The sequence below is a fragment of the Dendrobates tinctorius genome, unplaced genomic scaffold (assembly GCF_039654945.1).
Source record: "Dendrobates tinctorius isolate UK_male_01 unplaced genomic scaffold, ASM3965494v1 ptg000098l, whole genome shotgun sequence".
NCBI classification, from domain to species: Eukaryota; Metazoa; Chordata; class Amphibia; order Anura; family Dendrobatidae; genus Dendrobates; species Dendrobates tinctorius.
Genome location: NW_027361766.1, coordinates 23,817,219 through 23,921,851, shown reverse-complemented (window position 1 = coordinate 23,921,851; position 104,633 = coordinate 23,817,219). Strand labels below are relative to the sequence as shown.

The 104,633-nt window shown below is 44.1% G+C and overlaps 1 protein-coding gene across 2 annotated transcripts; it reads left to right on the top strand.

Moving 5' to 3' along the window:
- Positions 1-1,388: 1,388 nt before the first annotated feature.
- Positions 1,389-57,968, top strand: SLC41A1 (solute carrier family 41 member 1). 2 transcript variants are annotated; one of them, XM_073587232.1, is made up of 11 exons: positions 1,389-1,531; positions 3,717-4,425; positions 22,838-22,945; positions 32,962-33,033; positions 35,171-35,315; positions 35,487-35,633; positions 37,412-37,559; positions 42,366-42,445; positions 45,344-45,478; positions 46,433-46,581; positions 53,527-57,968. In XM_073587232.1, exons 2-11 carry the CDS (start codon positions 4,054-4,056, stop codon positions 53,710-53,712), a joined length of 1,542 nt encoding a protein of 513 aa, XP_073443333.1. In that variant the 5' UTR covers positions 1,389-1,531; positions 3,717-4,053; the 3' UTR covers positions 53,713-57,968. The 2 variants fall into 2 exon arrangements, with proteins under 2 accessions (XP_073443333.1, XP_073443332.1); XM_073587231.1 differs by having other exon boundaries at positions 1,512-1,651.
- Positions 57,969-104,633: the final 46,665 nt, after the last annotated feature.

The following is a 104,633-nucleotide window of genomic DNA, read 5'->3' as shown; positions in this document are numbered from 1 at the left end:
TGGGCTTAATGTCACCTTAGAATAGCAAGGTGACATTAACCCCTTATTAACCCCACTTGCCACTGCTGCAGGGCAAGTGGGAAGAACCCGACAAAGCTCCAGAATGCCTTTTCTGGGCAGCTGTGGGCTGCTGTTTTTAAGCTGTGGGGGGCCAAAATCAATGGCCCCTTACCAGTCTGAGAATAGCAGCCCCCAGCTGTGAGTTTTGCCAGGTTGGTTCACAAACTGAGGGGTGACCCCACGTCGGGTTTTCATTCATTCTTCTCTCCTGTTCGCTGTTGCCAACAGAGCAGGAGAGAAGAATGACAGCCGCGTTGAGCACCAGCCCCGGTGGAAAAGCGGCTCACAGTAGCGCTTCTTCCCCGGCGGCCGTCCGTGTACATCTGTGAAAATGACAGGTCTGAGAATGAGATCTGATGAAACTCAGAGCATGTTCTATTCTGATCCTAGAAAAAATGAGGCAGCACACCGACATTCACACGAATCTGTGAATGCACCATTAACAGGGACTATAAGCCCGTGTGGTATTTAAGCTTCTGTAGGAGGGTATGTGTACACTCTTTTTCAGATTGGCCAATCAGCCCAATTTTTAAAATGCTTCAGGACAATGCAGCTTTTGGGGGCTTTTTGTTCCTGAGGGGCCTTCTTCAGTGGTTTTAGTCGTTCCCCGAGTGCTTTTACAACTTGTGTAACTGCTGCTGTTTTTTTCTCGTGTTTCCCCAGTGGGTTTAGGGCGTCTTTTGTACTGGTGTTTTCTTTTTTTTAGCTGCATTTAACAATGAAGAAACTGCTAACGGTTTTTTAAGCAAAAATACTGGTGAAACGCTCAACACAACGTCCAGACGTCTTCCCATTGACTAATATTGTAAAACAAAGCGCATCCGCAGAGCAGGAACCGCCTGAGGAATAGGCCGGTCACTTCTTGGAACCACCTGGTGTAGATGGAAACCTGAGGTGATGAAAAGCCTGAACCTATGAGCCGCCAGCATTATTATTACATACGGTTATTACATTACGGTCAGTATTTGGAGTGTTTTCTGGTTTTAGAGCCGAAAAAATGTACGCCATTTTTAGCTGCTTGGAACTGACAAATTTGGACATAATCTAGCAGCTTTTTTGTCATTGAACTGAAGACTCACTGCAAGTGTATTAGACACGGATATCTGTGTGGAATGCAAGTTACTAAGAAAGGCTCTGCGTGAACCAACCGCAGTCACCGCCGACTGGCAATAAAGTTCCACAGAATCCACAGCGTCAAAACGCTTGACGAAAAGGGGCGGAGCTATTCACTCAACCCCCGACACGCGTCTCCTCTAGTGAGTTTTCATTGGCTAGGGCTGTTGTCAATCTCGCGACCGGGAGTTTCCACCCACAGTCACCCCGGCTCTAGCCAATCCCCGACGAGCGTTCGAGCCGAATCCTTATCCCATTGGTAATGGCGCGAGCACAGCCGTGACGTCACGGGGAAGTTAAAGTGCTGCTGATAAAGTGAAGTGTTGCAGTGCTGGAGCTGCGGATTGCGGGGAGGGAGGTGAGTGCTGCCGCGCTAGTGCGGATGGGTGGCGGAGGGACTGTGTACGGGGATGGCGCTGTGCTGCGGTGTATGGACGCTGGTTTGCTTCCCGCATCCTGTGTGGACTGCGGCTATCAGGTGAGCGGTCGTGTCCAGCTGCCCGGTGTGGGGTCCGGGCCTCCCTTTCTGGGGTCTCTCCCCTGTAATGAGCCGTGTTCACACCGGGCGCGTCCTGTGATGCCCAGACCGCACTGGCATCGCCCCCTTCTGTAGAAGTACCGCAGCCTGGCACTGTACACACTGCTGCATTACTGAGCCTGACCCATGGAGAGGTGCGGGCCCCCAGATCTCAGGCTGCTGGGCTCCATGCATGTGTAACGAACAGTCCACCCTTCTATTATTGTCCAAGGGCCCAGTCATTGGAGCTTATTGCAGTACCTTAAAGGGCTTGTCTGGAAACGATGACCCTCGGGCCCCTCACTGGTCTGTGGCCCCATTACCTGATATCCCATCTCTGGGGCTGCCGGATAGAGCGCAGCGCTTGGCATAGGGAATGAGATGAGCTGTGTCCTGATGTGGCATCGCCGCCATTCTAATTGACGATAAAAGTGCCCATCTCTGTGCTTCTCAATGGTCAGGACCCCACTGATCATTCTGTGGGTGATAACTTTTTTTTTTTATTTTAAACTGGTAAATGCCCTTTAATTATCAAATAGCCCATCTACAGACTGCCCCCGTGATCTCAGAAGGTCCACTTCTTCTGTGTTGAATCTGACACTGTCAGAAACCTGCCTCTCTGTGTGTCGGTGGTGTGATGAATGGGGCCCCTCATTTAATGAGACCCTGTCGGCAGCATTTAGCAATATAACGTATTGGCGTGGCCATATTGGCGCTGTTATACAGATTACACCGATACCTGCGGTGAAGGAATCTGACACCTGGTTCTTTTTAAATCAGCCGATAAAGTGTTCTGTGCATCAGGGTGGTACTGGAGTAGGGTGTTCTGCTCCTCCGTCTGCCTCCTGTGTTTCTATATTTCACTAATTATTCTACTTTCTGCTACGTCTGGTCAGAGAGCTGCCTCGATCGCCTCCTGGATTGATTTTTCAGTCTCAATTTTTTTGGTGAAATCTGAATACAGATTTTTCAACTCGGCAGAAGATGTGACAGTTGCTGCTCCTAAAATCCTATGGAGAGGAAGAGACCGAAATCTGTTCAACTGCAGGTTCGCCTTATATGACAGTTACACTTTTAGGGTTTGTGCCAACTGTCTTATTATCAGTGCGATCGACAAAGCATCTGACCGCACTGGGACCAGCAATAATAATAATCTTTATTTTTATATAGCGATAACATATTCCGCAGCGCATTATCATCACTGTCCCCGATAGGGAATTTAGAATGTGAGCCCCATCAGTATGTCTTTGGAATGTGGGAGGAAACCGAAGTACCCGGAGGAAACCCACGCAAACACGGGGAGAACATACAAACTCCTTGCAGATGTCGTCCTTGGTGGGATTTGAACCCAGGACTCCAGCGCTGCAAGGCTGCAGTGCTAACCACTGAGCCACCGTGCTGACCAGTGTTCTATGGGGCCATGACTTTTTTTTTTTTTTTTTCTTTTTTTTTTTTTTTCCCCCCAGACAGCTGATCCGGGGGGAAAAAAGCAATCGCAGTACACCCAAGGTTGATCCAATATTCTGATCACATGCGTGGAAAACATCGGATTGCACTCTGATGACATCTGAGTGCAGACCGATTTCCACGGACTGACTGGAGTGAGTCTCATCCAAGAGAATCGGATCACGCTATGCTCGCTCTTCTCATGGGGAGAAACTTGCAGAAAAAAAGTCCTCACTTCAAATGGCTTACCAGTGAAAAGTGAACAGATCACTCACTAAGGACAGGTCCCTGCATATGTCATAAGTATAAGGCCAATCTCATCTGAAAAAACTCCTATCCGAAAGCACAGTGAGAACTGTCATAAACTTCCACTACTCCAATGGCGCCTGCTGATCCTGCAGCCATGGCCCCTTACCCTTGTGAGCGGGTGCAGCTGGCATGTGAACACAGAATGTGAGGAGCGACAATGGTGGCGGGTGAACAGAGGGTCATTTGAGATGTACTATAACTGTAGATATGGTTTTGTCCAAAAATTGTGTGAAGGTGCTTTATTGATTGATTTTTGTCTTTGCTTCCTTAGCTTGAAGATGTCCTGGAATAACTATGAGATGAGATCTGGAAGACATCTGCATTCTTGTCCTTGACTAACCAGTTGCCCGTCCCTGCTCACCTTGAACAAACCCGTCTTTATTATTTTTATTTTTTTTTGTCTGGGGTTTCATGTTAGGGCAGTTATTCTATATTTTTGCCACTCGCCTTATATCTAAGTGATTAATGGGGAGCGACTGTATCTCTTTAGCACTACAGGCCGTTGAGGGCAAAGACTGCTTTGGACGGCTGTGCCCTAAGTGTGGCCGAGTGTCACGCTCCCCATATAAATATTGTTTGGACTATATACAGTCTTAGAGGCCATCACTATGCCACCTGTTCCTGAACATCGAGGTGATGGTGCTTCCACTAACATTGTCAATCCTGTCATGGAGGGCCACCAACACGGGGCTGTAGATGACAATCCTCTCATGGTGAACCCAAGCTTTTTGGAGCAAGATGAAACGGAGGTGGTGGTGATGGGATCCCGTGCAAATACCAAAGGGGTGCAAGAAGAAGATGCCTTACTAGAAAATGGCAGCCAGAGCACAGAAAGTGAAGATCCAAATATCGAGTCGTCTTGTGAGGCTGTGGTGCCGCTGAAGGAAACTTCTTTTACGATCGGGCTCCAAGTTCTGTTTCCTTTCTTGTTGGCCGGATTTGGAACTGTGGCTGCAGGGATGGTTCTCGACATAGTGCAGGTAATCTTTCCATAGGTGGCAGAACTTGACTCCAAGCTGATAATTGTGTTTTCTGTCACATTGTCAAGGGATAGTGCTGTCTTTTTTACTTCAAGCTTCGTTACGACTCTGTTCTAACCAAGTTTAGGTATGTGTCCTGGAACGTTCCTACAGGTTTGTATGGCAACAGCATCGGTCAAATGGTATTTGTTTGGCATATGTTCACCTTGTATGAATTAGCCTGCTCTTAATCATCATTTACAGTGTAAAAATCTTCTAGTGTCATAGGTTCCTATTGACCCAATGGATACCACAAGGTTTCTTTTGGCCTTCATAGGTATAGCATGGATCACTAAACCTTTTTTTATTCTATAGGAAAGCACAGCAGACTAGTATGCCCAACACTTACTGCTATATGACTAGATAGCCTGTTGTGAAAGCCAACTTTTTAGATTATTTTACTGCCAAGCACATTCGATTGAACACTTGGATCTCCCACACTTCATAAGAACTGAAGTTAGACCACCAGTAATGTTTTTACTTGGGTTCGGGGGGTGTGTTGTGAGCATTTTTAGAATTTTTTTTTTTGGTTGCATATATAAACCATTAATTTGCTTCCAAGCAGAAGCTGCCTATAGAGTGGATTAATTTCTTTTAGCTGCTTCATGGCTTTCGAATTTGTTAAATTAAGCTAATAAAGACTAAACATATGTATTACAAGTCGTCTTGAAAATGCCATACATATGTTCTTTTTAGTGTATATGTATGTTTTACAGGCAGATTCAATACAGACAATTGAATTGTGCTCTTATAAACCTCCAAATTCTGTTCATTTAAATTTAAAGTTGTGCCAGGTTAAAGAATTAAAAGATCTTCAGGGTTGTTACTAATTTAGAAGCTTAAAATTCTTGGCTTGTGAATAATCCTATCAAAAGGTGGAACAGTTGTTCCTTGCTGGTCTCATTTAATTTGTTTGAGAACCTAAGCAAAGGCTTGAAACAAATGAAAAATTCGTAGTTTTTTTTCTTTAAGGGTATCGCACCCTTTTTTTTTTTTTTTTTTTGGACTATGAGCTGCCGGCACCGACATCAGGGGCTTATCTACAGCATTCTGTAAGGCTGGTTTCACATTTGCGTTAAAACAACGCTGCGCCCTGCGTCGTTAAGCCCCGCCCTGAGCCGGCTCCCTGCCCGCCCCATCCGGGATCACCGCCTACTTTCGCATTTGCACGCATGCGATCGGCGCACCCTATCTTTAGCATAGGGTGCGCAGATCATGCGCTGCCAGTGTGAAAGTAGCGTGCTGCGCACTTTTGACGGTGCGCCGTGCGTGCCGAAATACAGCATGTTGCATTTCGGCACGCATGGCGCACCGTCAAAAGTGCGCAGCACGCTACTTTCACACTGGCAGCGCATGATCTGCGCACCCTATGCTAAAGATAGGGTGCGCCAATCGCATGCGTGCAAATGCGAAAGTAGGCGGTGATCCCGGATGGGGCGGGCAGGGAGCCGGCTCAGGGCGGGGCTTAACGACGCAGGGCGCAGCGTTGTTTTAACGCAAATGTGAAACCAGCCTAATGCTGTAGATAAGCCCCCAATGTAACCTGAAAAATGAGTTATATTACACTCACCGGGGGGGCGGTCCGGTGCCTCCCATCTTCATACGATGCCGGTCTCTTCTTCCCTTCCTTACGTGGCGCAGGCGCACTGCCCTGTTGAGGGCAGAGCAGAATGCTGTAGTGCGCAGGCGCCGGACCTCTTCCGGACGGCGACACTCATCGGACTGGACCGGACCCCGGGGTGAGTATAATCTAACTTTTTTTTTTTTTTTTTTTTTTCTTATTCAGGTTACATCGGGGGCTTATCTACAGCATTACAGAATGCTGTAGATAAGACCCTGATGTCGATGCTGGCAGCTTATAGTCCAAAAAAAGGTGACAGATTCCCTTTAACAATGATTGCACATGTAATTACAGTGGGGAAACTAAGTATTTGAGACACTACTGATTTTGCAAGTTTCCCACCTACAAAGTATAGAGAGGTCTGTAATTTTTATCGTAGGTACACTTCAACTGTGAGAGACAAAATCTAAAAAATAAAAACCAGAAAATCGTGTTATGATTTTCACATAATTTGCATTAAATAAGCATTTGATCTACCACCTAGCAAGAATTCTGGCGCTTGCAGATCTTCGTTCTTCTTTAAGAAGTCCTCCTACTCTGCACTCATTACCTGTGTAAAAGACACCTGTCCACACACAATCACACTGCAACCTCTCCATCATAGCCAAGACCAAAGAGCTGTCTAAGGACACCAGGGACAAAATTGTACACCTGCACAAGGCTGGGATGGACTGCAGAACATTAGGCAAGCAGCTTGGCGAGAAGGCAACAACTGTTGTCAGTATTGTTAGAAAATGGAAGAAACACAAGATGACGGTCAATCTTCCTCAGTCTGGGGATCCATGCAGGGCCTTGCCTCGTGTGGTAAGGATGATTCTGAGAAGGGTGAGGAATTAGCCGAGAACTACACGGAAGGAGCTGGTCAATGACCTGAAGAGAGCAGAGACCACAGTCTCAAACATTACTGTTAGTAACGCAGTATGTTGTCATGGATTAAAATTCTGCAGGGCACACAAGGTCGTCCTGCTCACACCAGCACATGTCCAGGCCTGTTTGAAGGTCGCCAATGACCATCTGGATGATCCAGAGAAGGAAGGGAGAAGATCATATGGTAAGATGACACAGAAATAAAACATTTTTGGTATCCACTCCACTTGCTGTGTTTAGAGAAAGAAGGATGAATACAACCATCCCAACCATGAAGTATGGTGGGGGAAACATCATACTTTGGCGTTGCTTTTCTGCAGAGGGGACAGGACTACTGCACCGTATTGCAGGGAGAACGGGTGGGGTCATGTATCATGAGAGTTTGGCCTACAGTTTCCTTCCCTCAATAAGAGCATTGAAGATGAGCCATGGCTGGGTCTTCCAGCATGGCTATGACCCAAAACACGCAGCCAGGGCCACTAAGGAGTGGCTCCATGAGAAGCATTTCAAGGTCCTGAGTGACCTAGCAGTCTCCAGACCTGAACCCAATAGAAAATCTTTAGAGGGAGCTGAAACTCCATGTTGCCCAGAAACCTCAAAAGATGTGGAGAAGATCTGTATGGAGGAGTGGGCTAAAATCCCTGCTGCAGTGTGTGCAAACTTGGTCAAAAACTACAGGAAACGTCTGATCTCTGTAATTGCAAACAAAGGTTTCTGTACCAAATATTAAGTTCTGTTCTATTGTATCAAATAATTATTTCATGCAATTTTTTTTTAAATCATACAATGTGATTTTCTGCTTTTTATTTAGATTCAGTCTCAGTACATGTGTACCTACGATAAAAATTATGCATCTCCGTTCTTTGCCGACTTCTGCAAGTTTTCCCATCTACAGTGTATTAAATACTTATTTTCCCCACTGTACCTAGTTTTTACCTTCCTGACCAGGCCAATTTTCGCAATTCTGACCCTTGTCACTTTGAGGTAATAACTCACACTTCAGCGTATCCCAGTAATTCTTAAATTATTTTTTTTTAGTGACAGAATATACTTTTATATTGGTGGTAAACTTTGGTCGATATTGCGTTTATTTATGAACATATCTAACATTTGGCTAAAAAAATGTAATTTTGCAAATTTCAAACTTTAATTTTTTATGCCCTTCTACCAGATACTGTAGTTATACCACATAAAATAGATAATAAATGTTTCCCACATCTGTTTCACATTATCATCATTTGACCTATGCCAAAAATACCCAAAAGTGACACCATTCTAAAAACCTCACCCCTCAAAGTGTTCAAAACTATAATCAAGAAGTTTATTAACACTTTAGGAGCGTCATCAGAATTAATGCAATGTGGAAGGAAAAAAATATTTTGTCCCCAAATTTTCCTTTTTCAAAAGGTTAGCAAGAGAAAATGGACCAAACCGCTTGTGCAGTTTTTCCTGAATGCACTGATAGCCAATATATGGGAAAAAAACTACTGTTTGGACATACGCCAGGGCTCGAAGGGAAGGAGCACCATTCAACTTTTGAAGCACAAAATTGGTTGGAATGGACTGCAGAATACCATGTTGTGTTTGCAGAGCCTCTGATGCGCGTAAAGAGTTGTGACCCCATTTTGGAAACTGCACCCCTCAAAGAACTTGTCTAGTGGTGTGGTGAGCATCTTGAGCCTGCGGGTGCTTCATAGAATTTTAGAACATGGATTCATGAAAATAAAAAAATCGCATTGTACTCACAAATTGCTTTAGCAACAGAAAATCGACTGTATAATTTGTTATGCAACTTCTCCTGAGTATATTATCGATACCCTATATTTGGTGGAAAACTATAGTTTGGGTACTCGTCAGGGCTTGGAAGGAGTGCCAATAAAATTTTAGAGAGCAATTTTGGTTGGAATATATTGTGGACACCATGTAAGAGCCCCATTCCAAAATGGCAGAAAGGCCATACTATAGTGCACATTTTGCTGGACTGGTATGAGGGTGCAATGCCACATTGGCAGAGTTCCTGAGGTGCCAGAATGGGAGACACCCTCCCTCCACCATAAGTGACCCCATTTTACAAACTATACCACTGAATTCATCTAGGGATGCAGTGAACATGTTAACGCCAAATGTCCTGGGGGGGGTTGTGGCAGAGGTGTGGCGATGCCTCAGCGGTGGACGGTCCGGAGTGCACCTGAGCAGGGTCCCTTCCTCAGGATACCAGCGGCTCGGTGTCCACGCCGTGCGGAGTGCGTCACTGGTTTCCCTGCGTCCATCTTGCTAAAGCTGTGGCAGACGGAGGCTTCAAGAAAATGGCCGGCGGAGGCCGCGCGTGGGCAGATTGAGATATCTGCTTCAGGAAAATGGCCGCCGAGATTTCAAACTGCGCACGCGCGGCCTCCGATGGCCATCTTCCTGAAGCCTCTGGCCGTCCATGGCTTGAGGAAGATGGCCGCAGGGAAATCAGTGATACACTCGTCTCTCCTTGGCGTGGACACACTTTTGCCGCCGGCATCCTGAGGAAGGGACCCTGCTCCATGCTCTGCCTCACCGCCGACACCGGACCCGCAGCATTGCACCCCGGGACTGTAGCATTGCCCCACTTCCGCCGCCAGCCTCCTGAGGAAGGTACCCATGCCTCCTGTGACCCCACTGTACCACCGCCAGCCCTCAGGTAAAATACCTTAAATTTGGACAATAAGACGGACCCCCATCTTATAAAAAATCTTTTTTTTTTTTTTTTTTTTTCCCCGCTATTTTCCACCCCAAAATTTGGGGTGCGCCTTAAGGTCCGAAAAATACGGTAGTTTGCAGACTCCAAATACTGAGGTCCTAAGTGTCAGAAAAGCAGAATTGCCCTTCAAGTGACCCCATTTTGGAAAGTACAGCTCTCTGGGAATTTATCTACTTAGAGCTGTAGTGACTATTTTGACTCCCGTGTCTTTTCCAGAAATGAGGCAATGAATGTTGCTGAGTGAAAATTGCAAGTCTGCCATTGTAGTGTCTAGCACATGCCTCTGGGGACATTGCCCCTGTAAATTAGGTGATCTCTCTTCTCTAGCGATATGCCAAATATGGACGCTAAATGTGGTTAGGGCTCAGAATAGAGGCTTGGATTTAGGAGCTCAGAATTCGCTGGATTTTGGCTGAGGAGCCATCGTCTTTCCCAGAGCCTTTGTGTTACCAGTAACCTGGACCCCCCCATATTTCCGTTAACAGATGACGGACCTGAGTGGAGACTTTCTTTTACTGGGACTATTTTACATAACATTCTGGATCACATTTATCCTGCGCTCCCTATCCTGTAGTGAAGTCCTCCATCCTGATCTCCATATAGCAGCCATAATCCCTTTTCTGATGCCCTTCACACCTTACCCGTTAAAAAAAAAAAAAAAAAAAAAAAAAAATTCTTCTTGCCTGTCTTTCACTCCCTCAGCAAACCGTGTTGTCTTCTTCCACAGCCAAGAACACAGATGGCAGTAACATCACATGCAGTGATTGGTATTCGCATTTTTATTTATTTATTTTTTTTCCTCTTCGCCACGACAGCACCCACTGAGAGAGGGGATCCGCCCCCGGAACAGGAAACCTACAGAGAGATAAATGGGGCGGTCCCCCTCGCTCCCTCAGTTTGGTTTCCTGTTCCTGGAAAAGAACCCGCAGAAGAGGATACCTGGTCTGGTAGCCGCCTGCGTGCATAATATGAGCAGCAGGGGCCCCAGAACTGGAAGCAGCGTCGGACGGAGAGGCGATTTTTTTTTTTTTTTTTTTTTTTTTTTTTTTTTTTTTTTTTTTTTTTTTTCCCCCCCCCCCAGAGCTGGTTATGCAGGTGAGGCCGGAGGTAAGAAAGGTGCCAAGGCTCACTGAAGGGACGGGGCGTATACCCCCCCCCCCCCAGGAAGGGGCGGGAAGCGCATTACATATGCTATGAGGGCATATCCAGGATGGCGGCTGTGCGCCCCCCCCCCCGGGAGAAGGCAGAAGAGCCTGAGCGCCCAGAAAGTGGCGAGCGCATTACAGATGCCATGAGGCTATATCCAGGATGGTGGCCGTGCGCCCCCCCGGGAGAAAGCAGAGGGGCCTGAGCGCTGTGCCAGGCAGCGCTACGGGAGATCATACCTGCGGCAAGGGGTGCGGCCGGGTGTGTGGGGATCACTGTCCGGCGGCCGCTGCATAAGCACTTCCAGCGGCGCTCCCAGGCAGAGGCGACCCGGAAGTGGTAGGACAACTTCCGGGGTCAACACAGGAGGCGGCGATCGCGGGGAAACGCCCGTGCATGCGCAGATGGGGCAAAAAAAAATGGTGGAGCATCAATAAGAAAAACCTATAAAAAGAAGCCACGAGCATAGCGCCAGTGCGCAGTCATGTCATCCATAGATGACCCAGCTTCGCTCCCATTAAATCAGCCAGTGGAATCCCCACATGGCAGCAGACAAAGCGGTACTACAAGGAGAAGTAGTAGCACCAGAAGAAGTGGCAGCTCCAGGAAGGAATCTAGCGGACCTTCCAGACAAGACGAGCCCTTAGAGAAAAAACGTAAAGAGAAGAAACCGTCCCACGCCTCGCCTAAGCCTGAGTCGCGGACCCCGCAGCCGGTAGTTTACTGACGAAACTCACAGGTGAGTGTTTTTAGTCAGAATAAATAACTGATGTCCGTTTTTTCTGGTCCACATCCCCCTTTTTTTAGGCCAAAAGAACGGAGAAGGCGAAAAATAGAGTGTGTGCCTTATGTTCTCAGCCCCTCCCAGACGGCCACCCTAAAAGATTGTCAGTCGTGTATTGAGGAGGCCTTACAGGACGAATCCTCGCGGAAGAAGGAGGATATCCGAGCGATAATTAGAGAAGAGCTACGGGCCTTAGGCAGCTCCAGTAGTCTGGGAGGTCACTCCTCCGTGAAAGAAATAGGTTCACCAAGAGGGGGAGCTTCGCCGGCGTCAAACTCGCCGTCAGAAACCGGGGATCTAGACTCTGATAGATCCCAGGAATACCCTTCCTCAGAGGATGAGGAGCAGACGTGCTTCCCTACAGATAGCGTCAGTAACTTGGTTAAGTCGGTCCGGAATACCATGGGGCTACCAGAGAGTAGGGACCCCAAGACTCCGCAAGACCTAATGTTTGCAGGCATTTCCCGTAAAAAGGTCCGAGCATTCCCAGTGGTCCCAGCTATAAAAGAGCTAGTAAAAAGGGAGTGGGAGAAACAGGGGCAGAGAACCTTCCTCCCCTTAACGTCAAAGCGTAAATATCCTTTTGACGACGAGGAATTGACGGCTTGGTCGAGAGCCCCCAAGGTGGATGCGGCCGTGGCCTCTACCTCTCGTAGATCCTCCCTGCCGGTAGAGGATTCAGGAACGTTGGCTGACTCATTGGATCGGAAGACCGATACACTCCTTAAACGATCCTGGGAAGCATGTGCGGCAGCTTTTAAGCCCGCAATAGCAGCCACGTGCACGGCAAGGTCAATGTTGGTGAGGCTGAATGACCTAGAGGACAATATTAAGAATGGAGTGGCCAGGAGTAAACTCCTGTCCTCTATGCCCCTCATTAAAGGAGCAGCTGCCTTCCTCTCCGATTCCTCAGCGGACTCTCTCCGTTTATCCGCTAGAGCAGCAGGACTAACCAATGCAGGCCGGCGGGCCTTATGGTTGAAGGGGTGGAAAGGAGACACGTAAACAAAAACTAAACTGTGTGCTATACCCTGCCAGGGTAAGTACTTATTTGGTACGGAACTGGACGAGATCTTAACAAAAGCGGGGGAGAGAAAGAAAGGTTTTCCTAACCCGTATATTCCCTTTAATAGGAGGGCCTACAGAAAACCGCTGTTTGCCAAAAAGAAAGACTTTAAACCCCAGGATCGCTGGGGAAATAAGGACCCCAAACAACGGGGCAATCTATTTGGAAAACGTCCCTTCAGAGGAGACAGGTTCCGCTAATACCAGTACACCGGTAGGTGGCAGACTACTGAAATTCAGCCACCAATGGGGGAAGGTAACATCAAACCCATGGGCCATTGATATCGTCTCATCGGGCCTAAAACTAGAATTCGTTCGGCATCCACCGAACCTCTTCCTATTGACTTCCATGAAATCCCAGATACAGCAGGAAGCACTAGAGATGGAGATTGCAGTACTGCTAACTAAACAGGTCCTGATAGAGGTCCCAGGGGACGAAAGAGGAATGGGCTTTTATTCTCCATTTTTAATCCCAAAACCAGATGGCTCTTTCAGGACTATAATAAATTTTAAAGAAGCTTAATACCTTCTTGAGACTGAGGCCATTTAAGATGGAGTCAATAAATTCTGCAATAAAACTTTTGTTTCCCAGGTGTTATATGGCAGTGTTGGACCTAAAGGATGCCTATTACCATCTCCCCATATTCCGAGAGCACCAGAAGTTCCTGCGGGTAGCGGTCTGGTTCAAGGGTCGGATTCAGCATTTCCAGTTTGCGGCAATGCCATTCGGGCTATCCATGGCTCCTCGGGTATTTACCAAATTGATGCTGGAGGTGATGTCGTATGTAAGACTGACACCCTAGTGATCCCTAACTTGGACGACCTACTCGTAGTGGGGAATTCTGTTTCTCAGTGCGAAACAAGAATGGCTAAGATTATCTCATCCTTACAAACACTGGGCTGGCTAATTAACTGGGAGAAGTCCAGGCTAGAACCGGTGACCTGTCAGAGGTTCCTAGGCCTGCAAGTAGATTCCGTAAGCCAAAAATGCTTTCTACCAGACGCTAAAGCGGTGGCTATAATCAATAAGATACAAAATACTATAGGAAGACCCGTAATATCATTGAGACAGGGTATGTCCTTGTTGGGATCCCTGATATCGTGCATCCCAGCGGTGCAATTGGCTCAGTTCCACTCCAGAAAGCTACAATGGGCTATTCTGCAGGAAATAGACTGCAGGGACGGTTGGAAGGGAAGATGTCCCTATCGCTGGAAGTGGTTAATTCCCTAAAGTGGTGGTTGAATCCTACCAATTTGTCAAAAGGAGTGCAATGCTGGGTAACTCCCTACAAGGTGCTCACCACGGATGCTAGCCCCTTAGGTTGGGGGGCCCACCTGGAGGAGCACATGATGCAAGGCCGGTGGCGTAAACATGAAATAGAAACCTCCTCTAATGTAAAGGAGCTAAAAGCAATTTACTATGCGATGTCTCAATTTCTCCCGCAGTTAAGAGGAACCCACGTGAGGGTCCAGACAGACAATACCACCGCAGTGGCCTATATAAACCGACAAGGAGGTACGCGATCGGGACCGTTGATGTCTATCGCGGAAAAGATCCTGGAGGTAGCCGAGGTACATCTTCACTCCTTGTCGGCGCTCCACATAAGAGGAGTGGACAACTCTCAAGCAGACTATCTCAGTCGCCAGGTCCTATATCAGGGAGAGTGGGTCCTCAGCAGGCACGTCTTCGAGACGATAGCGTCAGAATGGGGCAGACCAGAGATAGACCTGTTCGCGACCAGAGCCAACAGATGCGTAAGAAGGTTTGATTCGCTCTACAGGTCAGACAACCCAGACATTCTAGATGCCCTCCAAGCACCCTGGACATTCCAGCTAGCCTATGCCTTCCCTCCAATGGTTCTCCTGCCAACAGTAGTCAGGAAAATAAGACAAGAGAGGGCGAGGGTCATCTTGATAGCCCCGTTTTGGCCCAAAAGGCCGTGGTTTTCATGGCTGAGAGCCATGTCAATAACCGACCTATGGATCCTGCCGCTGCACCAGGATCTTCTCTCGCAGGGACCCTGCTACCATCCACAGGTCAAAGCACTACACCTAGCGGCCTGGAATTTGAAAGGAAACTATTAAAGCAGAAAGGCTTTTCGAAAAACCTGATTAATACCCTGCTACAAAGTAAAAAAGAATCTACAACAAGGATATACGCCAAGGTGTGGAGGAAATTCCTGACCTTTCACCCAGCAGGGCTAGCCGGTGAACCACCCATTACGGCCATCTTAGAGTTTCTTCAAAGAGGCCGAGAATTGGGCCTCTCAGTAAATACTCTTAAAGTCCATATATCAGCCTTAGGAGCCCTATTTAACTATAACTTTTCTTTTTTTTTTTTTTTTTTGCGCATATAAATGTTTGTCTTCAGTGTTTGTAATTACTATTATGGGATAGATAGGTCTATATATACCTATTGTGATCAGATTGGGATAAAGTGGTGATCGGCCCTGCACTACACCAATACAAAAAAAATGTATTGGTCCTGCTTGAAATATACCCCAGTTTTAGGTGTGGTGTGTTATACCTTGTACTGTCTGTTTTATTGTCTCGTGCTCCATGGTAATTGTGTCTCTATATGGCCATCCTTGGACGATTGGTTCCACACTTATATATTCTTTTTGCTCGAGATATATCCCAATTTGAGGTTTTGTATGCTATTCCCTTCACTCTTCGTTCTGTGCTTTATTGGAATTATATCGTATATTCTATTTCTTAATCTTGTATTCAGACCAATGTCCCCCTCCTTTTTTTTTTTTTTTGGGTAATGTTTAAATCGTTTTTTTTTTTTTTTTTTTTTACGCACGTCTTTGGCCTCTCACACATCCGTAGTTGGCGGTCAGCTGAAATCCGCTAAACGGGGAAAAAACTGATCCGTTGCCGTTCAGCGAAGATCGGATGACAGCGGACTACGGATCCGTGGAAGGAGTTAAGTGCCGTGAATTAAAGTGACTGCGGTCCTTTTAAAGTATCGCCGCGATATCGCAGGATTGCAAGAGTAGCTCCATGAACGAGTGCGGACCTTGATTGCCGCGGGCATCTTTGAGATCGGGCAATTTCGCGGTGACTGGTGGCAAGGAAAGATCGGGTAATATCGCGGTGAGTGGTGGCGAGGAGAGATCGGGCAATCAGGCGGTGAGGAGAGAGAGATTCTTCCGCAGCCAGATTGGATTTAGGGTTAAGTATGTAGCAAGAGGCAAAAATGCGGATCCGGCTCCCAAAAAAAAGTTGCATTGTCAGTCCGGTGATGTCAGCGGACGCCAGAATTTTGGTGGGTCCGCAGAAATACGGATGCAGCGGACGACCATCGGTCAAAATCCGCCGCTAATGCAAGTCAATGAGGGAAAAAAATGGATCCGCCAAGAAATGCAGATCCGTTTTTTTTGCAAAACGGCGGATTTTGACTGATGGTGACAAACTGTGTGAAACAGGCCTTTTGATTACAGTACAAGTAATTATTGAAGTAGACCACGCATGCAGATATTTCACTTTATTCATTCTTGTTATTTGGCCTGGTTTGGTGGGCTGAAGCCTCATTTTGTGCTTTAGTCATTTGTGTAAATTTCTCATTTCAGTGTTCAGAATTGTCCTATTTATTCCACTAAAAATGTATTCCTATGCTATATAAACGGGGATCACCATGAATATGAACTTTTCTGCTTTTCACACATCATTGGCATTGCAGCGCAGAGAGATGGGCTCGGGGCCGCGATACATTTCAAATGACCGTGCGCCTGAAAACTCGCATTCAGTTGAATAGAAGCGCTGTCGTTGGTGGCCGCCGTGCCACATCATTACAGGAACTCGTGGGCCGCATGAAATATCCTGAGGGGCTGCATGTGGCCTGCGTCTTTGAGACCCCTGGTGGCATTCTTTGCTGATACTCCCATGGTATGCATGTGCCTCCATATTAATGGTGTCTGCAGTTACAGATGAGACTCCTGTGATAACATTAGATGCTTGTTTCTAGATGCTAGTGGACGTGTGTACATGGATGTTCTCGGTTTAGAAATTCCCTGTATCTGGCAACCATGTAATGGCCTCAATGACAAACTGCTGATTCTTGGCTCCATTCACCGCTCATTGCCTGCACTAGTCTTTTTGCTGAACTCCAACCTGAAAAAAGGTTAAACCTTAAATTTGGTTTATCAACTGGCAAGTTTACCATGCAAAATATTAACATTGGAACACAATCTAGGAATAACTGTTATGAATGCCCCACTGTGCGTCTTGTTAATCCTGGCTGAGCTTTATTGGCAACAGCTTTGCATGTAAATCCAGGGATGACATGATGGCGATCTGTTCCTTCCTAGCGCTCCCCTCCACCCTTGGGTGAAATAAGACTCTTGCTGCTTCACTACATGACAGGGACAGTTGGCTCCGTGTCCTTTTTAGAAACATGTGCTGCCTGTACACGGTGGAGAGTAATTGCATCTTTGGACTGTCCTGCTTTTTTTGGTGCTTAAGGGCAGCTTCTTGGATGAGACTTGCAGATTTTATGCTTCCGTGGTTTATGTATGCCCATGATCTAAGTATAAAAGTTGCACTCGAGCAATGTACATAAGGTTTCAGTCACTGACCGTAAAAGCAGTGAAGCTGTCTGGGATTAAAAGTGGAATCGTAGTTTCAAGTACTTTTTTTTTTTTTTTTTTTTTTTCTTTTTTTTTTCTTCTCCGTCTCTCCTCATGGTTATGTATGCAAAGTTTGAAAGTGCGGTTCTCATCTCAAAAACAACTTGACAACTCTATTTAGAAACTTTCTTATCTTCGGTAATATAAAGCTCTTCCTAATCCTATCCAGCCTCCTCTAAAGGATTGGTCTGTTCATGTTTGGGCCATATAGGCAGGGGATGCAAAAAACCTTTGCAGTTAGGGCTGTTAGGGTTTGAGTTAGAATCGAGGGGGTTCCACTGTTTAATCACATCAGGGGGTCTCCAAACGCGACATGGCGCCGCCATTGATTCAAGATTTTGCATTCAAAAAGTCAAACAATGCTCCCTCCTTCTGAGCCCTGCCATGCACCCAAACACTGGCTTACCCCCTACATATGGGGTATCGGCGTACTCTGGAGGAATTGCACAACAAGTTTTGTGATCCATTTTCTACTGATGGACATGCTGCGGATTTTTCCACTATGCGATTCCGCAGCTGAAAAATCCGCAGCATTGGCACAGCAGCTGCGGAGTCCCATAGGATTGCATGGGGATGCGTTTTGTTAGCGTTTTTGAGCGTTTCTGCTGCAGAAAAAAAAGTGGCAAACGCTTAAACGCAACATGGGCACCTTGCCTTACATTAATATGAAACAGTGTAAATGATGTCTCAAAGGGAACCTGTCACCAGTTTTTGAGTCTATGAATAAATGCCACCACCTTTGACTGCTTCTGTGCTGCATTCCACAAACGTGTCTGTCAGCTCCTGACTCCCCCTGTATACCCCAAAAATACCAGTTTGACATGCTCCCGCACTGTATGCAAATAAGAGTGGTCCGGTCCGATGGGCATTTTTGCTGCAGCGTACGTCCCTCCTCTCTGCTGCTAATTGCGTCCTCCTGCTTTGATTGATGTGATTAGAATGTGTAAAAAATAAAAAAATATAAAAATATTTTTCCAATAAATCCATTTATGTAAATAAAAAAAGTACACATTTGGTATTGCCGCTTCCGTAATGACCCGCTGTGTAAAAACTGTCCCACTATTTAACCCCTTCAGTGAACACTGTAAAAAAAAAAAAACAATGCTTTATCATACCGCCGAACAAAAACTGCAATAAAACGCAATCAAAAAGACGGATGTAAATAAAAATGGTACCGCTGAAAACGTCATCGTCTCCGGCAAAAAAACAAGCCGCCACACAGCGGCGTCATCAGCAGAGAAATGAAATAATAACAAAAAAAAAGCAATAGCTCTCAGGATGTGGTGATGCAAAAACTATTTTTTTTTTTTTGTCTTTTAGTGTGTGACAGCTGCCAAACATAAAAACCCACTCTAAAAACTCCCCTTTATCACCCCCTTAGTTAGGGAAAAATAATTAAGTAGAATGTCTATTTTCCGGTTGGAGTTAGAATTGGGGGGGGGGTTTCCACTGTTTAGGCACATCAGCGGCTCTCCAAACGTGACATGGCATCTGATCTCAGAGAGGTCAGGCGCCTGCGCACTGCAGTACTTTACTCTGCCCTCAACAGAGCAGAGAAAGTGCGCCAGATTCACGACGGGAATCAAAGAGGACGTCATCACTATAAGATAAAGGCGCCGGATCGGACCGCGACACCCTCCGGACCGCCCCTGGGTGAGTATAATATAGCTCATTTTTCTTCTCTTTCAAGTTACATCAGGGGCTTATCTACAGCATTACAGAGAGAAAACGCTGGTCGACTTTTAATCCTTATAACTTCCTAACAAAAGAAGTGATATGACCCTCTAATTTCGGCATATTTGTTTGTTTTTTTTAACATAAGCAAGTCATATAGAAGAAATTTTACTACTATCATGAAGTACAATATGTCATGAGAAAACAGTGTCAGAATCAGCGGGATCTGTTGAAGCGTTTCAGAGTTATGACCTCATAAAGGGACAGTGGTCAGAATTGTAAAAATTTCAACAATGCTAATGAGTGAGGAAACATTAGCAACAAAAAAGCATGTAAAAAAAAAAGCATCCAATGCACCTATTTTACACTGCATTTTTCCTGCCAAGAGATACATAAATGGTATAGAAATACTTAACGTGTGCCCTTACCCTAACATGGAAAGTTGTGCTGGCAAGTTAGGCTAGTTTCACACTAGTGTATGGCAGAGCTGTTGAGGGATTAGGGCCGTCCAACTTTTCATAACCGTCCAAGGTAAAGCAGACAGCTGCGGGCTTATATTATCAGGATGGGAAGGTTCCTGGTTATTGGGCCCTTCACAGCCTAAAAATGCAGCCCCAGAATTGGCACATCACATGAGATTGGCCCAGCTCTTCCCGATTTGCCTTGGTGTGGTGTCAATCAACGTAATGGTTTATGGGGTTGAAGTCATCTTTGTATTGTCAGCTGGCATCAAGCCCAAGGATTATTAATGGAGAGGCCTCTATACATAAGTTAACCCTTTCACGACCTTGGACATACTTACTGATCTTAGTACTTAACGACTTGTGGCAAGCCCCTCAGACCATGAGCAGAGCACAGTCTCTGGGTCTTGTCATTGCAGCACTGACAGTTATAATCCATCGCAATGTTGGTGCATTGCAATGGATTAGAACTGTGATCAGGCTGCGGAAAGTGAAAGTTCCATAGTGGGCCTATGTGTAAAAAAAAAAAAAAAAAAAAAACCCACTGGGGGGAAAACCATGCCTCAGCTGCATGATTAGACAGCCTGAATACATGTGGGGATTGCCTAACAAACAGGCATTCCTCACATGTATTCAGCCTGTCCAGCAGCCACAAATCATACAGCTGCGTCGACAGACTAAATCTCTGAGCACGCCATAATACTCGGAGATCACCCAAGCATGCTCAGGACAACCCGAGCAACGAGTATACTCGCTCATCACTACTGCCTTATCGATTTTACCACATGTGGAATGGCATTAAAAAAAAAAAAAAAAAAATCCTGAATTTTCACGACTGTTATAAACTTCTGTACCTGGGGGTTCAAGATTTTCGCCACACGTGTCGAAAAATTCCCTGAGGGGTCTAGTTCCAAAATGGGGTCATTTGTGGTGGTTTTTCCCACTGTTTAGGCACATCAAGAGCTCTCCAAGCACAAGATTACACCAGCACACCATTCCATCAAAATCGGCATTCCAGAGAGTCACGGCTTCCTTTCTGAGCACTGCCATGTGCCCAGACAGTAGTTTTCCACCACATATGGGGTATCGCTGTACTCAGGAGATATTACACAATAAATTTTGGGGTCTATTCTTTTCCTGTAGCCCTTAGGGGGTGGTAAGGTGAATTGGGTCTAAAGTGAAATTTTGGATTTTTTTTCTGTCGTGCAGACCCCTCAGTCACTTACCGTATATACTCGAGTATAAGCCGACCCCCCCCCCCCCCCCCTAACTTTGCCACAAAAAACTGGGAAAACTTATTGACTTGTGTATAAGCCGAGGGTGCACAGTGAGTGGCCCCAGTTATCGTGCACAGTGAGTGGCCCCAGTTATGATGCAGTGTGTGGCCCCATCATGCTGCTGCTGCCGCCGCTGCTTCCCTTACAAAAAAAAAAACAAAAACCTGTATGCTCACCTCAGTCGCTGCCCCCTGCTCATCAGCGTTGCACTCTGCAGTGACTGTGCAGGCAGAGGGCTCTGTCCTGAATGTCACTGCAGAGGACGCAAGACAGCAGAGCGCAGGGACAGGTGAATATGCCTCCCAACCCCCCCTTCATACTCACCGGGTCCTGGCGCTTGTCTCTGCAGCTCCTCTGCTTGTTCCATGTTGTCGGCGCTGCTCTCTTCCTGGTTCAGCGGTCACGTGGCACCCGCTCATTAAATATGCGCATATTTAATGAGCGGGTACCGTTTGACAGCTGAAGCAGGAAGAGAGAAGCGCCGACAACATGTAACAAGCAGGGGAGCTGCAGAGAAGGGTGAGTATGATCTGACACCCCCCCCCCCCCCCCGGTATATGACTCGTGTATAAGCCGAGAGGGGGGACTTTCAGCCCCAAAAAATGGGCTGAAAATCTCGGCTTATACACGAGTATATACAGTAATTTACAAAACTTTTTTTTTTTTTTGAGAAATTGCTGGTCAACGGTTAAGTTTAACTTTTCATTTCCTTTCCTAACAGAAAATGTTTTAATTGTTCTGATGGAAAGTAGACATGTCGGAAAAGTTATTTATTAACCATTTTGACAATTTTTATGCCCTTAAATCAGAGTTAAGTTTGAAAATTACAAACGGTGACCTATTTCAAGTGTTTATTTCTGTTAATGTTGATGATTATGGCTTACAGCCAATGAAAACACAAAAGTCATTATCTCAGTAAATTAGAATAATTAACAAAAACACCTGCAAAATGCTTCCTAAGCGTTTAAAAAGGTCCCTTAGTCTGTTTCAGTAGGCCCCACAATCATGGGGAAGACTGCTGACTTGATAGATGTCCAGAAGGCAGTCATTGACACACTCCACAAGGAGGGTAAGCCACAAAAGGTCATTGCTAAATAATCTGGCTGTTCAGAGTGCTGTATCCAAGCATATTAATGGGAAGTTGAGTGGAAGGAAAAAGTGTGGTAGAACAAAGTGCACAAACTGGGATAACCGCAGCCTTGAAAGGATTGTTAAAAGGCCATTCAAATATTTGGGTGTGATTCACAAGGCGTGGACTGCTGCTGGAGTCATTGCTTCAAGAGCCACCACACAGATGTAGCCACTCATGACAAATAGACAACACCAGAAGCGTCTTACCTGGGCCAAGGAGAAAAAGAACTGGACTGTTGCTCAGTGGTCCAAGGTGTTTTCAGATGAAAGTAAAGGTAGCATTTCATTTGGAAATCAAGATCCCAGAGTCTGGAGGAAGAGTGGAGAGGCCACAATCCAAGTTGCTTGAGGTCTAGTGGGAAGTTTCCACAATCGGTGATGGCTTGTGGAGCCATGTCATCTGCTGGTGTAGGTCCACTGTGGTTTTTTAACAAGACCAAAGTCAGCGCATCCGTCTACCAGTAAATTTTAGAGCACTTCATGCTTCCCTCTGCCGACATGCTTTTTGAAGATGGGTTTCCATAACACCTCAGCAGTGCCACAGGCTGATTGCCTTGCTGCCATACTGCATTGATGCAGTAATTGATGCAAAAGGAGCCCCGACCAAGTATTGAGTGCATTTACTGAACATTAAGGATGAGCGAATAGCTTTGGATAACCCCTTATCCGAATAGCTATAGCGCTTCCCGAATAGCTGCTATTGATAACCATGATTTTGTTTTTATAAGTATTTTTTAAAAGTTCTACCTTTGTGCTGGCTACTATCGCAAACGTTTTATGGCTTAATGACATTCTAAGAGATTGAACATGCATTCTGGTGTTGCAGAAAAGCAGTTAATTCTGTATTATGTGTTCGCCTCAAAGAGGTGAGACATCAGAAATGAACACCGCTGCGTATGATCATAGGATGAAACGTTTAATTGTAACAGTTTGCTCTTCCATTAATTTTAGATAACCCAACTCCTTCTACTTTTGCCTGTATTTTCAGCACTGGGACGTCTTTACAAACGTTACAGAAGTGTTCATCTTGGTGCCAGCTCTTCTAGGCCTTAAAGGGAATCTGGAAATGACTCTGGCATCGCGCCTCTCAACTGCGGTGAGTATTCTGTAGCTTCCTGAAAGTATTATGTAAAAATAGCCCAGGCAGTTTCATCTGGCATAGTATCTAAAAACTTAAACACATGTTTAATCAGAGGTTTGACTATATAATGCTGGAGCTTGGAAGTATTTGTACCTTTTCCTTCTGACATTTAACGGGTATATCTGGGACTTTATGGAAAAACAAAAAAAATGCCTAAACACTAAAAGGCAGAGAAGTTACTACCTACCTGCCTTTTTTTCTTTTTTGCAATGTGCAGTTCTTCCCCGGATCACAGCGGTGACCACTCCTGCCAGGAATTCGGCTGATGTCACGACGACAAAGCAGCGGCTCGTTTTCCACCCTGCTTGGTGGATGTGGAGTGATGTCTCATGTCATTTTGATTGACAGCTCCTCCAGTTAGCCAGCGGGATTCCAGCTGTCAATTAGAATGACACCTGAAGTCACACTGTCGACAGAGCAGAGCGGAAAAGAAGCCGCTTCTCTGCCAACGTGACATCAGCAGAGGCAGTTGAATCACTGGCAGGAGCTGTCACTGCTCTTTTCCGGTGAAGACCAACACTGTGAACAGGCAGATGGGTAGCAACTATCTGCCGGTTAGTGCTTAGACACATTTTTTGTTTTTCATAAAGTCCCGGTTAATTTGTGGGACCGATGCATTGCCATTGACCTTGAAATGGAAATATTCATTAATTTTTTTTTTTTCTTCTTCTTTTGGGTATCTGTTAACACTTTCCATACCTAGAAAGGATCCTACATCGTTGCAATGTGGCATCTCAGTTGCCAAGGCTACTAATGGCCATGTTTCATCCATGTCACAGCTACACCTGTGATTCGGAGATTTGTCTTCAAAATGAGATAAGAACGGCCACTGTTGAAATTGAAACAGAGATCACAAGACGCTCACTTAGTAACTGATGTTTTATCTCTTTCATAAATCAATAGTACACATGCAAATAAAGAAACTTTGTAATATCTTGTCGAAGCAATGTGTATCTCTCTCATCCACAACTAATCATTCGTTTTCCAAATTCTCACTATCCAGGTATAATCTGTAGTCAGTAAAGACAGCTTACATTTCTGCAATAGGATAATGGCAGTTGGTGCTCATAAAATTGTGTAGACTGGAGGAGATATGGGGGTAGGAGGAGCTAGAGGCAGAGCTCCTCCCATCCTTCTACATAGAATCTCATCAGTACTAATGGCCATCTCCTGTTTCAATAGTGTAACAATCTCTCTTCACTGAATACAAATTTGACCCCTAAATTAAGAGTTTTGAAAATGAATTATTGGTCCAGGAGAAATAAGAAGCAGGTTTCACTGATAAGATATAGTACAAAATTTCTTATTTTCATGTGTTGTTCATTTTTTTAAAATAAAAACTGTTACACTTCTATGGTTGTTTCCAAAAATGAGTTTCAAACAGTTCCAGCAGAGTGTAAAAAAAAAAAATAAAAAAATAAAAAGATAAAGCAGTAGGTATATTATATTTTTTTTTAATACCCAACTTGTCAGTTTCTCTTGAGTATGCTGTGTTTTAGGCATATTTCACACGTCTGTGTCAGTACGTGTTGAAACTGTCCCCACTCGTAACAGACAAGTCTACTGGTCTTCGCACCTGGTCATTGTGTTTTCACAGACCATGTGTCCATGTGCAAAACATGTTGAAATGTCCATTTTCTTCCAGCAGCATGGTCTGCAATACAGGGACCTTTATGGCTATTGACCCCTTCTCAGAATATTACCACCAGCCCCCAGATGTTGTCTTTCCCTCAGCTGGTTTGGAAAATTAAGGGGGACCCCTGGCCATCTTTTTTTTTTTTTTTTTTTTTTTTGCATCATTTAATATGCGCTATACAGACGGCCGGTGCTGACTACAAGTCTCGCTGATCATAGAAAGACCAGGCAACAATGATGAGCGTTGCATCTGGCACCTGGGAACAGCTCTATACTGCTTCTCCTAGGCGCCGGTAAGTATTGCACTGTTGCGACACACTGATGCCACGTGTATGTTACACACAGACACTGATGGCACCGGTTCTGATTTTTTTTTTTTTCCAGTACTGGAAATATCAGGACTTGTGAAGGAGGCCTTATGTGCAGATTTTCCCCATAGACTTCAATTAGGCGGGGTGTCCATGACCTGGAACTAACAGCGCTTTAGACACAGTGCGTCCAAAGCGATGCCTTCTATTGAACATGGGTAAATCCGCATGTGTTCACTGAGACATGTGAATTTACCGTGTCCAATAAATTTTTATTGATGTCATTTCTCTCGTGGAGACTAGTGTCTCCGCAAGAGAAATTGACATGCTACGGTCTGGAAAGACTCACCGCATGTCAGTCTCCGCAGGTGATCCGCATTAGTCTTTGGATGCATAGTGGGCATGGGATTTCTTGAAATCCCTTCCACTATGCTGTAACATCTGGACACAAAAATGCAATGATAAAAGCACAAGTAACCCACTTTGCTAAATAGGTGCAGAAAATGTGTAATAGTAAAACCTCAAGTCATTGTGGGAACGTAGCATAGTTTTTCTGTTTATTCTAGATGCACGTAAAAAAACAAAACAAAACCTGCTGCCTAAGTTTTCTCCTAGCATCGCACGTTTCTGCTCATGTGTGAGTTCTGCTTCCAGTACAGCCTTTGTGTTCTTGCTCACTTACCACTGCCCTCCTTCTGGACTCTTCCTGCGGTACATTTCTTCCCTCAGCTCCACTATTTATGGTAATAATAATCTTTTTATAATAATCTTTATTTTTATATAGCGCTAACATATTCTGCAGCGCTTTACAGTTTGCACACATTTTCATCCCTGTCCCCGATGGGGCTCACAATCTTAATTCCCTATCAGTATTGTCTTTGGAATGTGTGAGGAAACCCACGCAAACACTGGAAGAACATACAAACTTCATGCAGATGTTGTCCTTGGTGGGATTCGAACCCAGGACCCGCGCTAACCACTGAGCCACCATGCTGCCCGGTAGACTGTCCATCTATATACTGAACCATCCTGCATTACACTGCTTCCCTAAGGTCATCTATATACCCCTGCAGTATATTGCAGGTCTCTGCCCCTGTATATACAGCCTACCCCTGCAGTATATTGCTCTCCAGCCCTTATAATCCAGATTTCTCCTGCATTGCATCATGTCTCTCAGCCCCACTACAGTTGTGACCAAAAGTATTGACACCCCTGCAATTTTGTCAGATAATACTCAGTTTCTTCCTGAAAATGATTGCAAACACACATTCTTTGGTATTATTATCTTCATTTAATTTGTCTTAAATGAAAAAAACACAAAAAGAATTGTCCTAAAGCCAAATTGGATATAATTCCACACCAAACATAAAAAAGGTGGACAAAAGTATTGGCACTGTTCGAAAAATCATGTGATGCTTCTCTAGTTTGTGTAATTAACAGCACCTGTAACTTACCTGTGGCACCTAACAGGTGTTGGCAATAACTAAATCACACTTGCAGCCAGTTGACATGGATTAAAGTTGACTCAACCTCTGTCCTGTGTCCTTGTGTGTACCACATTGAGCATGGAGAAAAGAAAGAAGACCAAAGAACTGTCTGAGGACTTGAGAAACCAAATTGTGAGGAAGCATGAGCAATCTCAAGGCTACAAGTCCATCTCCAAAGACCTGAATGTTCCTGTGTCTACCATGCGCAGTGTCATCAAGAAGTTTAAAGCCCATGGCACTGTGGCTAACCTCCCTAGATGTGGACGGAAAAGAAAAATTGACAAGAGATTTCAACGCAAGATTGTGCGGATGTTGGATAAAGAACCTCGACTAACATCCAAACAAGTTCAAGCTGCCCTGCAGTCCGAGGGTACAACAGTGTCAACCTGTACTATCCGTCGGTGTCTGAATGAAAAGGTACCGTATGGTAGGAGACCCAGGAAGACCCCACTTCTTACCCCGAGACATAAAAAAGCCAGGCTGGAGTTTGCCAAAACTTACCTGAAAAAGCCTAAAACGTTTTGGAAGAATGTTCTCTGGTCAGATGAGAGAAAAGTAGAGCTTTTTGGGCAAAGGCATCAACATAGAGTTTACAGGAGAAAAAAAACACGGTCCCTACAATCAAACATGGCGGAGGTTCCCTGATGTTTTGGGGTTGCTTTGCTGCCTCTGGCACTGGACTGCTTGACCGTGTGCATGGCCTTATGAAGTCAGAAGACTACCAACAAATTTTGCAGCATAATGTAGGACCCAGTGTGAGAAAGATGGGTCTTCCAGCAGGACAATGACCCAAAACACACTTCAAAAAGCACTAGAAAATGGTGTGAGAGAAAGCACTGGAGACTTCTAAAGTGGCCAGCAATGAGTCCAGACCTGAATCCCATAGAACACCTGTGGAGAGATCTAAAAATGGCAGTTTGGAGAAGGCACCCTTCTAATATCAGGGACCTGGAGCAGTTTGCCAAAGAAGACTGGTCTAAAATTCCAGCAGAGCAGTGTAAGAAACTCATTGATAGTTACCAGAAGCGGTTGGTCGCAGTTATTTTGGCTAAAGGTTGTGCAACCAAGTATTAGGCTGAGGGTGCCAATACTTTTGTCTGGCCCATTTTTGGAGTTTTGTGTGAAATGATCAATGTTTTGCTTTTTGCTTCATTCTCTCGTGTTTTTTCATTTAAGACAAATTAAATGAAGATAATAATACCAAAGAATTTGTGATTGCAATCATTTTCAGGAAGAAACTGAGTATTATCTGACAGAATTGCAGGGGTGTCAATACTTTTGGCCACAACTGTATATATAGCCTAATGCAGTATATCACTCCTCATTCCCCTCTATGTATAGCCTCCTTCTGCATTATAGCACTCCTATCGTGCCCCTCTACACACAGCTCCATCCTGCAGCACATTGCTTACTTTCAGCCCCTAGATAAATGGCTTCACCTTGCAGCCCATTTCTCATCTTCATGTGAGGAGCGCGATCCCTGCTTCCTCACTTATTCTGCACAGAATTTTTGATGGGTAAAAAAAAAAAAATTGAGCCCCAAGTACAGAAGTGGATGTAGGGATTGTGTCCCTCAATCATTTAGAAGTGATTGTTTTTTGTTTTTTTTTTATTTTTTTTTTTTTCGCAACCCAAACTGAGGTAGAGTGGGATTTTGTATGTATAATCCAATCTCTTCTGCATCACTGAGTGTGCGGGCATGGAATCTGTGATCACGTATACTCGATCTTAGAACTTCAGTGGTAATGTTGCATATACTGGGCAGCACAGGTCGGCTGAAGACCTTTCGAACATGACCAGCATGTGTAACATTATACAGAAGATTAATACAAGCATATTACACGCATGCCTATATTGCTTACAGAAAAATATAAAAATGTTGGGCAACCCCTTTAAGCCATTATAGCTCGAGCTGTGCTGTGACTACGGTGATGATTCTGGTCTCCTTTTGAAACTGAAAACAATCACTGTTGTACCTGTGATGCAGACTGAAATATGTCCTATTACGTGCTTCATCAGGCACCTTTACGGATGGTGGGACCTCATAGATCATAATATACATTGTCAGGACACAGTAACATGGCATGTGCTGCACCTTTACTGATGGTGGGACCTCATAGACCATAGTATACATTATCAGGAGACAGTAACATGGCATGTGCTGCACCTTTACTGATGGTGGGACCTCATAGACCATAGTATACATTATCAGGACACAGTAACATGGCATGTGCTGCACCTTTACTGATGGTGGGACCTCATAGGTCGTAGTATACATTATCAGGAGACGGTAACATGGTATGTGCTGCACCTTTACTGATGGTGGGACCTCATAGACCATAGTATACATTATCAGGAGACGGTAACATGGTATGTGCTGCACCTTTACTGATGGTGGGACCTCATAGGTCGTAGTATACATTATCAGGAGACGGTAACATGGTATGTGCTGCACCTTTACTGATGGTGGGACCTCATAGACCATAGTATACATTATCAGGAGACGGTAACATGGTATGTGCTGCACCTTTACTGATGGTGGGACCTCATAGACCATAGTATACATTATCAGGAGACGGTAACATGGTATGTGCTGCACCTTTACTGATGGTGGGACCTCATAGGTCGTAGTATACATTATCAGGACACAGTAACATGGCATGTGCTGCACCTTTACTGATGGTGGGACCTCATAGACCATAGTATACATTATCAGGAGACGGTAACATGGTATGTGCTGCACCTTTACTGATGGTGGGACCTCATAGACCATAGTATACATTATCAGGAGACGGTAACATGGCATGTGCTGCACCTTTACTGATGGTGGGATCTGATAGACCATAGTATACATTATCAGGAGACGGTAACATGGTATGTGCTGCACCTTTACTGATGGTGGGACCTCATAGACCATAGTATACATTATCAGGAGACGGTAACATGGTATGTGCTGCACCTTTACTGATGGTGGGACCTCGTAGATCGTAGTATACATTGTCGGGAGACAGTAACATGGTATGTGCTGCACCTTTACTGATGGTGGGACCTCGTAGATCGTAGTATACATTGTCGGGAGACAGTAACATGGTATGTTCTGTACTTGTAAAGGTACTGTCACACTTAGCGATGTACCAGCGATCCCGACCAGCGATATGACGCTGGTTTTGTAATCATAACACAACCTCACTTCTTAGCTTTGACCTCCAGGAGACTGAGGGTTTTGTTTCAAAGGTTAATTGGACATTTCCAGCTGTTCAGTAATGGTGACTCCCATGACATGGTGTTCACATTGAAGAAATACTCAAACTACAATGTAATGTTTAATGCTTGGCAGGAGCGTTGATGTGTGAGAAGGGTACAAATAGTGACCAGGTCACACTGTCCCTTAAGAGGTCAATATAACCTGGGGGCTTTTTAGAAAGTCAAATAATTACAGCACAGCGTGGTAAATGTCATAATCCTGGATAACCTGCTATTAATCTTAATGAAGAGCTTCAGTCCACAAAACTAATGATCTGGGGCTTTGCCAAATATGTTCTCAATCCACCAGCCAGCCTTTCCTGCACATGGTCCTTATTTACCTATGGTATTCTTGCCGCCTTATTTTATCCCAGCAAGCGTTTTATATTTTATCATAATGCCTTAGGCTCTGCGAGCTGTGGATGCGTTTAGTTGCTGAAAGACCAAGCTTTAGTGTTGTGTAAGTCTTGTGTGAAGGGCTCGCTTATGATGGAAAATATAGGACTATACTTGGATGACATCTGAGTGCAGTCTGATTTTCCACAGCGTCGCACAATGGAGAAGATGAAGACATTTCGGACCCCATCTTCTCCTCAGTGTGCTCTGATCCCACTATGTTGACACTCTAATCAGTGTAATTTGCATAATACGATACACTTTATTGATCCCGAGGTGAAATTATGGGATCAGCCCGATTTCTGAGAGAATTCCTCCCCCCCCCATTCAAGTAGCCATGGCATAGCACAGCACATTCACACAGGACAGTAATTGTGCAGTGGAGAATCACAATATTCTTGGGTCATGACAGTAACATGTAAATACAGTAGTTTGCAGCACAAAGTATCTGCTCTTTAAAAATTGCTCTGCATTCCCTTATTCTCTAGTTGTATGCCATCCACTGTGACCTTCTCTATTAGGATATACAGTGGGTATGGAAAGTATTCAGACCCCTTTAAATTTTTCACTTTGCTTTGTTTCATTGCAGCCATTTGAGAAAATCAACTTTTTTGAATTTACCAATGTACACTCTGCACAACACCCCCATAGCATGATGCTGCCACCACCATGTTTCACTGTTGGGATTGTATTGGGCAAGTGATGAGCAGTGCCTGTTTTCTCTACACATACCGCTTAGAATTATCACCAAAAAGTTCTATCTTCCTCTCATCAGACCAGAGAATCTTATTTCTCATAGTCTGGGAGTCCTTCGTGTGTGTGGTGTGGTGTTTTTTTTTTTTGTTTTTTTTTTTTTTGTTTTTCGCAACCTCTGTGGGCTTTGATATGTCTTGCACTGAGGAGAGGCTACTGTTGGGCCACTCTGCCATAAAGGCCCAACTCGTGGAGGGCTGCAGTGATTGTTGACTTTGTGCAACTTTTTCCCATCTCCCGGCTGCATCTGTGGAGCTCAGCCACAGTGATCTTGGGGTTCTTCTTTACCTCTCTCACCAGGTTCTTCTCACACGATTGCTCAGTTTGGCTGGACGGCCAGGTCTAGGAAGACTTCTGGTGGTCCCAAACTTCTTCCATTTAAAGATTATGGAGGCCACTGTGCTCTTAACGTTGAGTACTGCAGAAATTCTTTTGTAACCTTGGCCAGATCTGTGCCTTGCCACAATTCTGTCTCAGAGCTCCTTGGCCAGTTCCTTTGACCTCATGATTCCCATTTGGTCTGACATGCACTGTGAGCTGTGAGGTCTTATATAGACAGGTGTGTGCCTTTACAAATCAAGTCCTATCAGTTTAATTAAACACAGCTGGACTCCAATGAAGGAGTAGAACCATCTCAAGGAGGATCACAAGGAAATGGACAGCATGTGACTTAAATGAGTGTCTGAGCACAGGGTCTGAATACTTATGACCATGTGATATTTCAGTTTTCTTTAATAAATTTGCAAAAATTTCCACATTTGTTTTTTCAGTCAAGATGGGGTGCAGAGTGTACATTAATGAGAAAAAACTTTTTTTTTAATTTACCAAATGGCTGCAATGAGAGTGAAAAATTTAAAGGGGTCTGAAGACTTTCTGTACCCACTGTATAATAGACTAAGGGGTGCTCACTGTGTAATGATGTTGGTGCTCTGAAGAAAATTAGTCTCAATCAAAAAATGGCACACTTCGGCACTCAAACTGGAAGTTTTATTAAATAAGAAACGGAGGCAAAACCAAAAATATCGACTCTTGTGGATTCAGATACAATTCATCGATGTTTAGGCATGTAGATGCCTTTCTCAAGAAAGATCTCTGTAAAGATATACAACAATTGTTAGTGATGTCATGCAGTCAAAAGAAAATACTAGTGAGAGAATGACATGGCATAGTAAACTCTTATATTAATATGTTCATGAAAGTTAGGGTACCGTTACACTTGGCGATGCCCCAGCGATCCCGACAACAATATGGATCACTGGAGCATCGCTAAGTGGTCACTAATGAGCTGCCACACAGGCAGATCTCACCAGCGACATCGCAGGGGTCGGGGGTCGCTACTTACCTGTCAGACACGGCGATCCTGACATCCGCCCGCCGGCATCCACGCGTCGCTCGTCGGCGCCACAGGAAGCGACCGACGAGAAATGATCCAGGACCTTCTCGCGCGACCAGCGATAATCAGCGGGGGAGCCGGTCGGAGGTAAGTATCACAGCAGTATTGCTGCAACGTCACAAAATCGGTGACATTATAGCGATATTGCTAGCGATATCGCAGTGTGTAACGGGGGCTTTATAAGGTATATAATATCATGACTCTGAGTAAATACACTAAACAGATGATGGAGAGAACTTATGGGCTCTCATAAGAATAAAACCTAACTTGGGTAGGAGACATTAAAGTGTATGTGGATATTATATCCATGCATGGAGAAAAACCACAAGAATTGACACTACGGTACACAGGAGTGTGTAGTATGAGTTATGGAGCTGAATGATGGCACCCAGCCTTATCCATTCAGAAAGGGTGCAAAGGCTTGGCCTGAATATATAAAGTGCGGAGAAAAAAAAATTTGTCTTTCAGAAGCGAAAATGACAAGTTGTTTTTGGGTGTTGGAACAACACTTGACAATGTTCTATCTTACTGATTATGATTTTTCCAGTCACTGTTGTAGACTATAAAGTCATTAAAAAGGAAGCTTGGACCGATGAGTGTTAATGGACTGAATGAATGTAGCTTTAGGGGTAGCACTTTTAATAAATGCTAATGTACTCCTTTTAGTCATCCTTTTCTCATATAGGCTATAACCATGCCATGATTGCCATAAATTTTGTATTAATTCAGTAACTTTTTTTTTTCCCCCCTTTTAAGGCCAATATTGGACAAATGGAAACTGCCAAAGAGAAGTGGGCAATGATTGTTGGTAATATGGCACTAATACAGGTAGGCTTTGCAGTCCTATTTTGATACATTTTGGAGTGTTTGACATTTTCGGCAAAATCAAGAGCACCTAACTAGGATATGGATGATAAAAGCAAATGGGTGCTCAATTTTTTTTTCCATGCTATTTTTAGAATTGTATGCATGTTTCTGAAACGAAAAAACCCGACGCTATGAACTGGTGTGCATGTAAGCGCTTGTTCACACAGGCCACTGAACAGAAAAAAAAAAAAGACAAACCTAATGATTAAATACACTACAGTAAATTAAACGGCACAGTGCATGAAAATAACATACGGTACTTAGTTATCATTTCCCTCGGGATCAATAAAGTGTATCATAGTTATGTTTTTTGGTAAAAGAAAATGCGAAAGCCATCCCACCACTCCACGGTGACCGTAATTGGGACAGCTGTAACTATTAAAAACCTTACCATTTGTCAAGTAACATGCATGTAGATAAGGGCTGAGAAGGACTGGGCCCAGCTAGTGAACACACACCGCCATGCGAAACCACATCAATATAATGCCCAGCTCAAGGAAAAGGCGCTTGCGTTTTTTTCATAAAAAAAAAAAAACACGTTCACTACGTACCGTATATTATTTTCATGCACTATGCTATTTTTTGCAGGGTATTTAATGTATATTTTTTGTCTTTGGTTTATGTTTCTGAAATGAGCAGCCTTGTATTACTCTCGCCAAGATTAAAGGGGTTATTTCCTCCTAACCTTTGTTTTCCGATGGGTCTTGTTTAAGATGGCTATGATTAGTTCTTCTAGTGTTTATGGGCAGATAGAAGTCTTCCAGCAGTCGCAGCACAGTAGTTGCATTGTTGCACTTTGAAGAAAAAATACAAGCCGCACCGCACAATACCTGACCCTCTATGCTAGTGCATACAATGTGACAATCGCTCGCACATTATAAGCTGCCAACCGGTAAAAGCAACCGGGTGCCCATCCAGAAAATGCAGATAATAACAGTCCAATCCAAGGAAAAACGGATGGCGCTTACCGGTAAAATCCAATTCTTAATTTCAACAATAAAACCTAATTAATGGGAGCGGGAGTGCAGGAGACTGAAGCAAATTAACTTGTGATCTGTGGGTGTCAGACGTCCACTGATATATTGATGACCTGTACCTTTTAGAGTACCTAACACCAAATATTACACCTACCTCTTTATTTTAATATATTGGTAGTAAAACAATAAAAATGATGAAAGAGCTTTTATTATTATTATTATAGGGGAAATATGCAAATTATAGCCTAATACAACAGAATAAAGTCGCCGCCATTTCCTGATATACTTAGCGGTGCTACATCACTGAACAGCATGAAAGTGATGCATCCGTTCTCAAAGACCAGTGTGATGAGGATTAGATGATGAAACTGTTGGCAGGCAGGGGGGACAACTATACTGATCGCTGGCGGAGAACGGTGTCCCCAGAAGACACGCATATAATACCTTCTGATCGCTCTTCTCACTAAGCAGTGAGATCTCACAACTTATTGGGGGTCATAATACGCGCCTCCTGGGGATATCGCTGCACTCGCCTAGAAGACCACTTCACTCCAGCAGCGATAAGTATATTACAGTTAAAATTACAACTTGAATTGCCCTCATTTTCCTCAAGTTAAAAATAGACATTTACAAATTTAAGTCATTCATATTTGGTAGTGCCGGCGTCTGTGAAAGCCCTGTCTCAAGTTATAAAATTACTTAAACATAAAGAGAAAAATTGCCCATTTTTTTTGCCTGCCTTACATCGTACTAAGCAATCAAAACTTGATATGCACCATTTACAAACTACACCTTGTGGAGAATTCAAGCCCCAATACAGCCCCATTTTCTTCCCTTCACCATTCCGCCCTCACATTTCCGTACATTATACGATTGTTTTTGCGGAAGTTGTACTTCTGAACGACACCATTCACAATCTGTCAAAAGTCACGGCTCTTTGAGTTGTCATTATTTCTCCTGCCATTTTTCAAAGACAGAGCCAACTTTTGGGGTTAAGGTAATGCATATTTGCCCAGATGACCCCTTTTAAATGATATCCTAGTCGATATGTTTTTGCTTTGTAGTGTTTTGCTCCGGACATGAATGCTGGCTTATGCTGTTGCATTTTTTCCTTCGCTTAGGTACAAGCAACGGTTGTGGGCTTCCTGGCTTCTATTGCAGCGGTTATTTTTGGCTGGATCCCAGATGGCCATTTCCTTATGGAACATGCTGTGCTGTTATGTGCGAGCAGCGTCTCCACGGCATTCATTGCTTCTCTCATCCTGGGTGAGCATTTCTGTATTTCACATGGGGCCATGTTCACACTGTTTATCATGGTGATCCATAAAAAAAAAAATTCCAAAAGTAAAAAAAAAATTAGTATAATGCTTGTTACTTTGGCCGGCCCAATATTCAGACCTGATATTAAAGGTATTGATGTATTTATTCTTTTTGTAGGTCTTGTGATGATTGGAGTAATAATCGGTTCTAAAAAGCTTGGTATTAATCCTGACAATGTGGCTACACCTATTGCTGCCAGCCTTGGAGACCTGGTGACTTTGGCATTGCTATCTGGTATTAGCTGGGGCCTCTACAAAGAAATGAGTGAGTAACCAGTAAACACTATAGGAAATTTTAGGCCTTTTTAAATGACAAAGAACTTTTCACCAGTTTTAGTATGTTAAACTGGCCACATTTTTTAGCTTATGTCAGTTGTGGAGCTATTTAGTTTGTAAAGCTTATTTCCTAATTTTCTGTAAGACCAAGGGGGTGTTAGCAGATTCTTTTTCTTTTCTGGGGAAGTTATTTTTTTTTCCCCTGCATGATGCTGACCAATCAGGCAAGGGGGTGGTACTTGCACACAGAAAATGTCAGAACAGGCTTTTTCTGGCATTGCAATATACTTTTGCTGTGAGATGAGAGATGCTGAGCTGTGTCATTACAAACTTCTTGTAACTCTCCTCTCACAGCAGTGTCTGCTCTGCTGTAGTAACCCTCACTGACTGCTATAAGAGAACTGCAAAGTGTTTGTAATGACACACAACTCTGTTCTACTACCACACCCTACTGCCTGTAATCACAATAGATGCCAGCAGGGAGATCAGTGAAGCGAGCAGAGCAGCATTTCACACACACAAATCTGGGTCTGACATTCAGGAGGAAGGTGACCCCCCCACAAAGGATGCCTTTTCTGCTTGTGAATAGTCAGTTTCATGCAGGGAAAAAAGTGGCTGCCATCAGAGCAGAATCCCTGCTAACAGACCCTTGCTCTTGAAGATTTAAAATCTACACTTTACAAGTTAAGTTCTACATATCTCTGTTCCAGAAATGAATTGGTTAGAAATAATTTAAGGGTCAAATGAGAAAAGAACTAGCTTTAATGCAACACTTGCAAGCTCTAAACCAAAGAACATGCAAGCACTGTGCTCTTTGTCCAGTAAATTGGCCACCTCGGGGTCAGAGTTAGGGGCAGGTATATTAGGCATCTGCCTAGGACCATCTTCTCTTCTGCATTGCGCATTCAACTTATCAGCATCATAGATGCGATACAGTTGAAAGCGATGATGCAGGAGAGAATGTCAGATGACTCTCCCTCTCCCATCATGCCCTCTGCTTCTGATGATGCAGCAGGTGCACAATGACGTCACTCCATCGTGTGTCCGCAGTGGAGCTGATGAGACATGCGGGGGAATGGGAAGAGGTAAGCATTTGTGTGCATCTGCATTATACTGTGTACTGAAGGACTGTCGTGCTACATTATAGTGTGTGTGCTGCATTGTACTATATGGGGGCTGCATTATACTGTATCGAGGACTATGGGGAATGCATTATACTACATGAACTATGGGGTGCCTTATACTTTGAGGAGTGCGTTGTACTATATGGAGGACTATGGGGTGTGCATTGTACAATGCACACCCCATAGTCCTCCACATTGTACAATGCACACCCCATAGTCCTCCACATTGTACAATGCACACCCCATAGTCCTCCACATTGTACAATGCACACCCCATAGTCCTCCACATTGTACAATGCACACCCCATAGTCCTCCACATTGTACAATGCACACCCCATAGTCCTCCACATTGTACTGGAGTACTATGGGTTGTGCAATGTTTAAAACCAGTTCTGGATAGACTGCAGCAGTTCCTGGTAAACTAGAACTGAGGCTTTTTAATAGGAGATAAATTCCAAGTTGCTTTCCTTTTAAAAACACTTTCTCATCTTGTTTAATGGGTACAATTGAAATGAGACAACCTCTTTTAAAATCCTAATGTGCATTAATTGCTCTTGCAAAGAAAGTAAAGTATAGAACTGGTTAGCAGAATGTCTATCGCTAATGAACTGTGTAATTTTCGCCCCTTCTTCCCTTCTACAGAGGTCAATGTGTTTGTCAACCTTATTGTCTGCCTGCTGTTCATAGCTCTGCTACCGGTGTGGTTTATAGTTGCAAGGAAAAATCCAGCCACGAGGCAGGTGCTGGCAACTGGATGGGAACCTGTTATCATTGCTATGGCCATCAGCAGGTGGGATATATGTGCTACTGCTTCAAAATCACTTAACCTATTAGTGACCAGGCATGACTAGGCCATGAAGGAAACCTGACGGCTAATTCATGCTGCTCGATGCATGATACAAGCTGCATGATCTCAGACATACCGTATATACTCGGGTATAAGCCAAGGATCTTAATTTTGCCACCAAAAAATGGGAGAACTTATTGACTCAAGTAAAGCCTAGGGTGGGAAATGCAGCAGCTACTGGTAAACTTTAAAAATAAAAATTTGATACCAATAAAAATAAAATTAATTGAGACATCAGTAGGTTAAATGTTTTTGAATATCCATATTGAATTAGGAGCCCCATATAATGCTCCATACAGTTCATGATGGGCCCCATAAGATGCTTCATACAAAAATTATGCCCCATATAATGCTGCGCACAGGTTAATAATGGCCCCATAAGATGCTCCATAGAATAATATGCACCATATGCTGCTCCATAAAGGTTGATGGGCCCCATAAGATGCTTCATAGAATAATATGCCCCATATAATGCTGCATAAAGGTTGATGGCCCCATAACATGCCCCATATGCTGCTCCATAAAGGTTGATGGGCCCCATAAGATGCCCCATATAATGCTGCATATGAAATACTCACCTCTTGTCGCTGGGGGGGCCAGGTGCTGGTGTCCTGAGCAGGCGGGGACACCGGCGTGCTATGGGGGCCAGGTGCCGGTGTCGCCGCTGGCTCAGGGCTCCAGCACTTGCGATATTCACCTGTCCCCGTTCCACCGCCGCGTGCCGCTCTGTACTAAACACGTCATCACTCCCTCTGACCTGAACGTCACAGCCAGAGGACGCAGAAGACGAGAGCGGTGCGTGGCGGTGGAACGGGGACAGGTAAATATTGCATGGCTCCCCCCGTCCTCCCTGTCATACTCAGCCCCTCCTTGCGTGGTGTCTGCAGTCCCTGCTTCTCCAATGGTCTCTGGCATCGGTAGCTCCTTCCAGTGTTCAGCGATCATGTGGTGCCGCTCACTAACCCCTTCACCCCCAAGGGTGGTTTGCACATTCATGACCGGGCCAATTTTTACAATTCTGACCACTGTCCCTTTATGAGGTCATAACTCTGGAACACTTCCATGGATCCCGGTGATTCTGACATTTTTTTCTCGTGACATATTGTACTTCATGATAGTGGTAAAATTTCATTCAAATAACTTGCATTTATTTGTGAAAAAAACGGAAATTTGGCAAATTTTGACAATTTCGCAATTTTCCAACTTTGAATTTTTATGCCCTTAAATCACAGAGATACAGCACACAAAAAACTTAAATAACTTTTCCCACATGTTTACTTTACATCAGCACAATTTTGGAACCAAAATTTTTTTTTTTTGTTAGGAAGTTATAAGGGTTAAAAATTGACCAGCGATTTCTCATTTTTGTAACACCATTTTATTTTTACGGACCACATCACATTTGAAGCCACCTTGAGGGGTCTATATGATAGAAAATACCCAAAAGTGACACCATTCTAAAAACTGCACCCCTTAAGGTGCTCAAAACCACATTCAAGAAGTTTATTAACCCTTTTGGTGTGTCACAGGAATTTTTTGAATATTTAAAAAAAAAAAAAAAAAAACAATCATTTTTCACAAAAAAAATACTTCAGGTTCAAATTTTTTATTTTACCAAGGGTAACAGGAGAAATTGGACTGCAGAAGTTATTGTGAAATTTGTCCTGAGTACGCTGATACCTGTTATGTGGGGGGGAACCACTGTTTCGGCACATGGCAGAGCTCAGAAGGGAAGGAGCGCCGTTTGACTTTTTCAATGCAAAATTGGCTGGAATTCAGATCGGACGCCATGTCACGTTTGGAGAGCCCCTGATGTACCTAACAGTGGAAACCCCCCACAAGTGACCCCCATTTTGGAAACTAGACCCCCTAAGGAACTTATCTAGATATGTGGTGAGAACTTTGAACCCACAAGGGCTCCACAGAAGTTTATAACGTACAGCGGTACAATTAAAAAAAAAAAATCATATTTTTTCCACAAAAATGATCTTTTCACCCCCAATTTTTATTTTCCCACGGGTAACAGGACCCTAAAAGTTATTGTGCATTTTGTCCTGAGTACGCTGATACCCCACATGTGGGGGTAAACCATTATTTGGGCGCATGGCAGAGCTCGGAAGGGAAGCAGCGCCATTTGACGTTTTTGACTGGAATTGAGATCGGACACCATGTTGCGATTGGAAAACCCCTGATGTACCAAAACACTGGAAACCCCCATCAAATGACCCCATTTTGGAAACTAGACCCCCCCAAGGAACTTATCTAGATGTGTGGTGAGCACTTTGAACCCCCCCAGTGCTTCACAGAAGTTTATAACGCCCGGGCGTGAAAATAAAAAAACATTTTTTTTCCACAAAAATATTTTTGCCCCCATTTTTTTATTTTCCTAAGGGTAACAGGAGAAATTGGACCCCAAATGTTTTGCAATTTTTCCTGAATAGGCTGATACCCTACATGTGTGGGTAAAACACTGTTTGGGCGCATGGCAGAGCTTGGAAGGGAAGGAGCACCATTTGACCTTTTTCAACTCAGAATTGGCTGGAATTGAGATCAGACGCCATGTTGCATTTGGAGAGCCCCTGATGTGCCCAAACAGTGGAAACCCCCAATTCTAACTCCAACCCGAACCCCAACACACCCCTAACCCTAGCCCTAACCCTAATGGGAAAATGGAAATAAATACATTTTCTTTTAACTTTATTATTTTTCCCTAACTAAGGGGGTGATAACGGGGGGTTTGATTTACTATTTATGGCGGGTTTTTATTTTTGGCAGCTGTCATACGCTAAAAGACGCTTTTTATTGTAAAAATAGTTTTTACATCACCACATATTGAGAGCTATAATTTTTCCGTATTTTGATCCACCGAGTCATGTGAGGTCTTATTTTCTGTGGGACGAGTTGACGTTTTTATTGGTACCATTTTCGGGCACGTGACATTTTTTGATCGCTTTTTATTCCGATTTTTGGGACGCAGGATGAACAAAAACCAGCGTTTCATGAATTTCTTTTGGGGGGGTGCGTTTACACCGTTCCGCATGCGGTAAAATTGATAAAGCGGTTTTATTCTTCGGGTCAGTACGGTTACAGCGATACCTCATTTAGGTCGTTTTTTTATGTTTTGGCGCTTTTATGCAATGAAAACTATTTTAGATAAAAAATAATTATTTTTGCATCGCTTTATTCTGCGAGCTATAACTTTTTTTTTTTTTTTTTTTTGCTGATAATGCTGTATGGCGGCTCGTTTTTTGCGGGACAAGATGACGTCTTCAGCGGTACCATGGATATTTATATGCGTCTTTTTGATCGCGCGTTATTGCACTTTTTGTTTGGCTGTATGATAAATCATTATTTTTTGCTTTGTTTATTTTTTAAGTGGTTCGCTAAAGGGGTTAACTAATGGGACAGTTTTGTAGGGCAGGTCGTCACGGACGCGGCGATACCTAATTTGTGTACTTTTATTATTTTTTATTTCCAAAAAGTGGATTTATTGGGGGAATATTTTTTTTTTTTTTAACTTTATTACATAGTCCCAGGTGGGACATCAGCGATCTGTCACAGGCACTGCTGCAGACTTCCTCATGCCTGCGCTTTGCAGGCACTGAGGAAGTCTGCTCCCTGCAGGCCCCCAAAGGCCCCCGTCGCCATCTTGGATTCGGGGGCCTGCAGGAAAGGAGCCCCCCGCAGCAGCGCTGCACATTGCACTGCTGTGGGGGGCTCAGGGAAGCATGGAGGGAGCCCCCTCCCTGCCGATGCTTCCCTTTAACCCCCGGTACACCGCGATCATGTTTGATCGCGGTGTGCAAGGGGTTAACATGTTGGGGGCGGTCCGTGACCGCCCCTGACACATTGTGCCGGGTGTCAGCTGTGATAATCAGCTGACACCCGGCCGCGATCAGCGGCGCTCACCACGTGGGCGCCGCTGATCGCACTAGACGTACTATCCCGTCCATGGGCATAGGGTCCCATGGAGGGGATAGTACGTCTGATGTCAGAAAGGGGTTAAAGTAATGAATATGCGCATATTCATTACTTTAATGAGCGGTACCACGTGAATGCTGGAAGGAGGTGCCGGAGACCATCTGAGAAGCAGGGACTGCAGCGAATGAGCCAGGAGGGGGTGAGTATGATCTGACAACCGCGCTTCCCCGCCGACCCCCGGGACAATGACTCAGGCATAAGCCAGGAGGGGCACTTTCAGCCTAAAAAAAGGCTGAAAATCTCGGCTTATACTCAAGTATATACGGTATATGTTTGCCTTGAACACATGTAGACAGTTCCTGGTATATGCTTCCTGATCCACCGGCAGCAGGTATCAGGAATTAGGTTCCGGTCAACGACTGGCCTACGTTTTTCGTTTTTGCACCTCCTATTCTTTTCAGCATCCATAAATTAATTTATGTGGTTGTGACATTTAGTTTTATGCGGGATAAAATATAATATTTAGTGCTGTTTTGGAGGGTCCAATAAAGTACTGTGCAAGTGTCACACCAAATAACCCGTTGAATGCATTCCTCAGATTACAGCCATGTGGCTGCTCAATGTGTAGATTTTATGTATGTAATATTTAAATTAATATTTAAATTGATATTAAAATGAGTAAATTGGTGCAGTAATTATTTTGGTTAATTATGATTTAATTTTTCTGTAACCTGTCAAACATTTGTCAAGACACTCATGAAGTGCAAATTTGTGCTTAAATTGTTTTTTTTTTTTTGTTTTTTGTTTTTTTTTTTTTCTTTCTTGCAGCGTTGGGGGATTGATTTTGGACAAAACGGTGTCAGATCCAAACTTTGCAGGAATAGCTGTTTTCACACCTGTCATAAATGGTAATGATGTAACCCTGCCATCGCTTACATTTTTTATCCATCCTCACAACGAATAAGAGCATGAAAAGGAATTGTGAATTTGAAACTGAAAAAGGACAATTTTAACCTCTTAGTGACAGCCATTTTACAACTTAATGACCAAGCCAATTTTTACAATTCTGACCACTGTCACTTTATGAGGTTATAACTCTGGAACGCTGTAACGGATCCCGCTGATTCTGACACTGTTTTTTCGTGACCTATTTTACTTCATGTTAGTGGTAAAATTTCTTCTATGACATTTCCCACATGTCTACTTTACATCAGCACAATTTTGGAAACAAAATTTTTTTTTTTTTTTTTGTTAGGGAGTTATAAAGGTTAAAAATTGACAAGCGTTTTCTCATTTTTACAACAAAATTTACAAGACCATTTATTTTAGGGACCACATCATATTTAAAGTCATTTTGAGGGGGTCTATGACAGAAAATACTTAAAAGTGACACCATTCTAAAAACTGGACCCTTCAAGGTGCTCAAAACCACATTCAAGAGGTTTATTAACCCTTTATGTGCTTCACAGGAACTGAAGCAGTGTGGAAGGAAAAAAAATTTTTTTTTTTTTTTTTTTTGCAAAAAATTTTACTTCAGAACAAATTTTTTTTTTTTTTTTTTTTTTTTATTTTCACAAGTGTTAAAAGAGAAAATGAACCACAAAATTTGTTGAGCAATTTGTCCTGAGTACGCTCATACCCCATATGTGGGGGTAAACCACTGTTTGGGCGCACGGCAGAGCTCAGAAGGGAAGGAGCATCGTTTGACTTTTTAAATGCAGAATTGGCTGGAATTGAGATTAAACGCCATGTCGCGTTTGGAGAGCCCCTGATGTGCCTAAACAGTGGAAAAAACCCCACAAGTGACACAATTTTGGAAACTAGACCCTTTAAGGAACTTATCTAGATGTGTGATGAGCACTTTGAACCCCCAAGTGCTTCACAGAAGTTTATAACGTAGAGCAGTGAAAATAAAAAATCATTTTTTCTCCTCCCAAAATGATTTTTTTTTAGCCCGCTATTTTTTATTTTCCCAAGGGTAACAGGAGAAATTGGACCACAAAAGTTGTTGTGCAATTTGTCCTGAGTATGCTGATACCTCATATTTGGGGGGAACCACTGTTTGGGCACATGGGAGAGCTCGGAAGGGAAGGAGCGCCATTTTGGAATGCAGACTTTGATGGAATGTTCTGCGGGCGTCATGTTGCGTTTGCAGAGCCCCTGATGTGCCTAAACAGTAGAAACCTCCCACAAGTGACCCCCATTTTGGAAACTAGACACCCCTCTGCCCCCCCCCCCCCCCCAAGAAGCTTATCTAGATGTGTGGTGAGCACTTTGAACCCCCAAGTGCTTCACAGAAGTTTATAACGCAGAGCCGTGAAAATAAAAAATCTTCTTTTTTGTTCCACAAGTTTTTTGTTTTTTTTTCTTTTAGCCCCCAATTTTTTTGTTTTCCCAAGGGTAACAGGACAAATTAGATCTTCTAAGTTGGTGTGCAATTTGTCCTGAGTACGCTGATGCCCCATATGTTGGGGTAAACCACTGTTTAGGCAAACGTCTGGGCTCGGAAGGGAGGGAGCACCTTTTGACTTTTTGAAGGCAAAATTGGCTGGAATCAATGGTGGCGCCATGTCGCATTTGGAGACCCCCTGATGTGCCTAAATAGTGGAAACCCCTCAATTCTAGCTCCAACCCTAACTCCAACATACCCCTAACCCTAATTCCAACCCTAATGGAAAAATGAAAATGAATATATTTTATTTTATTATATTTCCCTAAATAAGGGGGTGATAAAGGAGGGGGGGGGTTACTTACTATTTTTTTTTTTTTTTTTTCATCACTGTGATAGGGTTTATCACAGTGATCAAAATGTTCATTGAATGAATGGAATCTGCCGACCGGCAGATTCGGCGGGCGCACTGCTCATGCAGCCCGCCATTTTCGAAAATAACGGCCATTTGTATGAACACCAAAAATGGTCATTTATTTCTTGTGTTTTGTAGAGAAAATCCAGTGCATAAATTTATCAGCATGGTAGATCTGACACTCCAGTCTATGAATGCAGCAGATATTTAGTGGATATATGCTTTGCATTTGTACTGCAGAAACTTCAATTAAATCTGCAGTTTTGTGGACATATCCCTCTTACACTTTGCTGGAAGTTTCAAGCTTACATTCCAGGTGCTCATAATATACAAACTAGATTTAAAGTGCATTCCTGGTGAAGATGGCTTTAGAAGTCAAACAATTCTGCATTGTACCTTCTTGGCAGGTATGCAAGCGGTTTCCTTTGTTGCATGCTCACTGTCAGAGGACCTGTCACTTGCTTAAAAATTTAAGAAATAGAGCTAAATACCTTGAAGAAAAATCCCTGAGCTCTTCTGATTCTGCTTCTGTTTGCGCTGTCACTCTATTTCAGAGATATTCATGTTTCTGTGGCGCACTATGTGAAAACTCTGCTTGCAGTCCAATTGGGTGTTTCTTCAGTCTTTCTGGGAGCATACCCCTCCCTTCCCAGACACTAAAAGTATCTGATATGGCTGTCTCAGCCAAGCTGTTGTTGGCTGCATATAGGAGGGATGAAGGTACATGGCCCCAGAGAAGACTGTGAAGAAACGCCTAGTTGTACTGCAAGCAGAGATTTCACATGATGCTCTCTAAAAGAAAAAGACTATATTTGCAATAGAGCAATACCTCACAAAACAGGAAAAAGCTGCAGAATCAAGGGAGTTCAGAGATTAACTTACATCCCAAGTATTTAGTGTTGTTTTTTCTTTGTTTTTTTTTTTTTTCCTTTAAGCAAGTGACACTTGCTGTTCTTTGTATTTTGCGTGTACAATTTATTTTTTTGTTTTTTTTTTACCTAGGTGTTGGCGGGAATTTGGTTGCTGTGCAGGCCAGCCGTATATCTACATACCTTCATATGATGGGATCACCGGGTGATGACATTGGTCTTGTCCCTCGTAAATGCCGCAGTCCTTGTAGAACATTCTTCAGTTCTGGTACATTATGCACATTAAAAACAAATGTTCCTGTAAGCACGTTGGCTATTTTGATTTGACCTAGCCGCTAAGCTGACCTTGTTTAAGACTTCATGCATCCATCATAAGGGCAGATCTTTCAAAGACAGAGGTGGCTACTATTTACAGCCTTCATTGCATAATCTGCTATGGAAGAGAGAGGGTCACATATCAATGCATGTCTACATTCACTGCCTAGAAACGGTAGGATTATTTCAGACCTGTGTCACTTGAAAATTTTAGATTTTTTTTTTTTTTTTTTTTTTTTGCTGTAATAGAATTGTTTTGTGGTGTTTTTTTTTTTTTTTTTTTTTTTCTTGAGCTGTATTACTCATTGTCAATTTCAGTTGGACAGAGCTTCATGATCTGCGTGTGATTGTAAAATACTGCCAAAAAGTCATGTGGGCATTGGTCAAATGATATAAAATAGCTATCAGATCAAAACTGGAAACTCAAGAAATACATTTTTAATAATTTTGCTTAATAGCAACATGCAAAACCAACTATAAAACTAGAGACTCAATCTGTTCTCTGGAAAATATTATAAAATATCTCTAATATTGCCCACGCCCTCGGAAGATTTGCTTTGCATCTTCTCTCAGTATGTCTTTCCATAAATAATAGAGTACTGCCTGGACCACTGGAGTATTCTTCTTTTCTTTCAGTAATAGGTTCTTTCAGCATTTCAAGGTGTGGATGTTGGGTGACCATCAGTGGTACACTTGTCTTTGTTCTTGAAGCAGATCACATATGACCTTTTGGGGTCAATTCCTGTGTTCTTCAGTTTTTGTCAAATACATTTTAAAGGCTTGAAGAGCACAAAAGATAACTCTAAGGCTGGCATATAATGTTATATGCATGAATCTGATCAGTATAATTATTAGCACAAGCTGCTGTTATGTATTTTCCCTTACATATTTCTTTGTCGATGCACAGATGTGAACTCTCGTTCGGCCCGTGTGCTGTTCCTTCTAGTGGTACCAGGCCATTTGGTCTTCTTATACACTATCAACTCAATGAAGGGTGGGCACACAACAATGACGCTGATTTTCATGGTCTTCTACATGATGGCAGCATTGCTCCAGGTTAGTCCGTATATGTAAAGATGAAAAAAAGTTTTTTTGTTTTTTTTTGTGTGGTGTGTTTTTTTTTTTTTTTTTTTTTTTTTTCTCCAGACTACCAGTCACTTTTTTTTAAACAAGGGAAAACTCTTGTTAAGTGTTTGCAACTTCTAGTCTGGAGACAGCTTTCTATGATGGAGAATGCGGACACTGTCCTTCCCAATCAGAGTTGCTATCACTCCTATTTGACACTAACCTATGTGATTGGTACATGGTAAAAAGATTTTTTGCATGGACACAATTTGTAAAAATACAGACTTGCGAGAAAGAATGGACAAATGGAATTGATAAAAAGAATTTAACGTAATATTGGTCCAAATGTCAAGCAGTATAATAAGTTTCCAGGGCATCCTAGACATGGAATATACAGTGGGTACGGAAATTATTCAAACCCCTTTAAATTTTCCACTGTTTCATTGCAGCCATTTGGTAAGTTCAATTTTTTTTCTCATTAATGTACACTCTGCACCCTGTCTTGACTGAAAAAAACCAAAAAAAAAAACCCTGAAATGTAAAAATTTTTGTAAATTTATTAAAGAAAAACTGAAATATCACATGGTCATAAGTATTCAAACCCTTTGCTCAGTATTGAGTAGAAGCACCCTTTTGAGCTAGTACAGCCATGAGTCGTCTTGGGAATGATGCAACCAGTTTTTCACACCTGGATTTGGGGATCCTCTGCCATTCTTCCTTGCAGATCCTCTCCAGTTGGATGGTGAACGCTGGTGGATAGCCATTTTCAGGTCTCTCCAGAGATGCTCAATAGGGTTTAGGTCACACCTCTGGCTGGGCCAGTCAAGAATGGTCACAAAGTTGTTCTGAAGCCACTCCTTTGTTAATTTAGCTGTGTGCTTATGGTCATTGTCTTGTTGGAAGGTGAACCTTCGGCCAAGTCTGAAGTCCAGAGCACTCTGGAAGAGGTTTTCATCCAGGATAACTCTGTGCTTGGCCGCATTCATGTTTCCTTCATTTGCAACCAATCATCCTGTCCCTGCAGCTGAAAAACACCCCCATAGCATGATGCTGCCGCCACCATGTTTCACTGTTGGGATTGTATTGAGCAGGAGATGAGTAGTGCCTGGTTTTCTCCACACATACCACTTAAAATTATCACTAAAAAGCAGGGCTGTGGAGTCTGAGTTAGTTTTGGTTGGAGTCTGAGTCGGTAGAAATGTTCCGACTCCAGCTTTAAAAAAAAATGTATTAATATTTCATAATTGAACTTTCATATGAATTTTATAAATGTTACTCAAATATATATGTTCTATCAAACTATGAACAACAGTGATAAGCAGTTCTGCTGGAGATAGAGACATTTCTTACTTCTTGTGTGTCACTGTTCTCCACTGCCCTTATCTAATCTTATACTTGGTTAACCTCATGCTGCCCCAACCCCCCTACTTACAATGTATGAAAGTGAAAATGTGTTGCAAATTCTTAGTAGTAAAGCTCCTCCTCTAGACTAGATCATACTAGGTGTGCATCTTCCAAGCATCTCACAGCTGCCTGCTACTCAGAAGAGGAAGACTGTAAGAAGTATTATCCTTTCAACAAACTTTGCATCAGTTAACTGTGAGTACATGAGGAATAATAACCGTATTACTGACCACTATATCAGTTGTACGACCTGGCAATAATTTTGTACAATTGTTTTTAGGAAAAACAATTGTCATTTGGATTGTGAATGCAGAATTAAAAACCTGAGAATGTCAAAGAAGCATCACATTAAATCAGCTGTATTTGAACATTTCACCATCACTCAAGATAGAAAACATTATGTCTGTCAGTGTATGACAAATGATCCAGACGAAAACAAATGCTGTTGAAGCCAAGATGAGTGCATATTCAGGCAAAGATAAAAATGCTCCTACCAGAGCTTCTAATCTAAAGAGACATTTACAGCGCTTTCATCCAGAAGTACTGAAAGCAGTGGATGAGAGAGACTGCATCCAAACCAATGAACCAGTGCCCAGCTCTTCCAGCCAAACAAAGGAGCAGAGAACTTTGCAGCCATCAGTTGCAAGATATTTTGTCAGTGACAAAGTTACTGTGACAATGACAGTAGATACATTTAAAAAACAGATCATAGAGCTTGTTGTAAAGGATAGTGTGCCTATTTCATTATTTTCACGACCAGCTTTTATGTGTCTGAATGGGGAAATGGCCCGCAAGCTTGGTGTTTCTCTGGAGAGAGAGAGAGAGTATTAGAAAATTAGTAATCGAAGAGGCTTTTAAACAAAAGGAACAACTTAAAAAAACTCTCAAGGGACGCTTTCTGTTTCTTAAAATGGATGCCTGCACACGTCACAGAGTGAACTATTTTGCCATCAATGTCCGATTTGTTTGTGACAAAAATGAAATAGTTACCAAGACATTGGCAGTAAAAGACACCAAAGCTCATCACACCAGTGAGTTTCTCCAGGTCTTGGTGGAAAAGGTTCTGCAAGACTATGAACTTACGACAGAAAGAACTTACTCTTTTTTAACTGACAATGCTTCAAATATGATAAGTACTATTAAGCTAATGAATGAGAGTAATGATGGTGACCAGCAACTAGAAGAACATTCTGGGTCCACAGACACAGAAATGTTTGAAATAGAGGAACACAGTATTGTAACTGAGGAGCAAACTGAAGTTGCTTCAGATGAACAGCAACATGATAGTTTGGATGATCTTGTTTAAACTGTGTCAATATGTTCTTTCATTCATCACATGCGCTGTGTTGTGCATACGCTACAGCTGGCTATAAGACAGTCTGCAAGAAGGACATGCTGTTGCACTGATTGGCAAGGTGAGAAAATTGGCTACTGTTGCCAGAACCCCTAAAGTTGACTCAGTTTTGAAGAGACGTGCTGGAAAAGGGGCAATTATTGATCAAGCCACACGATGGGGCAGTACTTACTTAATGATTCAGCGCTTGGTTGAACTGAAAACCTTTCTTGTAGACATGGCTAACCCTCAACTGACGCTAAAAAAGTCAGTGGAATCAGGTGACTGAGCTGGAAAAATTGCTAGAGCACCCATTTACAGTGACTAAAAAATGACAAGCAGAGGACTTAACTCCAGGTATTTAAAGGAGTGGAAGAACCTGATGTTACGCCTGTCCCAAAGAGGAGGGTTAATTGCAAGTGGCATTGCTACATCAATGAAACAGAGAGAGGAGCTACTATTACAAAATAACATTCTTTTGGCAGCTGTTTATGTAGACCCAATGCATCGGATTCTTCTAGATGAACAACAGCTAAGTAAAGGAAAAGAAGCTCTGTTTGAAATAGCAGTAAGGATGAAAGGGTTGCAGAACAGTCAGGAGGAACAAGAAGAATTTGGTCGTCCTGCCACATCTTCACCCTCATCATCAACTGATGAAGAATTTAATTTCGAAAAATATTTGGATCACAAGGACCGTGCAAAGCGTTCCCGCACAGAAGAAGAGTCATCCCCATCAAGGAACACAGCCAGTACATTTCAGCAGAATTTTTCATGTGCACTAAAAGAAATTGAGAAATTTGACCGTTCATCAAAAATAACAGTGCAACAAGCGATTCCTCTGTATCCTGACATTGTCAGAGATGTTGCCCGAGTGGTTACTGCTTTGCCACCAACACAAGTTAGTGTAGAGAGGTTGTTCTCTGCTCTCAAAATAATTAGATCAGATTTGAGGGCATCCATGAAGGAGGATCTGACAGAGGCAATACTTTTTTCTGAGGACAAATTTATAGATTTCTTCTTATTAACTGCATAAAAGTGTTTATTGCATATTTACTTACAGTTTAGAAAAGTTTATAAAAGTTATTTGCTATATTCTAATTGTATTCTAATAAATGTTTTTGCTCTAAGTGGTCTGATTACTTATATGATGGTGAGAAACTGAATAAGCACGATGTTTAATATTTTACAACAGTAAATTTGTTGTTATGAATTGGCCATTTATGAAGGAGTCGGAGCCTGATAAAATCCAGGAGTCGGAGTCGCAACTGTGGCTTACCGACTCCACAGCCCTGCTAAAAAGTTCTATCTTCGTCTCATCAGACCAGAGAATCTTATTTCTCAAAGTCTGGGAGTCCTTCATGTGTATCTTTTTTTTTTTTCCGCAAATGCTATGCGGGCTTCCATATGTCTGGCACTGAGGAGATGCCTCAGTCGGGACACTCTGCCATAAAGGCCCGGGTGGTGGAGGGCTGCAGTAATAGTTGAATTTGTGGAACTTTCTCCTATCTCTACTGCATCTGTGGAGCTCAGACACAGTGATCTTTGGGTTCTTCTTTACCTCTCTCTCCTCAAGGCTCTTCTCCCACGATTGCTCAGTTTGGCTGGACGGCCAGGTCTACGAAGACTTCTGGTGGTCCCAAACTTTCTCCCATTTAAGGATTATGGAGGCAACTGTGCTCTTAGGAACCTTGAGTACTGCAGAAATTATTTTGTAACCTTGGCCAGATCTGTGTCTTGCCACAATGTCTCTGAGCTCCTTGGCCAGTTCCTTTGACCTCATGATTCTCATTTGGTCTGACATGCACTGTTAGCTGTGAGGTCTTTATATAGACAGGTGTGTGCCTTTACAAATCAAGTCCTATCAGTTTAATTAAACACAACTGGACTCCAATGAAGGATTAGAACCATCTCAAGGAGGATCACAAGGAAATGGACAGCATGTGACTTAAATATGAGTATCTGAGCAAAGGGTCTGAATACTTCTGACTGTGATATTTCAGCTTTCTCTTCATAAGTTTGCAAAAAATTTCTACATTTGTGTTTTTTCAGTCAAGATGGGGTGCAGAGAGTACATAAATGACCTTTTTTAAATTTACCAAATGGCTGCAGTGAAAGAGTGAAATATTTAAAGGGGTCTGAATACTTTCTGTACCCACTGGATATTGTGCTCCCAGTGCAGAATGTGCAGCTTCAAAACCGGCAGTGTCCTCCAACTTTGAAAAAAAATAAACAAATAAATAATCACCAGGAATACAATATACATCTATTTGTACAGAACGTGTTCATTCCTCTGCAGTCTTCTCATATTCTGTGTTTATTCTCTGCCTACCATGTACAAAGTAATTTATATGGGATAAGTGCTCATTCTTATGTAATCTGCAGATATTCCATGTCCAAGATGCCTGGGAAACCGATCATACAGTTGTGGCCAAAAGTATTGACACCCCTGCAATTCTGTCAGATAATACTCAGTTTCTTCCTGAAAATGATTGCAAACACAAATTCTTTGGTATCATCATTTAATTTGTCTTAAATGAAAAAAACACAAAAGAGAATGAAGCAAAACAATCATTTCACACAAAACTCCAAAAATGGGCCAGACAAAAGTATTGGCACCCTCAGCCTAATACTTGGTTGCACAACCTTTAGCCAAAATAACTGCGACCAACCGCATCCGGTAACCATCAATGAGTTTCTTACAATGCTCTGCTGGAATTTTAGACCATTCTTCTTTGGCAAACTGCTCCAGGTCCCTGATATTAGAAGGGTGCCTTCTCCAAACTGCCATTTTTAGATCTCTCCACAGGTGTTCTATGGGATTCAGGTCTGGACTCATTGCTGGCCACTTTAGAAGTCTCCAGTGCTTTCTCTCAAACCATTTTCTAGTGCTTTTTGAAGTGTTTTGTGTCATTGTCCTGCTGGTAGACCCATGACCTCTGAGGGAGACCCAGCTTTCTCACACTGGGCCCTACATTATGCTGCAATATTTTTCAGATTTCATAATGCCATGCACACGGTCAAGCAGTCCCGTGCCAGAAGCAGCAAAGCAACCCCAAAACATCAGGGAACCTCTGCCATGTTTGACTGTAGGGACTGTGTTCTTTTCTTTGAATGCCTTTTTTTTTTTTTTTTTTTTTTTTTTTTCCTCCTGTAAACTGTGTTGATGCCTTTGCCCAAAAAGCTCTACTTTTGTCTCATCTGACCAGAGAACATTTTTCCAAAACGTTTTAGGCTTTTTCAGGTAAGTTTTGGCAAACTCCAGCCTGGCTCTTTTATGTCTCTGGGTAAGAAGTGGGATCTTCCTGGGTCTCATACCATACAGTCCCTTTTCATTCAGACGCCGACGGATAGTACGGGTTGACACTGTTGTACCCTCGGACTGCAGGGCAGCTTGAACTTGTTTGGATGTTAGTCGAGGTTCTTTATCCAACATCCGCACAATCTTGCGTTGAAATTTCTTGTCAATTTTTTCTTTTCCGTCCACATCTAGGGAGATTAGCCACAGTGCCATGGGCTTTAAACTTCTTGATGACACTGCGCACGGTAGACACAGGAACATTCAGGTCTTTGGAGATGGACTTGTAGCCTTGAGATTGCTCATGCTTCCTCACAATTTGGTTTCTCAAGTCCTCAGACAGTTCTTTGGTCTTCTTTCTTTTCTCCATGCTAAATGTGGTACACACAAGGACACAGGACAGAGGTTGAGTCAACTTTAATCCATGTCAACTGGCTGCAAGTGTGATTTAGTTATTGCCAACACCTGTTAGGTGCCACAGGTAAGTTACAGGTGCTGTTAAGTACACAAATTAGAGAAGCATCACATGATTTTTCGAACAGTGCCAATACTTTTGTCCACCCTCTTTTTTTGTTTGGTGTGGAATTATATCCAATTTGGCTTTAGGACAATTCTTTTTGTGTTTTTTCATTGAAGATAATAATACCAAAGAATTTGTTTGCAATCATTTTCAGGAAGAAACTGAGTATTATCTAACAGAATTGCAGGGGTGTCAATACTTTTGGCCACAACTGTACATCTTTATTTTTGGACCAATAAATATGTTCTGTCCTTTTTATCCTTTTACTACGACCCATAAAATTAAACACTTTAATTGATTGCTGGTTTTTTTTTTTTTGTTTTTTTTTGGTTTTGTGTTTTTTTTTTTTTTGTTTTTTTTTAATTTGTATGCTTGTTTATGCAGGTTCTAGTCCTCCTGTACATTGCAGACTGGATGGTTCATTGGATGTGGGGAAGAGGAATGGATCCTGACAACTTCTCAATTCCCTATCTCACAGCCTTGGGGGATCTCCTGGGTACTGGACTGCTTGCCCTTAGTTTCCATGTACTTTGGCTAATCGGAGACCGTGACACTGATGTGGGAGACTGAATGTCTACCTGCTTCGAGTACACAGCGTGGGGACCATTATATGGCTTGGATGAACAGGAGACTAAATAGAAATAAGTGCAATTCTGAAACCTATGTAATTCATTGACGTTTGTTACAGATGTGCTAAAATAATTTTAAACAGCTTTGTTTTGCATTGCAAGGCCCAAAACCCCAATTTGTGCAGCTGGATCTGCCTCTGAGCCCCCTCCTAAGTCCTCCTGCCGTCACCTTCAGTGGTGGGAATATGCATGTTTAACGCACTGGTTTTCTTTACTTTTTTCAAGGTTAGGCATTCTTCCCAACTTCCAGAAATTACCATTTTTTTGTGTGTATGCTTGTAAAGGTGGAAGAGCTGGTCAAGAGACTCTTAAGATGTTTACACTCATGATCTGGTGTGAAAAACGCACGTCAATGGAAAATCTATACGCCATGTCATGGGGCGGTGTGGAGGGTTTCCACGAACAATGCCTTCTCTAAAAATCAGTGCTACAATATCTAATGAAGAATTGTGGAGGCGAATTTGTCACATTTATAGATCTATGAAGAACACCTTATACTGGCATATTTAATTGGCCAAAATTAGTTTTGTGCATCACATGCGTGTCTGTATGAAACTTTTAAAGGAGCTGCTTAGCATTAGAAAAGCATTGCTGTTATTGCAAAACCTATGACCCCTTTCTATGAACTGTGTATGGCATTGCAGTACTGTGGGAGAACTGGTAATGTGTTTGTGTTTTTTTTTTTTTTGTTTGGTGCAGTCATGTTTTTCTAATTCTGGACAACACCCCCTTATCCATGGGCCATCATAAAGGTGCATGGAACCCTACTGTACCGCCTTTAGGTCTCCGTTTTCATAGTTGTTTTTTTTTCTTATTTCAGAATATCTTTTGCACAGTCCTTGCAGCCACATACATATGGGACTCCATGTGCCATTCAGCCACTTACACATGGCTCTGGTAAGGCTGGGTTCACACAGATCAGTATTTTTCCATGTACGCAGTGTCACACCTGATGACATCGTAGCTGTGCAATGCTGGTGAATAGAAAATAACTACTTTTCATTTGGTATCTAAACTTTAAATTTGCCGTTTTAGTTAATGTTCACATGTAGCAGATACAAATCTGTGGATTTGGCAATTTAGTTTTCCTGCGATATATAGAACAAATCTGTGCTGGCATAGAGCATGCTCCAGACTTGTACATGTACCGCTTCTCCTTGCCCAACAGCTGTAGATACGGTATGTAAAACGCATTTGTGCTTGCTACATTTAACTGCACATTTGAAAAAGAAAACCTGTGTCATGTGAATATGGCCATGGAACATTCTGGTGTAATATAAATGCGCACTTTTTTTGTGTTTTTATTACACCCATGTATAGAGGAGGAATGTGTACATAAGGGGGGGGGGGGAAATCAAACTATGCACAACGGACACTATGCAGTACTGCACATGTAGCTTAAGTGGACTGTTTTCAGAAATGCATCTATTAAAGCAATATGACTTATTTTATTTTTAGTTTTTTTTTTCCACAACTGTGGTGCATTTGTAAACTTTCTGTGCTATCGCACAGTGTGAACCCGGCCTGCGTGTCATTTCAGACAAACATTTTGCCAGACGTGCAAAACTTTAGGCTTTGCGACTTTTTGGCTGCAGCACGATCCTTCTACAATGGAGCATCTGTGGAATTGCCTTGTCATGATTTGATCAGCCATGTCTCTACATATGTATATCCGTTCTCAAAAAGTGCAATTGTTCCTGGAATTATTGGAATTGGTGGCATAGCCATGATTGCTTTACTAGGAATTCTCTGTTTGCTTTGGCTCCTAGAACAAATGTGCCTGTTGCATTCCGCTTCAGCAGAGGATGTATGATCATCTCGTGTACACTGCCTGTCTTGGGGGCACTGTAACCTCCTTTCCTGATAAACACACTGAGCATTTGAAGCACCTGTGACAACTGCAATTATTTGCTACCTCCCCTCGATCTCTTAGGGTGCAATCGCATAGTAAAACCTTGCACCTCTATTAATTGGACTTGGTTTACAAGATTCTTGATAATGGCTGCACATGTCAGACCCTACCCCCAATGGCCGGTTGTAAAATCTGGAAGTTACACTGCTGCATAGGAAATAATGTACATGTATCTTTTAGATCACCATTATTTTTGCTATTAAATCTTTGCCAGAAGATTGCTTCCAATTTCTGCTAATTTTCTAGCAGCTTCCCTCTCTATGATGAGGAGTATCAATTCACACAAACACCTAGGCTATGTGCACACGCTGCGGATTCACCAGTGGATTTTTCCGTGCGGATCCACAGGTCAAACTGCAGCTTTTCCGCAGTGAAAAAAACGCAGCATGTGCACAGCGGATTGTAAATCCCATAGACTTACATGGTACTGTACACTGTCTGCAGAACTGCTGCAGATCCGCAGAGGCCAAATCCGCAGCAGAATCCGCAGCGTGTGCACATACCCATAGTCTTTTTCGTTCCTTTTCTGGGTTGTCGTCCCTCATGTGCTTCACTAACTGAATTTGCAGCATTTGGGGTTTTCACTGTAAGGCTATGTGCACACGGTGCGGATTCTGCTGCGGATCCTCAGCGGTTTTGGCCCTGCGGGTCCACAGCAGATTTAGGTGCGTTGTACAGTACCATTGTTTTCAATGGTAAGCTGAAAAATGCTGTGCACATGCTGCGGATTTTTCCGCGGGTTACATTCCGCAGCATGTCAATTCTTTGTGCGGATTCCGCTGCGGTTTCACACCTTATCCATTATGAGGTGTGAAACTGCAGGGCAAAACCGCAGGTTAATCCGCAAATAAACCGGAGGACTTTTTGTTTTTTTTCAACAAAATCCACACAACCTAAAAACTACGTGTGCACATACCCTAAGAAAGATTGTAATAGATTCATATGCATTATCTGGATTTTGAGGTCAGGAGCAAAAAAAAAAAAAAAAGCATTATAACTTCCCAACACCCCTAAGATTGTTTCATTACCTTTGTCTTAAATTTCCAACTGTCTTATGATCAGTTACTTCCAGCCTTGGAGAATATCTTAAAGGGGTTGTCCACTACTCGGACAACCCTTTGTCGATCACTAAATTTACCCCATGTAAACTTGTAGCAGCCTATACTCTTGTCTGGGTACCGTTCCAACAATGTCAGCGCCTAGTCTCCCGGGGCTCACTTGACATTGGCTGCAAGGCTCACTTGACATAACAATCCATGTCGGTTTCACTTTTCTTCAGACAAAACCTGACATCTGAAAGTCAGAGAGCAGCAGCAGCGCTCACGTCTTGCAGGTGTCAGTTTCGTCTGAAGGAAGTGGGCGAGAAGCGGCTGGGTATTAGCTGGGCCCAGGCGCCGATATCGCTGGAATGGCTCCTGCATCAGAGAAAAACAAAGTACAACAAACAAGAAAAAATACTCTAAACAGCAAGTGCTAATAAAAAGATGATAAAACAGGGTATTTAGTTAAGTTTTTTGGAAAAAATGTATACCAAGCGTCAAGGTATACCGATCAGAGCAGTCCCTAACCGCTGTATTTAAAACCTGACCATGTGAACAGTACCTATATGAGCAGGATTCCGAAAGGTAATGTCTTGCATCAGAGGGTTGTATAGCCTGTTACTTTTATATGGGTGAAATATAGGGATTGAAAAGAGGTCTGAGTAGCGGACGACCCATTTAAAGACCTCCTTCTATATGGAAATCTCCTCTGTGAAGGAGCAGTTCTAGTCAGGTGTAGGTGTCAGCCTGAAGATAAACTGCCACAGGTCAGTGTTTACAGTAAAGGGAATCTGTAGGCTAAAAAAAAAAAAACCTGTTGGGTGAAACAACCATTTTACTTCCGGTCGCTGGGGTCTACATAATGGATCATTGAGGTGCTGCGATGTTTGAACCAAAGCATCTTATATTTATCTCTATGAACACTGAATGTTTTATTTGTACGTTTTATAAGTGCAATCTGATTATATTGTATCTTAAGATTTTATTTCTATAAGCCACAATACAGATTTATGACTTCATGATGAATATTTTTTTTTTTTTTTTTTCTTGTTACAACCCCTATAGAAGTGGGGGGGGGTCTTCTCGCCAGTGATACAGTTCCTTAGAAAACTGCTGCTTCTTGAATGATGGCAGGAGAATTTTATTGCATACAAATATTAGATTGCTCTATTGAAATGGATTTAAATTATTTGTTTTTGAAAATAAAGATATTTACTAAAATAAAGTTATTTAAATACACATCTATTTGGCTTTAAAAATGCACTTTTTTTTGCCAGCAAAATTTTATTAAACTACACATTTTGTTAGACCAGGTCTGCACGACGTGCTGGTCGCATACTGTGGGGTATGGTTAAGGGTATTTTGGGCAGTGTGGGTGGGATATTCTGGAAAGGAGCAGTGTGTTGGGCTGTATTCACATACTGATGGCGATTCTGCTCTTGCATACACGTAGGAATCCATAATGTTGCCTATGCCAAAACCTAGAGATTTGAGGATTTGGAGTGTTTCTGCTAAAAAAAACATCCTGTTAAGTTGGTGTGTGTTTAGCATGGGATTTGTTTAGAGCACAAACTCTCCAAATCCTTTTCAAATTTGGTTCTGGTGATGTATTAATGCACTGACGGTGGTTCTGGTGATGTATTCGTGTAGCTACCTCCTCTTAAAAAAAAAAAAAAAAAAATTTTTCCTACACTTGGTTTGTTTCAGGAAGGCAATGTAGCCTTTGCACACCCTTACGTTAGATTAACAACCATATTACAAAAGGAAATGTGTAAGAATAACCATAATCCAGGATAAAAGGGACAGGTGGTACGTGCTCACTCGGTGATTAAAGTAGAAAGTAAAAAATCTTACCGTAAGGGCTCGTGGACATGGCCATATTTTCTGTCTGCTTAATCCAACAAAACAATGGATTGCTCTCGGACCAATGTTATTTTATCTGGCTGTGCACATGTCGGTTTTGTTTTTTTCCTTAAGGCTGTGTGCACACGTCTGGAATTCCCGCGTATTTTATGCATTTTTGCTCTGAAAATGCTGCAGAAAGCATAAAATAGGCAGCCCATTGAATTCAATGGCATTCCGCACATGCTGTGCTAATGCTGCATATTTTTACGTGGCGGAATTGCATCGCGGAAAAATACACAGGCTCATTCTTTGTGCGGAATCGCGGGACTTCCGCACACATAGGAATGCATTGTTCCGCTTACTTTCCACATGTGGCTAGGCCCACCATGCGCAAAGTAAGCGGATCATATGCGGATGGTAGCCACGCCCTGGGTACCATATCCCTGTAAAAAAAAAAAAAGTAAAATAAAAAATGGTGATATTCTCACCTTCCGGCATCCCGCGCAGCGTCCCCAGGCCTCAGCGATGCTCCCGGCAACTCCCTTTCCCAGCGATGCCTTGCGACAATGACCTTTGATGAAGTTGCGGCCTCGCGATACCGTAACGGTCTCACGAGACCGCTTCGTCAGCAAAGTTCATTGTCGCAAGGAATCCCTGGGAACGGGACTTGCCAGGAGCATCGCAAGGATCGGGAACGCTGTGCGGGATGCCGGAAGGAGAGAAAAACACTTATTTTTAACTTTATCTTTTTACTACTGATTCTGCATAGGCAGCATCAATAGTAAAAAGTTGGTCACACTTGTCAAACTATGTTTGACGAGTGTGACCAACCTGTCAAGTCAGTTTTCCAAGCGATGCTACAGATCGCTTGGAAACCGCTAGCATTCTGCAAACTAATTATGTTTGCAAAACGCTAGTTAAAACGTGGGAAATACACTAGAATTCCACATGTGTAATTTCCACGTATTTCCCACGGCAATTCCGCAACGTGTGCACATATCCTTATTTGAAACTGTCCAAGAAATTATTACTGTATGCTCTAGCCAAAAAGTCAAATGTTTATTAAAAATTATCCATTCTTCATCAGGTGGCTGGAGCTTAGTGTTTGTGTGGTCTAAAGTTAAAATAAACCGATCTCCATGTGGAAAAAGTCCAGGTCCAGACGGTTTTTCGATTGAATACTACAAATATTTTAAACCTGAATTATCCCAACATTTGACAGATTAATCATATTAGTAAATCCAACAATTTCAAAAAAGAGTCTCTAGTAGCCCACATCAGCCTCATTCCAAAAGAGGGAAAAGACCCCACCTCTTGTGGTAGTTACAGACCGTTTCACTCATTAATAATGATGTGAAATTATACGCCAAAATATTAGCAAACAGAATACAAAAACTTCTTCCAGATCTGATAAACCCAGAACAAGTTGGCTTTGTCAAAGGCAGAGAAGCCAAGGATAATGTCATGAGGGCAATCAACGCGATTCATCTAGCAAAACACAATATGCAAATGTCGATTCCACAGACGCAGAGAAAGCTTTCGATCGCGTTGATTGGTATTTCAGGGAACAAGCGCTTGCAAAATTTGGCTTCCCTCTAAATTTTATACATAAAATATCAGCCCTATACACAGCACCCTCTGCGAAAATTAAAATCAATACACTATCCGCCAGCTTTGACATAAAAAAAGGCACAAGGCAAGGTTGCCCCTTTTGTTTGTTCTCTCAGAGACATTCTTGCAGAAAATACGACAATCCCCTAAGATCAAAGGATTGAAAATCGGCACAGTTGAACACAAATGTGCAGCATACGCAGATGACATACTTTTCTTTTTGGTGGATCCTGACAACTCTTCAGGTTTTACTCAATGAGTTGCGCTTCTTTAACTCTATCTCCAACTTCAAAATAAACCAAGTCCAATATCATGCATATTTCTTTATCTCCTGAAAACAAAAGTAATTTAGCATCACTCTCGCCATTTAAAGAATGCTCATTCATTCCATATTTGGGAACCAAACGTGGCTGCTCTCCATGCCTTTTCGATTTAAACTTCAAACCATTGTTTCATTTGGTCGAGTCTACCTTATCAAATTGGAGAGATGTCCGGGTTTCATGGTTCGGTAGAGTTAACCTTATAAAAATGATAATTCTCCCCAAAGTCCTATACCTTCTCCAAACCCTCCCAATAGACATTCCGCAACAATTTTTTCAAAAACTCAAAACTATAATTTTAAAATTTATATGGGCAGATAAAAACCATAGGATAAACCATAAAACCTTGGTAAAATCAAGATGTAGAGGAGGCTTAGGTCTCCCTGATTTTGAAAGATATAGATTATCAACCCACATATCAAGAGTGATTGAGCTGCAATCCCTTTGTCCCACAAAGCTTTGGGTTCCACTTGAGTTGAATGATCTTCATGATGGTTTTGCCCACCCCATTTAATAGATTTAAATACAATAATATCATGAACCCGTACTCTGACTACCCTCAGATTATGGCATAAAACAAATAAAAAAATGAATCTTATTCCAAATATATGCAAAGCCTATCTTGCATTTGATCCCTAATAAATATAGATCCCTTAAGAGGAAAATCAGGCTCTTGATTGCCTTCAGAAACATGCCGATTTACTCATTGGTGCATAAAAACAGATGTATGAGCAAGCAGAAGATCAGCTCACTCACTGAAAACCTTCACTTGAAAGATGAGGAAATTCAAACTCTACAGGAAGTAATAAATCTTTATCTCCCAGATATTTCTACCTCAGCACCTGATCTGCCAATTCTTAAACTAATTATGAACACAAAAGGAAAGGGAAAAATGATAGCCAAAATAAATAAAAACCTAACCCAAACACAGGAGATCCCAGATTTCATTAAAAAATGGGAATTAGAACTAAACACAACATTTCTCCCAGAAGATATTCATACAATCTTCAAAAACATCCACTTCCTAACATCTTCACTGAGATTCCAAGAACTTAATTATAAAATTATATCAAGATGGTATAAAACACCTGACATATTGAATAAAATAGCTCAATCTTCCCTCTTTGCTGGAGATGCACCAGAGAGAAGGGTTCTCCATCTCACATTTGGCTGGAATGCACAAAAATTAAAAGTTTCTGGGAGAGAGTTAGAGAGCATATAAAGAAAACCTTAAACGTAGACATCCCATTAACGTCAAATTTCATTCTATTCAATCTGGATCCTTCAAATTTACAATTTAAAAAAGGCTCACTGATACCTCACCTGCTCATCGCAGCTAAAATAACTATCGCAAGACACTGGAAAGATGTAGAGACCCCTACCTACAAAGAATGGATAAAAGAATCCAACCAAATTGGTATATACGAGAAAATTAGACTTTCAGGATCTAAAAACTTAAAGACTCTAAACGCATGGGTAACCTGGTTGAACGCCTCAGAGAATCACCAAATAAGCACAACCGGTAATCCTTAATTTCTGTTCCTCTACAAATTTCTTTTGTTGTTCATTTTTTTTTTTTCTTTACATATAGTTTGTTCTGTAATGTTCATGCCTTGATTTGAGCTTGATCTCCCAAATCGTTTAGTTAACCTTTATATTTTAAGCAGGATTTTCTGACTCCTTACCCTGCCCCTTTCCTTCCCGTATCCCTCCCCACCACTGCCCCTTGTCTTTTAAACTCTTCTTACAACCCTTTTGGTTTGCAAATCCGCAGCCTTGTAATGTTATCGTTGTGGTTAATTACGATTTTTTGTTTTTGTAATCTCATTCTTCCTTTTACTATTTCTGGAAAATGGAATTTTCCTTTCCTGTTATATTATTGAAATTTTCTAAATAAAGAATATACAAAAAAAAAAAAATAATGACCTATGAATCTCCTCTCTAAATGGGGGAAAAAATGCCTATTTTACATTGCCGATGTAAAGAGAAATATATATATATATATATATATATGTAGAAGATAAATTTGACTGAAGTCGATGAGGCACAGAAGAGCAAGGAAAGCTGTTAGTTTTAACAGTCCCATTTGTCAAGTTAACTATATGGAAAATGCAACGTAAGCCAATGGTACTCAAAAAGAAAAAGAATGTAAATTGGTTTCACGGTGTTTTATTTTTTTTTTTTCTTTTATAGCTTAATTTTTTACCCCCTTTCTTCCATGAGACATAATTTTTTCTGTTGATTATGAATGTACATTATTTTACTCATTTATATAGCGCCATTAATTCCACAGCGCTTTATACACACACATTATCATCACTGTCCCCAATGGGGCTCATAATCTATATTCCCTATCAGTATGTCTTTGGAATGTTGGAGGAAACCCATACAAACACGGGGAGAACATGCAAACTCCTTGCAGATGTTGCCCATGGTGGGATTTGAACCCTCCATGCTAACCACTGAACCACCCTGTCGCCCTATAATTCTACCTACATAATTAGGCAAGTGAGTATTTTTACCATCTCTGCACTGGTCTGGGGCATATCTAATCCCCCATCCTACGTGTTGTGCCCCAGACCAGTGTGTTTAATCTCAGCTCAAACACCGCCCCCCACCCTGCATGATATGCCTCAGACCCATATCATCAATGGGGTCATATGCCCCAAACCAGTATATCTAATCCCATCATGTGAGATATGCCCCAGACCCCTATATCTAATCCATCATGGGCATACAATACACTGAGCCCTGTACCTAGACACACTGCGTGTAACACATGCTGGAATTAATTGCAGCATATGATACACTCTACGTATGTAACCCCAGTTTGATACAAAGAGCAGCACCAACTAACAATCCTCTGTGACTGTCCACTTGTCTGTATCACTTTACAGTCACCAACAAAATGGCTCTGCACTCTAAGATCCTGAACTTAAGCTCCCATTACACATAGCGATATTGCTAGCAATATCGCTGTAACGTCACAGATTTTGTGACGTAGCAGCGATATTGCTAGTGATATCGCTATGTTTGATACCTCCGACCGGCTCCCCCGCTGCTCGTCGCTGATTGTGCGAGAACGTCCTGGATCATTTCTCATCGGGCGCTTCCTGTGGCGCCGACGAGCGACGTGTGGACGTGGGCGGGAGGATGTCAGGATTGCCGCGTCTGACAGGTAAGTAGCGACCCCCCCGACCGCTGCTATGTTGCTGGTGATATCTGCCAGTGTGGCAGCTCACTAGCGACCACTTAGGGATGCACCAGCGATCCATATCGTTGTCGGGATCACTGGTGCATCGCTAAGTGTAACCGTACCCTTAGCAAACACCCAGAAGGGAAGGGGAGCAGACATCATACACAGCAGCAGATCTAGCTCACATTTTACTAAATCATAATATGAGCCAGCACAACACTAGATTTACAAGCCAAATTTTAGCAGCTGCTCCCCCCAGTGTTTAATTGCGGAAATACCAAACACTTTTGCATTATTTTTTTCAGCTTTTACTCCATTAAAACACTTGCCAGTATTTTTCAAAAAAAAAATTAATACTTTACATATTTCCAACAAAAATGTAACTTTTTGTCACTTTTCCTTTAAGCTGCTCTCAAATTAAATATTATCAAAAGCCTATTAACAGATTCCCTTTAAAGAAGAAAGAGAATAATGGCCCCCTCCTCACCTGACCTAAACCCTATTGAGATATTGCATGCCCTTAAACAAAAGATTTACGGTGAAAGATAACAGTACTCATCTCTTATCAGTGTCTGGGAGGCTTTGGTTGGTGTTGCCCAAAAAGTTGTTCGCCAAGAGATTTAAGAAACTGACAGACTCCATGCTTATGACTGGTCTTGAAAAGGGTGGCTATATTGGTGGTAGACATATGCATCTCCCTATAGCTATCAGTGTGTGTGTGTGTGTGTGTGTGTGTGTGTGTGTGTATATATATATATACATACACAAGTGGTCAAAATTGTTGGTACCCTTCCTTTAATGACAGAAAAACCCACAATGGTCACAGAAATAACTTGAATCTGACAAAAGTAATAATAAAAAAAAAAAAACTAAGATAATGAACAAATTAAAGTCAGACATTGTTTTTCAACCATGCTTCCACAGAATTAAAAAAAAATAATAAAACTCATGAAGTAGGCCTGGACAGAAACGATGGTACCCCTGAAAAGAATGTAACAAAAGGGACATGATAAAACAAGGTGTGTCCACTAATTAGCATCACAAGTGTCTACAATCTTGGAATCAGTGAGTGGGCCTGTATAGAGGGCTACAGATACTCACTGTGCTGTTGGTGACATAGTGTGTATCACACTCAACATGGACCAGAGGAAGCGAAGGAAAGAGTCGTTTCAGGAGATTAGAAAGAAAATTATAGATAAACATGTTAAAGGTAAGGGTACCGTTACACCTAGCGATGCACCAGCGATCCCGACTAGCGATATGACACAGGATCGCTGGTGCATCGCTAGGTGGTCGCTAGTGAGCTGCCACTCAGGCAGATCTCACTAGCGACATCGCTGGGGTCGGGGATCGCTACTTACCTGTCAGACGCGGCGATCCTGCGTCCTCCCGCCCGGCTCCACGCGTCGCTCATCGTCACAGCAGGAAGCGCCGCAGGAAGTGACCGACGAGGAATGATCCAGCAGCTTCTCGCGCAATCAGCGATTACCAGCGGGGGAGCCGGTCGGAGGTAAGTATCACATGCAGCGATATCGCTAGCAATATCGCTGCAACGTCACAAAATCGGTGACGTTGCAGCGATATTGCAGTGTGTAACGTGGGCTTAAAAGTTATAAAACCATCTCCAAGCAGCTTGATGTTCCTGTGATTATAGTTGCATGTATTATTCAGAAATTTAAGATCCATGGGACTATAGCCAACCTCCCTGGACATGGCCGCAGGAGAAAAAAAGATGACAAATCAAAGAGAAGGATAATACGAATGCTAACAAAAGAGCCCAGAAAATCTTCTAAACAGATTAAATGTGAACTTTAATCTCAAGGAACATCAGTGTCAGACTGCACCATCTGTCGTATGAGCCAAAGTGGACTTCAAGGGAGACGACCAAGGAGAGCACCATTGGAAAAAAAAGTCATAAAAAAGCCAGACTGGAATTTGCTGAACTACATGTTGACAAGCCACAAAGCTTCTGGGAGAATGTCCTATGGACAGGTGAGACAAAAATGGAACTTTTTGGCAATGCACATCAGCTTTATGTTCAAAAAATGAAGCATATCAAGAAAAGAGCACTGTTCCTACTGTGAAACATGGAGGAGGCTCTGTTATGTTCTCAGGCTGCTTTGTTGAATCTGTCACAGGGTGTCTAGAATCTGTGCAGGGTGCAATGAAATCTCGAGACTATCAAGGGATTCTAGAGAGAAATGTGCACCCCAGTGTCAGAAAGCTTGGTCTCAGTCGCATGTCATGGGTCTTGCAATAGGATAATGAACAATAATGAAGCCTAGGTGCACTACTGATGAGGGTTGGTCTATTTATAAGCGGGTGCAATGCCAGTGGCAGGCAAAATGGACAAAACAAGAAAAAGTACCACTGTAGGGAATGCACACCACAATACTATGTAAAAAGGCAAAACTTTAATAACAATAACAGTTTGCATTCCCTACAGTGGTACTTTTTCTTTTTTGCAATAGGATAATGACCCAAAACACACAGCTAAAAACACCCAAGAATGGCTAAGAGGAAAACATTGGACCATTCTGTGAGCCCTGACCTAAATCCTATTGAGCAGCTTTGGAAAGAGCTGAAACATGCCGTCTGGAAAAGGCAACCTTCAAACACGAGACAACTGGAGCAGTTTGCTCTTGAGGAGTTGGCCAAAATACCTGTCAAGAGGTGCAGATGTCTCATTGACAGTTACAGGAATCATTTGATTAACGTGATTGCCACAAAAGGTTGTGCAACAAAATATTAAGTTAAGGCTACCATCATTTCTGTCCAGACCTATTTCTTGAGTTTGATTGTTTTTCAAACATGCTTCCAAAGAATTTAAAAAAAAGTCAGAATTTCATTTGTTCATTTTCATAGATTTTTTATTTATTATTTTGTCAGATTCAAGTTATTTCTGTGACCATTCTGGGTTTTCCTGTCATTAAACGAGTGGAACCAACAATTTTGACCACGTATATATAGATACTTTTTTATTTATTTTAATGGCAGAAACTTATTTTTGTACATTTTGGGTTTAGATATTATTTTCACCTTTTTAACAGCTAAAAAAACGTACAATACATACAATTGAGATGAGAAAATGAATGTTTTCATTTTGTTTCATAATTCTACACACTAATAGCTGGCTAATAAATTATGCACACACACAGATATTCTCCTAAGAAAGACAAAACCCTCACTTGTAATTTCTTATAGATTACGGTTTATTAACCTTTTGGCTTGACAGAGCACTGTAGTTGTTCAAAAATAAAATGAATCAAACATATAAATTGTCTAATATTTGTGCACACAGGTAAAATCTATATCATACTTTGCGGATTATAAAACGCACCCAAAATTTTGAGGAGAAAAATAGGAATTTTTTTTTTAATAAAATGGTGGTGCTTACAATTCATGCATCTAATTGCTTCCCGGGGGTGGTGAAACGGAGTCCCCGGGTCGCTGCTGGTGACACCAGCAGTGTCGCACCTCCAAACCCCCCTCATCCCAGCCTGCAGCAACGCACCATTCTTGCCTCCTCCAGCAGTGACCCTGGGACCTTGCTCCACCACTGCCGATAAGGTATATTTGAATTATAAGACCCACCCCCATTTTTCCCAAAATTTTGGGGGGAAAAAAAGTCTTATCTGAAAGCTACTGTAAGTCTCTATCATAATTCTTAACATTGCTTATAATTAGTTACCGTATTTTTCCGACCATAAGGCGCACTTTTTTCCCCAAAAATTTTTGGGGAAAGTGGGAGGTTCGTCTTATGGTCGCAATATAGTAACCTGCGGTGTGGTGGTGGCAGCGGGCGGGGCTCTGCGGCGTGGTGGTGGCAGCAGGCGGGGCTCTGCGGTGCGGGGGTGGCGGCGGGCTGTGCTCCGGTGCAGGGGCGGCGGCTCCGCCGGCATTTTCTCGCAGCCCGGAGGCCCCCGCACATCCTTTGCTGGCCGCCGCCATGTTGCGGTGGCCTCTGGGAACATGGACGCCGGAAAGATGGCCGCCGGTCCGGGGACGGCGCATGCGCGGGTTCAGATCTCGTCCCGAGATCTCGGGGGACGAGATCTCATTGCCGAGATTTGAATCTCGTCCCCCGAGATCTCGGGACGAGATCTGAACCCGCGCATGCGCCGTCCCCGGACCGGCGGCCATCTTTCCAGCGTCCATGTACCCGGAGGCCACCGCAACATGGCGGCAGCCAGCAAGGGATGTGCGGGGGCCTCCGGGCTGCGAGGAAATGCCGGCGGAGCCGCCGCCCCTGCACGGGAGCACAGCCCGCCGCCACCCTCACCCCGCATAGCCCACCTGCCCCAGCTCAGCACAGGCCACCTGCCCCAGCAAAGCTGCACCAGTACAGCACAGCTGCCCCAGCACAGCTTCCCCTGCCCCAGCCCAGCTGCCCTAGCCCCAGCACAGCTGCCCCTGCCCCAGCACAACCAACCTGCCCCAGCACAGAGCCGCCACCGCACGAGCCTGGACCACTGAATGACCCCTGTGACTACTCCTCCACCTGTGCCGGATCCCTTCCCAGGTAAGCTGAATTCGGACTGTAAGACGGACCCCTATTTGACACATTATTATTTTTTTCCCTATTTTCCTTCTGAAAATTGGGGTGCGTCTTATGGTCCGGTGCGTCTTATAGTCCGAAAAATACGGTATGTGCGAATGTGCTCATGTGTTAAGCGAGTGTCTTCGAAGTGCTTGAATATTAGGTTAGAGTCCCGGCGTCTGCATATCTTGTGGCTATTCAACAGCTGCAACAGATGCATGGATTGGCCATTCATGCATGTGTTGCAGCCAGCGGTGGATTAAGGGTAGCCAGGGCCCGGGGCAGTTCAGACTCTGTGGGCCCCCCTCGTCACGTGACGGGGGTCATGAATCGTAGAGCCACACTCTACATAGAGAATAATGGGGCCTCCAGCACCGACCTCCACCCGCAGAGCCACACTCTACATAGAGAATAATGGGGCCTCCAGCACCGACCTCCACCCGCAGAGCCGCACTCCACATAGAGAATAATGGAGCCTCCAGCACCGACCTCCACCTGCAGAGCCCCACTCCACATAGAGAATAATGGAGCCTCCAGCACCGACCTCCACCTGCAGAGCCCCACTCCACATAGAGAATAATGGAGCCTCCAGCACCGACCTCCACCCGCAGAGCCACACTCCACATAGAGAATAATGGAGCCTCCAGCACCGACCTCCACCCGCAGAGCCACACTCCACATAGGGAATAATGGAGCCTCCAGCACCGACCTCCACCCGCAGAGCCCCACTCCACATAGAGAATAATGGAGCCTCCAGCACCGACCTCCACCCGCAGAGCCACACTCCACATAGAGAATAATGGAGCCTCCAGCACCGACCTCCACCCGCAGAGCCGCACTCCACATAGAGAATAATGGAGCCTCCAGCACCGACCTCCACCCGCAGAGCCACACTCCACATAGAGAATAATGGAGCCTCCAGCACCGACCTCCACCCGCAGAGCCACACTCCACATAGGGAATAATGGAGCCTCCAGCACCGACCTCCACCCGCAGAGCCGCACTCCACATTGAGAATAATGGAGCCTCCAGCACCGACCTCCACCCGCAGAGCCGCACTCCACATAGAGAATAATGGAGTCTCCAGCACCGACCTCCACCCGCAGAGCCGCACTCCACATAGAGAATAATGGAGCCTCCAGCACCGACCTCCACCCGCAGAGCCACACTCCACATAGAGAATAATGGAGTCTCCAGCACCGACCTCCACCCGCAGAGCCGCACTCCACATAGAGAATAATGGAGCCTCCAGCACTGACCTCCACCTGCAGAGCCGCACTCCACATAGAGAATAATGGAGCCTCCAGCACCGACCTCCACCCGCAGAGCCGCACTCCACATAGAGAATAATGGGGCCTCCAGCACCGACCTCCACCCGCAGAGCCACACTCCACATAGAGAATAATGGAGCCTCCAGCACCGACCTCCACCCGCAGAGCCACACTCCACATAGAGAATAATGGAGCCTCCAGCACCGACCTCCACCCGCAGAACCGCACTCCACATAGAGAATAATGGAGCCTCCAGCACTGACCTCCACCCGCAGAGCCGCACTCCACATAGAGAATAATGGAGCCTCCAGCACCGACCTCCACCCGCAGAGCCGCACTCCACATAGAGAATAATGGAGCCTCCAGCACCGACCTCCACCCGCAGAGCCGCACTCCACATAGAGAATAATGGAGCCTCCAGCACTGACCTCCACCCGCAGAGCCGCACTCCACATAGAGAATAATGGAGCCTCCAGCACCGACCTCCACCCGCAGAGCCGCACTCCACATAGAGAATAATGGAGCCTCCAGCACCGACCTCCACCCGCAGAGCCGCACTCCACATAGAGAATAATGGGGCCTCCAGCACCGACCTCCACCCGCAGAGCCGCACTCCACATAGAGAATAATGGAGCCTCCAGCACCGACCTCCACCCGCACTCCACATAGAGAATAATGGGGCCTCCAGCACCTACCTCCACCCGCAGAGCCGCACTCCACATACATGGCTGCTCTCAGTGCTCTGTGCTGTGCGCACAGGACCTGTGATGAGGTCACAGGAGGGGAGGAGACAGGGGTCACATGATCGGGGGCCCTGACACCTTACCTCCTGTGATCTCATCACAAGCCTTTGCACGCTACCAGCAGCATCAGCGTTCACGCTACTTGTAGATGCTGCTGGTAGCAGAGCACATAATGCCGCCCCCACGGTCACTCACTTTTAGGTGGGGAGAAGATGGAGTGCCATTGCAGCAGCCAGCAGGAATGTGGTGGGGGCCCCCTTAGAAGCTCTTGTGGTGGGGGCCCCGGGGCTGAAGCCCCGCCTGCCTTGCCTATAATCCGGCCCTGCGCGGTGGCGGATTATAATGGGGCAATTTACTGGCCTGGGCTGTGGGCCCCTTAACCCCACTGGGCCCGGGGCAACTGCCCAAATTGACCTCATTATAATCCGCCACTGGTTGCAGCTGTCGAACAGCTGCGAGACATGCATCCACTGAAGTCACTCGGTTAGCACATGAGCATGCTTGGATAAACTGGATGTGGTTCTGCAGATACTATCCTTTGCAGATACCTTTCTTGATGTTCTTGGGATGATGGCTCTTCCATTTTAATAAACCATTTAAAGGGAACCGCCATTGATGTCCGGTTCCCTTTAAGGCTGTTATCTGTAACCTTCCTTCTTTGCCTGTCCTTTAGGACTGACTTTATATATGGGAGATTATTTCCAAACAAAGTTTGAACCCTATCTTGTTCAGATTGAGATAAAATAGAAAGGGTCCTATCAGGTACGGACTGTGACTGAAATTCAGTCCTGGAATTTGAAATCACACAGGCCCATGTTGTCCCTGTCCCCAAGCACCAGATGGGATATATTACTAACTACTCTTGATTGAGGAAAGGAAGATTTACTACAAGACCAATACTTCTATTTTTCTAATGATACCCGTGGCCAGCGACTTTGTGCTCCGTCACACAACTCTTAACATTATGGGTGTCTTGAGAACAACGATTATGTTAACAACGTAGCAGACAAGGCAGCCCATGACCAGACAGGCCCTTCTGGCATTTGCCAGATGGCCAGTCCGGCCCTGGGTCCCATTCACTAAATGTTAAAGTTTTGCTCCACCACAGTGGGCAGAGCAGGGGTGGGATGAAGGTGTGGAAACTCCAGCTTGTCATAGCATGACAAGCAGCGGCATTCCTTATGCCCCAAATGTTACTCCAGTCCCCAACTGGAGTAAATTGTGGCGAGGCGCATGCCACGTGTCAGACACTCCTGATTTATTAAGATATGCACAGCTTTTAATGAATCAGTAACATCTGACTAAGTAATTGTACATTAGGATGAAATTCTGTAGCATCAAAACAAATGCACTGTGGTGATTGAAGTATCTCACTCTGGTCTTTATTGGAGTTGAGCGAATATTTCAGTGTTCACATTACGATCGCCGAATTTGCAATATTCGACAATTAATTTGTCGAATATTTGCCAAACATAACCTAACGCCATTCAGGTCAATAGGAGGCAAAAACAATTGCATGCACAACACCTTATAACAGCCCCAAATGCAGCCAAAACACATCAAATGAGGGACAGATGTGGCGCCCCTGAGGGTTCGGTCGCCACAGAGGTACTGCACCTCCTCCTGAGGTGTGGTACCCCACCATCCAGGTAAGGTGGGGACACCTGACCACACTCCAACACCTGCATCCCACACAACATAGTAGTGTAGCAAAGCACCCTTTGGTGGCTCCCTGCTTGGGACACGAAGAGTGCTGGGAGGTGGGTGGAGCTTAGTTTGCACCAAAAGATTGGGAAGAGTTTAGGATTCAGTGAGTCTGACAGGGTCAGATGGAGAGAGAAGATCCCCGGAGTAGGATGGACGAAGGAAGTGCTGCAGCGGACCTCAGTGACCTGGGTCTGCTGGCACAGAAAAGGGACATTGATGGAAAGCCTGACTCTTTATAAGAGAGACAGTTTTGAACGGAACGTAAGGAGAAGAGGAGGATTGAGGATTAGGGTTAGAGCAGAACCCTTCCCAAGTTCACAGCGCATGGCCGGGGTCCGGTCCCCGACGTTGTATGGATACTAATGGTCCTGAATCAGACACCGGAGGAATAGAAGTTGTCACCACTTTATTCCCATTCAAGACTTGGGGGCACAACAGAAACGTGAGTGAGCCGGGACTTAGTAGCAAGGAGTCCCCGAAGCAGGCTACAGCTGTCTGCCGTACAAGTAGAGTTCATAGGAACATCTGATAGGAGGAACTCCAGTGTAACTCAGTACTGAGAGTACTTCACTATAGGCGCAAAAAGGGAGACGTTCAGAAAAGGCACATGTAGGCGGAGTGTTGGAAGGGAGTACTTCATCTTGCCTGGAGGTTGGCTGAGCTCCTGACCCGGAGGACATGGCATGGATGCAGGCACCTGTACCATCATAGACTGTGAGTAAAGCTTTGGAACTACATGCCCTGGTGTTCTCAACTTATTCCGGTGTCAATACATTCAGCACTGCTACATCTCTGTGCCTGGCACTGCACCATCTACGTCTCTCCCCTATCTCTTCATCTACACTGCCCTGGGACTACTTCCCTACCTGTGGAGGGCCACAACATCATTGCTGCACCACACCATCTGTCCCCGAGGATCTGTCTGCAGCGTCGGCTTAACATCTTCATGGCCGAACACCACAGGTGGCGTCACGAATCATTCATTCATAAACTGTAATCATAATCCACACGTTCAACCATTCCCCTTTTACAATGGACACCCAGGGTCACGAACCGGGTCACAGCTGCCGTGACATCTCCCATTGAAACCAACGGGCCCGGCTCCAAGTACCCCGCCGCCCTGGGTGAGGGCGATCCACAGACACCAGGAAAGTGGCTTAAATTCACGCACAGTACAAACTGCAGCATGGCACTGCAGCAATCAGCAAGGCATGAGGTATCGGGGTCTAGGACAGTATTTACAGATTTCAATTGAACGTCACAGTAAGATGAGTTGGGTGAGAGATCGATGAAGGCCTTCTTGCTGGGAGCCCTGATACACATGCAACACCTCTACCTGCTTTCATGCTGGGCCCACATTCAGGTGGCATAAATATTAGTTTTGTAGACAACTATTGTCAGAAAAATAGTAACAAGGGTAGTTGAGTCCAAAGAAGTGGAGGCCTGACGGTCTCGGAGGCCTACTTCTACAGGCAACACGCATGAAGGAGACCCAACCAGGAGTGTTCACATTTCCAAAAATTACTGGCAGACACCACAAAAGTGGCATCAATTTCACCACAGTATAAATAGTATAACAGGGGCCGACAGGTCTTCCTCTACACCCAATCCAACAGATGGACACCCAAGCAGGTATGTTCACATTTCCAAAAATTACTGGCACACACCACAAAACTGGCTACAATTTCAGCACAGTAGAAATAGTATAATAGGGACCGACAGGTCTTCCACTACACCCAATCCATTAGATGGACACCTAACCAGGAATGTTCACATTTCCAAAAGTTACTGGCAGACACCACAAAAGTGGCATCAATTTCACCACGGTATAGATAGTATAATAGGTACCAACAGGTCTTCCACTACCCCAATCCAACAGATGGACACCCAACCAGGAATGTTCACATTTTAAAAAATGAGGGCCTGACACCCCAGAAGTGGAATAACTGTCACGAGAATAGAAATAGTATAATTGGGACTGAGATGTCTTCCACTACGGCTAAAACCAGCAGATGTAGACCAACCATGACTGTTCACATTTCCACAAATTTGTGTTAACATCAGCAGCAGCAGCCAAAACAGGCACAGAAACCACACTAAAGATATCACAGAGTGCAGTTATGTGACATTAATGCATCACACTAAAAAAATGCAATATCACCTAGTCTGTACAGTCTGCGATTGCGGTGCAAAAGTCCTGGAGATCCATGACTTGTTCATCTTGATGAAAGTTAGGCGGTCTACACGTTTAGCAGCGCTGAAGACACATTCTGAGAGAATGCTGGCTGCCGGGCACGATAGAACCTCCAAGGCATGTGAGGCGAGCTCAGGCCACTCATCCATTTTGGAAGACTAAAATGTGAAAGGTTCCCTGATGGTATTTTTATTCAGTTCTAGATACTCCTGCACCATTCTCTCCATTCGTTCAACACATGTAAGACTCGGGCTCTGTGCTGTTGCACGAGTTGGTCGAAAAAGAAGTGTCAAAAGACTCACAGAAATTGCTTCCACTTCCACCACTGCTGCTGCTAATGTTTTAGCATTGATGAATTGACATACCGGAGGTTGGAAGTCTAGAGCTGTGATGTGAACTGTGCGCTTCACTGCTGTTTCGATACTCCAGCATTCGTGGATCCCTTTCTTGGACGGAAATCATCTGGCAAAATTTGGTCTTAAAACGTGGATCTAACAGAGTGGCAACCCAGTAGTCAGCATTATTCCTAATCATAACTATATGGGGATCATGTTGCAGATAGTGCAGCAAGAAGGCACTCATACAGTTGTGCTCAAAAGTTTATTTAACTCCGCAGAATTTTTGCTTTCTTGGCCTTTTCTCAGAGAATATGAATGATAACACCAAAACTTTTTCTCCACTCATGGTTAGTGGTTGGGTGCAGGCTCGGACTGGCCCACCGAGGTACCGTTGGATCCCTCGGTGGGCCCCGCCCCCGAATGTCACTGTCACTCACTGGTCGCTCGTACCCAGGGGCAGGGCCGGCGTCAGCACCCGGCGCACCCGGGCAAGTGCCGGGGCCCTGGCGAGATGGGAGGGCCCACTCACGCTGTCTGGGATACCCGCCGGCCGCCGCCACGCCCCCCATGTACTGACCCCATCCTGCGCCCTCCACGAGGGACCCACGCAGTGACGCAGCCCCTTACAGCCAGCAATGATCATCGCTTCCTTCGGCTGTAATCTTGTGTGCGGTGCCAGCACAGGACCTGTGATGAGGTCACAGGAGGGGAGGAGTCGGGTCACATGATCAGGGTGGCTGCAGGACTCTGCTGTGCTGGTCGCTTTTCATTATGGTGCTGGTCTGGATGGATGAGGTAACGTTTATGTGTGAGACAGTGGGGTCAGGGAGGGATTTAACAAGGTGGATGTAGCAGAGCCGTGTGTGTACTTGTGTGGGGTCAGGAGGGGTTTTACAAGGTGGATGTAGCAGAGCCATGTGTGTACTTGTGTGGGGTCAGGAGGGGTTTTACAAGGTGGATGTAGCAGAGCCGTGTGTGTACTTGTGTGGGGTCAGGGAGGGGTTTAACAAGGTGGATGTAGCAGAGCCGTGTGTGTACTTGTGTGGGGTCAGGGAGGGGTTTTACAAGGTGGATGTAGCAGAGCCGTGTGTGTACTTGTGTGGGGTCAGGAGGGGTTTTACAAGGTGGATGTAGCAGAGCCGTGTGTGTACTTGTGTGGGGTCAGGGAGGGGTTTAACAAGGTGGATGTAGTAGAGCCGTGTGTGTACTTGTGTGGGGTCAGGGAGGGGTTTTACAAGGTGGATGCAGCAGAGCCGTGTGTGTACTTGTGTGGGGTCAGGAGGGGTTTACAAGGTGGATGTAGCAGAGCAGTGTGTGTACTTGTGTGGGGTCAGGAAGGGTTTACAAGGTGGATGTAGCAAAGCCGTGTGTGTACTTGTGTGGGGTCAGGAGGGGTTTAACAAGGTGGATGTAGCAGAGCCGTGTGTGTACTTGTGTGGGGTCAGGGAGGGGTTTAACAAGGTGGATGTAGCAGAGCCATGTGTGTACTTGTGTGGGGTCAGGAGGGGTTTACAAGGTGGATGTAACAGAGCCGTGTGTGTACTTGTGTGGGGTCAGGAGGGGTTTACAAGGTGGATGTAGCAGAGCCATGTGTGTACTTTTGTGGGGTCAGGAGGGGTTTACAAGGTGGATGTAGCAGAGCCGTGTGTGTACTTGTGTGGGGTCAGGGAGGGGTTTTACAAGGTGGATGTAGCAGAGCCGTGTGTGTACTTGTGTGGGGTCAGGGAGGGGTTTTACAAGGTGGATGTAGCAGAGCCGTGTGTGTACTTGTGTGGGGTCAGGGAGGGGTTTAACAAGGTGGATGTAGCAGAGCCGTGTGTGTTCTTGGGTGGGGTCAGGAGGGGTTTACAAGTTGTACGGAGCAGAGCCGTGTGTGTACGAGGTGTACGGAGCAGAGCCGTGTGTGTACGAGGTGTACGGAGCGAAGCCGTGTGTGTTCGAGGTGTATGGAGCAGAGCCGTGTGTGTACGAGATGTACGGAACGGAGCCCTGTGTGTACGGAGCTGAGCCGTGTGTTTATGGAGCGGAGCAGAGCCGGGGGTGTACGGAGTGAAGCTGCGTGTGTACAAGGTGTACGGAGTGGAGCCGTGTGTGTACGAGGCATACAAAGCGGAGCCGTGCGTGTACGAGGTGTATGGTGGGGAGCATTTATACCTCCCGAGTCCCAACTGTCCCGGATCCAGCGAGACAGTCCCGATTTTGAGACAGAGACTGCCCCAGCCGGGAGCTTACTTTCCCCGCGGGACACAGGAGTACACAGCGGAGCCCCAAGGAGCAATTTAAAACTTGCACGTAACGTTCTACTGGAAGTGACGTGCTGGAAGCTGACCAGAAATTAGGTCAATTTCAGTAGGAGATTGTGACGGAACCATGGAGGCACTTCAGGGAATGCTTCAGATCCATCACCGTGTCCTCCTCTGACAGCGGACAGCGAGATCGCCTTGGAATCGGGGATGTCGGCCATGTGAGCGGATCATGATATGTCCTGCACCAGGAGGCTCAGGTAGGCACTACAATGGGAGCTGGGGTGCTATAGTATCTTTATAGAATTTTTCTTTCTCTGTTTCTTTCTCTCTCTGTTCTTTCTCTCTAATCTTTTTTTCTCTCTCTGTTCTTTCGCTCTCTGTTCTCTTTCTTTCTTTCTGTCTCTGTTCTTTCTCTCTGTCTGTTCTCTCTTTCCTCTCTTTGTTCTTTCTTTCCCCTATTCCTCTCTGTTCTTTCCCCTCTTTCTTTTTCTCTCTACCTCTCTGTTCTTTCTTTCCCCTCCTTCTTTTTCTCTCTCTCCCTGCTCTTTTTTTCTGTCAACTCTTTTTCTCTCTCCGTTCTTTCTTTCCCCTTTTTTCTCTCCCTCTCTGTTCTTTATTCCCCTCTTTCTTTCTTTCTCTTTCTTTCTTTCTTTCTCTCTCTGTTCTTTTTTTCTGTCCACTCTTTCTTTCTCTTTGTTCTTTTTCTTTCTTTCTTCTTTCTCTCTGTTCTTTCTTTCCCCTCTTTCTTTCTCTATCTGTTCTTTCTTTCTTTACCCTCTTTCTTTCTCTTTCTCTCTGTTCTTTTCTTTGTCTCTCTTCTTTATTTTCTTTCTTTCTCTGTTCGTTCTTTCTATGTTCTTTCTTTCTCTGTATCTTTCTCTTTTCTTCCTTCCATTCTTTCTCTTTCTTTCTCTGTTCTTTATTTCCCCTCTCTTCTTTCTTTCATGCGTACACTACTAATCAGTAGCCTCCATCACATTATTATTATTATTTATTATTATTATTTATTGTTATAGCGCCATTTATTCCATGGCGCTTTACATGTAAGGAGGAGTATACATAAAAACAAGTACAATAATCTTAAACAATACAAGTCATAACTGGTACAGGAGGAGAGAGGACCCTGCCCACGAGGGCTCACAATCTTCAAGGGATGGGTGATAATACAGTAGGCGAGGGTAGAGCTGGTCGTGCAGCGGTTTGGTCGATCGGTGGTTACTGCAGGTTGTAGGCTTGTCGGAAGAGGTGGGTCTTCAGGCTCTTTTTGAAGGTTTCGATGGTAGGTGAGAGTCTGATATGTTGTGGTAGAGAGTTCCAGAGTAGGGGTGATGCGCGAGAGAAATCTTGTATGCGATTGTGGGAATAGGAGATAAGAGGGGAGTAGAGAAGGAGATCTTGTGAGGATCGGAGGTTGCGTGCGGGAAAGTACCGGGAGACGAGGTCACAGATGTATGGAGGAGACAGGTTGTGGATGGCTTTGTATGTCATGGTTAGGGTTTTGTAATGGAGTCTCTGGGCAATTGGGAGCCAGGGAAGGGATTGACAGAGGGGAGAAGCTGGGGAATAGCGGGGGGACAGGTGGATTAGTCGGGCAGCAGAGTTTAGAATAGATTGGAGGGGTGCGAGAGTGTTTGAGGGGAGGCCACAGAGCATGAGATTGCAGTAGTCAAGGCGAGAGATGATGAGGGCATGGACTAGGGTTTTTGCAGATTCTTGGGTGAGGAATGAACGGATTCGTGAAATATTTTTGAGTTGAAGTCGGCAGGAAGTGGAAAGGGCTTGGATATGTGGTTTGAAGGAGAGATCAGCGTCAAGGATTACTCCGAGGCAGCGAGCTTGTGGGACTGGGGAGAGTGGGCAGTCATTTACTGTAATTGATAAGTTCGTAGGGGGGGGGGTCACGTGAGATGGGGGAAAGATGATGAATTCTGTTTTGTCCATGTTGAGTTTCAGAAATCTAGCAGAGAAGAAGGATGAAATAGTGGACAGACATTGAGGGATTCTGTTTAGTAGGGAGGTGATATCTGGTCCAGAGATGTAGATCTGTGTGTCATCAGCGTAAAGATGATACTGAAAGCCATGAGATTCTATGAGCTGTCCCAGGCCAAAGGTACATGAACGTGTTTTGCCACAGACCGAGTGTCCGTGTGGATCACATGCTTGTCCGTGTGATCCACACAGAGAGAAGTCCGTTTTTGGCCGTCACCACGAATGTCACACGGCATAAGTCGTGGTATGTGTTAAGGGGGGGCCAACTGAGACTTTTTCGCCCGGGGCCCTCAAAAACCTGGAGCCGACCCTGCCCAGGGGTGGGGTTCAGCGGGTTCTCCCCGGTTCGGTGGAACCGGTTGTTAAAAAAGCAGCCAGTTCCCCGAACCGGGGAGATTCACAGCCGCGATCCGGTACTTTGATGTTCCTGCAGTGCAGCCAGCAAGGAGCAGGAGCAGAGGAGGACTCTTTCTCTGCTTCCTAGTCCCGCCCGCCGCGCCGAATACCGCGCATTGATACGTCGGGTCGTTCTCTGCTCTGTCTCTGACTACTGGACAGAGCACAGCACACCCTGGAGGCCCCCGCCCCACTCACTGATTCCTGCGCGCAGTGCGGCATTGGTGGGTAACTGGAGCTCGCTGGAGGAGTCACCGCCACTGCCCAGACTTGTCAAGTCAATGTGAGCTGAGCCCAGGCAGCGTGACGGACCAGTGATTTGCGCACACCCGGAGGCCGGAGGAGCAGGACGGGCGGTGCGGGTCCTGGCCATCCAGGAGGCCTCAACCGCGGCCGCGGGATTACAGTGACAGTCTTCTTCTTCTTCAGAGTCAGACGCGTCGCAGTCTGTCGCCTGTGTATCTGGTACACAGGCCAATGCCGGGTCAGTGAGTTACTGTCTGTATGTGCTGCGTATTGGGGACCTGTGCTGCCTACTAGGGACCTGTGCCTGCCTATTGGGGACCTGTGCTGCCTATTAGGGACCTGTGCTGCCTACTAGGGACCTGTGCTGCCTACTAGGGACCTGTGCCTGCCTATTGGGGACCTGTGCTGCCTACTAGGGACCTGTGCTGCCTACTAGGGACCTGTGCCTGCCTATTGGGGACCTGTGCTGCCTACTAGGGACCTGTGCCTGCCTATTGGGGACCTGTGCTGCCTATTAGGGAACAATGCTGCCTATTAGGGACCTGTGCCTGCCTATTGGGGACCTGTGCTGCCTATTGGGGACCTGTGCTGCCTATAGGGAACAATGCTGCCTATTGGGGACCTGTGCTGCCTATTGGGACCTGTGCGGCCTATTGGGGACCTGTGCTGCCTATTGGGTACAATGCTACCTATTGGGGACCTGTGCTGCCTATTGGGATCTGTGCTGCCTATTGGGGACCTGTGCTCCCTATTTGGGACCAATGCTGCCTATTGGGGACCAATGCTGCCTATTGGGAACAATGCTGCCTATTGGGGACCTGTGCTGCCTATTGGGGACCTGTGCTGCCTATTGGGGACCTTTGCTCCCTATTTGGGACCAATGCTGCCTATTGGGGACCTATGCTGCCTATTGGGGACCTGTGCTGCCTATTGGGGACCTGTGCTGCCTATTGGGGATGTGTGCTACCTATTGGGGACCTGTGCTGCCTTTTGGGGACCTGTGCTGCCTATTGGGGAGTTGTGCTGCCTATTGGGAACCTGTGCTGCCTATAGGGACCAATGCTGCCTATTGGGGACCTGTGCTGCCTATTGGGGCAGCTAATCGCATGGGTACCGGGAGGCTTTCGCCGCTAAGACCGGCAGGCAGCAACGCTGCCTGGCTGGTCCGGGCGAATTTTAGCCCACCCTGCAGATACGAATGCTTCGATTGGCTGGGCTGTGTAGCACCTACCATGGAACTCTTGTTGGGACAAAGTGATCACTATACCCCCTACGTCAATCCTTGGGGGTGTAGATTCCAAAATGGGGTCACTTTTTAACTTCAAAGTAACACAGGTCAGATTTGCAAAAAATGGCCTGGGCATTAAAGTGAAAACAGGCCTGCGGCCCTAAAGGATTAAATGAATCGTAGTGCGGAAAGATCTGCAGCATATGAACAACGGTGCAGCTTTTAGTAGAATTAGGATGCTGAAATGATGCAGATTTGGCGTGGGATATACGGCAAAAGAACCCATGGTGTAATTCCGCGGTCTCAAAGCCTAAATGTTGAGTTGTACATTACTGTAGGTGGGCCCCTAAAATTAATTCCCTTGGTGGGCCCTAGACACCCCAGTCCGACCCTGGTTGGGTAAAGCCATTTATTGTCAGACTGTGTTTTCTCTTTTAAAATCATAATGGCAACCCGTAATATCCAAATTATCCTGATCAAAAGTTTACATACCCTGGTGATTTTGGCCTGATAACATGCACAGAAGCTACACAAATGGGTTTGAATTGCTACAAAAGGTAACATCCTCACTTGTGACCTGTTTGTTTGTAATCAGTGTGTGTACATAAACGCTGAGTGAGTTTCTCGGATCCAGACAGAATCTTGCATCTTTCATCCAGCCACTGATGTTCCTGGATTGTAAGTCATGGGGAAAGCAAATGAATTGTCAACAGATCTATCAGAAAAAGTAGTTTACTTGTAAAAAAAAAAAAAAATGAATGGGATACAAAAAGATATCCAAGGAATTGATAATGCCAGTCGGCAGCAAAAATGCTGCCTTTGTATGTAAACTATTGAGAACAACTGTATGTCCGGCTCTACCATGAGGTTCAAGTCCATGCTGTGTGGGTGGCTGGGTAACAATGAGGCTTTGTTGTGAGTTCATTCTCCCCTTCACCTTTGATGTCTGATGAACTCCCTCTGCTGGTGAAGAGAGGTAGTGAAATTGATTAAGATGGGAAGAACCTGTCATCTGAACAGGCGGAGTGTGATTGGACATCTGGAATTTCTGAGTGGATATAAGGCAGCCGACGCCCTGCAGGGCTGCTGGTAATCCTTTCTGCTCTGAGCTCTTGCATCCAGATAAGTTCCTGTCTACTAAAAGCTAAGTTTTTTCCCTGCTATTATTCCATGAGATTTTGTCTGGTTTCCTTAGTGTTTGTATTCAGCCAGTCCTGGTTGGGACTGGCTGAATTCCATTTTTGTCTCTGATCAGTTGATCTCTTTGCTCTGTTTTCAGAATATACCTGAGTGCTGATATAGTGATTTTGAATTCTAGCGACTTCAGGGCCTTTTTCCCTATCAGACGGTTGGGACATTTTTGGTAGAGTTTTTTGCGGATTGCAGCCAGCATCTTTTCTGTCCTGTCCTATCTAGTTAGTTGGGCCCCATCGTTTGCTCAGCCTGTCTTTCTGTCTGTGTTTGTGTTTTCATCTGTTTTTCACCGACAATACATGTTGGGGGCTGTCTATTGCTTTGGGGTCTGCTCTGGGGCAGTTTAGATTTCCCCTTTCCTTCTTTAGGCTTATGTAGTTCTCCGGCTGGGACGAGGGGTCTAGGGCACCGTAGGAACCCCCCAAGGCTACTGTTAGTTGTGGTGTATAGGATCAGAGGTCTGCAATCCGATAGCTACCAACCTCTCCGGTTTTCTGGACTTAGCTTGTATTTTTGTTTTCTCCTCCTCCGGTGACTCATTCATAACAAGGCTTGTTTCCTCCATCCCCTCCCGTCAACCATAAACAACAGAGAGGGGAGGATTATCCTTTTCATCTGACAGTTGCTCACCCATCACCTCTTCCTCCTCCATTTGTTCCTCTGATCTTGCACCTTCGATAACAGTTTATCACCAACCCCCTGAGATCGCAGTAAACCACCTTCCCTTGCACCCGCCTGTGTAACGACAGTCTTGAGCTCAAAAACAATGTTATCCCTTCCGCATCCTTCTCTGCTTCCTCCTCTTCTTTTGGGACCACCATCTCCTCCCGCAGGGTGTTCAAAGTCTGCTCCAGTTTATAGATGACCGGAATAGACGGCGGCATCAGCACTAGCCATTTTAGTAGCCATTTTGAAACTGTGCAGAAGGGTGCAGAGGTCCTTAATCTGTGCCAACTATGTAAGCGTGATATGCACCACGTCTGTACTGCGTTGGCCAAGGCTATACGACATGTCATACAGCGTCAGGACTCGTTTCTGCTGCCACAGATTGCTGTGGACCCTGGCTGCACAGTACGGAGGTGGTGGGGATATGCTCTGCATTGCTTGAACTGGTGTCTCATAAAGGCAGAGGTTGAGGGTGCAGGTTGAGGCCCTAGAGGAGATAAAGGAGGCAGAAGCAGTGGAGGAAGTGTTAAGCGTAATTTGTCCTGCAAGCCTTGGGGATTCCAAGACTTGTGGAGCAGCGCCTGTCCCCACAGCCACCAGAGTCACCCAGTGCCCAGTCAGCGAGATGTAACACCCTTGGCCATGCTTATTCGTCCAAATGTCTGTGGTGGAATGCACCCTGGCAGACAGATTCAGTCAAGGAATGGGTGATGTTATGAATGGGAAACTGAGGAGGAAAAAAAAGACAACAAGCTAAGTCTCAGAAAACCAGAGAAGTTGGTAACTATGCATATGCAGATCACTGATCTTACCCGCACAACTGGCAGCAGTCGTGGAGCGTTCCTACGTTGGTCCTAGATGCCTCGTCACAACCGGAGAACTACATAAGCCTAAAGCAGGAAAAGAGGAAAACTAACTGCCCCAGAGCAGACCGCAAAGGAAAGACAGCCCCCCACATGTATTGACGGTGAAGCAAGATGAAAATACAAACAAAGGCAGGAAAATAGGCTGAGCAAACGATGGGGCCTGGCTAACTAAAAAGGACAGAAAAGGAAAGACACTGTCTGCAATCTGCCCAAAACAACCTACAAAAATAATGTCCAACACTTCTGATAGCAAAATTAACCCTGAAGTCACAAAACTTCAAAACCTATATCAGCACTCTGAAATATTCTGAGACAGAGCAAAAAAGAGGCCAATCTAATAAGGGACAAAAAGCAGATTGGCAAATACTGATTAATAGAAGTAAAAATTCAGCATAGCCCCAGCAGGGGCAAGCTGATTACACAAAAAACTAAATTGAACAACAAGCGCAAGTGTGAACATTAGCAGAAAACAAACTTAACTTGAGAAGACTGGAAGAGAGCTGAAGTCGAGGACCTGAGAAGCAGACTGAATCACCAGCACCCAGATAGGGCGTCGGCTGTCTTATATCCAGTCTGATACTCCAGAGATCCAATCGTTATCCTCCTCATCAGGTGGCAGATCACTACCACTTAAACCAACCGCACTACCTCCTGTCACCACCAGAGGGAGAACGGAAGGGGAACTCTCAACTGGTGGAGCAGAAAATGAGTTCATGACAGGCTGATGTCTGCGACATGCTGGTGTAGTGCAGGCACAGCCTTCTTAGAAAAGTAATGACGACTTGGCAATTGGTCCTGGGGGACTGCAATGGCCATCAGCTTTTGGAAACCGTCTGTATCCACCAGACAGAAAGGCAGTATTTTCGTGGCGAACAGATTGGAGATGGTGGAGTTCAACCTCGTAGTTTTGTCATGCGTAGAAAGAAACAATCTTTTATGTGACCACAACTGCGGAACCAAGGGCTGGCTGCAGTGCTGAGAGAGGGCGGAGTACGGTGAACCGGACAAACTGCTGTACCGTGAGAGAGGTGCAGGTGGAGATGTTACGGTGGATCGAGAAACTTGTGGTGTGCTCGTTCTCTGAGATTGTTCAAACACAGCCGGCATATCCACTTCTGTTACAGCTGATGGCGAGCTCTCAGTCAGCGTGACTGGAGCGGGTAAAGGATCTGAGATTCTGTGGTCGAAGACCTGTGTCTCAGTAGTTGGCACGCTAACAGAGGAGGAGGAGGCAGCAGATGCAATTGATGGGGCGGCTGATGGTTGTTGAGGTCCACTAGTCCGCATTTTTGCACAGTGGGACTCCCACAGTAAAGCATGTTGATTGCGCATGTGAAAGTTCATACATGTAGTAGTCAAATTATTGCACTTTTTACCTCAAATCAGTTTTTTTTCCAAAGTTGGCAGATTACGTGAGTTGGCTCATCCTTTGCAGTGTCAAAAAAGTCCCAGGCTAGGCAACCATTGCCACCACTGCAAGCTGTAGACCCTCGGACACTGCTGGTCACAGGCACAGTTATGACTGAGGATGCATTGCTTGTCGTGGCTGCGTCATTACATGTCTGCGACGTGTGGCACAACGTAATCTCCTTGTATTCCTTCTCAGATGACCTACTCAGCTGTGTGCCTCTATGTTCACGTTAACTGGGATCTAACACCTCATCATCATCCTCTTTGTTATCACATTCCTTGCCCTTGGAGTCTCCCGCCTCCTCTTCTTGCTCTGACAGTACAGTACAGTCCATGTGAGCTTCAAATATGTGAGTCTCATCGGGATCACCTCCCCCAGGGGTTAATGTTATGAATGGGTCACTGAGGAGAAAGCAGCAAAACAAGCTAAGTCACAGAAAACCAGAGGTGCGTAACTATGCAGATTGCAGATCCCTGATCTTACCACACAACTAGCAGTAGCCGTGGAGCGTGCCTACGATGTTCCTAGACGCCTCGTCATGGCCGGAGGACTAAATAAGCCTAAAGCAAGAAAAGGGAAAACTAACTGCCCCAGAGAAGACCCCAAAGGAATAGATAGCCCCCACACATGTATTAGCAGTGAAACAAGATGAAGGCACAAACACAGGCAGGAAAATAGGCTGAGCAAATGATGGGGCCCAAACTAACTAGACAGGAAAGGAAAGGAAAGACACTGTCTGCAACCTGCAAAAAACCCTACAAAAATAATGTCCAACACTTCTGATAACAAAATTAACCCTGAAGTCACTAGACTTCTCCCACTATATCAGCACTCTGAAATATTCTGAGACAGAGCAAAAAGAGACCGAACTAGTAAGGGACAAAAAGCCAATTGGCAAAATACTGATAAATAAGAGTGGAAATTCAGCACAGCCCCCAGCAGGGGCTGGCTGACCACACCAAAAAACTGAATAGACCAACAAAATCAAGTGTGAACATTAGCAGAAAAACTTAGCTTTAGATGACTGGAACAGAGCTGAAAACCAAGAGCTGACAAGCCAGAAGGAATCACCAGCAACTGAATAGGGCGTCGGCTGTCTTAAATCCAATCTGAGACTCCTGAGATCCAATCGTCATCCTCATTCTCGGGTGGCAGATCTCCACCGATCAAATCAGCCTCTCTACCTCCTGTTACCACCAGAGGGAGTCTGGAAGGAGAACTCACAACTGGTGAACCAGAGAATGAACTCGCAACAGGTTAACCTCTGATGACGAGGGTCAGGATGCTGTTTGGACCCTACATTGTCCTGCTCCGGATCCGAGCAAAAAAAAATATTTGGTCATCGGTGCAGATTTCCTCCTCTTGACTCTGTCAAGCTTTTGAGTAAACGTCTGATGACCATGGCATAGAATGTGTGAACAGCACTTCAGACTCACCCATCTGTGGTTTTGTTCAGTCAGTTGAACGGTTGGAGAGTTGGGACGCGGGGGAAAGCAAGTGGAATTTTGGTGCCACTTCTGTGGACTGTACTGGGTGTGATGTTGAGGTGGAGGAAGAGGAGGAGAGGCCACTTGAAGCTGCGCTTGCCATCCACTCGAGTACATGTTCTTTCTCGGCATCATTGACAAGGCATACCGCTGTGTATCTGCGAAAGAAAAGTAATTGTGTAGCCTGTCCAGTAACAGAAGTTGTCAATTGTCTTTGCATAGGACGTGACGTTGCATCACTAGTGCTTCCACAAACATTACCACCTAGCCCACGTACACTTTAACACCAAGCCTAATTGCCCTTCCACGGCTTTGCTTTTTTTCAGTTGTGTTGCTCAGATAGTGTGGTAGGAGCACAGTAGTAGCAATAAAAAATTTGATTTTAAAACTGCACCACCTCTACAAACAGCTGAATTTCAGGGACAGTAAATTCCAAGTTGAAATATGACGTGCTGTATCGTGTTAGTCACAGAAAAAAAAGAATTCTTTGAGTATGGATGAGGCCTGTATGACAAAGAGTTATGCTACAAACAATTTGAAAGTCAGGTCCCCTACTGTACTAGGAACAGAAAAAATTTTGGTGGCCTTTGGATCAGGCCTCTATAACACACTAGATGCTACAAACTATTTTAAAGTCAGGTTCCCTACTGTATGACACTAGGAACAGAAGAATTTTTGGTGGCTTAGGGATCAGGCCTCTATAACATGCTAGATGCTACAAACTATTTTAAAGTCAGTTCCCCTACTCTATGACACTAAGAACATTAGAATTTTTTGTGGCCTCTGGATCAGGCCTCTACAGCTTAATTTCAACTCAACAAAATGACAGTATTATACGGCGGGTTGTCTAACTTTTTGCAACTGATAGATTTACTTTTTTCTAATGTGCCTTAGGTCTGCAGACAGGTTCATATCACTAAAACAATAAAACAATAAATTCTACACACTGGCGCTCCCCTAAGAAAACTACTGCAATAGCTGCTAGTGAAGACCAGGCGCTGTGCAAGTCCTGAAGAATAATATAACAAACTTAAGAATAAAACACACTTCACTGCGCTTATGCTAAAGAAGTAACAGTTGAATAAAGGCCAAAAAACGCAACAACCAAGGTTATAATTGAAATATAGCCTTTAACTGATGTTGCACACAGTTACTGATAAACAGCGTTGATGCTAAAATTACACAAAAATTGTGTGAGTTAAGCTCATTAGCCCCTTGAAACTCCAAATGAATAAAGGCCAAAAATCACACTCAAGGCAGAGATTACAATGGCACACACTAGCTGACAGATGGTGGTGAGGAAGTAGTTAAACCACACTCATTGCACTTTAACCCACATCAATGGGGGACGACAATTTTGGACAATTACTTGCAGTGATAAGGTGCCGGGTTGCCAAGTTCAGCTTTCAGGCAATGAAGCAGCGTGTGACAAGTGGGAGTGCGCTCTCAGAGCTACGCTGGTTGATAAGATCCAGCTAACAGGCAAGGACAGAGAGCAGGGAGCTCTGTGAAGGCAGAGGCTGACGGCGGGCTCTGGCCATAGCACCGTCACCGACACACTGCAGGGAACAGACATCTGGGAGCGTGACGTCACGGGATCAGCTGCAAGGCTGGACGGGGAGTGTGAGGGGTCAGTCTGAATGATGCGTTTCGAGGGACACGGTCCCTCTTCATCAAGGTTACAGGCACTGACCCTAGCCCGTCCTAATAACCCCCTGCCTTCCAGTTTTACTCCTCCCACTCTGCTACAATTTAGATTTAAACATCGCCTGTATCAGAGTGATTACCTAGACTTAAATCCACTATATTGGAGGCATATATGAGAGACCAGATGGAACAAACATAGGATTGGCCATGGAGTACAATGGAAGCTGAAATAGCTACATTAATAGAATATACATATAAAACTAAACCTATACTTTATTTAATTATTAATAGAGATGACAAAGGTGAAACATAAAAATTAAAAATAAAAATAAAAAAACAAAATTCAAAAATCTTATGTGCCTACCAACATGAGACCTATATGCTGGATTACAATATTTAAAATAGCCAAAATGAGAAATACAAATAAAAAGAATTCTTTCTTTCTTCCTCTTCTCCTTCACCTTCTTCTTCACTGAAACAACTCTCGACTCCTCCCCCTCCCAGTTAGGGTATGTCTGCAAAGCTCTAAGCTTTAGACAAGTAAGGGAGTGAGGTACATTTTGTGTGTGTGTTGTGGTCTCTAGCAGAGAAAGCATAACTCCCATTGCTTACAAAACACATACAAAACAGTACATATTTAACCCTTTTGTGGCGGTAAAGACGCAGGGCACTACAGGTGCTTCTACTCAATACTGAGCAAAGGGTCTGAATACTTATGACCATGCGAAATTTCAGTTTTTCTTTTTTAAAAAATTTGCAAAAATTTGTACATTTCTGTTTTTTTTCAGTCAAGATAGGGTGCAGAGTGTACATTAATGAGAAAAAAAAAGAACTTTTTTGAATTTAACAAATGGCAGCAATGAAACAAAGAGTGAAAAATTTAAAGGGGTCTGAATACTTTCCGTACCCATTGTATACTTGTGCATGGAGCACCATAAAAGCAGTGCATAACACATTTGTAAAACATGTGCCATGCTGGCTTTGTCTGTGGACCTCAGTAATGGCCAAAAAAAGTGCTGGAAGGTAACTTTTACAGCCACACTGGACACTAGCTAGCTACACTATCTGACTGTTGTACAACCGCGTAACTAGCTAAAATATTGCTGTTAACAGTGGCAGCATCAGGAACAGCCTCTATGCGCTGTTAAAGTGTCAAAATGGCACTAAAACAAGATGTCCACTATTTATATGGAGAGGGACATGTGATTTCAGCAGCCAATGGCACAACCCATTGTATCAGGACATTGTGGGTGATTCCTGCACCCTGATTGGCTAGCTGGAATGTGCACACATAAAGTTAGGGGAAAAAATGACTGTTTACAAGAATGCCGTGCGTCTGAGCTCTGCAAACCACCTTCCCCTCATCAAACATGTGCCAAACACTCATGATACACCACCATTATCATTGCTAAAGTGCTGAAAATACTTTTGTGGCAACGCAAGTATTTTCCCGCACTTTTACCGAATGTTAATGATTTTTTTCTGATTTTATAACATTTTGCTCGTGTTTCCGATCACAAATCAGAATGTGCCATATTTGTGCTGAATGTATGTTTGGCGATTGCTTTCCGAACAAATTAGCTCATCACTAGTCTTTATAAGTATTCAACTGCCACAAGTTCAGCATTATGAGGGATCGTATTGTACAGTTCTACATCATTTGAAATGAGGACAGTAATTTGATCAATGTATCCTCTAATTACACTAAAACTAATCAATAGCGTCTCGAATATAAGATGGTAGTGAAGTTACAGATTGACTAAGTGACTTATCTAGCAATTTTCGCTGATCAACTCTAAGATTTCTGGGTGACCTTTTAAAGGGGGAAAAAAGAAAGATTTTCCAGCTTCCAAAAAAATTCCAATTTATTGTAGATAAAACAACATGAAAAAATAGACAGCAGTTCACAAGGTGTGAGATAAGGCTACGCGTTTCGAACAGAACACTGTTCTTTCTCAAAGCTGCTCAATACTGAGAATAGCATGATGAAATACTTGCTGCAACCAATGAACACGGTGCAGCACTCACATGGTGAATAATTAGTGAATCGCATAAAATCACAAAAGACATCAATACAAATGCATACAAATTTACACATCATAGCAAGGAATAATGCATATAAAATACAATAAGTGAGTAAAGATGGAGAAAAAAAGGAAAACAAAAAAAAAACAAAAAAAACTTTTTTCCTTATAAAATATAAACATATATTTTATAAGGAAAAAGGAGCTGTTTTTTTTTCTTCTTTGGCACTATTTAGTTTCTTTTAACGTGTACACCTATAGCCTTACAAATTGAGTAGTTAACCTCATTGGAGATAACTCCACATATAATTTTTGTGGTTGCGGTATATCCATTTTATTGAATTTTTTTATTAACAACATGACTGCTAGTCCAGATAGAGCACGCAAAGCTGCACAATTGTTTACTCAAAATGGATCTGCAGCAGCTGCTCAATCCGACTTTGATCAATTCATTTTGGACATTAAAAAACTTGAAAAACTCATGATAAATGAAACAAAGATATGGTGGGACTTTATAGCACTGGAAAACTATGTACAAAAAAACATGATCCCGAGGGGACTACATCTTAAAAAGATCCCCACAACCATATATTCAAAAAATTTATGGAAGAATGGAATTTACTACTGAGCAGTTGCTCAATAAAGCTTATGCAACTTAGGCCTGTTTCACATTTCCGTTTCTTGACGGAAGGCCAAATCCGCCAGAGCAGTTAAAAACGGATCCGCTGCCGTTGTGGGCCAAACAGTCGTCACTGGATCCATGTTGCGTACGGATCCGCTGGAGTCGGCATGTGGGCGAAATTTAAAGGAACCGTGGCCCGGGGAGAGAGATATTTTTTGGCGCTTCCAGAATGGTATTTAGGCTTAATATTCTCGGCAGGGGAAATCTGCCGGGCATGCGCACTATAAAATAGCGGACCGTCGCTGCAAAAAAAGTTGCATCGTCCGTCTCTTCCACCTGGGAGACACTAAAATTTTCACGGATCCGCTGCCGTTGTGGGCCAAACAGTCGTCACTGGATCCATGTTGCGTACGGATCCGCTGGAGTCGGCATGTGGGCGAAATTTAAAGGAACCGTGGCCCGGGGAGAGAGATATTTTTTGGCGCTTCCAGAATGGTATTTAGGCTTAATATTCTCGGCAGGGGAAATCTGCCGGGCATGCGCACTATAAAATAGCGGACCGTCGCTGCAAAAAAAGTTGCATCGTCCGTCTCTTCCGCCTGGGAGACACTAAAATTTTCACGGATCCGTCAAAAAATGGATCTGACAGACGAACATCAGTCAAAATCCACCGCTAATGCAAGTCTATGGTGAAAAAAACGGATCTGCCAAAAAAAGGGCGGATCCGTTTTTTTTCTAAAAGTGGCGGATTTTGACTGACGTCAAAAAACTGAAGTGTGAAACAGGGCTTAACATGAAGCATGAGGATGAAAAATTAAAAAGTGTCCAATCTGAGATTAATGAGATCAGAACTAGTCTTGAGAAGAAAGACAGTGTTAAATTTAAGGATAATCTTTTAAATACACAAGAGTCTATCCTTAAAATCGAAAATTCGATTATGAGTCGGAAAAAAGGCAAATTTCAATGCAATCTGTGTGACTATGAGATGAACCAGGTGTATGAATGGGGCAGATGGCAAAAATCACCAAAGAGTCCTTGCCTTATTTTAAAACGCACCAGTAATTCCTCTGAAGTCTCAGAATGCCGAGTGTCTTTTAGTTCTTCAGATGTTGACACTCTCAACAGCAGTTCTACTGAAGCTTATCATGATGGCAATATAGCCATTAACGAAGATAATATGAATTCATATTTTCGCAAACCCAAAAGAAAATTTTTAAAAACGTAAGAGGCACGGGGGCCGCAAACATGGCAAGAAATACAAGAGTAGCTACCCGCAACAACAAATAACATCATGTTCTCAAGGTAATTTTTCAAATGTATTAAACATTTCTAGTCGAACATTTTCCATGGAACAAATGCAAGTCCTTTCTCTTGGCCTTAATTTTGATCCGGATCGTCAATTTGACCTTTTTCATACTTTATTGGATGTAAATAAATTTATACGTCATTTGACTGTCAAAAAACATTTGTTTCAAGCAAGAATCTGAAATGACAAGTCAACCTCAAGATCTGCGGAAAGAATTTTGTGGATTGCGCTTTGGAAAACAATGTGCCTTATTGAATCTTATGGATATGGAGTTGAACAGCACAGCAATTAAAAGAGAAGTTGGCCAAGCTGAACATTTGTGCACAAAAAAATCCTATGTTTTATCCCATTCAGTCAAGAGTCGATTGCATGGATAGATTTCAAACTGTCATAGAGCGTGAATTGAGAGCCTTGGATACCTCTGTTAGAGCTCAAAGGGTTAAAGGTAACTTAAATCTCAAACAGCGGGCAGCTATTGAAAAAAATAAAAATATGCATGATATTACTATTAAAAAAGCAGATAAGGGTGGCTTGTTAATAATAATGGATACAATTGTATGTAAGGGTCAGATTGATGAGCTGCTCAGTGATGTAGCTACATATAAAAATTGCCTGCTGATCCCAACTATGCGCTTTAAAAATGAATTGTTTCAGCTGATTGATGAGGGATTTTCCCTGGGTATCTTTACTAAAGTTCAGATGGAATATTTAAAGGTAAATCACCCTATTGTTCCCACCATGTATGGTCTGCCTAAGGTCCAAAAGGGACTGTCACCCCCACCAATGCGCCCTATTTTGTCAGGCATTGGATCTGTCACTGAACATTTTAGTCAGTGGGTTGACTCTTTATTGCAGCCACTTGTCACACGAGTCCCAGGTTTTCTTAGAGACTCTAAGGATGTTTTACAACAAATGTCGCACATTGTGTGGAGCGACAACTGTCAGTGGATGGTATGTGATGTTGTCGCTCTATACACATCTATACCTCAGCATCTAGTCATGAAGGAAGTAGAATTTCACCTAATCAAATATAGTGAATATACTATGGATCTATGCAATTTTATTATGCTATTCATTTTCTAATGGGTCATAATTATTTTTCTTTCAATCGACAGTTCTACCTTCAATGCAAAGGTGTATCCATGGGTGGTAAGCACTCACCTTCGGTGGCTAACCTAGTGATGTCCTATTGGGAAGAGGTATTTTTGTATTCCATGAGTAACCCTTTTGCGTCCTGCATATTATGGTATGGCAGATACAGCGATGATACACTCCTTATTTGGAGTGGCAATGTATCTGCCATACCAGAGTTGGTTAATTATTTTAATTCCAACGACTTTAATCTTCGGTTCACGTACACTAACGATCCTCATGACATCTCATTTCTGGACTTGAAATTATGTGGTGTACAGGGTAGGAATATTATTACTTCACTCATTATAAATCATTATCAGGCAATAGCATATTGCATGCCTCCAGCAGTCACCCTAGTTACACCACTAAAGGCGCCGTTACACATAGCGATGTCCCAGCGATCCCACCAACGATCCAGCATGGATGGGATCGCTGGGACATCGTTAGGCTGATCGCTGGTGAGCTGTCACATAGACAGCCCCTCCAGCGATCAGGACCAGCGAGCAAGCTGGTTTCCATTGTAAACAACAGGTATCTAAGAGCCGCGCGGCTCTTGGATACCCGCTGTTTACATTGGAAACCTGCGCCCAGTGTCGCTGATCGTTGGTCTCTCGCTGCAATAAGCAGCGATGCGTGCTTGCCAGAGGGAGATCAGCAATCAAAAAACGGCCCAGGACGATGGAGCACGATCAGCGATACCCGGCAGGGGGGCCGGTTGCTGATGTCTGTCACACACAATGATCTCGCTGGCAAGATCGATGTGACGTCACAAAATCATCGATCTCGCTAGCGAGATCGCTGTGTGTGACGGGGCCTTAAGGCTATATGCAAACGCTGCGGATTCTGCTGCGGATCTGCAGCGTTTCTGGCCCTGCGGGTCCGCAGCAGTTTCTGCTGCGTTGTACAGTACCATTGTTTTCAATGGTCAAACCAAAAACGCTGTGCACATGCTGTGGATTTTTCCACGGGTTACAATCCGCAGCATGTCAATTCTTTGTGTGTATTCCGCTGCGGTTTCACACCTAATCCGCGGGCTAATCCGCAGGTAAACCGCAGGACTTTTGACCTGCGGATTTTTACAAATCCGCGGGGAAAAATCCGCAGCTCTCAAAACTACGTGTGCACATAGCCTAAGTCTATACCAGTTGGAGAGTTAACTAGGGTCATGAGAAATTGTAGTGATCCTGTTGCTCTCAAGAAAGAGATGGAATTTTGCTGCAGCAAATTGGAGAAAAGAGGTTATCCGATATGGTCTCTGGATAGAGCCAAAAATAATTGTGCAGACAAAAAAAACCGATCTGACATGCTGGCTGACAAACCAAATGTTGTTGACCATACTATAAATGATAGAGTAATTTGTTCTATCAAATATAGCCCTCAATTTAGAGATATAAAATATATAAAATCTCTTACTTTAAAAAGCATCCCTATTCTTTATGAGGACGAAACTCCACAATTTTGTCAGCTGGCTGCCAGATTGTGGCCAAAAGGGCTAACACCCTGGCCAATACTCTAAGCCCAAGTTATTTTAATCCCAAGGTACACACGGAAACCTGGCTGAAATACAGTGGTTTTTTTCATTGCGGTACCGCAAGGTGTAGAACTTGAGTCCATTCAGAGACAACACATGTATTTTATGATAGTGGTAATATAAAACTGTACTTATTAATTGCAATAGCAAAAATATAGCATATGTAATTAAATGCACAAAATGCAATCTTTTATATGTTGGTTGTACCACACGCATGTTAAAAATTCGTATCTCTGAACACATCACTGACATTGTTTCTTCCACTAGTGGGAATCGCTCTATGTCATTTGCATCTAAGCACTTTATTAATCATCATCATAGAGACCCAGCGTTTCTTCAGGTTTTTGGCATTGAGAGACTGAATATACAGACAAGAGGAGGAGATAATAGAAGACGGCTCATGATGTGTGAAGCATACTGGATATTTTGTCTAAATACCTGTTATCCTAACGGTCTGAATGCAAGAAAGGAGATAATGTTCCATTACTAGATCTGTTTGTATATTTTATAAGGAAATAGGTTTTTTTTTTCTTTTCCTTTTCCTCCATCTTTACTCACTTATTGTATTTTATATGCATTTTTCCTTGTTATGATGTGTAAATTTGTATGCATTTGTATTGATGTCTTTTGTGATTCACTAATTATTCACCATGTGAGTGCTGCACCGTGTTCATTGGTTGCAGCAAGTATTTCATGATGCTATTCTCAGTATTGAGCAGCTTTGAGAAAGAACAGTGTTCTGTTCGAAACACATAGCCTTATCTCACACCTTGTGAACTGCTGTCTATTTTTTCATGTTGTTTTATCTACAATAATTTGGAATTTTTTTGGAAGCTGGAAAATCTTTCTTTTTTCTCTTGATTATTATCCATGATGAATCCATGGCTTCCGTGCTTCCCCGCTCCACAGGCTATTAAGGTGAGCTGTTTTTTTTTCTTCTTTTAAAGGGGGGGGTCTTTGAGAATTGTTATAAAATAAATACACATTTACATTTTACATTTTTTTTTTTCAAAATACTTTTCTTTAAGGCCTCTTTCACACATCAGTATTTCATCAGTATTTGTATGCCAAAACCAGGAGTGTCTCCAAAACAAAGAACAGACATCAGTCTTTCAATTATATTTTTTTTCTTGGTAAGTTCCATTCCTGGCTTTGGCATACAAACACTGATGCAAAATACTGACGTGTGAATGAGCCTTAACAGGGTATGGTTTATAATGTGCACTCGGTCAGAATTTTAAAGATGACAGCTGCCATAAATCATCGTGCACCTGTACTCGATTTCAGTGGACTCCCAATAGAAGTTTGTGTCCACCACTTCTCTGCTGAAGACACACAGTAAATCAGGTCAATGCATTGCTCTGTTCAGTCAACCTGACAGGACACTGAAAGGCACTGGTTTAAAGGAGATGATAAACACCTTTCTTCAGCTGACTGACCAAACAAACAGCCAGCCTGACAGTTTTAAGGCCCTTTTACATTTTGCGATGCACCAGCGATCCTGACCACGATTCGACCCGGTCAGGATTGCTGGTGCATCACTAAATGATCGCTAGTGAGCTGCCACACAGGCAGATCTCACAGTGATGCAGCAGCGATACAGTGGATGATACTTACCTTTCAGACGCGGCGATCCTGATGTCCTCCCGCCCGCCTCCACACGTCGCTAGTCGGCACCACAGGAAGCGCCCGACGAGAAATGGAGCCGGCCGATCTCGCGCGATCAGCGGGGGAGCCGGTCGGAGGTAAGTATCACACATAGCGATATCGCAGCTACGTCACCAAATCGGTGATGCTTTAGCGATATTGCTAGCGATATCGCTATGTGTAAAACCCCCTTTAGTGCTGGAAGGGTGTCTGTCTCTTTCTTATCTTCCCATAGCCATAGTAGGATGATTGCTCAGTGCTAAATGGAAGCTGCCATATTTAAAATCCTGATACAGTGCACTACATAAAACATACCCCTTTTGCTAAAAAAAAAGGTATTTGGAAAAATGTTTATTTTAAAGTATTTTATTTTATAACATTTCTCAGGAGAACCCCTTTAAAGGAACCAAACCTTTATGAATTTTTGGAAAAGAAAAAATATTGGTATAGTTCATTTAATTCCCTTAGATCAAATATTGGGCCATAGCCACTCTCAGTGTATCTTCTCATTTTTTACAGAAAGTGTGTGGGATCCTGTGGCAGAATTTCACAAGAATCACTATGTGGCGCCCCTGAGGCTCAGTCGCCACAGAGGTACTGCTCCTTCTCCTAAGGTGTAGTGCCCCACCGTACAGGTAAGGCGGAAACTCCTTTCCACACTCGCACCGCACACAACAGGGTAGTTCTGCACAACCACATTGCGGCTCAGTGCTTAGAGAGTAGCAGAGCACCTTTGGTGGTTCCCTGCTTTGAACACTGGATGTGCTGTGAGGTGGGTGGAGTTAAGATACATAAAAGAGTGGGAAAGTGTAGGATGACAGGTCAGTCGGGTAGGAAGTCACTCAGACAGGAGTGAGGATCCCTGGAAGGATGGATGGAGGAAGGAGTGCTGCAGCTGCCTCAGTGATTTGAGCCAGCTGGCACGGGAAAGGAAAAGAAGGGAGAAAGACGTAGAACTGAAACCTAAGCTTCCATAAGAGAGAAAGACAAGTATGGAACGAAGGAGTAGAGAGAACAGAGAGGACGTGGGTTAGAAGAGGAACCCTGCCTATAGGTTTTCAGCGCAAGGCCGGGGCCCGGTCCCCGAGGTTGTATGGACACTTATAGTTCTACAACAGACACCGGTGGAGTAGTTGGCTGTAAATGCACTACTCCCATCTAAGACTTGGGGCATAACAGCAACACGGATAGAGAGCTGCGACTCAGGTGAAGGGAGTCCCCGAAGCAGGCTACAACTGTCTGCCGTACAAGTAGAGTCCTTGGGAACATCTGTCAGGAGGAACTCCAGAGTACCCCAGTACTGGAGATCTTCACACTTAAAGGCGCTATTGAGGAGACGTTCAGGAAATGCACATAAGTTGGCGGAGTGTTGGAGGGGAGCTTTCCATCTTGCCTGGAGGTTGACTGAGTCCCTGACCCGGAGGACAAGGCATCGAAGCGGGCATTACTGACTGTGAGTAAAGCTTTGGAACTGCATGCCCTGGTGTCCTCCATTCCTTCCTGCGTCCGTCTGCCTGACACTGCTACATCCCCTGCACCGGACACTACACCACCAAAGTGTCCCCACATCTACACTGCCCTGGGACAACAGCCCTGCCTGTGGAGGGCTATACCATCATCGCTGCACCACACCATCTGTCCCGGAGGATCTGTCTGCAGCATCGGCTTAACACCACCCTTGCCGAACACCACAGGTGGCATCACGAACTATTCCATTCCATTAACTACATTCCCCCATTGCTTGGGCGCCCAGGGCCACGGACCGGGTCACCGCTGCTGTGACACGTCCCCCTGACACCGGCCCGGTACCGAGTCAGGAAACAGATGAAGAAGCCCAGAAGAGAGCCATCATAGAGACTGCGGCCAAACTAATCAAGAGCGATATCAAGTCTAAGATCCCATCTTCAACCGATGAATATCCGAAGACTTCTTCTCTTGAATGTCAATCTGCCTTAGATTACTTCCCCCTGAGTTTGCTTTGCTTGCTTGAAACCCTCTTCGTTGGAAAGGACATTCACAGGAAGGTCGCAAGCATTGGACAATCAGTTGTTCAGGCTGTATGTCCCAGGGCTGTAATAGCTCCATTGCAGCTTGGGTTAGCAGTCCAGCTCCATCATCATTTCAGGTCTCGATTTCTTGTAGACAGTCTCTCAGCCATGGGATATTGTTCATCATATTCGGACGTTCAGCGATTCAAGGAAACCGCTGCGGCTTCTGTTGGCCAGGATGTACTCAGTGGTAACATAGACTGGATACAGCACTGCTGTTCGCTGCGGACAACGTCGATCATAATATCATCACGCTAAATGGGAAGGGGACTTTCCACGGCATGGGGATGGTAGCTACTGTGACTCCAGGAAGGAAGGTCAGTCACACTGTTCTCAGATGGAAGACTGCGGACTGCGGAGGGGCGTTAGCACTGTGGTAGCTGCTGAAGCAGTGGTGCACAAGAGTATGAACTACATAAACAAGAAGCAATAGACTTGCATAAGAAAGCTACTTCCGTTCATCGTTCACCTGCCAAGAGAGGTACACGGGTGTCTACTGGATCCTATGATAGCACGACGCAGTGTTTGTTCTGTGGACATGAAGTAGTGAAGACAAGATCTAGTAGTGATTTCGATGACTATAGCTTTGTTAAAACGGATGGATTTGTAAGGTCCATCTTGTCACATTGCAAACAGCATAGTGATGACTGGGCAATCACCATTCAAAGGAGAATCGCGTACATTGGGAAGGACTTACATGCTGCAGACTGTCTGTATCATCGTTCATGTGACACTAACTTTCAAACAAATTACGGAATTCCTATGCGTCATGGTGGTGGATCTACTACAAAGAAACCGCGGAAGGTAGGGAGGCCAATGAATATGAACCAAGAGCAAGCATTCTTGAGAATGTGTGCATTTCTCGAGGACAACGATGAAGAGCAACTGACTGTCACAGATCTTGCAAAGAATATGACGGAGTATCTTGTAGAAGGAGACAGTGCTGCCTATAGTAATAAATGGCTGAGGTATAGGCTGGAGGAGAGGTATGGCGATTCGCTGTTCATAGCAGAGTGTGAAGGGTTGCCTAACATTGTAACTTTCCGTGAAAATACCAGAATAATCCTGAGGGACTATTTCCGTAGTCAGGAAACGGATGAAGAAGCCCAGAAGAGAGCCATTATAGAGACTGCGGCCAAACTAATCAAGAGCGATATCAAGTCTAAGATCCCATCTTCAACCGATGAATATCCGAAGACTTCTTCGCTTGAATGTCAATCTGCCTTAGATTATCTCCCCCTGAGTTTGCTTTGCTTGCTTGAAACCCTCTTCGCTGGAAAGGACATTCACAGGAAGGTCGCAAGCATTGGACAATCAGTTGTTCAGGCTGTATGTCCCAGAGCTGTAATAGCTCCATTGCAGCTTGGGTTAGCAGTCCAGCTCCATCATCATTTCAGGTCTCGATTTCTTGTAGACAGTCTCTCAGCCATGGGATATTGTTCATCATATTCGGAAGTTCAGCGATTCGAGGAAAATGCTGCAGCTTCTGTTGGCCAGGATGTACTTGGTGGTAACATAGACAGACTGGATACGGCACTGCTGTTCGCTGCGGACAACTTCGATCATATCATCACGTTAAATGGGAGGGGGACTTTCCACGGCATAGGGATGGTAGCTACTGTGACTCCAGGAAGGAATGTCAGTCACACTGTTCTCAGACGGAAGACTGTGGACTTGGAGATAGTTGAACAAAGCAGAGTTGATGTAAGGGAATACCATTTCGCAAAGCACACTTGCCGAAACATAAAACTCAAGCCCTTGCCATTTCTCGACGCCATTGACCATCGTGTTGATGTATTGTGGGAGATGTCTTTATGCTTCAAACAGCCTGCATCGAGCTGGAATGGAATGATGCACATGCTACATAAAGACTGTGATCATCCGGGGTTGTCTTCGGTAATCTTCCTGCCCATCATTGACATGTATTCCGGAGACAAGTCATGCATCTTCTCTACTCTTAAGTATCTGTGCAACCTTGCTGATAAACACCGATCCGCTGCAGTTGTTACATTCGATCAGCTACTCTACTGGAAAGCGTCAGAAATCAAACACGAGGTGCCTGAAGACAGCCCGGTTTGAGATGTTGTCCTGATGCTCGAGAGCTTCCACACATTGATGAATCTTATGGGTGCCATAGGAACGTTGATGGATGGGAGTGGAATCAAAGAGATCTTGGGAACAATTTACGGTGACAATGCTGTGCAGCACATCATGACTGGAAAGGTAGTTCAGCCTGCAGTTCGTGGCCATCTCCTCCTTGATCAGAGTCTTACTCAGCAAGTTGCAGACAAAGTACTTTGCAACCATCCCGGTTTTGCAGACCTGTTGCAAGAACTTGAGCAGTTGTATGCTCGGACACTGACAGGGGAGAGTGACTTGAATTCGGTCATCACTTCTACCTGCCTTAGTGAAAATTGTCCACCAAAAGAAACGGATTATCCGCTCACTCTCGCACCAGTAAACTATGGCTGAATTACCAACAGATGGTTGGAATTGCAAGGGAGATTATCGAGGCCGATCCTACAGGATCCTGGCTGATGCACCTTCATGCTGTAGCCGAATGTTTGCCCATTCTTGCAGCTGCTGGGCATGGGAACTATGTGAAGGTCACCTACCTTTACCTCCAGTCTATGACCACTCTGGAAGATGATATGCCATCAGTCTTCCATAGATTTATGAATGGCTTGCATGTTGTAAGGCGGACTGATCAGTACTGGGCAGGCCTGGGTTGTGACCTAGTCATCGAGCAAGCTCTGATGCGCTCCCTAAAAACTGCAGGAGGACTCACCAGAGGAAGTGGAATGTCCGAACATCAGAGGGCCTTGTGGACTCTGTCTGTGCCAGTGTCCTCTTCCTACAGAGATGCAATGCAGGGTTTCACTCGCCAGAGCTTTGTCACCAGTGAACAACACAAGGAGGCAAGAACGTCAAGGACGAGAAGAGATCGTGAAGACCTGGAGAAAATTGCAGATAAACTCGAGACCTTTTCACATTTCTCTGATGAAGTGTCTCTTCGCAACATTATCACCGGTGTCAATGCAAATAAGGATGTGAATGTCCATAACCTGTTCACCATTGGCAGAGAAATAGTGGCAACAATGGAGGGTCAATCACTGTTTTCAGTTAAGTACGAGCGGTCAATGAAAGCCAAGACCCTGGCATCCAGTGAGGCTATTGACGTTGCTAAGGACAAAACAATAGACCCCGCTCTTTTGTTCCAAAGGTTTCTTGTGGTGTCTCAAACTGCTGATCTTTCCCTTGATGAGGTGATGGCCGATGAATTTTCACTATACCCAACATCCCTCTTTGAGGCAAAACATGTCTTACGCAAACCAAACAAAGCACAACTGATGGCTGCTATAAAAGAACAGAGTTCAGATGACGCAGTACTCAAGGATGTACCAGAAGTGGAACATTATGTTCTTGACGGAGGTTCTCTTCTCCATCGACTGAAGTGGTCAGAAGGAAAGACATATTGTTCAATCGCTGATGACTATGCATCTTTCACACTAAAGCACTATGGTAAGGCTACGATAGTATTTGATGGTTACATTGGAGGACCAAACACTAAGGACATTACCCATCAGCGACGGTGCAAAAAACGAACAAGTAACAAAGTGAACATTGCTGAAGGAACGAAATTTGTTGGGAAAAAGGAGGACTTCCTTTCAAATGTGGAGAACAAACAGTCTCTTATCAATCTCGTTTCACAGCACATGAATGACAGAGGTTGCCACGTAATACAATCAGAGGGGGATGCAGATGTGGAGATTGTTAAGGCAGCAGTGTCAGTCAACCAACAAAAGTACTAGTCTCATTGGCGAAGATACTCAGATAAAGGGAGTCCTGCAACAGTATATGACATTGTTATTAAGGTTATGAAGAAGTTCCTGGGAAACCATGTCTGCAGCAGTCTTCTGTTCCTTCATGCATTCACGGGTTGCGATACAACTTCCACGGTTTTTGGAATCGGAAAAAAACTCGGTCTACACAAGGTTTTGAAGGGAGACTCGGTCTTAAATAGCTGTGCTAAAATCTTTTCCATACCTAACAAAAACAGAGCTGAGATTGAAGACGCTGGGTGTAAAGCGATGGTGGCATTGTTCGGAGGCAAACCTGGAGACAATCTGTCTGCAATGAGGTATTCTACTCTCTGCAAAAAAAGTTGGTTCAGCCAAAATCTTTGTTACACCTGAATGACTGCCACCGACCTCCTCTGCAACGAAGTATCATGCCCTTCGGAGTAACCTCCAAGTGATGCTTTGGATGGACAACAGTGAGGCCATGGACACTACTGAATGGGGATGGGAATTGCAGAAAAACAGTCTCATTCCAGTGATGATGGATACTTCACCTGCGCCAGAAACACTTCTGAAAATAATTCACTGCAATTGTTCTCGTGGTTGTAGTACATTTCGGTGCACTTGCAAAAGACACGGACATACCTGTTCACGGGTATGCGGACCATGTCAAGAAGGGCATTGTGACAATATGAGTGAGGAAGCAGTGTCTGATGATGAAAATAGTGACTATTGACCTGACATGCTTATTCAGTGACGAAGTAGGTCTTAAAATGCACTGTGTATTCTATAATTTCTAGAAATGTACATATGTCATGACGTCATGACCTTGCCTGTCCATGTAGTTAGTATAAAACTTTGTATAAAAATTGATATATGAAAATATATAGTATACAAAATGCAAACTCTTCTGTAACCTAAAGCTATAGCTTTGAAATAGGGAAATATTCATTATTTTAAGTGCGATAGCTGTTATCGTCTTATGACGTCATAGTTAGGACCTTTGTGGTGATCAATTTTTGGAAAATTTTAATATGTCGTTCCCCACATATAATAGTAATAAAAAAAAAATCATAAAACGCCTTCTTGGAATTTGTTCCGGGTCAAACCGTATTTTGACTGGACTATATATATATATATATATATATACACTCACTGGCCACTTTATTAGGTACACCATGCTAGTAACGGGTTGGACCCCCTTTTGCCTTCAGAACTGCCTCAATTCTTCGTGGCAGAGATTCAACAAGGTGCTGGAAGCATTCCTCAGAGATTTTGGACCATATTGACATGATGGCATCACACAGTTGGCGCAGATTTGTCGGCTGCACATCCCTGATGCGAATCTCCCGTTCCACCACATCCCAAAGATGCTCTATTGGATTGAGATCTGGTGACTGAGGAGGCCATTTGAGTACAGTAAACTCATTGTCATGTTCAAGAAACCAATCTGAGATGATTCGAGCTTTATGACATGGCGCATTATCCTGCTGAAAGTAGCCATCAGATGTTGGGTACATTGTGGTCATAAAGGGATGGACATGGTCAGCAACAATACTCAGGTAGGCTGTGGCGTTGCAACGATGCTCAATTGGTACCAAGGGGCCCAAAGAGTGCCCAGAAAAAATTCCCCACACCATGACACCACCACCACCAGCCTGAACCGTTGATACAAGGCAGGATGGATCCATGCTTTCATGTTGTTTACGCCAAATTCTGACCCTACCATCCGAATGTCGCAGCAGAAATCGAGACTCATCAGACCAGGCAACGTTTTTCCAATCTTCTACTGTCCAATTTCGATGAGCTTGTGCAAATTGTAGCCTCAGTTTCCTGTTCTTAGCTGAGAGGAGTGGTACCCAGTGTGGTCTTCTGCTGCTGTAGCCCATCTGTCTCAAAGTTCGACGCACTGTGCGTTCAGAGATGCTCTTCTGCCTACCTTGGTTGTAACGGGTGGCAATTTGAGTCACTGTTGCCTTTCTATCAGCTCGAACCAGTCTGCCCATTCTCCTCTGACCTCTGGCATCAACATGGCATTTCCGGCCACAGAACTGCCGCTCACTGGATTTTTTTTCTTTTTCGGACCATTCTCTGTAAACCCTAGAGATGGTTGTGCGTGAAAATCCCAGTAGATCAGCAGTTTCTGAAATTCTCAGACCAGCCCTTCTGGCACCAACAATCATGCCACGTTCAAAGGCACTCAAATCACCTTTCTTCCCCATACTGATGCTCGGTTTGAACTGCAGGAGATTGTCTTGACCATGTCTACATGCCTAAATGCACTGAGTTGCCGCCATGTGATTGGCTGATTAGAAATTAAGTCTTAACACACAGTTGGACAGGTGTACCTAATAAAGTGGCCAGTGAGTGTATATATATATATATGTAGCTTTGTCACCATAAAAGCAAGGGGGCCCAAACACATTTCTTGCACGGGGGCCCCAAGTGGTCAGTGTCCACCCCTGATGAGGGCTGTATTATACTGTATGAAAGACTATGGGGAAAGCATTATACTATTTGAAAGATGATGGGAAGTGTGCTATACTACAGAGAGGACTATGGGGATTACAAAGAGGCCGGGAAACAAGCATAGCACAAATTCAATACTGTCAATTATGCTCGTTTGGCAGCCTGAACCCAGAGCACATAAATACAGC

Bases quoted from the DNA above. Each gene is read 5' to 3' on its own strand.
- SLC41A1 (XM_073587232.1), top strand. From the start codon at position 4,054: ATGCCACCTGTTCCTGAACATCGAGGTGATGGTGCTTCCACTAACATT. The intron at 35,634-37,411 runs GTGAGTAACCAG...TCCCTTCTACAG, and splicing joins GGGCCTCTACAAAGAAATGA to AGGTCAATGTGTTTGTCAAC. The intron at 42,446-45,343 runs GTAATGATGTAA...TTTTTTACCTAG, and splicing joins TTTCACACCTGTCATAAATG to GTGTTGGCGGGAATTTGGTT.